We start from the raw sequence: 144179 nt of genomic DNA on the forward strand, positions 1-144179 counted from the left end.
CATCGTTATTTTTGAGATTATTTTTTTGGATGACGTTCATTTCGCCGGCCCACAAACTGAAAATTATATTTTCTGTCATGATTTTTATAACATAAACATGCGATAACAAGTACAACTCGACGGGTAGAGATCAGCTATATATTGAACCTGTGCCAAGTGTGCCATTACGCACAGAGGTAGAGAGATATGAAACATAAACTTCAATCAATAATCAGTTCTAATGTTAATCCGTTTAGCACAGCATATTGGGAGTTACACCCATGTTGTCCAAACGGCTCCAATAAGTGCGCCAGGGACCAGAGGCTCTGAATATTTCTGATGTATTCCGTGACTTTTTTGTCTCCTCTTGCCGCGACGGAACAGCACTCTCAGTGCTCCTACAAATGAAGCGTTCTTAATCGATATGGATGCTCTTACAAAGAATATAGCAGTAGTAATATATATATATATATATATATATATAAATAACATACAGAATGAAAATAACATATACAGTAAAGCAATATGTACAATAAATAGTTTTAAGAATACAGCCATGTTGATGTATGTGAATAAGATAGACTGACATATGTGTTAACACATTTTGCCTGTAAATAGTTTTCCTCTAGGTGATTCAGATAGGCTGGAGCAGTGGATGCTCAACCTAAGAAGACAGAACTGGACTCCCAACAAGGCCTCTCGTCTGTGCAGTGAACACTTTGAAAGCTGTCACATCGGCACTGATTCCAGGGTATGGAGATATTTTAAATATTATTATTAACAAAGAAATGTATTGTTTTAAACTGATGAAGTACTATCCACAATAAACTGCTTAATTGCACAGTGTAAGTGCAACACAGATGAATACAGTAAATTAACACAAAATGGATTTAATGGATAACTGCTATTTTCTGTCTAACTAATTTTTTCCCTTTTCTTTTTACTTTTTAATAGGGGAGGAAATGTCTAAAGAACACCGCTGTGCCTACCATTTTCCACTTCCCAGAGGAAAAAGTGCCAGGAGGAAAATGCTTGGTGGTAAGTGCAAATGAGGTAAGTGACAATGGCATGGTTGTTTTGAGTAGTGGTGAGGAGGTTTCAGATGTAGGTGATGGTAGCAGTGCCGTAAATCTCATTGCTGATCACAGCAATGTCATGATGGAAGACACACCCCAAGAAGCCTTTGTTGCTCAAGATGTCATTCATGATGACATTACGCTGACAGCGAATGCAGGGGAAGATGTTGGTCTAGGTAGCAGCAATCAACCCATACATCAGAGTAAAAATTGGACAGCATTAGATCACTGTTACATTAGGCCAAAACAGGTAAGTTTTGATCTAATGGCCGTATCTCAGGGTGATCACTCTTACGGTGTTTCTCATTCTCCAAGAACACTGAAGAGGATGGCTTCTGCTACAGAGATAAAGCTCTGTGCAGCTCGAAAAAAGCTGAGGTTGAAAGTCCAGCACACAAGAAGATTGAAGGCAAAAGTTTCTTCAATGAAAGGTTTAGTCAAAGTGCTTCAGAAGAAACTTCTAATTTCATCGGAATGTGCCTCTCTTCTTTCTGATCTCGAAGATGTTCCAAGAGAGATCTTTCAAAGACTAAAAAAGAAGAAGTCTGTGTTTTCAGAGAATCTGAAACAATTCGCCACAACACTGCACTTCTACTCTCCGAAAGCCTATGACTATGTCAGAGAGAAATTTCTTTTGGCTTTGCCTCATCCACAAACCATAAGAAAGTGGTATAGTAGCATCTCTGCAGATCCTGGATTTACTGTTGCTTCTTTCACAGCTTTAAAAAGTCATGTTGCTGATCAGAAAGGATTAGGTAAGGACACAGTTTGCTCATTGATGATGGATGAAATGTATATTCATAAGCAGACTGAGTTTGGGGGGGACCAAATTCACGGCTATGTTGACATCGGAGCTGGTGAAATTGAAAACGTAATTGCAACACAAGCATTGGTCCTCATGGTTGTTGCAGTTAATGCGTCTTGGAAGATCCCCATTGCTTACTTCCTCATCAACAGCATGACCGGACAAGAGAGAGCAAACATTGTCCGAGAGAGCCTAGTTAGGCTTTATGAAATCGGTGTTAGGGTTGTCTCATTGACATGTGATGGACCATCTCAAAACTTTGCAATGGTCAAAGAGCTTGGTGCCAAGTTGGACCTTGTGGACATGAAACCCTTCTTTTTCCATCCTGAAGATCACACACAAAAAGTCCATGTTCTCTTGGATCCATGTCACATACTCAAGCTTCTTCGGATTGTCTTTTCAACAGTCGAGGTTCTGGTGAGAGAAGATGGCCAGCAGATAAGATGGCAGTACATCAAGGAGCTCAACAAGCTTCAGGAGAAGGAGGGTTTGCGCCTTGGCAACAAACTGAAGATGGCACATATTCAGTGGCGCAATCAAAAAATGAAGGTACATCTTGCAGCCCAACTTTTCAGCAGCAGTGTGGCTGATGCCATTGAGTATTGTGAGAGGGGGCTTAAATATCCCCAGTTCTTTGGATGTTCAGCCACTGTTCAATTCTTGCGCACCATTGATGCTGCTTTTGATGTCCTTAACAGCAGGAACCCACTTGGAAAGGGATTTAAAGCCCCCCTGAAGCCAGCAAACAAACACCATGCCAAGGCCATTTTAGATGAAGCAGAGTCACTCCTTTGTGGGCTCAGAATGACAGGAAGAGACAACACACTTGTACATGTGCACTCTACACAGAAGAGAACTGCCATTTATGGTTTCATTGCTTGTGCAAGAAGTGTGATGGGCATCTATGAAGATCTGGTAGAGCAGCCAGCAGCCCCATGCCGATACCTTCTGACATACAAACTCAGCCAGGACCACTTGGAGCTGTTCTTCTCTGCAATCAGAGCACGTGGCGGATTTAACAACAACCCCAATGTGAGGCAGTTTAGAGGAGCTTACAAGCGCCTCCTTGTAAGGCATCAGGTAAAAAGAGGCACAGGTAACTGTCTCCTTCGTGACAACACAACCATCCTTGATTCAACACCCGCGACTGTGAATGTTGCGCGCAGGTTGGATGTGAAGCCAGTTGAAGTGCTTGTGCCTCAGGATGACAGTCTGTCTGACCTTCCAGATGTTGACAGTCTATCTGAGTACAAAGACGCAGCAATTTCTTACATCACAGGCTTCATCGTCAAGAAGATGAAACAGAAGATAACATGCATGGCTTGCTCACAAGCACTGACCTCAGATGACTCGGTTCACCATTTCATTACTTTGAAGAACAGAGGTGGCCTCCAGAAACCATCACCGGACATCACTGCAGTTTGCCAAGCTACTGAAAGACGCTTTCAGAGGCTTCTAAAAATCAATGAGGGCAAGCCTCCACTGGGAAGAGGAACAACTGCAGCAATTGTCACCCAGGTTCTTGCAGATTGTTCAGAGAAGAATCTCTTTCCCCAGCTGCACAGCCACATGTTTGACATGTGTGTTGAAGCCAACCATGTCCATGTTTTGGTAAGGATGGCTACTGCATGGTACTGCAAAGTTCGACTGAACCACATAGCAAGAAGAGAGGCAGAAAAAATAAAGGAAGGTAAAGTGGTTCGCAGAAAGCTTACTAAATTAATCCATTTTTATGGAGATTAAATAAAAGGTGTTTGGTCACTTCTGTGTGTGGTTGAAGTACACAAGTTATGTATATATTTTGATATTGTACATATGTGTATATATTTATATGTATGTTTCTATTACTGTACAGTATGTTCTTCTACCTGCTTCTCTTTGTTTATATGTGCATATTTGTATGTGTATATATTTGTATGTATGTTTCTATATCTGTACAGTATGTTCTTCTACCTGCATCTCTTTATGTATATATATATATATGTATATTTGTGTATATGGTTCTCTAATTGTACAACAAATTCTATTTCCTGCATATCAGAATGTGGCCAACTCCTTTTTGATGTTTTTCTTGCAACATGGGAAATGGTAAGTATAATAATGCTATAGAACAACATTGAAACTGTTACTTGGAGCCTGCATGAACGGGGCACAAGTAACTTTCAATGTCTGCCGTTTAGAAAGTGCACATGTTGTCACAAGTGAGCAGAAATCTTGAATGTTCAGAGCTGGAATTAAAACAATAATTGAACTTAGAGCCTGCATGTACGGGGCCTTAGTTCTTAGTGAAAAGACTTTCTTTCTTTTTTCTCAGAAAAACCCACCGATTACATAGATGATTATCAGTTGGAGTCTGCATGAACGGGGCCCAACTTTTCTATTAAAAATCTACTGGGATGCTACTTCAAGACATAATGAAAATAGAATTCTCAAAACTGTACATAGAGCCTTTAAAGAGAAACCTCACCTCACCACTACTTAAAGCCAATGTCAAATAAAAACTGAACACATGAATGACTGGTCAATGTCTTTTAGAGTCTGCATGAACGGGGCCTAAGATGATGTTGATCTGTTAATCATTTTCAGTGTCAGATTCGTTGTAGTTATTATGTACATAGTTTATGGAATTGTTTGTCCAATTAAAAGTTTACTTAAAATTAAAATGTCTACAAAAAATAAATATTATAGAGTTTACCTATAAACAAAAAAAACTTCAAGATGTTCAAATGTACTGTATGTTAAATGTTCTGATTTGTATTATAGAGTTCACCAACACATTTTTGGATCTCCAGGTTTGATAAAAATGTTATATATTAATATTTAAGTTATGTATGTTGAATTGATTGTTAATTTTGCTGAGGGTTTTTGGAAATTGTTATTGTTACATAGTTGTTATAAGGTAGATAAACATACTTCCTGATTTATTTTGTGGTTAATTTTGTCCCCATTGCTCACCCTCAGGTTCAGTAATAGTACGTAACTTTTGCATTGTTGTTGTATTCTTGCTTTTCATTTTCACTTGTCCTGTGCTGTAGTGTCTTGTGTGTTTGTCCCGTGTTATATGTTCCTACTCTTGGCCTGCACCTTGTCGTGGTGAGTGGGCTTTCAACCAAGACAGGCCATACTGCATGTTTAAAACCAGAGTTTTAACCTCTCATTTTCTCTCTCATGTAGGATGTAGGACACCAGGGAGTTGTGTTTCAACAACCTCGCAAGTGTGACAAGCAAGGCATTGTTCAAAGGTTGAAGGTATTACTAGTTTCAACAAAAAAACTATGATTTTAAAAATTATTGTGTTTTTAATGTTAGCTTTGTTGTTGTCAATTCCATGTTATATATATATCTTCTTCCTTTAGGAATATTTATTTCTTATTCCATCGTTGTCTTGATCACTGTCACATGTGAGCTGTTCAAACAGTAATCCAGACATGTCCATTTACAATCACTCCTGTTACCTCATAGCGTGGCGTACAGCGGTCAAAAAAGTGTAATTGCTCCCCGTCTAGCAACACCTGACACCCCAGTGATAGTTCCTACCTATATGTTTGTCATTCCCTGTCTGTGTGAGTGTGGTGGGTTCATGTTCCCAGGCGGCACCAGTGTGCAGCTTGTTGGTCATCAGGATCTCTACTACAAAGACTTCCCTCTGCTTCACCTCGCCGCCAGATTGTTTCACCAGCTCGCGTGGTATTGTACTCTCTTGGCTTCTCTGGATTCTAGTGCTCATTGTGATAGCTTGTGTAGCTAACCCCTTTTTTCTTCTCTGCCTTGCGTCAGATAGCTGTTTGTGTTTTTTGCTTCACCTCACCTGTGCTTTTGGGACACCACTCTGGGATCACGGACACTGCCACTTGGAACCTCGCACTACCCCTCCCCTTGCACTTTTTGAGTCACATTTGGAATAAACTTTTTGTAACTTTATCCTGCCTATCTGAGTCGTGCTTTTGGGTCCAGAATTTGTACTAATCGTATCAGGAGTCTCCTACTAGTTTCCATTTCTTAACCTCTTATAACTGTAATACATTGGTTCTTTTTGATATATTTTATAAATATAAATGATGTGCTTTTTAATACTTCCCTTAATTGTTAACATTAAAACTCTTCTATATTCGATGATAAAGCACATCATTTGTATAACTTAGATGGGTAAACTAGATGATATTATGTGATATTGATCTAGGAAGACCACATTTCTGAATGATTTTTAAACATTTTTCTAACCACACGTAATTAATGTAATTTACTCTGGTTGAATCTTGATTTTGATTGTTTTGAATTTGTATATGGGGACTTCTTGTGGCACATATTGGAACAGAAAGAGCAGAAATCTCTCCACTTTACATTATTAGAGATAAAGGAAGGGTTTTTGTATCTAAAGCAAGTAACAAAAGGCATGCTCTAAAAATTATTATAGCTCTGGTGTCAGGGACATTTAGTTGTCTTTAATTATAAAGCTAAATACTCTAACTACCCAAACAGATATTAACTACATTACTATTTGGTAAAAAGAATGAAAATGTATACTCATAAGTAGAGACAAAGGAGTGAATATACATAGAATACTTTTTTTAATAAAAAATAAATAACCACCAAAATAAATAACAAGCCTGGTGCAAAAACAAATAGGGGTGATAGTTATTGTCCATTGATGGGACTGCGGGAACAGACGGGGGACTGCAGGAACAGACGGGGGACTGCAGGAACAGACGGGGGACTGCAGAACAGACGGGGGACTGCAGGAACAGCGAGGGACTGCAGGAACAGACGGGGGACTGCAGGAACAGACGGGGGACTGCAGGAACAGGAACTCACTCAGGCTTCAAACGTTCATATTTACATAACATATGTATGGTGACAGCTATGTCCATCATGAGCCCAGGGAGCTGCAAAGAGTGGGTGGTTGGTTGGGGGGGGGGGGGGGAGGGACACAGTGTCATGGCTACAGAAGCGGATGTTTAACAAAAGTATAAAGAAACTCAACATTAGCCATGGCAGTGGGCTATGAATTTGGCATCTAAAAAAAGGTCCTAAAGGCCACTTTCAAATTCCAGTGGAGTTTCACTGTATTTGGAAGTGGTCTTTAAGGCAATGAGCAAAATTACTTAAAAATATATAATTTCCCCTAGATGTGAAATGAACTCCATCTTTCAAAAATAGCCCAGGACTGTCATGTCTAATTTGAGGGTGCTCAATCATTGCACTGCTTATGGATCCAACAAATGTAGCCATAACACTGTTGACAAACCTACGAGATTTGTCGATCTTCCCCGGATGGATGCCATGCCTCCACTGGCACCTCTGGGTGAGGGCAGACAGCATGATCTTCATGCCAGGGTGTCGTGCGTGGAGTTGCTGAAGGTCCTCCTTCATCATATTGACCAGCACGACACCACTGACATGTCCCATGCTGTTGCCCCCACAATGAATGATGAGGCCATCCGGGGGAGACCTCCCTCGGAGTGAGTTTTCAAAGAAGGGAAGGAGGCCTTTCCAGCGAAGTCCACCCCAGCCGAACCAACTCATGTGGACGTTCTTCAGGCCCAGGTTCCTTCCCTCTGTCTCTGCAGCTCTCTGGGCACCTCGACGGACACAGCTGTCACCAATAATCCACACGGTGTCTAAGGGAGAAATACAAAAATGTTCAATTAATGCCTCAGACAAAATGTACAGTGAACTACATGTGACAGCTCAGGCTGTTTTTTTGTTATGAGCCACATCTGCAGGAATAATATTGAACAAGGTAGCTGCAGTTCATAATAATAGATGCCAGTCTTAAAATACAATTTATTCTAATACTTACAGGTTTTGGCGGGTGAAGCTGACACTCCATCACTGTCCACAGACTCCATGACTTCAGAGGATTCTATAGAAAATAAATATCTTATGATTAATATAAAATATTTATTTTTTAGTTGTCATGTTCACCGTCATCACTGTTGACATCAGTAAATATAAGACACAGACATTCCTCTCTTTATCAGAACAGTAACATGAACTGTATGCTTTGTAATATTGATTTCTTCTGGATGTCTCACATGTTTATTTACAGTTTATGTCTAACAGTAGTTTCATCAACAACAACGAAAAGAAAAGAAAAAAAGCGCCAAATATCTTTCTTTTATGGTTTTCAAACAGACTTCTAAACTTTAAACATGTTATTACACCCAAGTAATGATTTGTAACACAATGTGAGAATTTTAATGTAAAGATTAGCCTCAAACTGTTTCTTACATTTTATGTTACAACTTTGCTAATGTTTTGTTCTACTAACCCGGACAAAGTCACTGCTGTGACAAATAACCACCGGTAATAATTTTTTTTAAAGTGTAGTTTTAAGACTTTAATTATATTTTTGGGTTGAAGATAATTCGTTTTAACTGTGTCATAGAAAAGTTTAAGGTTAACTTACTGTTTATAGTTATGGACGAGTGGGAGCAGGACAGCAGTAGCAGATAGAGCAGTTGTTAGCTATGCCGTGAACGGCTGTGAAGTAGCCTGCTAGGCTGCTAGCGTCAAGCTCGTCGGTCGCGTCGGTCGGTCGGCGAACTTTGGTCCCGCCCACAGTCCCGCCTTACTGCTGTTACTAGGTTGATCCAAAGTTAGGTTGAGACAGCAAATCCAATATGGATGCGGCCGTCGCTTGGACTCATTTTCTGCCTATGTCACAGACGCGTCAGGGTTTGTCCAGTAATATTTACAGTCTATGGGGGAAGCATGAAAACAGGAATCTCAATAAAAACAGAAAGAAAGAAATTACACTCCTGATAATGCTATTCATGCAAGATTTTATTCCAATTAGAACGCAAGAGATTCAAAAGGTCCTTTATTCATGAAAGTGTATGAAGCTGGAAGTGTGCATATTCATGCAGAAAATGTTTACAAAACTTAGTCAGTGTTGACTCTTATAGGACAGACTGCACTGTGAGCAGGGTCCACCAAAGATATGCTCTTACCTGATGTGTAGATCAAGCTGACGATGCAGGGAAATGTCTGTGCTTTCGTCCAGCTCCAGACTGATGGATGGTGATGCTCTCATTAGCTCTAGAATTCTACAATTCACTTAGCAGATGCTTTTATCCAAAGCGACGTACATCAGAGAGTAAGTACAACACAAGCAAGGATCTAGGATCTTTAGTTTTTTTTTAAAGGTGCAAAGGGACTCTGCAGATCAAATAGAGTTTGGAAGTTCATTCCACCACCGGGGGACGACAGAGGAGAAGAGTGTAGTCAGCGGCTCCTCAATGAAGGTTCAAACTATTTCCAGCATATCATCGATTATTCGATGAGAACGATAGTTGTCCCTGCGATCAACCTTAGAAACAGACAATGTAAATGATGTATTTTTCACTGGGAAAGAATATTGAGTTTTATATATATATATATATATATATATATATATATATATATATATAAGGCCTGAATGAATGCAAAGTTGTAATATTTGCTGTAAATATTTACTTTCAGTTTGAGGAAATAGTCACAGCCTAGGAGCTGGGCCAAACTAAGCAGCTTGCTGTAGTTGGTGTGGTGGGCTATCTCATTTTTTTACCAACCAATACAGGCACTTGAAACCTCCAATTATGGTTTCGTGCTCCATAATGATGACTGGCTCGAAGACATTCATGACAGAGTATCCTGCATGAAATATAAAAAAAATGAATACAGGTACAGTATATATGAGGCTAATATGCATGAATAACTTACAAATGGTGGGGTTCCTTGTCAATGGGAAGAGAGATAAGGAGAGGAAAAGAAATGCACTAAAAAAAAAAGAAACGTGTTTTACATTTTGTAACCGTGATTCATTTTGATGCTTCTTACTTGACAGAAATAAATCGGTGAGATCCTTGGACCATCAAAGGTACTAGCTGCCTCAATCTTTAATTATTTCTGAAAAATATAGCACCACAAAATTATAGAATTTGTGTCATCTTTCATTTCAATGTTATTATGACACTGTAAAGCACATAACATTGAATACATTTATTCATGTTCTTTTTCCATTTTATTTCCTGAAAATGTTTCTTAGCCACACGAGGGAGTACTTGGCTGAAATTATTTTTTAAAGGGGGTACACAAGCCAAAAAAGTTGTAGAACCCCTGGCATGGCATATAGTGTAGCAGTGAAGAGCCCAAATGTTTTTTTATTTTTTTTTAGATTTAGTTGCATTTGGTTATCATGCCAATAGTTCTTTATAGCTCAAGTTCATATTTTCTTTCCAGAAAAAACTATAGAGAGGCTCTCCACTCTTCTGGCATCCTGTTCAGGTGCCCCTCTTCTGTCGGCAGCAGAAAGTCTCAGACCGCTGGAGAGAAGCAAGACCGTACCACCTCAAATGCCTGATTGAAAAAGAGGAGATCGGTCTTCACTTGTGTTGTCTCTGCATACTATATAAAAGCAACCTTATATAAAGCTCAGCACAACACCCGCCTGGACTGGGTGGACACTGAACTCTTAGTGATGGTCGCCGGAGGCAAAGCAGGTCCTCTCCTGCAACTCGTGCAGGGTTCCAGGGCACTCCGCCCAGCTGTGCTCCTCCATACCGTTCCAGCAGCATCTGTTTAAGCCCTTTTCCATGTCCACTAGCCAGTCACCCATCGACAGAGGGGGGCAACAGGTGCATCATTTAAACTCAACTCCTATCTGCAACAACTTCAATGAAAACGTATGCACTTATCCTAACTGCTATTTTCTCCACATGTGCAGCAGCTGCAGCGATGCTCAACCTCAGTCAATCGGCCCAAAACGGATGAATTCACGGCAAATGACACAACTTGAACATCAAGGAAGAATATGAAAACTTAAAGAACATATGAACAGACAAATCAAACACCTCTGCATCAGCAAAGGCCAAATGAGCAGTTTGGGAAGTGATTGCAAGTTTCCAGTGTCACTGTCAGACCAACAGTGTAGAAATGGAGCAGTGATTAATATTTGATACTCACATAGTGAGAAGATTTTTTGGGGGGCTTTTTGTGCCTTTAATGGAGAGATAGCACAGTGGGTAGAGTTGGAAATCAGGGAGAGAGGGGAAAGACATGTGGGAAGGAAGCCACAGGTGGGATGTGAACCCGGGCCGCCCGCATGAGACGACAGCCTCCATACATGGTGCGTGCGCACTAACCACTGCGCCCCAGTGAGAAGATATTTGAGTTAGTATCTGACCTACACACAACTCAATGACTGATGTATTTCAGACAGAGACCAAGAGAAAGTGTCTGTTGTGTGTACAAGTGATACCTGCAGACCGACATTGCGGACAGGCTGCTGAAGAGCTCAAATTGCTTGACCGACAGCTGGATGAAAGTATGTTGTTGAAAAATAAAACAACTCAAACTTTCTCCAGTGTCTGTTGCTTCCCCCATTATTATAAATTGTAGGTGGCCAAATACATTTATATTTTGAACATGTTTTTTTGTTCTATTTCTATCATCATATGGTAAACTGAGGGCAAGGCACCATAGATCTAGATATATGAAAACATTTTAAAGATTTATTTTTGGGCTTTTTGTGCCTTTAATGGACAGAGTTGGAAATCAGGGGGGGAGAGAGTGGGGAGTGATATATGGGAGGGAGGCCACAGGTGGGAGGTGAACCTGGGCTGCCTGCTTCAGACGACAGCCTCCATACATGGGGCGCGTGCACTAACCACTGTGCCACCAGTGCCCTGATATATGTAAACATAACGGTGCTACGCTTTGATATAGGTCATTAGACATGGCACACAAAGACTACACCACACATGATTTGGATTTCATTTTGACAAAAGAGAAAATCATAATGGTTTTGAGATGACAAAATTGGGTCCACCTCCTTTGTTTTTTCAACACTGTTCGTGACCAAAACTACAGTGGTTTAGTTGTAATAACTGTAAAGAAGGGTTCAAATTTGAGGTGCTATCACCATGGGGCATCGGGTCAGGATGCAGGAATCCAACAAGACTTGTAACAGGTTTATTTTCTTTCAAGTTAGGTGAATCATAAGACACACATGGAATTGAAACATCCATGCATTACTGAACTGCCGCCCCATGTGATGATGAGTGCAGTCTTAAATAAGGAGTAGGCAGGTGAATTCAATCTACCGTATTTTCCGCACTATAAGGCGCACCGGATTATAAGGAGCACCTTCAATGAATGGCCTATTTTAGAACTGTTTTCATATATAGGGCGCACCGGATTATAAGGCGCATAGAATAGAACGTGTTTACAACTGAACAAGGCTGGGAGATATTGTGAATATATAAATATAAATACGTATAAAACGTAACGTATAAAACTACAAAAACAAAAGTACATAAGACGATTTCCCCAAATAATCAATTATTTCTTTGACGTTTCTCTTAACTCTCAAAACGTAGTTTTATACGTAGTGCATTCACAATAACTCAACGTTGTTCAAACGTTAATGTGCATATTCACAATATCTCCCAGCCTTGTTCAGTTGTAAACACGTAAAAGAAACACAGTCTGATACCGCTAATTCAAACGTTAGTGCAGGGGTGCCCAAACAGTCGATCGCGATCGACAGGTAGATCGCTGACTCATTCTCAGTCGATCGCGAGATGTTTTGTCAATATAAAATACAATTGTAAAATAGAAAAGTGATTTCAATTTCATCTCATTGCACTGTTTCCCACACACGATACCTGTGTTGGGAGCCCAAGTATACTTCCGACCTGTGTGTATTTAATTTTTCATTTATTCATGAAATTGCTGCGTGCATGAGAGAGTGAGCGGGGGAGAGAGAGAGAGAGAGAGAGAGAGAGAGCGCGCGCAAGGACGTGCAGGTAAAACCGGGGGGGTAAATGTTTTACCAAAAAGTCATATATAGAAACTATGCTACGAGTATTAAGCGCATTTGATGAAGCTGCAGCTACTTTTCTCTGCTCCTCTCTGCTGTCATGACTGTGAGCATCGCGGGGGACGAGACACACCAACAAACAGCGCACACGCACACGCGCGCACACACACACACACACACACTTGCACTGGAGCACCAGCCACCACGCGAACCTTTTTACTTTTAGTGCTACAGCACAGTTGATCCGTGATCCGTACGGACCGAGGTGGGAACACACGTGACCCGGTCAAACAGTCGGTTGGACTTTACTCCGTTCACTCTCACCGTGTCTGCAGCTAATTTAACAAAAGCAAAATCATCTCACAGCAGCCTGCTGTAGTCTGTAGTCTGCATTATTTTTTACAGAACTCTCATTTATTATTTTCTGTTTGTTGTGTGAGTATTAAATGCGTTTGTAGGCTGTTGGTAAAGGCTATGGCTCACTATGTGGACTGGTAGATCTCGGCAGACTGGTAACTTTAAAAGTAGATCTTGGTTCAAAAAAGGTTGGGCACCCCTGCGTTAGTGCATAACTCAACATTGTTCAGTTACGTATAACACGTAAAGCTCACTTTTTCAGTTCATTCCCCGTCCACGAATCCCTCGAATTCTTCTTCTTCAGTGTCCGAATTGAACAGTTGGGCGAGTACGGCATCCAACATGCCCGGCTCCCTCTCGTCATTATCCGAGTCACTGTCGCTGAGCGCCGTGTACAACCAGTATGGATCAACCAATTGATCCATATATAAGGCGCACTGTCGTTTTTTGAGAAAATTAAAGGCTTTTAAGTGCGCCTTATAGTACGGAAATTAATTAGTGACAGTGTGCAAACAACAACCAATCAAGGGGAAGAGGAGAGAGTGAGAAACCAGGAAGTGTGAAAGGAAACAAAATGGTGAACAAATAGTGATCTTTACTACAATAACGAAGAACCTTAATTGACTGCAGCAGACAAAACAAGCTAACATAAGTAGACTGTACTTAAAATCATTAGTTCACTTGAACAAATAAACTTTATTTAATGGTACTTAAAATCATTTGTTACTTAACATGATTATTTTGGTGCATTTTTATAAACACTACTCTTTGAAAATTTCAATACAACGCATATTTTTGCTGAATAGTTACAGCTACTAATTTGCTCTAGTAAAGGCACTGCATTTTTACAAACATAAAACAATAAGTACAGTCCACTCAAAAGTTTAATTCAAATCAAATCTGGGTTTACCAGTAGCTCCAGAGCTACCTGTTGCAGACCCCTGTCACAGTGTACATGCTGCAAAATGGAAGTCCTTATCCAATGGAACCAGAGACTGCATGCTGTACGATCTGAAGAGAAGCATGGCAGTAGATTAGTAATGAATTACTTGATTTGTAAGCATACAGAAGTGTCAAGTTTATTCTTACCCAGTCATCATGGTCATCTTTATTTCTCCCTGGACTTTGGCATGCATTCCCACATGCTCTGCATATGTCTGACAAGTTTTCGAACACATAACACACATGTAATTAATTTATAAATACACTTCTCATGCTTATGATGACACAATGACAGAAATGAAAAAGAAAAAACCCTGAATAGGTGACCAGACAAGCTATTTCCCTCTTCAGGACAGAAATCCAGCAACCCACCAGTTAGGAGAAGCTCTGCAAACTATACAAGACAGTACAATCAGTAACATTCAATAGATGTACTCAACAAAAGGTTAAGTTGCACTCATACCTTGCAGACAAAAGCCCCACAGTACGTCGAGTCTCGCTGACTGTAACACAAGCCCACCGGGAGATGTGGCTGTGTTCACGTCTCAAGAAAGCTCTGTAGAATATAAAGTATTGTTGCCATTTGTAACTAAAAACCTTTTATGACATTGTTAAAACAGGTGTATAACTTGCCTTAGTCATGTCCTTGCACTTCTTTGTATCGCCAGAGGGGTCCATGTAAAGTGCCCGCTTCTCCTTTGGATAAATGACCTTCACCATACACGTGAAGTCATGTAAAATCGGATGAATGATTACATTTAATTATCATGCTAGAGTACCACACACATTTCTGGACCCTCCTACACATGGTTCTATAAATACTCACCACAAACAAGTGTCCAGTGCTCTTTGTCACAGACTGATCCTACGAGGACATCGTAGGCCATTGGGTCAAGCTGAAAAACAAACGTGCATAATGAATGAATCATTTTATGTATAGTTAAAATGAATTAAGATATTTTGAACATGTCACCTTGTTTGATCCCCTGAATGATGCTTGCCACACTGCAGTCAATCATAAAACTTTCTCCCAGTTTCCTCTTCACAATGGTGGCATGAGTGAATGCATTTAAAACGTAAAGAGACATATGTGGAGTTACATTTTTGCCATCAAAAATATATAAGCACCTAACTATAAATACTTCATGAACTCACTCTCTAGCTGTGTTCCCAGGGCTAGATGTTGCAGGTCTGACAGCACACCTTACCTTTTACTGGACCAGATTTCAGCTATTACTGAGAATTAGGAAACAGTTGTTTACAGAGGCCTCATTTGTAATTTAATGCAGCATCAATTTCTAAGAAAGCCTACTGAGTGCATATGTAGGTCTTTCAGAATGTTGCTGCTCAAATAAAATGGTATTGGTACTTACACTCCTCTGGGGTGACTGAAGTTGACTGTTCAAAGCCAGTTGTGTCACATGACTGGAGGGCAGGGGGTCTGATTGTGGACTCTGTGCAAGTTGGGGATTGGGGAACCCTAGGACATCTCAAAAGGGCTGGATTCCAGTGCTGAAGGAGCTGATGAAATAGTGAAGCACTGGACGATTCCTACTGATTCAGTACACTAAGAACTCTTGTCTATGCCACAGTGAGCCCCAATAGCACTGGCCTGAAACTCCACGAAGATGTCGTTGGCTTCCTGTGGAGTACGACCCACCTTTGCATGATGCTGCTGCTCATCTCGTGTTCTCTGGCACTGGTAATAATGTTCATCATCTAGAAACATTGCCATGAACATTTGAAACGATTAGTTTGATTAGGGGTGGGAAGGAAGTGTGAAGAGATAATGTCTGTATTGTGATATGCTCTGTTGAATTTCAAATAAAGAATTGTTTGCACCAAAAACACAGTGCTGCTGTACAGTTTGACTTATTAATTGGTAATACTCTGTTAAGGTTGTGGAAAATCAGGAACTGGACCCAAGTGCAGAATGAATAAAAATATTTATTTAAACAAAAACTTGTTGAAATAAATATTGTTATCCTGTATCCAACAGGATAAAACAAGGCGCCACTGACAGAGGGGAAGAAACACAGACTAAATAGACATGGGGTAATCAGACACAGGTGAGGACAATCAGGGCAATCAACATGGAGGGAAACACAGAGGCAGGAATACAAGAAACACTGAGGACAACTACAAAACTAAATCATGAAACACTAAAACAAAAACACAATGATGGACAGGAGAAATTAAAACATGGAAACACAAAACTGAATGAGACCAAATCATGACATCCTCTTCCCTTTTCAGAACATGACACTCACTTTCAGTAAAGTTTGAAGGGAAGATGTTTTTCTTCTTGAAGTTTAAGAGTTCCTTAACCATCTGAGGGTCCATAGCTGCTTCCTTTCTGCTAAATTACTAATCTGCTATTCAGTTTTATTTTTTGCTACTGAGCAAAAGGCCCATCACCTGCCCCATTTGACTTTTATATAAAATTAAACCTCCCCTTGGAAACAAGTGCTACTTTAACCAAATCAAAAAACAAACAACCCTAAAAACAAAGCAAAACCCCAAATTAACTTAAAAGTGCTTTCTAGTCCCCACGAAACAAAACCCTTCAAATTAAACAACCCCGTTTCCAGTTTCAAACTCACAATCCCACGTACCAAAATAAAAAAAGTAATTCAAACATCCCCCATTAACTCTGCACACATTCACACTCTCACTCGCCACGTGCAACATTTTAAGGTGTGCTCTCAATCTGTTCACAAACATACTCCACACATTCATTCTCTTACTTTCATAATGTGTAAAGTTACGTCTGTTAAATATCGCTCGTCTGGCAAAGGCAAAAATCATGTTTATCACATTTTAGTTTTGTGTTTCGTTCCCACCCCCTTTCATACTACTTTACCCCACATGTAACGAACAAATGTACCAAATCCATCCTTGCGCATCTATACCAAATGTTTGTGTTAACTGTATTGATCCGTTCTTCTCTTTGTTGTTTACTCCATGCCTGTGTTCGTCTGTCCTTTTTGTCTGTCATCTTTGCCTTTACCCTTGTCACCGTTCCATGGTCCCGTCATCTTTGTTGTCCATCCTCATGAGTTTGTTAACAACATGCTAACATACGAACAGCGACATAAAATAAAGCAAAATGTTCCCCCTAATAGTCCGTGACTGTTGGGGGTCACACACTCTGAAACAGAGGACTTAACTGAAACGAAAAAACCAACTAAAGCTCCTGCTCTCTCACACTCACTCTGGACTGCTGGAAAAAAGGGGCGTGTTCAGGGTGGTATGGCCGTAAGCAATTATTGTGTGCAGAAACGGGCCATTGTCAGGCTAGGCACAAACGATGAACAAAAATGCACAACTTCTTAAAAGGTTTGAAAGTTCAACATAGTTTACTGAACGAATGCTCAAAGAGAGTAGACAGAGGTGCAACATTGTCAGGCAAAAAACCAGGTCCAGGGGGCGCAGTTGTTAATGCGCACGCCCCATGTATGGAGGTCGTCGTCTCAAACGGGCGGCCCGGGTTCCCTTCCCACCTGTGGCTTCTTTCCCGCATGTCATTCCCCACTCTCTCTCCCTGATTTCCAACTCTATTCACTGTCCTATCTCTCAATTAAAGGCACAAAAAGCCCAATAAAATAAAATAAAAAAAAATAAAAAACAGGGTCCAAAAAACAGTCGAGGTCATACACAAATGAAGTCTGTCACTAAGAAAAGGCTGGAATGCTACTCACACTAGGTACTGAGACAAACTGGCACCAAAGGTAGGAAGCACACAGACTAAATACACATGAGGTAATCAAGACAAGGGAAGACAGCTGGAGTGATTGCTGATCAGCTTCAGCTGGGACCAGCACACTGACACGAGAGCAGCAATTCCTGATTTTAAGAACTGTCTTAGACTTTTGTCACTAGGAGCAACTTAGTATTTAGGAGGCTTTGTGAAAACAGCCCCAGATCTTTAAATGGCCCGTTTCCGCACACAACTATAGCTTACTTACATACCACCCTGAACACCATTTGAGGAAGTGACTGAGCTGGTTGGAGAATGTGGAGCTGAACGGAGAGTTCTTTAGCTGACGTCTACATGGATTTTCTTTTGTCTTTCAAATTGTTTTATTTTAATTGTGTAGCATGCTATACAATATATCATTTGATAACAAACTCTGTATTTCGTAAACAAATATATTTTATGATGTCCTAGGAATACTGGAAATTATTTATTAAGTTTAAATAGAGAAAAAAAAGGTGACATTTTTCAAACACGAAGATCATTAATGATCAGTCTGATATAAAACTTCTTTAACATAATGGTAAATGTAAAACGTGTTTCTGACTGACAGACGACTCCAACGCTGTCAGCCATTCATTCTCAATATAATAAAATATAATAAATTAAAATGGACAGTCTGACTGATCATGAAAAGAAATATAACCTACCTGTAATAGTTATGAAGGAATCGTTAATGATCTTTTTATTAGAACACTTCATACTAACAGTCTTTTTGTTTGCCAGTGAATCAAAAACAAATGAAATATGAAGTCAGGAGAGATCGGTCTACACTCCATTATGTTGATTTTATAGAACTTGTGCTTCATATTTCGTTGTTACTCCTCATGTCAGAGACTTTTTTTAATCCCAGCTCATCACAGACTGACTCTTTACAAACTGACAGACGTTTACGGTCCGTTTAAATGTCCGACGGTCCGTTTAGTGTCTTTTTAATGTCCGTCTTTTCTCCGTTATTAAACTCTGCTGATGTTGATAAGTTTCATAGGACAAATACACTTAATATGTAAGATCTTACCATCAAAACTTGCTTTGAGAGGCCGTGGAATGTGAATATGATATTTGAATAAAGAGAAACTCCGGGTAATGTCTGCGCGAAAAATTTGGCTGTTTGCGTTCACACATAGCCTACAGCCCCTTCAGGTAGCCTAACCTCTGGAGTTATTCAGGAGATTCCATTATGTGCATGACAAAATGAGAAGTCATTGTATTAGTGAAGACGGCTCTGCCTTTCCCTTCTCTTTCTTAGGAGGGGCGTACCATCATTTCCAAAGAGGACATGGTGAGTTTGTTGCTGCTATAGGAACATCACTTTCCGAAGTTGCTTCAGTCCTGCGGATCTCCAGACCAACATTGTACAAGCTTATAAGGGAATACAACATAAGGCCAACAAAATTTTCGAACATTTCTTTTGAGGAATTGGATGCAACCACAAGTGAGGTCAGAACAGCTTCCCTGATCACTGAGCAGAGACTCTGCCTCCTCGACCACTTTACGCTTGAGTGCATCCAGTCTTTCAATCGCGATGTATTTGGCCCTGAACCTTGGATCCACAAGAGAGGCGATGTCCAACAGGTCACTGGTGCATGGATCTGCGTATTTTGCGTTGAGGTAATCCACAATGCTGGTCTTTATCGATTTGCACAGCTCGGGATCGCCTTCTTCAGTTGCGAGGAGACTGGAGTTAAACAGGTGTAGTACAGGTCTGACGTATGAGAGGGTCACGTACTCCTCACCTGAAAGTGCGTCAGTGAAGTCCTGAAGGGGTTTCAGAGCTTTCTGAACTGCCTCTAGGACCTCTTTGTCCTTCCAAGTGGGGACAAGAGGTCTAGTTTTCTTGTCAGCAGACAGGACTTTAGCAAGCGCTCTTTCCTGTTCCAGAACCCTTTCAATGAGTTAGAATCAATGGGAGGCCTTGGATGTAGACAATGAATCAGATTTTATTCTGTCTTCAGGATCAACCAAACATTGAATGAGTTCAAAGCTGCATTTAACAACCATTCAATTTCCTCTGAACGGAACAGGACCCCAGTTCAGCTTCTAACGCTAGACTGACATCTTATGTTACTGAACCATCCAGAAGCTGCAAATGAGGAAAGAACAGTCGACTCAATTGCTCATGCAGAACACTTATTTTGCCCACTCAACCAGCAGGACATGCAGGAACTTGTTGGTACAGTAAACCCTCCTGAACATGGTGGTAACAAAGGAAAAATATATATATAACAGAGGGCAGGAATTTGTATTCAACAAGATTGTGTAACTAACTCGTTAGCATAATCATGAACACGGCTGCAAATGATGAAATACATTTGGCAACTAAACAATGGGTGTTTTCAACTTCTTTAATGCCACTTTTTGCCATATTCTAGTATGTATGTGATCGTATACTCTTTAGAATTTATATTTTTTTGTTGGCTCTGGTTGTAAAAAACATCTTGCCCTTTTTATGGCTTATAAAAACTGACAGATTAGTCAAGGAACATTTTTTGACTAACTACTACAAACTGACTTTTGGAAAGACTAAACCGTATTCACAACATCAAAAGTCTTAACAGAAAATAAACAAATACAAACAGAAACTGTTGTTTACTTTACAATGGATTGCTCATATCTATTTGAAATGACTTTTGTCTGTCTTTGCCAAGCTATTGCAACCAATCATTGTTTTGTGCTTTTCTTGACTAGACTGCACTAAAAATGGCTCCATTCACGAGAGCCATGAGAAAATGGTAATCTAACTCGTCATCATCTGCCAGATTCTTTGTGTTGACAAATATTTGAAGCTCATTAGAGCATGTGTGTGCAACAGGGAAGTGATTTGTTTCATCATAATAGTAATATAATGGTAGGGAAAACACTGAAAAGGTACAAAACAATAGAAGATAAATACATTGCTTGCTTATCTTGAACTCTTGAACTCAGATAGTAGACGCTTAAATTACAGTATTGGGATTCTTACAGGTTGGACAATGTACATAACAGACTCCCGTTGCCGCGCGCATTATGGAAAATAATTGTTTGGTTAGCAGCACAGTGCTGTTGAATTCAAAATAAACCAAAAGTCCCAAACAAACGAAATATGCATTATGATCTACGAGAGTTAATTTCAAATTGTCTTTTTAGTCCACAGAAAAAGAAGGAAGCCATCCGCCGACGTGTCCGTTCACTCATCCAAAACAAACTCAGTCCATCCAAAAAAGTAACAATAGTAATCCAACAAAGGTAGTCGATCGATCATTGGTATACCAGAAGAAAAAATAAGCGATCTCAGCAGGATCTAGGAGGAAGAATAATCCGGTCAGTCGGACCGTCTTTGTCTCAGCCCCGCTATGCGTATGGTGACGAGACGCAGAGGGAGTCTTCGGTCTATCTTTCAGACACTTTCAGAGGCGTTTCAGCGCTCCTTTCTTTCATTATCCAACACTTTTAAACCACACAGACTATGAACATAACAGCAGCTGCAGCAACGTGTTCCTGGCGCTTCACTTTTCTTTATTTTCCCCCGTGGCACTCTGATTGTCCCTTCTTTCCCCTGCGCCACATCCTGCCTTTATAACCGCCGCCATATTCATCATAACACCGGTTGATTGCCACACACATACATTTTTTTAAACAATGGAATGTTTTTGTACCTATAGCCTACTAAACGGATGCAAATGTTTCAATAACAATTGGCCTACTTTTTGTTATTCTTTGAAAAATTCTAGCGATAATTATTCATGTTTACAGACACTCCATTATTATGTGGCTCTGTAACAACATCAAACGCTCTTGCTTCTCAAAATGTACATTACCAGGACAACAAGTGCAGCACGCAAGAGCTCCATGATCGTTTACTTTAATAAGAATATGTCTTGCAGAATCAATAAATAATAATAATAATACATTTTACTTGAAATGCACTTTACATGTCAATCAATAATAAACCATGGGAATAAAAACAGGAAGTCATAATGAAACTAAAAACACGAGCAAAAGGCTCTGATAAAGAGGTGGGTTTTGGGGGACTGTGGTGCCCTCAGGTGGTCAGGGAGAGCATTACAAAGACTGGGAGCAGAGGAGCAGAAAGCCCGGTCTCCCATGGTGTGGAGTTTAGTCTTTGGGGGGGGCAATAGCTGACAAACTTTAAACCATATAGCATTGCCTCAGAATGGGCAAATCTTGCAACGACAATTGGAAACCTGCCTAAGGGGGCCCCATGTGACAGCACTCTCTCTCTCAATGCCCTGCTAAGCATTGCGGCATTATTCCCGTTATTTTTTCAATAAAGGAAAATGAAGTTATCCGTGTGGGGGTGAAAAGAGAAAGAGGAAAATAATAATGAACGCTGGTTGGAGGGGCCCCCCAATTAATTTTTGCCTAAGGGGCCCAGCAGAGCCTAGAATCGCCCCTGCTGCCAGTATTTTACTGAGAGGCTGAGGGGAAGCAGATTTTAGATGAAAGGTAGGTTATGTTCTATTATGGTGCATTATTCATTATAATGTCATGAAGGAGAAGACACAACTTTGTTAAGTTAAAAATGAGATGACCTATAAAAGTTCATATTTATTTAGAAGCAGCCAGTCAACTGATCATTAACCATATTACATTTGAAGAGAGTGATGCCACATTCTACAAACTCCGAGCAGATCAGGGTGCCAAATGATGAAGAACTGGCGCCCTCTATCATCCAGATATGCGCAGTTACATACAGACAGAAAACTCCAAAGACAGCTATTGTCTAAATATAGACTCAAAATGTCACTTCATTTAGTTAAATCAAAAATAGTGTCACAAGAAATATTTAACGACAGACTTGACTAATTGGGGTTTTCTGTTTTCACTGAACACCTGTAGTTTTGTAGACTGAATGTATTAAAGTTAACATTTCATTTTACAGGCTCAAGACTTGCTTTGATAATTCAGGAAACATAATCTTGTCCCTGAATTTTAATCTCGTGATAAGTAACAGAAACATCCGAGTTTACAGCGAGTCATCTCCATCAGCTGATGTCCTGCAGGAGCTCACTCCCTCCAGTCAAGTCATACCGAGTAACATCGAAGCACGATGGAGCTTATCCGGTGTTGCCTTCAAAGTAAAGTTGTTGGAAACGTCTCACTAAGTAAAACAAAGTGAAATTAATTTCCTGCACACATTCAACTTTATAGCCTAAGATCAAAACATTTCAATTTGCAAATTAAACATTAATCTATCACAGACTGTAAGCCTGTTTTTTGTGCATTATCATTTCCCCCCTTTTATTTCTGGGATATACTGAAGCTCACACCAATTTTTTTTTTTAAATTAAATTGCATAGAGTTTATTTTTGTTAATCTGTTCTATAAATATTTCACTTTCATAATGGTAGCTTATATGTGCCAATAGATCACATAGCCTATGTGGTGTTCTTTATTTGTGGAAAAACAAGATTAAAATGAACTGGACATGCACAGGTGAGACATAATACACTCCAGGACTAACATTTAATTAAAGGATAAGGGAAACTCAGGTTCTCATTGACTGTCCTTACTGAGCTGACTCAATATCTAACTGTTCAATATTCAGTAATGAGGAATTTCTGCAAACTTACAAATTATTTAGAATTTCCTTCTTGTATAAAGTACAAGATAAAGACAAGACATACTTTATTCATCCCAACAGGGAAATGTAGGTGTTCCAGCAGCCAGCATACATACACACAACACAACACAACACATATACACATACATATCCCACCCATACAAAAAAACATGAGCCCACAATACATAGCCAGGATAAAAAAGTGGTATGGATGGTCCATGTGCATAAGTAGCTGTTACTCATAGATAACAGTACAAAACACTAGCTCTGCCAGTGCATAGTATGATAGATAAATAAAGAATTATGATTAAAAATAAAGGAGTCAAGTGTGCAAAATACAGTTTGATATACGTGTAAGGGATGCATGTTACTGTCCATAATGTTCAACAGTTTCTATATCATCCTTCTCCCACGCGCACGCAAAATTGTTTTATTTTGAAAATCCCAACAGGAAATGTACTGCTCCATTTAGGAGGATTTTACGCTGACGGTGCTCTTTACTTATCTGAGTGCGTCAACTCGTCAAATTTGATTTCTTTCAGCTGTGAACACCTTAAACTCCGGGAAAAAAGGCCAGTTAAGCAGTAAACCGTGCTGGATGGATGTTTTCTTTGTGGCGCGCTGAGAGATCAAACTTACCTGCGTTTAAGGCTACACGTGATTTATTGAGTTTTAAATATCTCTGCATGTCTGTGTTAGTTCGCATGGGAGCACCTCACACCGGTGTATAATCTCAGAATAACGTATAGTAGGCTACCTGGTTCACTTGGGGACCCTGACTACCACCATGGCCTCTGCCACCTCCACCCCTGCCGCCTCCGGGAGCCGCACCAGCCGCTCCGTCAGCCGCCGCAGCGCCGCCGCCGGCCTGCCCTCATCCAGCACCAGTCCGACCCGGCTGTCCCGCATCCAGGAGAAAGATGAGCTCCGATCCCTCAACGACCGCCTCGCCAATTATATCCAGCGGGTCCAAGACCTGGAGAGTGAGAGGTCCTCCATGCTCATCCAGCTGGAGGATAAAGACGAGTCGAAGAGCCGGGAGATGGGCAACGTGCGGCGGCTGTACGAGGAGGAGTTGGCCGATGTTAGGAAGTCCCTGGACGGCCTGGCCGGAGAGAGGGCCCGGCTGCAGATCGACTACGGAAATCTGTACGAGGAGTACAGGAAACTTAAAGCAAGGTAAAAGTCTTAGAATAAATCAATGCATGGCCGTGCAGGTGTCCGAGAGGCTGCTGATCCAGCCTCCACTTAAATAAGGGCTCATTAAAGCTGCACACACTTGAACAACATGAAGACTTTGAATTGTTGCTGCAGTGTTATCCGGAGTATATTCAAGATATCAAGGCCTGCCTGTACTGCACACTGGTTCACATGAGTCACCTTTGACCTTATGATCTTTAAATGGGCCCAGAAGTTGTTTATAGAGCATACACTCAGTGGCGGTTCTAGACCACTTTTACTGAGGGGGGCCAAACTAGGGCCCCTCAGTCAGAGGGGAACATTAAACCCAGGTCAAAAATAGACAAAGATGATCGCTTTAAAAAATGCCAAATACTAGCGCCCATCATTAAATACCATGATTTATATTTGTTTCAGTAACAGAATTAAACACTAGATCGTGAGTCAAATACTGTGTGTGTTATGAGGGGGGGCTCTTCCTTTTGAAAGTTGTGGCCTCTGGGGGGACCAAGCTCAGTGTTACAGTTACCTAGAACCGCCCATGCATACACTTCATTGTAGCCTTGAAACATTTCCTCCAACACACTGATCCCTGATTTAAAAGTGAATAATCTCATGGTGTGTAGAGCCGAGTAGCAACAAGGCTTTTAAATGATTTTTCTGTATTATCTCTTAAAACTGATACATCTACTTATTTATCTAGAACTGATGGTTATAGTCAGTGTTGGCAATTTCTTCTGCCAATTGTAAAAAAAAATCATGTGTTTTCATGTTTTATAGGGAAAGCAGAATATAGTTGAGCATTTTCATGTATTTAAAGCTACTTTTATGTAACCAGGAAGTCCCTTGTTATATGAAAAATCTTTTTTTTTTTACATAAGAGAAATCTATTTTTTTAGGCTCTATTTTTTTGTACATATTTATTTTTATTTATTTAAATTGTACTGTGTTCACTTTTTGTTTGCAATCTTTGCTCTTTGCTGCTGTAACAATGTAAATGTCCCCGTTGTGGGATAAATAAAGGATTATCTTATCTTATCTTATCTTATCTTTAGACCTGGTGAAAGTAGCAGCCAAACACAAAATTGACGCGTTGTGATTTCTCCTGCAGGAACCAGAAGAAGGAGGGCGATCTGGCCAACACGTTGTCCCAGTTGAGGACAGTTGAGGCTGCGCTGAGCTCCAAGGACGCCGAGTACACCAAGCTGCTGTCTGACAACAGGAGACTCAATGAAGACTTCACGGACCTGCAGGGACAGCTGCAGAACGTAAATTTAGACTTCCATTAAGTTTAACGCTAACTTTAGGTACAAATGGCCCCATGACTAAATGTTTGGAGTTTTCAGTTCTTAGTTTCATGAAGATGAACAGTAATCTGATGAACATGTTTGAGGTTACAAGAGGAGATGGATTTTCTGAGGTGGTGTTGTGATTAGGCTCATTTCAGACCGGCTGTCCTTCAGTAGTTTTTTGACGAGTACACAAGAATCGTTTGCTGACTATGACAATTTCACACAAATGTCTAGTTGGACCAAAGGAGGATGATGTGATAATTCCATGAAACTGAAACGTTGACATTTCCTTTGACATCACAATGCCGTGGGAAATCTCAGGCTTAGATTAAGGTTTTTGATTCATTTAGAAAAACAACCTTCCCTTGAACTACGATTTAACTGATGAGATTTTAGTGAGACATGATAGATCAGCAATGCATGGAGTTAGTTTTATAACATTAGTTTTTTTTTAATCGTTGAGAGGTAATGGCAGCTGCTCTCATCCATTCATGGACAATTTCCTCTCTGTCCATTGTCCCTGTTTTTTGTCTGTTATTGTGAGAATAGTTAACTGACAATCACATGCTCTGCTCTAACTCAGTGAGAGAGACTGAGACCTACTCAGGGATCGTTCTAAGGGGTTAATGTTCTCCTTTAAATATTTACAGAGAAAAGTCAGCGAACACACACACGCGTCACTTATTCAGAAAAAAAACACTTGTTGTGATGCAACGAAGAATCTCAACTCTACGGTTCCCAAAGATAAACATATTTATTTGCGATGTGCTTTAAGGAACACGACGTGTGGAGCCCGACCGGGGTCTTCATCAGATGCTGTTCACAGCCGCGACTCTTTGTTGCATCATAACTCTTTGTTCATAGTTATATTTCTTAAATGTAGTGGGGAAACCCTAATTGAGGGAATTTCCAACCTGACTGGTTTTGGGAGGCAGACAGCTGATAGTTTATTGTTTGAGTTAGGCAGTAGAGTCTCCCACAGCGGATTAGGAAAACAACACATTTCAAAATCGATCAAACACAAGTTCAGACTAACAGTCTGCACTGCATCTGTTAGAATGAAGTCAGATTAGGTTGCAGAGTGTGGCTAACATTAGCAGTGCTAGCACCGCCAGCTTTTGGTCTTCCTTGCAGGTTAACTTCCACATGCCTTTTCTGAATGTGCTTATGCATTTCTCTGGTCGATATGGCATGCATGCAACTTTATCCCATTTCCTTGCTCATAAAACTTCCAAACCACCGTGAGCTAGAAGATGTTATCGGTTCACCACTCTTTTACATCCGGGTAGTTGAGCTGAGAGTGAAAGCACATTAAATGAAACTAAAGCCGGTCTAAGGTTAAAGCCCCGGCGTGTGGAAGGTGGCTGTGTTACAGTTTGGATATAATATTTGAGGTCCAGCATATTGATTGATTGATTGATTTTAAAATGCCACTGACTTCAGTACTGAAGGATTTTTAGGGGCACTTGTAGAAGAGGCTTGAAGCTCATTTTCTTGTATTTTGGTGAAGTAGTATCTTGAGTATTGTATCTGATTGTGCAGATCACTTGATTGTATAAATCTAGTTGTGGAGTACAGACACAACATGACATATGATCTCATGTTGTGTCCATCATGTTTGCACTCTGAAACTTTCTTCAGTCATTATTTTTCAGTACAGTTTTGATTTGCTGTGACCCTACACAGGTGTGTGTGTGTGTTTATTATATTTGTCACTAGGTGGAGGTTGTTCTTACCGACACAAAGAACCAGCTGAGCTCTGAGATCTTGAGGAGGGTTGCGATGGAGAACCAGGTTCAAACACTTAAAGAACAGCTTGAACTCCAGAAGAACATCAGTGAGCAGGTAACGCCCACAAACACACGGACGATCTATCACAAGCCTTTACCTCAATCTAATGATACGTTCAACCAACTATGAAAACAATATGAAGTTTGATTGTCTGCTCTGTTATCCCCTGATAGATCACCGTTATTAAAAAGGACAGTGAATTACTAAGAGAAGCTAATTGTTGGGACACAGCTCTTATCACAGACTCTGGAGGACTACATTTTATCATATCAATCTTTGTGAAGAAGTTCAGTTGATTTGACTTAGAGTCTATTTACTGTGGGGAAAGTAGGAGGGAGAGAATATCAGCGGTGAAAACTGAACGCCTTGGCAGAGGAATGTACCAAAGTAAAGATGGCACATAACAGAAAGTTCGATATGGATTTGTTTAAAAACCTGTGAACGGAAAAGAAAATGTCAACAGACTCTGAAATAAGATTAAAATAAATCTCTCTTAGGCGATGTGCTGATTCATGCGGATCAGAGCGTCTTGACTTTACCATCAGTGAAAATGTTCTTTTCATTGTGAGTTATAACGTCTAGGTTAGCTTGTTTAAAGACATGTTAAATATAATGTGAGTTATGAAAGCCAATTAAGTTCCTTTTAGAGATGGGACCGATCGTTACTTATATCGGTACCGCGTCCAATATTGAAGTAATTAACACATTGAACTGACGGCGCCGATCCACATCACCGATCGAGAGAGATGGTTGGTCACTTTAAACGTTCTCAGCTCGTCCAGACTGAACTGTAAGAAGTGTCCACAAATCGTCTCCATGACGACGTTCAGACGAGATGGAACAGCTCCTTCTATATGATCAAAAGTAACACTTCTTACACTTGAGTTTAAAACTTTTAATTTGAAAAACCTGACAGCTGTTACTGCTTCCTGTTTGTATGTGAAGCCCGCACAATGCAGTGTCAGGTTTACTACAGCTTTGTGCAGCCTCACACATGATACATAATACCAACAACAACAAAAACACTATTAGTTATGTAAAAAAATATGTATCTGTATCTGATCAGAACTTAAAAAAAAAAAAAAAAGAAAGATGGATCGATGCATCTCTAGTTAATTTTATGAAGGCCACTGAGTTAACAGCTGTAAATGTCGATTTAACACCCGCTTTGTGTCATGAAAAAAACAAACTATTTTTAAATACCTGAAGTCCAAATAAATATTTTGTTCAATTTTTTTTATTCCTTTAGTTAGTAGCTCTGTAAAACAATGTATAGATAATGTAGTGATGTGTATAGTGAGCGGGTTGTTATTGCTTCAGGATGAGCGAGACCCCTCAGCAACTCTCCCCTTTAAAATGGTCCCGTACATATTAAAGTTCTAAAGACACATGTCCTACGTCTGTCTGAATGTACAACGTTCATGTTTTGTAGGAAATCTTTGAGATCCGAAGCCGACATGAGAGCCAACTGGTCGAGCTGGACTCGGGAAGACAGAGAGAGTTTGAGAGTAAACTGTCCGAGTCGATAAGGGGGCTCCGCCAGGACCACGAGTCTCAGCTGCAGCAGTATAAGGAAGAGATCGACAAGACGTTCAGTTTGAAGGTACTAACACTGGATGACTCATTCAGAGTGATCCTGATTTATTGACCATTCATTAACCTGGTTTCTTTGCACTACAGTTACAGAATGCCCAGCAGGCTGCGCTGGAGAAAAACGAAGTCGCATCAGCCACCAATGATGAACTCGAAACGACCAAGTTGAGATTGGAGACCCTCAGCTCTCAGCTTCAGCAGTATCAGAAAGATGTAAGTGCAGCTCTGACTCAAACCTCGGCTGTTCAAATACCTGTTGTTGTAGTTTATATCAGGTGGAGAGAAAAAGGAGACAACAATCAAAATAAACCTGGCAAGGCTTAACTAAAACATCTCAGAGTGAATGTTTAAAGTGAACCAGAATGATTTTTCATTCTAAGGCCGTGCATACACTCTACAGGCTTTTCTAGCCTTCTCAATCATTCAATCAATCGGGGGGTCCATAGCTGCAGGCCATCCTCACCAACAATCCCGAGGAATCTACAAGACCCAAGAGCTCAGGAGCTCCAAGGAACATACGTGCTGACTGCTCATAGCCCTTTTACACCGCAGGTCACACTAACCCAATGATCTATCGTTTACCTTTTACCAAGAAAAACCACAAGAGTCATAAAGTAACATTACAACTATGTGTCCTTTATACTGAAATGTTCATATTACACTTTTCCTCTAATTACAGGAGTGAGAAACAGAAAGATGGTGCGAGTTTAAAAATTTGTGTAAAGAACATCCCCAATTCAAGGACTGGCTTCCTCTGGCTAGGAGTATCAGGAGATTCCCAAAGATCAAATTGTAATGACAGGAAGTCTTTTGCTGTAGACAAATGGGCTTCAAAGCACTCATTGGAGCCCACTGGTGTATGGGCAAGATGCATTCCTGTCATACCAGCTAGACTGTCACTGAAAATGTCCTAAAAATAATCTCCGCTAAAGAGTGGGAAGCCTGTGTACGGCCTTATTCTCAGGCACAACTTGAGAGCTCACACTGTTTGAGTTAAATCAAGATGAACAGTTGACAAAAAGGTTTGCCTTCAAATCTTAGAGGGATGGAAGTTTAGATCTGCGTGTAATTTACTGACCCTAACCCGACCAGAAGGGCTTTTCCTGAAGATCTAAGATTGTGACATGGCTCATTAGGGACAGCATTTAAAAAATTTTTTAATTCAGAGACTTTAAAGTGATCAGTAAAATCTAAATATAGTTCCTAGTTTAACTCTCAGGCTGTGTATGGTACAGTTTGTAGTTATGAAGTCTTGACACACAGATGTTTTCGAACTCTTCTTCTTTGTGTTACATGTATTCACATGATTCTTGCTCTCCCTGGCAGAAAATGACGCTGGAAAGCCGCTTTCAGGACTTGGAGAGGACTTTAGACCGGGAGCGGGAGGTTTGGCAGCAGAGAATTGGTCACAAGGAGCAGGAGCTGCTAAACCTGAGGAGCCAGATGTACACCCAGTTGGAAGACTACGAGAACCTGCTGGACGTCAAGTTGGCTCTAGACATGGAGATCAATGCTTACAGGAAGATGCTGGAGGTGGAGGAAGAGAGGTGCGGCACCGATCTGTGAACATGTGCAAATTTAAAACATTGCTTCGTACTCTGTTCTCTCGTCTCTTACTCCACGTTGTTCCTATGTTGTTGTTTCTTTTTTTTGTTCTCAGATTGCATCTGTCACCCAGCCCCTCCCAGCGCACAGCTGTACCTCGGACACACGATCACAGCAGCCGCAGAATAAGAGGAAAGAAACGGAAACATGAAGGAGCCTCCGGCAGCTCACCGGCCTACAAAATGTCGAGTCATGCTACAGAGCAGAGTGCTGTTAGCGTGGCAGAGATAGACATGGAAGGCAAATATATACGATTGAAGAACAACTCTGAGAAGGTGAAAGATCTTTCTAGAATTGAGAATTAGTTTCACTTTCTCTTACTTTCTCTGTTTGCTTTGTGGGAAATGTAGGATCCAGTGTTTTTTTTTTTTTTTTAGAGCTGACGTCATAACCATTCTTTGTGGGTTCAGGGAGAAAGACACTGGTATTTAAATTTAAAATATTTGACCTCTACAACGATCAACACCGATGGACTCTAAACATCTGCTCCTCTAAATCAGAACGCTGTTGACAGAAGTCCCTAACATGGTGCAGCAACCAGACAAAGCATAAGCACACAACATTCATCTAGAGTATGTGTGTTTGTAATAAAGAACTTCATGTCTCACTTAAAACAATTCCAATCAAATGGAGGGAATAAGCAGCGAGTGCATTGAATTAAAATACGAAATCTACGTCTTTCATATCTGCTGAATCCATTCTGAATTGCAAAGTGTCAGAAGAGGGAAAAAAAGAACTTTTGGGCGCTAGTGGTTAGTTTGCATGCTCCATGTACTGAGGCTGTTGTTCTTGGTGCAGGCTAAGATTCAAATCTAGCCTGTGACTCCTTTCCTGCACTTAATTTCTCCACCCTCCCTGATTTCCGATTCTATCCACTAAAAATAAACCCATAATTTATAATTTCAAAGTTATTGGTGAACCTTGAAATGAATGATGCTTATTTCTTCTCTTCACTGCAATTCCAGGAGCAGCAGCTAGGTGGTTGGGTGGTTCGTAAGATTTACCAAGACTCTGGGGACATCTCCTTCCACATCCCCCCCTCCTGTGTTCTGGCCTGTGGAGATACGCTCACAGTGAGGAACTACTTTGAACTACTTCCTGTTTGTTCCTCTGTGAATTGCAAACTTTAGGAAACCATTCAGGGGGAAGTATGATTGGTCGAGCTGTTTTTAAATGGTGCCAGATTTTTTAAATTCAACTGTTTTTGAAAATGATTTTGCCTGTTTAGAATTTGATTCCATCAATATATTTCTAAGAAGTGGGGATACTTGTGGGATGTGTACCATTGTTGCTTAATGAAAGATTTTAACTGCTCAACAGATCAGTGTGTGTCCTTTTTTAAAAAAAAAAAAAAATGTTTTTACGATTCATATCGGGCCAAATATGGGTGACGGCTCAGGACTCCAGGCAGGCCAGTTTATCACCCAGACTCTTTAACTATGCAGCCATGTTGTAATATGTGTGGAATGTGGTTTGACATTGTTCTGCTGAAATAATCAAGGCTTCCTCGAAGATATCTTGTGTACTTGGCATAATATTTTGCTTGGAATGCCATTCAACTCCATACCATCAAAAAAATGCTGTTTTTTTTTTTATTTTTTATTTTTATAACTGAGCCACTGATGAAAAGCCCGATTTTTATCTCTCCTCTTTAGTGCAGAGGGTGTGTTAGTCATGATTCTAAAAGTAATTTCAAGTTTGTCTTACCAAACAACAGGACAGTTTTCCACCTGCTTCTGTCGATTTTAAATGAATCTGGATTTAGGGAAGGTGTCAGAAATTTGGGATTTGGTTTATGTAGGATTTTCTTGTTTTATGACAGAAATGTAGTTAACATTTCAGATGAACTGTTTTCACAGACGATGCTTTTTTTTGGAGCCCATGCACTTCAGAATCGTCTGTTTTCATGCAGCCTCTGTGGGCCTGAACTCTCTGATTTTGGTTTTCTGTCTTGTTCCTTGTGCAAAGAGCGTCCCAACTTTTTTTTGGGAACAGGGTTGTATATGAATTTGAACTTGTGTGTGTGTGTGTGTGTGTGTGTGTACACGTCAGATCTGGGCAGAAGGTGCAGGTGCTGAGGCTGATTCTAGAGACCTGATTCTTCAGGGCCACAGGAGCTGGGGCCCCATCATTGATGTAAGGGTGCTCCTTCTAAACCCCAACCATGAGGTAAGTGAAGCAAACTACGCATCCCACAATGCACCTGTACACTGTGTTAGATGTGGTGATTGGGGCAATGTTGTGACATCAGTTTCCAAATTGTCTTCTTGATTGTTTATGACCTCCTTTAAAGGATCTCTTGTACTTCTTTAAAATGTTGACAGCACAGCATGTAAGCACCCAAACAGTACACAACACTTCCACACTGAAGAACCTGTAGTCCAGTGGTTCTCAACCACCTCCGAAAAGATTTGGCTCTCCAAGTACCACCATGATGGTAGACGTTAAAATACACTGTCAACACACATTTCATGCAAGAGGCAAATTAATTCATAAAAATAATATTATTTATTATTGACTGCTGGCAGCCACACTGTACTAAGGGCTAGTGCTAGAACTGGCACACACAAAAGTGCAGAACAATAAAAATGACAACTTTATACCAACAACCTGTTTGAGAATATTTAGTCTCCAGTGTTTCCCACTAATAGACACCTGGGCCCAAGTATATTTCTGACCTGTTCTCATTTAATTTTCTGAGCTGAACTCCAATAAATAACAGAATATCTGTTAATGTAGACCTACAGCTGCTTTCTGTTGTTTCAGTTCTGAAATATAACAGAATATCGAGTGGAACTTTTCAAAACACGAGGCGTACTCCTGTTGTTGTTTATGTCTGTGTGTGAGCATAAATTCAGCAGATTAAAGTTGTTTGTTGCAAAAACTAGATTAATTTAGAGGGGAAAACACACTTGATATAAATACAACTCAATAGATATAAGAGTATGACAAAAAGAAAAGTGTCGTTTTATGCTGAACGGGTTTGTTTTTTATATTGTGGAGATTTCTTTGCGTACCACCACAGGGAGCCCGCGTACCACCGGTGGTATGCGTACCATAGTTTGAGAACCACTGCTGTAGTGTATAGGTAATTTATGTTTTGCATTAGCCAGAGCTCTGCACTTCAACAATAGCTGCCCTAACTCTGATTAGGGGGAGAAAATGACTGGATCAAACATGGTTTTAGCTTTGTGAAGCTGCAGATTTTATTCTCTACATATACAGTAGTTTAGTTCATATCAAATAGTAAGGGATGTAACTCACAGTAGGACTCGTGTGACACCTTTTCAGAAAATAGCTGAGCGCCGGGTGTGTCTGCAGGGCAGAGGCGAAGAGGAAACTGAACTGGAGTTTGATGAAGAATTTGTTGCGGGCAGTGACATCCAGCATTATCGCAGACAGGTAACCACACTGATTCATGCAAGAAGCAAATGCAGCACAGGTCCAAGTGATGCGAGCAGTCAGACATTACGCCGTAGTTACCAAAGCAACCACGCCCCCTTTTGGGTGAAAACATGCTCTGCGTTTGTGTTGGCAGGTGATTTAAAAAATCAGAAGCCTTACCCAAAAAGGATAGACTGCTTTCACCCAAAAAGGGGCCGAAATGGGACCTGAATGGGTTGCTCTCACTCAGCCTCTACATGACATGAAGATACAAACACAGATACTGTTGTCTTTGAATTTTTATCACTTTCTTTTCTTGCCTACATTGAAGCCCAAGAGAAAGAAGAAGTGTTGTTCTGTCTCTTGAATACCGAGCACAGTTTGAAGTACGGTAGGTGAGGAGGCTTTTACCCGCCGCTCATCTGCTTGTTCCTGATGTGCACAGGTGTGCATGGCTTGTTCATTGCATGATTTAATTGCCGCTGCCTTGTGCGTTTTACTCGCCAACATGCAAAACAATTCAGTTTAACCACAAAGCTAAGAAGCTAATCAGACATGTTTGAGTTTCACAAGGCTCGTTTCCTTTCACCTTTTGTAACTTAATAACCAACCTGATCAGGAGGAGGTGACATTATGAGTTCTCAATCTGTCCTTTCTTTAACTTTTTTCCCTACAAAAGTTTTCAGCTGAGGGAAAACATTTTATACACCCCTGTTTTCAAAAGAGGGGTGTTGCAAAACTTTGAAACCCTGTATTTGATTGAAAATTGCAAAAAGACAACATATCAGATTTTGAAACAGAGCCATGTATTTTTGCAAAAATGATATTCCTTATTTTGATAAGGTTAACCAGCAGCAGGTTGGCTAGTTATGATACGTCTGAGAGTTCTGATTCTGGTTAATGATGCAGCAGTTACTGAATAATGTCTATAGACGTACAGTCGCAAAAATACTTTGTATTTCATTGTCTACAGAACATTACATCATTAAAGATCCTGAGAATCTGAAGAAATCTCTGAACTCGTCATGTTTACACTTTACCTTGTTTTTCTAACACTAATATGTGTTCCTAGTCAGTTTACAAACCTCCTAACTATGAGAACAGTCCATCCTCAGTGTTTTGCCTGCTCCACTTTTCAGAAAATGTGTGCTCAAACAGGTAGTTTACAGATTTTCCCTTCATGACATCACAAAGGGCAGTAACCCCTCCCACAGCCAGGTGTTTGTTCTGCCCTCTGAGTCTCTCCTTCTCACCGTAAACAATAGGACATGGAGCGAGGAAAGCTCGAGTCACATCGCCTATTAGAGAGGGGGCGTGGTCAGACACAGCTCATTAGCATTTAAAGCTACAGACACAGAAACAGCCTGTTCTGAGCAGGGCTGAAATAGAGGGGTTTATAGACATGTTCTAAATCCAGTCTGATCCTCCATTTGATCAAGACACTTCCCAGACATTTTTTGTGGAGCTCTGAGACTTATTGAAACTTGTTGGAAAGGAGGAGAATATGTGACCTTTAAATCTGACTTTGCAGATCATACAATGAAAAATTGCTTTGGGCATGATTTACAATGTCTGTATATTGTAGACTGATAAATGTCTATAATACGGTGGCGGGTAGGGGTCACACGCTCAGTAACTGATGAATCTTGACCGGTCTTGATTTAAAATCCTAAATCCGACCAGTCCGAGACCGGGACAAGACCGAGGAAAAATGCTTTCAATTCCTATACGAGGCCTGTGGTCTTGAGACTAAAAGAGTGCTCTGTCGGACAAACGACTTGATGGCATAATTATTTTTACATTTTTAAGCTAAGATTCTAAAGTGAGGCAAATCAGAATACCTTTTTTTTTTTTTTTTTTTTTTTTCAATACATAGATTTTTTTAAAGTCTTATTGGTGTGCATTAGTCTCTCAATGATTTTATCATTGATTTTATAAACTACTTTTTTTGTCAATAACTTCTCTGCAGTTTTGTTAAGCACTTTGAACTGCAATTTAATTTGTCTGAAAGGTGCTATATAAATAAAGTTTCGATTGAATAATGTTTATGTCTTAAATCAGAGCAACACTGCATACATAGCTATTATTTTCTTACAGATAATGAAACGATGCCAGAATAAAATATCTCACTCAAAGGTGATAAGCTTAGAATATTATTCCATATGAAAACTAGCCAAGGAGATGATAAAGATGCACTTTTTGAGTTTAGGGAAGGTTTTTGGTTAAAAAAGTTTCATGTCTCAAACAGCAGTCCGTCAGTGAAAATGAAACGTACTGATCAGATGGTGTGGACTTGCTGATGTTTCACAAATGTCAGTGTGTTCAAAATGGCCCCCAGTATTTCTCTGTCCCTTCCCTAACTGCATGTTACATCTTAAGTTTAATATGACCCCAGCATGTGTCTGAATGCTTGAAACTGATAACATGTGCTAACTTAAGCTTTGTTCTCTTCAGGATCTGTCTAAGGAAGTGAGCTGTGCCGTTATGTGAGCGCATCTCCGTCTCCTGCTGTCCGCGATTCTTCAATTGCACAAGACAAGCTGTGAACTGTGCCTTGATAACATTTTATTTTATTTGTGTGTGTGTGTATGTGTGAGAGAAATAAAACTGTTGGAATAATAAAGTCTCAAGTACTGTTAAGTCACAACACTGGTTTTGTTTTATTGAATGTTTGATTTCAGTATCAGGTGGCCGTTTGGAGCTGGACGGGATTTTCAGTCGAGTTTTGATTCACACAAAAATATCCGAAAAGTTTGAACTGCTCTCTTTTTCCTTGAGTGGTTACTAATCATCCAGATAGTTAATACTAAAAACACATTGATGTGTTGCTGTACTCTCCTCTCTAACTTTTCTGATCATTCACACAAAAAGTTGTTTGTAAAAAGATCACAATTCATGTTTTATTTTCCAAAAAGGAGTTTGGGCAACTAGATTAATTTCTAATGTGAACTACTTAAAAATAAGAAAACTGTAAAGGTTACAGTAACCGAGGCTGTGGCTCTGTGGGTGGGACCGTCGTTTCTCTCAACCTGAAGGTCCAGGGTTCGATCCCCAGCTCCTGCAGTGACATGAGGTGCCCCTGGGTAAGACACTTAACCCCCAAATGCTCCCGCTGCTTCATCGGCGACGTATGAATGGGGTGAATTACTTCTGATGGTCTCACTACACAGCAGCCTCTACCATCAGTGTGTGAATGTGGAGGTGTGACCTGCAGAGTAAAAGCGCTTTGAGTAGTCAGAAGACTAGAAAGCGCTACACAAGCTCAAGTCCATTTATCATTTATCATTCCTTGCTTCAAAGAAATCTGTAAATCCCTCCAAACCGCCTGATTGAACATTTACCACTGGACTCTCTCTGATCAGTGTGTTCACAGAGCGTGTGTGAAACAGTGAGTGGCATCAGGGCAGCTTTTCTTTACTACTTAAAAAAAAAAAAAAATTAAGATACCACATGTGTTAAGTTTGCGCAGATTGTCATCAGTTGTGAATGAATAACCAGATGAGATTTATCCAAGACTTCTTTGTCTCAAGAAATCTTGATGGCGACCGTCACTGTGGATCAGAAGATCATTGAAAACCACAAACAACCAGAACGACTCTCCTGAATTACTTTTCATCGCTGTAAGACACAAAGGTTGTGAAAAGTCTGAGCTTTTGCTCCTTGGAAGCAATCCTTCCTCCCAGGCTGTGTCAGCAGTTCCCCTGTTATTGAACACTTTAACAGAAGGCAGATTGGTCCAATTGTCCTCCAGCTCTTAATGGGAATCTTCCAACCCTTTCATTAAATCTGCTGCTCATTTAGGATGTGTCTTGCTCTTTGTTCCCCTCCGTCCTTACATCGAAGCGTGGCTTAGGATCGTAGACTCGGGTCTACACCATAGTCTCCTTGTTGGAGGCTTTGCCGGGGATGTTTACGGACAGCGTCTGTTGGTTTAGTGTGTTGTGGGCTTGCAGGGGAACTTGTAGTCGCACTCTCTGGTCGGTCTTCTTCCACGTCTTGAACAGATGCATGTGGTAGCGCACAGACACCTGTGAAACAGATAAGCATATTCCAGTAAATCTTTTACTATCTTTTTTTTTTTATAGTTTATTGTATCTACTTGTTAACAGTTAGTGTCAGTTATCTGCATGCACAAGAATGAGAGTTGTATGGTTAAAATGTGTGATGACCAGTGGTTGTTGGGGCCCTAGGCAAAAATTCATTGGGGGCCCCTCCAACCAGTGTTTATTATTATTTTCCTTTTTTTCACCCCAGACGGATAACTAAAAATGTTGATTTTCACAGGAATAATGCTGCAAAGCTTAGCAGGGCATTGAGATTGAGTCCTGTCAGGTGGGGCCCCCTTAGGCAGGTTTCTTACTGTCGTTGCAAAATGTTTACATTTTGAGGCGATGCTGTGGTTTAAAGTCTGTCAGCTGTTTGGGGGGGGGGGGGCTACTACTGGCCTTGGGCCCTAAGTAGTTGCCTGCCTTGCCTGTTGACAAGCAGCGCCTCTGGTGATGAAAACTGAGCAGACAAAAGTATCAAAACATCGTTTAAATTTGATTATTTTAAAGGTTTTTTAGATGGCAAAAACATGCTGTGCTGTGACCCCTTCCACAGCAGTACTAGCGTGTTTATTAGCTTCTGCAAACAGGGGCTCTACTGTATGTGTAAACACAGCTGGATTAGACTTTAAATTGAATGATCATTTTTTTAGACCCTGAACGCACCACAGTCCAAAAGACATATATGGTAAAGAGGGCCAGCGTGAGGACCAGCAGCCCCAGAGCCTCCATGCCGTTGGTGTTGTAGAGGTCTCTGGCTCCCTGAACACACAGCCATCCTGAGAGGCTGGCCAGCGGCGTGATGAACAGGAAACACACTGCGTCTCCACACAACGTCCTTCTCTGCTGCTGCACAGAGGGAGAACCCAGCCACTGTGCAGAGACAGAAAGAAGACAAGTTAACAGAAGAATCATTGAAGATGACTTCACTCCAGTATCATGACATTATCACAAGGGTCGGGGCTTTAAAACTCAAGAACTGACATTTACAGACAATACAGCATCTGGCCAGCAGGGGGCGATCAAAGCCAGACCTGATCTGTGCAGTAGTGAGAATCACAGAGAGCAGGAATACTTTTATAAGACAGTAGAAGTATTATAAACATCACATTACCTTAAACTATAATACATATAAATATACATACCATTATAAACATGTTATATGATTAGACATCTTCATATCAACATCAAATTACAATCAAGTAAATAAACATCAAATAAACACCATCCCATTTTATAAATCCGGGTTGTGAGACCAACAGGGGCCACAGTATATTAGAACAACTGTTTGGTAGTATATGGTGGTCATTACAGGGACTATTATAGTCGGTTATGTACTAAGTTTATTGATGCATTTAAAAGGTTTTAAATATGTTTATAGACCTGTGATTTTCTTATTTAGATCCAATGCAATATGACTTTTCTTTTCCCAGTACACATCACAGACAGGAATCAGTGACCCGTCCATATTTCCTGACCTGGTCTGAACTAGGACTTGAACAGTGACCCATCAGTTCCCAAACCAGGTCCCTTCAGTCAGAGCTACTGTCACCCACAGTCATATCTTAGAGTGGGTTGGACTTGTTGCCCAGGGAACAAAAGAAAAAAGATGCTCGTCAGATGATTATAAAGTGTACTGAACCTGACAGCTGCTTTGCACTTTTTGCACTTTCTTTCCCAGAGCTTTCTTCTTGTTTTTATGATGTGATCTAATGTTTGTCTTTACGTTAACATTTTTACCGTCCATCTGTGTGTGTGTGTGTGTGTGTGTGTGTGTGTGTGTGTGTGTGTGTGTGTGGCTGCCACTGACAAGAGCTGCTAAACTGTTTTTTTGTTGTTTTTATAGCAATGCCAATAAAGATATATTCTATTCTATATTCTATAATGATCACAGAGATCTGGGGAAACAGTATGTTGCTGCTGACTGACATGTGATGTGCATTGTTTTTGGAAATATTATTTTCTACTCAAACTCCTATGGTATGATTTAAGTTTCGTTTGGGTTTAGAAAAGAAAAGAAAATGGCAATAAGCAATACTAACCAACCACAATATTGTTTTTTTATCACAATATTTCAGAATTGTATTACAAACTGAGTCTGTACCTGGAAATAAATGATAAATGCATATCGTCATTGCTAGTATTTAATGTGTGCAGAGCCTGCTGTACATTAACAAGGAGATTTCAACAGTATGATCCTGTTATGTTTAAATACAGGACATTACTGTATTATAACGGTTTATAACAATATTTTACGGCATTATTGCTTGAAGGAAACAAAACGGTAATTTACCGTCATTTTTGCAAAGCATTCTGGGAAAAAGAAGTTGAGACCACATGGTTGAAAGGACAGTAGACAGGTTGTTTATTCAGTTTATGAAACTATAACAGAATTTTTTTTTCACTTCTCTGTTTAAATTTAACTACCAAAACTATTTTATGCACTTTATATACATTGGAAATGGCCTTTGCTAAATGCCTTAATGTAAATATTTGTGCGAGATTCTTTGCCTATTTAACCTTCATGTTCTTAAAGTGTATTTTCTTTGTTTAAAATAACAGCTTTTTGCTGTATTTAAAAAACGGTAGAAAACTGTAATTTCAGCAACAGCAATATATCGTTAATTTTACAGTAACTTCCTGGCAACCATACTGCCAGTTGTTTACCGTTTTTTAACAGGGGAATTTCTGTGTGAGTGTGTTGTTGAGTCAGAGATGACTGACACACCTCCTCGTCTCCTGGACAGCTGCACTTCATCACCAATGCAAAGTATGCATGTGTATCAGTGCATGTGTCCGTCACTGGCTGACAGAAGGCTTCTGCTGTTCACTGTAGCTTAACCACATAGAGCACGTGGTGCTTAATTAGCAGATTAGTGGCCGTGACCACACATGCAGCACAATGAGGAGGAAGTGGAAGAGGCCACTAATACACTCAACTGTTCTGTCCTCTACAGAGCAGCAAGGGGAGAAAACGCCATCTAATCTGGCTCTCAGACTAAGTGGCTTTATGGGTTCCAGCAGTCCAGTAGGCAGCAGCGGGTTGTCCAACATGAAGGCTGCATGAGTTTACACGTCTTCTGACTGTGACATGTGCTGTCTCATTATTGACTAAAAAAAAACAGGTCATTGGATATCAAAAGAAAAACACTTTAATTTTAATTTTACTTTAAAAGTAAATTAGTATTTTATTGGGGCGTGTAATCATTCAATGAATCGTGCAATAATTTGGAATGCACTCTTTTTGAAAGCTCAAAAGCCAAGCCAGCTCTTTTGCTCTTCTTCCAGAAGTTTTGCCAAGCTGAGCTACACCTAGACCTTTACTCGAATCTAAAGGCAAACATACACAACTGATACTGGTCCACAAATAATAATCCTAACCAAACCATTTCCCTTTTGCTTATTGGTCTAACAAATGTTTATTTTAAGAGGGGTAACTATTGAAGCAAAAGTGTTGCAAACTTAACCTGCATTATTTTCTATTGGAATGTTTGAGCTTTTTTCTTCTCTTGCTCTAGCTCAATGCAGTCAGTCATTCAACAGGGCTGCAGGAGAAGCTTGAATGGAGCGTGCAGGTTTTTTAGAAATACATTTTGTGTGTTGCCTTTCAGAATGCTGATAACTTTCTGTTTACTGTTAAAAAAAACTCTGATCTTTGACGACCAGGAAGTATACATGTCATGCAACATAGGATCATATTTAACATATTCTGTCTCTACACTGACTGTCGGATGAAATGCCATGCATGTTTTTGGGACAATACTTACAATCTTACAACAGGAAGAGGTTTAGATATCCTATTAGCACAGATTTATTATGATTCAAAACTTTAGAATTTCACATGTAATATGTTGCAAATGGTATTTAACCCACAAGACATCAATCTCCTTTTGTCTGTTGTTGTGTTACCAAGACACTGACATACAGAGAGATGGACAGATATTTATGCTCATACCTGTAGGCAATTAAGAGTGACCAATTAACCTAAGGATGCATGTCTGTGGACCGAGGGAGGAAGCCAGAGAGCCTGCAGAGAACCTACACAAGCTCACAGAGAACATCCAGACTCCTCACAGAAATGCTGCTGCTGTCTTTCAGATTCAAACTAGGAAACTTCTTGCAGTGCTAACCACTGCACAGCCACGGTGCATATTTCTTTTTAATTGCCATCTGATATATTTTAACTAAAAATAAAACATTTTAAGAAATGTGTGCAGAGAAGCATTGTGTGGAGGAACAATGACAAGCCTACCTCAGTCAGAGGTTTTGACAGGCGCTCCAATGCAAACTGGTGGTGGCAGAGTTCACAATGGCTGCTGTTGGAGGCGGTCAGCCAATGCTCCAGGCAGGCCTGATGCACCATGGCCAGGCTTCCAGAGCACTCGCACGGGGACAACAGCTCCCCCGAGGCTCCGCCTTCATGGCAGATCCTGCAGATCACCTCCTCACTGCACAGACCAGCACAGACAACTGTCATGTCAGAGGGCGAGCAGAGTGTGTGTATGTGAGCTGGATGCTAACATTGACCTGACTGTTTCTGTCTGACTGTAGATTTATGACTTACTCTTTATCTGTCATTCAACTAAAGCAGAACGACTTAGCCACAAGTCTACAAGGCTCACTTATTCAACCCTTAGTGCAATTCTAATATTCGGATTCGGATTCTCATTCAGAAAAATAGTCTTAGTGCACGTGCCCCACGTGTGGAGGCTAGAGTCCTTCAAGCGGGCGACCCCGTGTTAGAATCCGTTCTGTGGCTCCCTTTCAGGATGTCATTCCCTACTCTCCCTCTCTCCCTGATTTCTGACTCCATCCACTGTCCTATCTCTCCAATAAAGGCACAAAAAGCCCCAAAAAGAAATCTTAAAAAAAGAAAAAGAAAACATACATAACATTCAAACCATGAATGATGGGACATGTATTTAATCTTATTTTAGAGCCGACCATCTCATTTGATTATCTTCTGCATCGATACACTTTGGGATGTTGGCTGAAGTGAATACTGTCAAACGATGTGAGAAAGGTAAACGCACACACACATAGACACACACACTGCTGAGACTCCCACAACCAGCACGACAAAAAGGGAAACATTGCTGTCAAAAATCAATATCAATTTGAATTGTCTTCATTAGAAAAGATATCCAGACAGAATAGGCCTACAATAGATGCAATTCCAATTTGACAACCTCATATGAGGAAAAGCCTCGCACCCTCCTTGACACATTTGGCACCCCCTTAAGGGGGCCCGGACCCTGGGTTGGGAATCAATGGTTAAGACAAAGTATCCATACAGTTTCCCTCAAGTCACCACTTCCTAGTTCTTTATGCCACATATCAGTTGAATCTTGACCTCAGTATAAAAGCTTCAGTCATTTCTCTGTGCAATAGTTTAGTATAGTGTTACATTATACAGACTTGGAGGAATTATTTTTTTTACCCCTATAACTTTCTGATTTAGAATCCTGGAAATAAAAACCTAAGATTTACTGAAGAGGGTTTAAATTCACATTTTAAGTATCTAGAGCTCAAGAAATAGTTTCAGATATAGGGCAGGATTATAGTCATTAATATGTTCTGGTTATGTTTACATGCAAAGCAGAGAGTAAGCCATACCTGCCCCTGCAGTCACTCAGCAGTATCTGTAATTGCTTTTGATGATTCTCTAAATCTGTTGCATTTTCCTTTATGATGTATATTTTATTGTTCTATATTTAAAGAAGAGAAAAGAATAACAGATCTTCCTCGTCATCCCTAGCATTTAAAAACATACATATAAATGAGACAATCCAAGTTTGACTTAAGACAGCATCGGTGAAAAAATGATCTTAATTATTGTGATGCTTTTTGCCCTCTAACCCCTTAGAACAAGTTTTTTTTCTCTCCCTGATAAAACCTGTGTGTTACCTCTCACTGATTGCTGTGCGCTCCTCACTGGGCGTGTCCGTGTGATAGTCGGTCACTTGGTTGAATCTGTGGAGTTCCTCCTCGAGCTCTTGGTCAGGGGTTAATTTTAGCTCCCCCACAGGGCTGGACACCCATTGGTCCAGTGTTTCCTCTGCTGTCATCTCTGCTATATCAGGGGCCATTTACTCATGTCAGGAGAATCTGTCATCAGACACAAAGAGACAGACAGCAACAAATATGAACAAATTCATTATCAGTCCATTAATGTAGCAGCGAAACCATCACTTAAGAGAGAGCTCCTTTTAGTTTAATGTTTTCTCTAACATTATTATAAAAACGCTTGCATTTTCAATCATGTTTTGTGGTTTCATGAAGATTATAGCAGTTAACAGTTCTCCGTGTCTAAACATTTTATCTTTGACATTATCTCAAACCAAACCACAAACCAAAAAGATTACTTTTAGATTTGAAGTGCTCTTCAGAATACATTTGATCTATCTTAAAGGTGCACTATGTAGATTTGGTGGTGAAATGTGAAAGTTGGAGAAGTGAAACAATTCTATGCTTTAAATTTCTGAACTAAATACACAAACTTTATTCAAAGGAAAACACTAGAGTTAAAAAGCTGCCAGGAGAGTTACGGTTTCACTGATCATGCCCTCCACCTTAACGTCTCACGTAGCATTTTATCTTCAGTAGCACTGATTGACTTTGAGGTTGAGCTTCCACCTACGAGGTAAACAGACTGATGTCAGTGAGCTACCACATCACCAAAGTCAGCCGAGATGTGGAGGAAACTAAACAGAATAACAACAGCTCTTGCTAAATTGATGTTTTTTTGTGGAAGACTCAGATCTAAGAGACGTCCTCAGGTTGGCATGTTGTGACCAGTTATATGTCTTACTGTTGTGGGCAACAATAGTTCCACATATACAGGACCTGTATTAAACATGGAAAGAGAGTAAACTGGAGCTCCTGAAAAGTATAAATACTGATGCATTAACACCGTCAGTGAGTCACTTTGGACATGCAAAAATAAACCTCAGCACTGTACATTACAGAATAAGTACTGTGAAGCTTTCTCCTAAGTCCAACTCAGACCTCACTGCTGTAGCAGTAATTCCAGTTATTTAAAGAGGACGTGTAAAGACGACGAAACAGTTACAGGTGCTACCCAGAACTCCTGCTGGCCTCTTCTCAGGATAAATCTTTAATCAAGTCAAACTCCTGCTGACTTCAGATTTAGAGAGTGCTGGGGAGAGCTTGCTCAGGTTGTCTGTGTCACTCGTGTCCTTGTTTGTAATTTACATTTGAAACGATGCCTACCAAACAGTAACCTTCGATAGAATGTCTTTGGTTGAGACGCGAGCCTCAGCTAATGGAACCGTTCTCACAAGATGTGATCAAACTTTCCAGGTTAGAGGTAAGCAACAACCATGGCGAGGTTCAGGGCCAGCTGGCTCTGGTCTCTCATCTCCTGCGGTGCAGAGGAATTACAAGCTCCTTTATCTGACAGGTTTTAGTAGCAGAAAACTACAGTATGTGCTGACATACACACAACTGGCAAAAAAACAGCATAAATAAACATGTTTACAGCCTGGTACAATAAAACAAATAGGTCTGATTAGTTAAATCATTATGTCATTATGGGCACACACTGTACAGAGGTGAAGATTTTTAAAACGGCTCCGTTTTTTAAGATTCTGAAAATGATATGTGTCATCCATAGTTAGGCGTGTAGCTGACATGATTGACAGGTGGGCGCGATCATTAGGTTGACTGAACGTTAGGCTGAGACAGCATTTCCAGCATGGCGGCTGCTGCCGATGAGCCTCCAGCGCCCCCTGCAGGAACAGGTGGCTGACGTCACTCAGGCTTCGTCCATTAATATTTTCAGTCTATGGGCTAGACCTGCTCAAGTGTCTTCAGAAAACAGCTGTTATAAATTGGCAATTTACAAATTAAAATTGATTGATCGATTGATTGAACAGATGTGCAGATATAAAAATTTGTGGTTTTGAGGAGGGTAAGAACTTTTACACAAACAACATTTTGTCAGTGTCCTAAACGAGCGCTCTGGCTACACGTTTTGGTCCAGGCCTCTGTGAAGACTCTGTGGTACCTCACTGCAACACTTTTTAAAACTCAAAGTTTATCTGAGTATTTTTTTTAAATATCTGCTTCATTGAAACCAGCCAGCAGATTGTCTGTGTTAATAGACGTGTTGTTGAACGAGCTCAGTTACCAACGGACTAACTTTAACTCTGAATGCTGTTTGTTGTGTTGGTGAAGCCACAGAGCATTAAAAACCTTGTAAAGTGTTACAGAGCTATAGTGTTTTGACGTGCAGCTTTAAACAGTTTAAATCCTGTTTATGTGTTCTAATTCATTAAAAAGCTCTTCTCTGTTCCCGTACGTGGAGACAGACAAAGTGGTGGAGACCAACCCAGAGCTAAAAGAAGAGTGAACAGCAGCCTAATTTAAATGAATGTTAACCTTGTGAATTTCTGTGTAAAAAAAGGACGTGTAAATAGGCAGCTGCTTGCTAACACAGTAACCATGTAACCACCGAATTTACCATCGGGGGATTAATAAAGGATATTAAAATGTAAAAAAAAAAACAGGACTGGAGTGTACGTCTGCATTATCGACCCCTAACGACAAAAAAATAATGAAAACAATAATCACACTTACGAGTCTAAAAAACACAGCGAAACTATGTCAGTCCAGTAAGAAATTGTGAACCTATTTCCAATGAAAATATAGTCATAGCATAATGTGATACAATTCTAGTCAGGGTCGTATTATCCTGTCCACTTAATAGAGAGTTTAATATTTTTGACTTTATTGGTTTAAACACATTTTGGGAAAGAATAATGTTTTTCAAAATTAGATTGAAAAATAATCCATCAATGAACTGAATTATTTCCCAAAGCTTTGAAATGTAAAATGTGCTTATCGTTATCTAAAGAGGTGACAGACACTTGTACTGTTTACACCAGAAAGTGTTCTTAACTGGCTTAAATGTTTCTCGTCCAAATTAACAACTTTAACCCTGCATAATAAAATACTGAGTTGCTCTGATTACCTCAATTGTAAAAAAAAATTATCAAACTCATGGAAACTCACGTTAGTCACAGAGAAGCACTGACAGGTTACATACCACATTGATCTGCAGAGCCAATCACACATACAATAGAGCTAATGACAGCTAATCCTGCAGCCTCACACAGCTCCTACAGTGACTGCACATTTCTAACAGCAATCTTACCACAAGTTTCATGTCCACAAACACTCAGAGAAGGTGTGTGCTCCCATAGAGTGTAAACCAGCCAAACTAACCAGCGAGTCCTGTGAGTTTTATCGGAGAGAGTCTATGCATGGACGCCTCTGCTCCTTCTGCCAGCAGATTAGCCCGGCTCACCGTCGATGGTGAGAATAGTGAAGGATTAGAAGGAGGGGAAAGTAGGAGCCAGGCCAGACAAATGGAAATCACATCAGGGTGAATTACACCAAGCGGGAGCATCATCTAACCATACCCTCCCTTAATCCTGTTTGGGGGCTACCAGGCTGACAGTAGAGCAAGCCTTTCACCGGCCTCCTGCTCCTATGAGAATGTCCACAGCAGTGGAGGAGGGACAAGAGACTTGTGTGCTGTTGTTGTGTTTGTTATAAGACAGGAAAACTAAATGTAAAGGAACTTCCTCATTTAAATGAACATGATAATTGATTAAAGGCTTTATATGAGATTTTTTGATCCAGCAGATGTCGCCCTTGAGCACCAGCATGAAACCAAAACAACTCGGGGTGCATTGTTGTGTTAGCATGCTAATGCTAGCGATCTTTATTATGCTGGTATCTTCACACTGCATGTAAATTTACCTGAAATGAGCGTGATCTAGAAACACAGTTAAGCAGTGAGTACAGTATGTTATTCTTCTTTTCTCTAGTCCCTCAATTAAACAACTTTTATACACGAGGGGAGGAGTCAGCCGGCCGTCCTGGCGATGTAAACAAAGTGAAGATAGGACTCTGAAAACTCTGAAAACATCACAGACAGTGGGACTCGGGTGTTACACCCATTAGACTCAGACTTAGACTTTCTTTATTGTCATTCAAACTTGTACTTTACAGTGCAGATAAGAACGAAATTTCGTTGCAATTGGCCCGTTGTAGTGCAGGATAAAAACAGCAGCATGTATTTACATATAAAAAATAAAAATAAGGTGCAGATATAAATAGATATAAAAAGAAAAACTATGAGTAAAAATACTATACAGATAAATATATTGCACGTTATATTGTGTTTTACAGTCCAGTGAGGTAGTCCTGTGTGGGGGTTTGAGGGGGAATGGAGGGATTATTTTTTCCTGTTCAAAAGTCTTATGGCCTGTGGGAAGAAGCTGTTACAGAACCTGGAAGTTCTGCTTCGGAGGCTGCGGAACCTCTTTCCAGAGTCCAGCAGCGAAAACAGTCCTTGGTGGGGGTGGGAGGTGTCTCTGCTGATTTTCTGAGCCCTGGTCAGACAGCGGATCTTTGCGATCTCCTGGATGGGAGGAAGTGGAGTCTTAATGATCTTTTCCGCTGTCCTCACCACTCTCTGCAGGGACTTCCAGTCGGAGGCACTGCAGGCTCCGGACCAGACAGAGAAGCAGTTTGTTATGATGCTCTCTATAGTGCCTCTGTAGAAGGTGGTGAGAATAGGAGGAGGGAGGTGTGCTCTCTTCATCCGACGCAGAAAGTGCATGCGCTGCTGCGCTTTTTTCACAAAAAAGACATTTGTAGACAGTCATGACTCACAGAGTTATTTTCAGAGGATATACTTGATTTCTATTACATTTAAGTGTGAAAAATCACTTTAAAAGTTCAATTTTAGCTTGTTACCTATTTCACCTACAGTAACCATCTTTCACAAGAATCAGTACCACACACCTGTAAGGGAAACTTCAAGGATGTCTACGGCAAAGCTGCATCTTCATCTGGAAAGTCAGCCTTCAACAAGTCTATTATCTTGTGTTGATTTAAAATACCACTTTGCATTTATTTTCTGATATCTTTAAGAAATGTTCTTTATGCTTCTATTTATTAATTTGCATGTATAAATGATGTTTCGCATGTTTTATATTTGCACCACTGCACCACTGTGCAGTCAGGAGCCTCTCTGTATTGAGTTTGCATCTTCTCCCTGTGCATGCATTGGTTCACTCCGGGTACTCCGGCTTCCTCCCACGGTCCAAAGACATGCTCACAGGTAAATTGGTGACACTAAATTGCACGTATGTGAGTGTGGCCGGATGTCTTTCATGTGATTATGAAGTAAAACACTGCATCATGTGAGGGTACATCTATGCATATTTTGAAGTTCTTGAGTTTGGAAACTGACAAACAGACTGATCACAATACGTTTTGGAGTGCCCTTTCTCTGAAGGAAGCCCCGCTGTTCAAATGAATAGTCCAGTCTTTGTCTCTACACATAAACTCAGATGAAAGTGTTGCTGCAAATAACTCTTAAACATAGGGGAGAAGGACTTTATCTGACTCTCTCTCTCTCTCTCTCTCGCTTTCCTCTAATCCTGTCTGTTATTCATTCCGGGGCTGCTCCTGACACAGCCCAGAGGGAACGCACACTATTGAGATTTCCTCTGCGATCAGACTGAGAGGCTGGACAATTTCTTTGACACAGACAGCAGCACAAGAGCCCCAGACATGCGCCGCTCCTTCTTCCTGACTTGTTTTTGGGGGCTAGCCTGTTGCACGCTGTCTCTAACTTTAGGTCTAGCAGCACTGATGTGTCTGAGCCTTGATTCAAGCTCAGACATCAGTGATCTGTGAAACCTTCAACCCCCCTCCTCCCCCCCTTCCATTTGCTTTTGTTAGATGCGGCTGGGGCCCTCTCTTAATCCTGCTCGAGGCGGCTCTCTCCAGACTATCGATCGCTCGCTTCATCAGGTACCATAACAGCCAAGAAAATGATGTTAATCCGGTCTCGATTTATAGTAGACAAAAGCTCTGTAGGTGGCTGTCTGGATATTAACTCACTGATGTATGTCATTATCATCATTATGAAGGAGGTTAAACATAACACTTTTTTTAGGCTTGAGACGTTATAAAGTTTAAAAATTGACAGACTATTATTCATTTTTTATGTCATTAACTAGAGGTGAAAACTACACTCTTGGGCGTTTCCAGAGCTGTGACCAGGGGTGACTTTGGCCTCCCTTTAAATCTGATTGGCCAACCCAAAAACCTAAAAGTTGACTGGTTATTTACCTTGTCAGCGGAGGGACTTGTGCTGTGTTACAAATACGCTTTCTTTGCTTTTCAATGAAGTGCATTTTCTTTTGTTTGTACTTTGAATGTAGAAAAAAATGTCATGATTTGGTCTGGTTTAGTTTTGTATTTTCAGAGTGAAGATGTTCTTGTTTTAGTTTTTCTCTTTCTTCCCTGTGTGTTTCTTACAGTTTCCTAGTTTAGTCTTTGGTATTTCTCTGTTCTAGTGTGTATTGACACATCAGACATGTGGTGGAAGGAGCTTGGGATGGAAACCTCGACTTTCTGGTTAAGAGAAGGCCGACTCTACCACTGATGCACAGCGACCTGCAATGCAATGGTGCACTACGCATATTTGTACCTTATAAAAGCTTATGTTTGTGTTGTCTGATAAAAGATTACCGGAAAAAAAAAAGTATTAAAAAGTTACTCCCTTTACACTCCAGGGAAGATAAGCAACACACTAAATAGAACCGTGCTGTCGAACCATGCCTAAAATCAAAAGTGTTCATTGCCGGCCTGACTGCACACTCAAAGCTGGAAGGTCTCAAGATAAGAGATTTGGCCTTGAGATAAATTGTCTGCACTGTCAGCTGCACTCTGATTTGCACTTAATATAATACAAAACAAATAAAAGAATATCAACCAAATGCCATGAAAATGGAGTACTGACTGTACATCCCATTCAAAATGAACGCTGTGCAGCAGAGAATTCATGGCCCACACATTCCTCTCTAAGAATACAACTCTGCAAGCACAGATCCATCTTAGATTCATCCTACAGTCCTCTCACAATGACAAGAACAACGCCCATATATCAGAATGATTGTGCAAAATAAGTTGAGGGGGGGGAGGTGGCATCAAAAAATCACAGTACATCAGTTTCTTCCTTTTTTTACTCACATATCTTGTTTTAAAGTGTAATATATTTTGTATCCTGTCTTGTCTTTTTTGTGTATCTGACTTGTATGTATTTAAAGGCACCTCTAGGGACAGACATCACAGATATCTTAGCAACATTAACACTGTATTGTGTTGCATTGGGTACTTGCTTAATACTTGTCCGTATACAAACAAACATGAGATAAATAAATAGAAATACAGATTCTGTTACTCGCTGTGCCAAATGCTACTATGCAACACCAGTTGTTTGTGTTCATTTGGTGAATTCAAAGTCTCAGCGAGCTCTGAGCAGACACTCAGACAGGGCTTGCCAGAACTGTTTGATGTAAGGAAAGGGGTTGCTGAGGGTTTTATCTTGTGGACAAATGATTTGATGCAAGCAGACCTTTCAAGGGTCTTTTTTTAAAACACAGATAAGAGGATTAGCAAGTGGCTGGCTGGAGAAGAGCAGTCAAAACAAGTCCAGACACCAGACTGAACTTAAGGAAACCTTACTTCAGCAACATTATTTCTTATTTATTTTGCGCCATTACTCCGTACATAGACTTTCTGATGCTCTGTTTGTAGCATCAATTATGCGTTGAGAATTTGGCAGTAAGCATGTTCATAATGTTAAATATGCCTCTCCATTAATGGAAGAAGCCATTAGCTTCCAGAGGACTAATCTGTGAAGAATGCTCTATCAGCTGGCACTATCAGCAGCTGCTCCAGAAGAGGAAGGATGATGTCTCTCAGTTTTAAAATGGATCCTGAAGACAAGAGAGAACGGAGCTCGCCAAGTGACTCATGTCAAGTGGACGTCCTTATCTATGAAAGATGGGTTGGCTCTCTATTGCGGTGGCTCCAATGCTCTCAAGGCAGCCAGGCAGAGCTGGAAAACATTCAAGCAGAGCCGAGGTCGAACCGTCAGGGAGGGATGGCGCTCAGATTTTTGGGAGAAACGTTTGGCCATGGAAAGTGAAATCAGGTACAGAAGCTAACGTAGATTACATGGGATAGTGTAGCCCAGATCAGGTCGTCTGCAGGGCGGTTTAGATGTTAGCAAGTCCAAACGAATAGTTGTTTTGAGAACAGAAGAGGTGGATCAAACCAGCGCAGACTGCTCTTCTCCAGGCAGCTCGTCCCTCCTCGAGGCAGCCGGCTGCCACAGGCCACCATGACGGAGTGGACTCTGCTCAAGCGACTCCTGGACGCCGTCCACCAGCACTCCACCATGATCGGTCGCCTGTGGCTCACCGTCATGGTCATCTTCCGGCTGCTCGTCGTCGCCGTCGCAACTGAGGACGTGTACACCGACGAGCAGGAAATGTTTGTGTGCAACACCCTGCAGCCGGGATGCTCCACCGTCTGCTATGACGCGTTCGCACCCATCTCCCAACCTCGCTTCTGGGTCTTCCACATTATCAGCGTCTCCACACCGTCCCTTTGTTTCATCATCTACACCTGGCACAACCTGTCCAAGCTGCCCCAGAACACCACCCAGAGGCAGGTGCAGGGACCAGGGGATAATCCGGTGATGGGAGGTAGGGATGGCGGGCGAGAGGTTTACGACCGCAGCTGCGACTCGGACAGCTGCTCCATTCGCTCCCATAAGCACCTCGGTCACAGCCTGGCAGATGTGCTGGAAGGTATCCCTACCCAGAGCCTCCAGAGGGGAGAGACAAACAACACGATGTCCTTGAATAAAGCCAGAATTTGTACCTTAAGAGAGAGCAGTGCTGAGACTCAAACGGCCTCTGGAGGGGTTCTGTCTAAATGTTACATCTTCCATGTGTGTTTACGGGCTGTTCTGGAGCTGGGCTTTGTCCTGGCCCAGTGGAAGCTGTTTGGCTTCCAGGTGCCCGTCCATTTCTTGTGCACCTCGGCTCCTTGCAGCCAGCCGGTGGACTGCTACGTCTCCAGGCCCACGGAGAAGACCATCTTCCTGCTCTTCATGTTTTGCGTGGGTGTTTTCTGCATCCTGCTCAATTTGCTGGAGCTCAATCACCTGGGCTGGAAGAAGATCAAACAAGTCGTGAGGCTGAGGGAGAGGGCGTCCTTAAGAGGATGTCCACGTATAAGAGGGGGTTATGAAAACTTCCCTCCAGACAGTCCCTCTCTTACTTCCTCGTTAGGCTTTAGAGAAGTGACCAGCACCACGTCTCTGCCAACTTTGGATTTGGTGGTTGGTCACCAGACCGACTGGACCTGTGCTGGGAACTGTGGCATAATCGGTGAGCCGGGAGAGGTGAGAGAGACTAGACTAGAGCCACCAAAGAGACAGGACCCCCGTAAAGGAGAGAAGCAGCCTCTGAAGAGTAAGAGGGAGGTCAGAGGACCCAAACCGAGGAGTGCTGAGGTTTGGATATAGCCTCCGACAATGAGGAAGCATATAGTCTCTTCTGTTTTGGATGATGAGTATAGAAGAAGTTTTTTATTTCTCCTGACAATGCTTACTGGCAAGCAGACTGCCGATGCCGTCCTGAAACTCGTTGCTACGTTATGATGATCACCTGCTGTGAGTGCAGAATCACAAGTGACACTTTTCAAAACAGAAGCTGTGTAGTTTTTGGTGATGTAGCAATTTTATTAAACGAATTGTTTATGACGAATATCAAAAAGTAAGACACATGTCGGTAGAATGAAATTGGGGGATTGGGGGAGGTAATCAAGGTCCAGACCTCGGTTATTATTATTTAAAAAAATCATCTCTATATATAGGTAATCAGTATGGAGGCAATTATTAACGTGTATTCTACTCTTTGTGAAATTCAGCAGGAAAGCTGCTCGCTTTCTTTCGTGTTATGAGGCCACTATGTGTCTGTCAGAACGTTGTACGGACTCCTTCATTAATCAAAAGCAAGATTCCAGTTAAACCAAATGAATGAATTCTGCACTGCATCACCATGTGTCACAGATTTTTATCAAATTATTGATTTGGTTTTAATATTTTTCCAAGTGCAAAACAAAACTAAAGTAAACCCCATAAAGCCATACATTGACTTTGCATACATACTTTTATAAAGCTACATGAAGAATAAAGGGCTAAAATAGTGCAGAAACACAATAGTTGTTGAAGTCCACATATGTTAAAATGTATTCACATTCCAAAACAAGCACAAGAGGACAGCGTATGGATCATGATCAGCATGGTCAGAAAATGTACAAATTGATCACAATGCAGGAAAATACATTTTGGTGCTTTAAGTTCAACATGGTGAAACTCAAACATGCATCATAATGTTCTTAATTTAAAAGGTAAAAGTTTTATCATTGCCCCTTAATTTGAAATGAGAATATTTTGTGCAACTTTACAGTAAGCACAAATCTGTTATTTGAAAAAAGAAGATTGTTTTGCTATTTAAATGTCAGAAATGTTTCAGCAATTAAATTGTCAACATTGATTTTTTTTTTGTCTAAATGTAACAGATTGTGTTAAACGACATGCTCCTCAATCGAATCAAAATCATAGATTTAATAACATCTGCAAATATCATTCATTGTTGTCCAAATAATTATATAATATCGTATCATGATGAAATTGGTGATTGTGAAATTGCCCTCGTTGTAATCTCCAGACAATATATATGAAGCTGTTATTATGTTAAGATGCCCGCGCTCAACAACAAGACACTAATGTGCTGCTGTAAAAGCCACATAATTCATTTATTAATGGTGTTTTTCAACAGGCTTGAGTTCAGCAGTGGCGATTCTAGGGTCTATTGGGGCCCAAAGAAAAAATTCATTGGGAGCCCCAACAACCAGCGTTTATTATTATTTTCCTTTTTTCACCCCCAGACAGATAACTACTTTTCATTTTCCTTCATTGACAAATTTGGTTTTCACTGGAATAATGCTGCAACACTGAGCAGGGCATTGAGACTGAGGGCTGTCAGGTGGGGCCCCTGAGGCAGGTTTCCTACAAATGTACACATTTTGAGGCAATGCTTTGGTTGAAAGTTTGTCAGCCGTTGGGGGCCCCCTACTGGTCTGGGGCCCTAAGCAGTTGCCTGCTTTGCCAAGCAGAGTTCAGCACTGGGTTGCACCACCTACAGTATGTGCAAGTTCAAAACGTAGCCTTACCTTCAAGCCTAACATTGAATGTAATTTCAAACTGAAGACAGAGTTTACATACAACTAACATTATAGGTTCCACACAAGTAGAGACAGTTTCAAAATAGGCATAAGTTACAATCAAGTCTATCCTCTTTAAATGTCTCTCTGAGTCATGACTGTCTACAATGAGTGAGAAGCATGAGTCCCTCCAGCTGTGTTGTTGTCGGAGCTGTATTGTTTCAATCACAGTCATTCTGTGTCAATTTATGTGCAACATGAAGCTACGAGCTAACCAAAGTGTGCTAACATTAGTCTGGATTCCACTGCTGGTGCTTAAAAATGGTGCGTACTAATTGAAAACTCCTTCTTGCGAATGCTATAGGAGAGGGGGGTGGGAGGTGTGTCACTGGAGGAGAGCGGAGGATTCAGAATAGTGGAGGCGTGGCCAAACAGAAGTCTGTTTTGGTGCTCAAGGGCGACATCTACTGGATCAAAAAGTCGCAAATTCTTCCTTTAATGGACACAAAACAAATGTAGAAAAAACTGAAGCGAAGATAGAAACAGACAAAGGCTCAACATTGTCTTCTGTTTTATTTATGCAATATATTTATTCATATAATCAACATCTTAAATACACTGTTTGCATAAATAATGCTACTGAAATGAAAACAGAGAACTGTGAACCCAGTTTCTTCACAGCCTAAAATTGTTTGAAACTGAATACAACAGAGAGACAAACAGAGGACCAGTGTCGACAGAGATCTTCGTTTAGTGTTTCAAAGAGGAAGTCGTTTATAGTGTGGAGCTAACCGCTACCAAAATAAAAAAGCTGAAAGGCTAATTTTGCCATCAATTTAATTTGTTTGTGCTCAAATGCTATGGAAATAGAATTGGTACATCTTGTTCCTATTGGTTCATGATAATTGTATTTATAGAACCATTTCTCAAACAGAGTCCCAGCTGTTCCCTGGAGGTTGGATGCAGGCTGATAAACATTCATTTTTTTTGGTGTATTGTGATCGTGTTGAAGATAGCACCCTGCACTAACAGCTCCCCAGTATCAAAAAAACATTATAACAATCTTTACAGAAAATAAAATCACCATGCAGCATCTTGAACGTCAAGGCAATTGCAAGCTAACAGTAAGTAACAATATCTGTTTGTTCTGTCTATTGTACAGTATAGATAGTAAAATTGGTCCACACATCCATATAAGATTAAACTACTGTGATCTATGAAGTACATATCTGAACGGACACCCAGGTCCTGGATTACATCAAGTGGACACAGTAGTTTTTTTTTTTTTTTGGAGTTGTCGTTTCTGTAATTTCTCAAATATGAAGTCAGCTCACAAATAATGGTTGAGTAAACAACACAAACGATAATCACTTATTTATCAGATTTTGGATAGAAAGACTTCTACACTGATAGCTAACATTGCAAAGTCATCATAATGTACATTTCCACAGCAGAACCTCCATCAATGTTTAACCAGTTAACTCCTGTTTTCTGCTTTTCCCTTTTTTTGAGTATCAAGGTCAACGCAAAGAATTTTCTGTTTGAATCTGAATTCTCATAAAACAATTCTTAGAATTATCCAAATTAATACAGAATCAGTGAATTCTCTGAAATTAATTTAAGAATGGTATGAGCCAGTTTGAATTGTTTCCAGATAAATCAAGTTTTTTCTTTCTTTCAGTTCTAAAAAAATGAAACATTATTGTTCTACCTCTTCCCGTTTTGAAACATTTTGCCCTTTTTTTGAGCAGCAGGAAAACGTCACTGTACGGTCTCTGGTGAATACAGACAGATCTAGTGCTGTGGAAAAGTAGATTACGCTGGATTAACCCACAAAACAGGAAAAATGTAAAACGTGTAATTTCTTTAACAGAAAATTAAAAGAGGAGGAATCAGAAATCCGGACAGGCTTTTGTTAAAATAGGATTCAATAAAAGTATAAAACAGGAGATGCATTTTGAGGTAAACAAAGGCTTCTTGTCTGGTGTCATTTCAGTAAATATCATCCATCAACCATCAGGAGAACTGACCAGTGAGGGCTACTGGGATGTTTTATAAACTCTGTGTGTGATGGAGCTTCTTAATTAGAAAACAAGACACTGATACTTATAAATCAATACAATCGTCTTTTTCACCAAGCTCATGTCTGACTTTATGTGACAAACCTACTCTTATAAAAACAAAATACATTTCAAATGAATTCAGTTTCCAAATTGTGGATTCACTGTAGATGATTAAAAAAACACCAGAGGTTATATATATATCTTATCTACTACCATTTTGACTTCATGTATACATCTGACACGGTAGTGATTCCAACCCCACTGTGAATAAAAAAAGTGCAACTCTGAAGAAAAGTCAGGAAAACAAAAACATCCAACAGAAAAGGTGCGTGTCGATAAATGTGTGTGGTAGGTAGTTTTCTAAAAGATTCAGTGCAATACAGACAAACATTTCAAAAAGCGATTTTATACAGTGTGTCACATTCAGAGCTTGTAAACAACAGAGAGAGAAGAGGACATTCACAGAGATGGAGATCACAGTTACGACAACATGTGTTCTGGGCACAGCAGGCAAACAGGCAAACATCAGTATAGGAAGGAGAAAGAAAATGACGACACAAGAGGCAGACTTCTTTCACTGCTGTCTTCCACACATCAGTGACTGTGACTATGAGTTGGGTGTAATCACTGCCCACGAGCTGTCGCTTTGAACATTCACATAAAAAAGGATTTGCCATATAAATGAGCGTGGAATGAAGGTAGGAGCGCTGATTCAAAGTTTGATTTCACATTTAAGAAAGATGATTCTGGTTCATAACAAAGCGGGTGTCATTTTCATACCTTTGGCCGTCATTCTTATCTTTTAAGACAACATTGTGCTCTCCAGAGCAATGAGTGAGTTACAGGAACATGGCGACATGATTCCAACAAAGAAAGCAAGAAACTAAGCAGTCAGAAAAAAAGGCGGACTACAATATCGCCATATTCCCTAATTAAGTAATTTTGAAAAGGAACGCTGACAGTGACTGAGCCGTAATGGTTGCTAAACATCTTTGACTTCACAAGAAAACTGTGGCAAGATCTGTACATGACTGTTAAATCTTGACTATGAACAGTTTTTAAGACAGGAAATATAACCACACCGTCCTCATCCATGCACGGCCTGCTCCGACCTCCACCTCAGCGGCGAGGAAGTGTGGACAACAGGAACGTTAGGAATACAAAGGAGAAATCCTGCCTGCATCTTATCCCATGTGCTCTTTTGTAAAGCGTCTTGATTTTGATTTGGCGCTCTACAAACAATGATTGATTGATATCAGGATACCTCGCCTGGAGTGACGCCAAAAGATTTAGAGCTCGTCCTGTTTTCTGCAAGATTTCAACATGAAATCACAGACTAAGACACCAACATTACTCTGTTGCAGAATCAATAAGAAAGTACAAAGACGTAAAGACGGCGGATGGCAGTGTCGCGAAATCACAATCTGAAAAAGTTCTTATGTTTGCCGCCGATTTCTATTCCAAATCGTTTGGCTGCTTTAGTATCAGAGCAGCATTCATCAGTTTTTATGTATCCACTCAGAATTCATGAGGGGAAAACACAAGGCATATGAAATGGAAGCTAACATTTGCCTCATAGAAAGGGAGCAGTGTACTGTCTGCCCTCCTTATCTTTAAAAAGGTTAAATGATTTTACAATGCTAGTGTCTCTCGGGGGAGTCCGTCTCCTCTATTGTGCTGAGCAGGTAGTGCACATGGAGTCTGAGGTTTTTTTCACGGCAAATCAAGAAAGAAAAGAATCAAAACAATAAATTATCAGGCTGACCAGCAGTCATTTGTCATAAATTGTTGATATAAAAATTGCAGGTTTGCAGCTTTGTGACCCGTTCTGTTGTTGTTTGGATGTTTCTCGACGCTGTGTCAGTGTATTATAATTCTAAAAAGATCTGAAGGCCTAAAACTAGGAAACCAAGTACACAGCTATAGTCAACTTGAATGACCCTTTGACTTTGGCTAGACTCCACCTGCAGGAATCAGACAGCATCATAAACAAACAACGAGGCTTGTTTGTGAATAAACAAGAGAACATAAAAAAGGCTTTTAAATTACAACACAAATTCAGTGGACTAAAGCAGATCTAAGACCTTCTGGGCCGCAGATTTTCTTTCTGGGACAGTAATAGAAGCTGACTATCAACTCAAGGCATCGTCTCTTTTTTCCAACGTCTCAAACTCGGCCATATAAAACTTAAAGGCTTCATATGCGATTTTTTGATCCAGCAGATGTCGCCCTTGAGCACCAGCATGAAACCGAAACAACTCGCGCTGCATTGTTGTGTTAGCGTGCTAATGCTAGCGATCTTTATTATGCTGGTATCTTCACACTTCATGTAAATTTACCTGAAATGAGCGTGATCTAGAAACACAGTTAAGCAGTGAGTACAGTATGTTATTCTTCTTTTCTCTAGTCCCTCAATTAAACAACTTTTATACGTGAGGGGAGGAGTCAGCTGGCTGTCCTGGCGATGTAAACAAAGTGAAGATAGGACTCTGAAAACTCTGAAAACATCACAGACAGTGGGACTCGGGTGTTACACCCATTGTAGACAGTCATGACTCACAGAGTTATTTTCAGAGGATATATTTGATTTATATTATATTTAAATGTGAAAAATCACATATAAAGCCTTTAAAGGATCTGCATGGCTTGATACCTGGGGTTAATTGAGCTTACCAACTCTTAGCACTTCAGGCTAACCACTTTGCATTTGTGATGACACGAGAATCACTCTTTGGGGGTATCTATGGTAGAATGCAATGGGATTTCAAACTGCATGGATTGAAATGTCCCTTATGTGACATTATCATTTTGTTGTCATTAAAGCAGTCCTGATATCCACCACTTTACTGAGAGCTGAGTGGAGGAGCCTTCACTTGTGGTAACGGGGGCAGAAACTGACAGAACGCTCATAAAGGACAAACTTGGATCAGCATCAACATCGAGCAGGGTCACCTGAGGGACTGGAAGGATGGATTACAAGGTTTGATAAGGCTAGACTTTTTCAGTCAGACCAATCGGGAGTTCTGTCCCACTTAATGGCTTGGGTTTCAATTGGCTTTAGGTTCGTAAATATCAACAAAAACAAAACGAAAACAATCTAATCAACGATAATTGATCTTAAGTCAGCTTGAGACAAAACCACTACTGTACTTCTCTAGCTCAGTTTGAAGATCATCCGCTCGGGCTGTGCTGGCCCCCCTGTGCTGACCGAGTAGAGCTGAGGATGGAGGCTGGGTGTGACAGGGCAGAGGGAGTCTGTGGAGGACTCCGTGTCCATCTTCACTGTGGCAGTGGAACTATAACCTCCACGTAGTTGACGGGGAAAAAGCCGGACTCGCCGTTGATCATTCCTTCATACCAGTTCTCGTCTATTCGGTTGGTGAGGATTATGATGTCGCCCTCCTTGAAGCCCAGCTCGCCCTCGTTCTCGGGTTCAAAGTCGTAGAGGGAGCGACAGCACGGCTGGTCCAGCACATCGGACTCTGCACCACAAGAAGAGATACATGAATAATTCACTCCTGCACATTTATCCTGAGAAAGTGATTCTTCACTGTCTTGCTTTATCTTCGGTCCTTTAATTATTTGGGGATAAAAATGGGAGAGACACATTACAGATGAAGACTTTGAGATGGGGTGAGTTTTAAAAGCTTTATATGTGATTTTTTTGATCCAGCAGATGTCGCCCTTGAGCACCAGCATGAAACTGAAACAACGCGCGCTGCATTGTTGTGTTAGCATGCTAATGCTAGCGATCTTTATTACGCTGGTATCTTCACACTGCATGTAAATTTACCTGAAATGAGCGTGATCTAGAAACACAGTTAAGCAGTGAGTACAGTATGTTATTCTTCTTTTCTCTAGTCCCTCAATTAAACAACTTTTATACACGAGGGGAGGAGTCAGCCGGCCGTCCGGGCGATGTAAACAAACTGAAGATAGGACTCTGAAAACATCACAGACAGTGGGACTCGGGTGTTACACCCATTGTAGACAGTCATGACTCACAGAGTTATTTTCAGAGGATATACTTGATTTATATTATATTTATGTGTGAAAAATCACATAGAAAGCCTTTCAGTATCCTAAACCATCTCATTGAACTTTCAAACTCCACGTGCTCCTGAGGCTTCCTCTCCACTGCTACATTTAGAGCTGTGTTGACTTATTCCTGTCTGTGATTGGTCATATGTTGCTAACATTCATGTGAATGCGCTCACAAATAAATGGCCTTGAGCTTGTTTAGCGCTTTTCTAGTCTTCTGTCTACTCAAAGCGCTTTTACACTGCATGTCACACCTCTAATTGACGCCACCGACGAAGCAGCAGAAGCAAGTGTTTTGCCCAAGGACACATCGGACATGTTGCTGCAGGAGCTGGGGATCGAACCCCTAACCTTCTGATCGAGAGACGACCAACTCTACCAACTGAGCCGAAAGCTTGCATCCTGACTTTAAAGTTAAAATGTTTTTCTGTGTGTGAAGTATATTAATCAGCTATGTAGCCGTTTTAACTTTGAACACTTTTCAGATCTTGTATCAATTGATGGAGTGCAGAGTCGGTATGCGTTACTCACGGTGAATATTGCCATTGGTGGAGGGGCTCTCAGGCCATGACAGTGGAGCAGAGGTTATATGATCAGCTGGGTGAAATGTAAGGACAAATGAGGATGTTTCTGAGTACAAGACAAAACAGAACAATGCAAACACACAATATGATGAAGCTGTCCTGAATGTGTAACTTGATTCCTCAGTGTACTTTTCATATGCTAGTTGTGTCTGAGTCTTGCCTGTAGAGGGCAGCATTGCTTTGTAAGGCTGTATCAACATGCGTGCTGGGGAATTTCTCTCTTTAAAATAGTCTCTCGCTTGCAATAATGTCTTAAGTGTTATCCTACATGATGCCTTCATGATGATCCAGGATTGTCTGGGAAGGGCTTAAACGAGCCCCGGCTTCTTTGGTTTGCCTCAGCGGTCACTTTAGCAGAATATTGACAGGTCTTGATTCACTCGGTTGGGAGAAGTGAACCTCGGCAGAGCTGACTAATTATTTTTTCACCGCAGGAGTTCTCCTCGTTTGTGCTGCTCTGTGTTTTACATCCCACCTCAGGCTTGTGTTACAGAGGCGTTGCAGCACCCTGGCCGACCAGATTAAAGACGTGGAGGAGAAACATCCAGACTCCCTGCTCATCATTCTGGGGAGTTTAACGGATCAAATCTTATCCACCAAACTGCCAAAATACAGACAATATATACAATATCCCTCCATGGATGCTAACACATTGGATCACTGCTACACAGTTTTGAAGGACTCATTTGGCTCTGTTAGCCTGACAGCTTTGGGACTCTCTGATCGCTGTCAGATTCACCTCATCCCGACCTACAAGCAGAAGTTAAACCATTTAACTAGTTTTGGATCATAATTACTAATCGATGTGAAATCTGGCAAATTCAGCTTAAGATATCAGAAATCACCTAAATTGATCCTATTAAACAACTCTGTAAGTTATGGCTGTCTGACCTCTGAGCTTACATTACAGCTAATGTTTGCTGTTAGTTTGAACTTCACTGAGTGAGTGGCAGGGCACATACAAAGAAAAAGCATAATGCTGATAGGTCGACCAAGCATGAGGGTTGAAACCTAAACGCTGTATACAAGAATACCTACTTTTTCCATTGACCGTGTTGTTGATCTGGATATCTGTCGAGGTAACAAGAAAAAGAATGGACTCTAGAATTCAAAGCAAACAATGAAGCTTCAGCCAACAAACAGACAGACTTATGGCAGCTGTACCGGTGGATTTAAGAGAGGAGCTGTAGGACAGGCCGTTATGCTGACTGTTGTCCAAGGTCTCGATCCTGCTCCTGATGGATTTGGATTTGAACTCTCTCTTGGGCCGGCAGCTGGCTGTGGACATCCTGGGACGAGAAGAAAAAAAAAAACTGACTTCTTCTTTTATGACAAAAAAAGAAGAAAAGAGGTCAAGTCACTGATTTAGCTCAATGACAAAGAACAAATGAGGCCTTTAGTTTCCAACATTTTATTTAATCTATGCTGAGTGAATTAACTAATGCATTCACTAAATGTATTAAATAATCATGAAATGTTCACCTTATTATCCTTTAATCTAAAATCTTAAAGCTAATCGTCGACCACTCCAACTAATATTGTTATGAAATATTGCATTTGTAACCAAAACAAAACTTGGAGCCTATTTAAGAGCACGCAGGGAACATTCATGATTATGATTTACGTCTAAGAAAGTCCTCTTTATAATATGTCCTCTTTAAATCAAGAACTCAGTCTACCTAGTTTTTAAATAAACTCTTCGAAGATCTGCTGTGTCCACCTGGATCCATGCTCCCAATGAACCAACCACTCTGTGCTGCAGGACGTGATGTCATCATCCCACAGGAGAGAGTGGCTGCAGAGTAATTACAGACAGCAGAGCCGAGGTGAAGTACAACAGAGCACAGTCCTCACCTCTTGTGCAGCTTTCCACTGAGCTCCTCCAGGATTTCACACGACTGCCGGTGATAATCTACTGCTGCCTCAATCAATGCTGACAGCTGGCTCACCTGCTCCACCTGTTGGCCACAGGGCAAACACACACATTAACTTATCCCCAGCTCAATACTCAATTCTCAACAAAGCTGGACTATTTTATTTTGTGATGTACTGTTTTGGGATAATGGCCAGATATGGACTTATTAGTGGAAAAAACAGATTGATTAAATGTGTCAAAAATGTTCTACATACTTAAGATGACACATTTAATAAGTTAATGACTGTATAAATGTCTCCTGTCTACTAATCAGTGCAATAAAAAACACAAAAAGAAGCCTTAAAAAACACCTGACATGAGAAAATGTTGGATACGAGGTCAGATTTTAAATTCTTAATTCTTCTAAACCTGAGCTGCACATTTAAAAATGTAAATGCAGTGTTACAGTTTTAACTCTATCGGTGCAGCTTGTATTTTTTCTGAAGTTCTTCCATGACTTACATCATTCTCCAGGAAGTTGAACATGCTCCGCTCTGCCAGCTCTTTGCTCTCCTCAAACTTCTCCACGGCCTGTTGGATCTCCTCGTCTGGGATCTTCCCCTGACGCTTTTTCTTATAGTCAAAGTCTAACCTGCGGCCCTCCAACTTCTTAAGATGATGCTGTGAAAACAAACCAGAAGATATGCTGTTTATTTTATTTCAAAACAGATGGCTAACCTTTAATGCCATATACTTAAAGACTGATGTAATGATTGTAGTTACAATGCAAACTCACACATCCTGGATATGCAGAGAAATTTCTTTTTTTCTTCATATTCTCATTGTTATCCTAACTATGAGAGTATTGTCATGTTTTTAAGGGATTAATAAAGTATTTCTGATTCTGATTATAAGAACTGGAGGGAGAGGTTTTGAATGCTGACACTAAATCATAGTCACAGATGCTGCAGTTGTTTTATTTTCCTGTTCACTCGTTCTTCACCCTGAAGAAGTTACAGGTGCTGCTGACGAGTACCGTGATCTCCTTGAGGTCCTTGTCCTGTAAATGCTGCAAGGGGTCGATGAAGTTTTGTTTGACGTTTATGTCCAGGGAGTCCTTCACATCTGCCATCTGCCTCATGGCCTCACCCATGTCCACCAGAGAGCCGCCTACAGGACAGACACAGACACATTGTTTAATTCAGGGAACAGTCGACCTGTTGCACTGAACTCATAATTATCATAACCTGGTTCTGATATATGATTGGACAGACACATTTCTGTGAGTTGGGTACAGCACAACTTGCTCCGTTGCTTTTAGACTGTGGACTGTTTTTTTTAGGGAAGTCAGGATGATTGAAATGTACAAATTCACCTTTAAAAAGGATCAAGTACAAAATAAAAGGTGCTATTTTCTGGATTAAGACTTTTTTTTGTACCAAAGACGGACTCCTGTCCCAGTTCATGACCGTAGCGCAGCATGCAGTCTCCCAGCAGGCCTTCTGTTTGAGGGTAGCCCGTGGTCTTCACCTGCCCGCGGATCTTAGATACGGTGTTCAGCATGTTCAGTTTGGCCCGGGAGGCTGTAGAGGATAACAATAAAGGTACCACATACTGCTGATTGACTACTGATTTTCAGTCTGTGTTGAAGTGGTAGTCATGGTTTTTTTGTACCTGGGTTAGGCTGGAGGTATTCTGTTGTTTTGGACAAGAGATCAAACACGGACTTGTTGGTGACCTCAATTTTCTGATGGGAAGAAGAAAGAAATTCAGAGATCTAACGTGAGAATACAATGTTGTAATGAACTCGAACTAGTCAACACCCTGAGTGTCAATTAAGATACATTTGTTGACCTATTTCTGTGGTGATGGGACAGTTCTGTGTATTTTTCCTTGTTTGGTGCTTGTGTTTTTGTTCTTTCAGAGGCTGGGCGTGGCTTATTGGCTGCTGGAGCTCTCTGCAATCACTCACCTGATCGTCATCTGTAATCACCGGCTGCAGCATTTATACCCTGGTTCAATTATCCCAAGCTGCCAGATTATTTCCGCCTACACCGTGGTAGATCGGCGTCTCAGTATCAGTAAACTTTTTGTGCTTTGGATACCTGTCACTAATTATTCCCTTGTCTTCTTTTTTACCCCAGTACCTCCAACCACCGAGCTCCAGCGCCTCACCACCCAGCCTCTCATTCAAGCCTCACCAGCCTTCACCAGCCTCACTTCAATAAATACCCCTTTACCCACCACCCTGTTTTCCGGTCTTGCTTTTGGTTCCACTTAAAAACCTTAAAGATCATAACAATTTCATCCCAAAAAGATGAATAACTGAGAGTGCTGCAAGATTAGCTCTGCACCATCTCAGTCATTACAGAGTGATGACGAACATCGGCTTTGAGAGAAAAATAAATCAAGAAGAATGCATCAAGTTTCTGATGTCATGAGCTAAGAAAGATTAGATAAGATAAGAAAGTTGTAGTACAAATCTTCAGAAAGCTAACTACAAATAATGAGACCACACAGGCATCATGGAAGCACATTGAATTCAGAGCAGACAACTGGACTGAACTCACCCTCTCCATCTCCATGAAGTCTTCATCCAGCTTCGTGCCCTCGGCCCCGCTGATCTTTTCACTGAGGAGCTAAACACAGAAAGAAGGATTTTATTTCAGGGCTGAGGAAGACGAACACAACATTACATGAAAGGTACTCTTCATGGCAAGTTGTTTTTTCTCTACAATTCTGAAATACTACAATTCATTTAGCAGACGCTTTAAACCAAAGCGACGTACATCAGAGAGTAAGTACAACACTCCAATTTGAACAAATTTGGGGACTTTTCAGGAGCTTTGTGCATGTGTGAAAACCTCAACAATGTGTGAACAGGAAGAAAAGGACCTGGCTCAATTTATCCAACCGAACCTTTTTTTCAGAATGCCACTACCTGTCATCTTTTGAATGCGATGATTTGTACTCCAAATGTGTGTTTTTATATCATCTTCTTCGTCTCTTTTCACTTGAATGCACAATGTCTTGGGAGGAAACTTCTGATGTGTGTGCATTGATACTGAGTCAGTGAGAGTGTCTCTGTGGGCTCGTAGAGATCCTACTTGACAAAGCCCATTCCTCTGTGAAACTATGACAACAGCCAAGCACATGTCTCATTGTTCACCGCCTCCTTTCTTCAGGATTTCTTCTCCTCCTCACAGTCTGAATACACAGGTTCAGTAAGGTTAAGCTGCGCTGTGCACTATCAGAATAGATTGAGTGTGAACTGAAACGGCACGGATCTGCAGTATTCTGTTGTGTTTCTATCTGAAACATATTCTATTAACTCTAGTTCAAAGGTTCAGAGTAGTACTGTAGTATCTAATTGCACTTCTTTGTTTAATGCAGGTTCAAATGATGTCAGATCGACTCAGGTGGGACCTGCATCAACATTTTCAGAAGGAAGAAAATCACGACTGACCCCTTTTTTAAAAACTGTTATTGGTTGTCCTGAGCTGTTAGCCTTTACTACAGAATATGAAGACATCCACAACTAGCCTGTATAGTTTTCTTAAGTGTGTCACAAGGAGGAATGGGCCTCTAACACCGTTCTCTGGCAGGTCCTAAAGAGGATTACAATTCTGTGTACACCGACAGTGGACTGGAACTGAAAGATTGAGGGCAGTCGGCCAGTTGGGAAGAAAACCTCCGATTACCTTTCAGTCAATGAGTTTATGTTCTACAACTGGAATTCACTTCCTCACCTATTTACACTTTCTTTCTGCCCTGATTATAGTTTAAATCCACCCTACTTTTTCTTGTTTTTAAATGTATTACTACATTGAAGGTTGATCCATATCCTCAGTAAATACTGTACACCAACCTGATCAATGACATTAATCATCTCAGCACTCCCCTTTGCATATAGTCTCTAAGTGTTGTTATGTTATATATGAGTATTTTTGATATATCTGCATCCACAGGCCTGTATATAGTAGTTTTAGGTTGTTTTTCGAGTAGTTTTAGTGCTTTGTATGTGCCCACAGTCTTGGCAAACGGATTCTGAGTTAGTAAGTCAATTTTAGGAAGCACTGAACCTCTCTAATCTTTTCCCCATTTTTGCTGGATCATGTTGGACTGCGTTCTGCTGTTTTGTCTAAACTGTCCTCACTAGAGCCGTTACACTAAGAAGTGAAGCCAAGATCCGAGAGCTGCAGAACACTACAGCCCCCTCTGCACAGCTAAATGCTGCTCAGGGCTCCTGGTGGATACATGTTGGGTCTTTAGTATAACTATGAGGAAGGTGTTGTGTCTTGAGATAACATTTGTTATGAATTGGCTCTGTACAAATAAAATGAAGACTGAGTGATGATTGAGATGCTGATGAGGAATAATCAACACATTCTACTTTTACACAAACAGCAGACTGAGTTAAATCATTGAGAGGAGAATCTTCACAGCTGATGTGACTTCCTGCAGAGAACCATTTTGCTGTTTTCCAAGTCTATTTATAGCCAAACATAAAATACATATTTCAGCCAGTTACACCATCAATGTTCTGGAAATCTACCTTTTATTGATGAGTTAACCTGAATTGAGAAATCTTACAAATATTTCTGATGCTTATGAGGGGAGGAAAATACATGCAACAATACATTCAGGCTCACTCAGTCAACAAACAGAACTTCAGCGTCTTCCCTATGGAGCACGTTTTGTAAACTAGAGAGCCGACAGCTATGAGGGACCTCTGGTGCAGGTTCAGCTAAGATATAAACACTGAATAACTCAGTTGGGATAAATAAAGTATGTTTTCTTCTTCTATAGTAAGTCTAATAATTCTGATTAGCTGAAAACACAGAGCAATGGAATGATAACTGTTTATGGTAACGGGACTTGAATAGCACAAGGAGCACACAGACTTTCTTTGGGGGAGGCTCAGTCTGTAGGGACTTGGATTGGGAACTGGAGGGTCGCCAATTCAATTCCCGGGTGCGGACCAAAATCTGGAAGTTGGTCCGGTAGCTGGAGAGGTGCCAGAGCACTTCCCAAACAACCCCCAACTGCTGTGGTGCGCTCCCTGTGTAGCAGCTCCACTCTGACATCTCTCCACTGATCCTGTTTGTGCATGTGTGTGGGATTCAATCTACTTCAACTTCTACCACTGAGCCACAGCCGCCGTACTGGATACTGTAGAAACAAAGCAGTGCAACAAAGCTGACTCTGCAGACTCTGCAGACATATGAGACGCATTCTTCTTTTTAGATGATTATACATTATTGTACATATTCTAAAAATTAGATCTCAGATCTTTAAATACTAATTCATCTTCTACATTTAGACAATGCACATTAATTATTGTGTCTTTAAAAGGGATTTACATATTGCAATCTGACCAGGCCGTTTATGTAACCAACAGTCCAAATATAATTGATTTCAGTGTTTCCCCTAGGTTTACAGCGTTGGGGGGGTGGGGACAAGCCGACATGGCGACACGACGACTTGAAGGAATCTTGGTGTTCATGTGTTACTTTTAATGACAGCTGTCCTTTTCTATCGGAAAGGTATCCTTAAATGACTTCTTTCCCTGATTTCCGACTATATCCTCTACCCTGTGCCTACAAAACCCCCAAAAAAAAATCTATAAAAAAAAATAAAAAAAAAGCAGTCCATTTGTTTATGCACCAAATGAAAACTTGAAAAATATTTAGCAACATTTAAAATTCTTCACCTTTCTTCATTCATGTGAAAACAAAGTGTGCAGGCCTGAGACAAATATAAATGCTACAACATTCCCTGTTCACTAAATCACTCTCACTGGTGGTACTGCTAATTCTGGCGAGTGACTGAGAGTTGGGCAGGATGGGAAGTTACAGTTATTTCCTTCCGCATGCAGCATTGTCTAATATCAGTAAAAGATGACAGCAGCTCTGAAGTGTTGCTGCTGCCAGGCCTTATGTAAGCAGCCCCGACCGGATCAGCAAACAATGTACTGTACTACTGAGGCTGCGGGAGGGAGAGGGCCGCGCTGATACTGTTATGTGTTTTAGTAGGTCACAGTCTGATGAGCTGTTGCACAAGCACAGGTTTACTGAAAAAAAACAAAGGAAACAACAGCAACTGTTGAAAGTGATAAAGAACAACGGAGCAGAGTGACAAAGCAGTTCTCAAGAAAACAGCACAAGTGGCGTGACTTTCACTGTGAAGTCTTTGTGGGCTTCATCACTTTGTGTCGCTGGAAATCGTTCGACAGGGACTCATTTTTCTCACAGATAAACAAAGACTTACTGGTTTGTTAGCTGGGATGCTAACACATTTGAAATTGCCATTAACAGGAAATTCCTCTTCACAAACTATCTGTTCTGTATTATTGTATTTAACGCACCTGTGTGTACGCCCTGCTGTGATGGTGCTGGGCCAACCTGAGGACGCCACAGGTGAAACACGTTGTTCTCTCACTATGAAACACAGTAAAGCTATTTTCAGTGTGCCACAGATTATTGATTTATTTTCATGGTAACCTGTTCCTGCAACCATGCCCACCTGAGAACGTGTAGGTGGCAGTTGACCATTTAGATTAAACTGTCTGCTCTAAACAATGTTAAGTACATTTCTTTATTTATTGAATTAGGACAATGCACATTACCCAACATATCAGCAATATGCCATAATGTTGTTAAACCAGTGTAAAAGCAGAGAGGGTGTAGTTGTATATATTTCAACGGCTGCATCATGTGTGCAGCGTTAGTGAAACCCTGGCTTCAAGTATTAAACGGTACTGTGCTCAAGCATTATCACAGTGTCCCGGTGTACAGGAGCCCAGATAGTGGTTGCACCTTCTGTTGCACTTAATGCAACTGGAGGACCATCCAGGACCTCCTGTGCACTTAAAGGGAGATTGCACCTTTCATCTTTCATCAGAGGAAGAATCAGAGGTTGCACACTTCATCAAATGGGAGTGACGTTTCTGTACCTTTAAGATGTGCATAATAACCTCAATGTAACTTTAGTTTAGTTTGACAGTAAATGTTCCACTTTGACACAACATCAACAAAGCTATCGTTAATCAAACACAACTTTAATTTCTTAATTCAGCATTTCAAATACAGTTTGATTATCAGCCCCATCACTGCTCTCCCTGGATGGAAGCTGTGAATGTGTGGGTGTGTGTGTATTTGTGTCCAAGGTTTAAAGTACTTGCAACAGAAGAAAAGGTTGTAGGCACCAAGTGGGTCAGAGCCTGGGTAAAATTAGCAGACTCAGAGTGGAGAAATGAGCCCAATTTGGCTGCCAGAGCCTTTCTTTCTGGGACAGTGAAGGGGGGGTGGGGATCAGTTTTTTTGAGTGAAAAGAACAGGCTTACTGGTAAAGCAAGTTATTATCTGTTTTTTACATTTGCACCAATGGACATTTTGAGACAATTTTAGGACAGTCTGCATCTACAATTTTCCAAAGTTGTATTTCACACTTGTTCCTCAGGATGTGAAAAGATGCTGCTGTTTGTAAATATTACTGATGGTGGGCGAAGAAAAGTGTGACACTATGGAAGTTTTTTATAGCAGTGCTGTGTGGATGTATTCACAGCATCAACGATCCAGTGTAAAAGAACATACTGGTGAACAGAGAGGAGTATGAAGCTGGTCCATTGCAGGTATGATCGATGGTCGCCTTGGATGTAACAAACAAATGTTGTCACTCCCTCCTGCTCGCCCTCGCTCTGTGTTCACACATCAGCTCAACCTCACTTCACAATGAAACGTTGAACTTCCTGGTAAAGATGAGGTGAAAACTGTGTCTGCTTGTGTCATGTATGACGCTAGGCCTGTGCAATCAAACCATAACCATAGTTATCACAATATAATTAATTGACGAATGATATCATTTTTCTCAATATAAATATAACAAAATGTTTGAAAGATTTAAGCCTATAATTACACCAAACGACATTTGAGGCTTAAACAGGCAACACCACAAACCTCTCCCACTATATGAAACAAAAGCACCTGTTAGAACACACTGAAAGGAACGTCCCAAACCCGTGTTGGTGTTGACCGTATTGTAAATAATATAAACAGTGGATGGTGTTGACCCTCAGTAAGCATCCGGCCCAGTAAGTGTTACTCCACAGCAGCAAACTGTCATAGCAGCGTTTTCCAGCACTGAGCTTATGATGCTGAAATGTTCCTCTGTTTAATTATAGTTTGTCATGTTGTGACAATAAAGAATTATTAGACCACAATTAACAATCTGGTTTCTTCAACTTTCACTCAGGAGCAAAAATTAGCTTTTAAATTAAAAAATACACGAGGCAGTGCGGTGACTTCGGTGGCTTTTTTTTGTAGGCGACTCTCCAGCAACAGCTTCACCATCAAGGTGTGTTTTTTTTCATAAAGTGGCAGATGAAAAAAAGCCACATTCACTCTCTGTCGTTTTCTTTGATTGTGAGACTGTTGAGAGGTCGGTGTTCCTGCACCTCCCTGTGCTCTGAAAACAGACGAGCCGGAGTGAGCTGAGGGGATGCACACACACTCTGCCTGTTCCTTCCTTTGTGGAAGGCACACACATACAAGCACACACACACACATAAACATTATCTTTGTCTATATTCTCCCACTTCTCTGTCCAAACAAACACAATGATGACCCAGTAGCCAAATAAAAGCCTTTGTAGCAAGAACACATAATTCAGTTTCCATACTTCACTGAGGCTTTTGTGGTTTAAGTTGACTGATGGAAAATACAGGAAAATGCTACTGCCGCTTTAAAATGATCATATTTCACTTAAAACTATTGCACAAGATGGCTCCTAAGTACCACACTGAATGGCAAAACTATGCCCTGCACACCACATTAATGTAAATACATGAACCCTAAAACGAACAACTTATTAAAGTGTACATTGTTTGAGAACCGCTCCGTCCCCAGCAGCTGAGTAGCTGAGCTAGAAGCATTTTCATTTGCTGTGACGTGTGCTTTCCTACAGTCTGTCCGGCATAGACAGGACATCAGTATGAAGGTAGATATGATGCAAAATAGGAGAGCTTGTAGAATGTGATGTGAGAACTTGAAGGGAAAAAAAGTGAACATGTATGTAAAAATGTTTTACTTGTATAAAAAATCCACACACATGGCGGGAAAAATGTGAACCCACGAGAAAAGTAGTTTGTGCAGTTTGCAGCGGCAGATTCGAGAAGTTGTAACCGCAGAGTTGTGGTTGTAAAGGATAAAAAAAAACATGTGAGTAAATGTTGGATTACAAGTTTGCAGCTGTCATTTTATTTGTGTAAATACCAGTCTACACATTTGTGAATATTTTTTCTGTGACTTCACGTTCAGATCACGCATGTGTGAATATTTTCTTTGGGTTCAAATTTTAACTCTACAGGTTCACATTTTTCCCCCCATTTGTGACATGAAATTCATTTCACATGTGTGTGGATTTTTTATACGAGCTCCCATCACATTCTACAAGTTCTCCTATTTTGCAACATATCTACCTTCATACATCAGGTGATGATTTAAAGTGAAGCCTGGAAGCAGAGCGAGGGCGTGCTGGTCAGGTGCTGATGTGACTATTTTAAAAGCTTGATTTAACTAATAATTGGACATTTTTTGTGTGTTTCTTCCTGGTCTGCTTTTCGTTGGTGCTTGTGTTTTTTCTTTCAGAGGCTGGGCGTGGCTTATTGGCTGCTGGAGCTCTCTGCAATCACTCACCTGATCGTCATCAGTAATCACCGGCTGCAGCATTTAAAACCTTGTTTACGTCTCCCAAGCTGCCAGTTTTACCGCCTACACTGCGGTACATCGGCTTTTCAGAGTCAGTAAAACATTTTGTGCTTTGGAATTACCTGTGACTAATTACCCTTGTCTTCTTTTTCCCCCCAGTACCTCCAACCAACGAGCTCCAGCGCCTCACCACCCAGCCTCCCATCCAAGCCTCACCAGCCTCACTTCAATAAATACCCCTTTTACCCACCACCCTGTTTTCCGGTCTTGCTTTTGGGCCCACTTAAAAACCTTTTAAGATCATAACAAAGGATTCTCTTGGTACCCACTAAGGTTAACTTGCACTTTCTGAAACACCGCTTGGTTGGAGGAGTTTGATCCCAACACAGAAAGGAGAGCAGATGATGCAGGAAAAAGTACAAAGAGATATTCAATTGAAGTTTTGATCATTTTAATCTTCTTTAATGATGTAAGCTATCATTTTTTTTTAGTAAGTAATTTAACAGCGGTCAGAAAAGGTGAACTCATCTTAATCACTTTAAAGAGATTTGACTTTAGATTACAGGGTAAATTAATAAAAGGTCATTTTAAAAGACGGAAAGGCTAATGCAGTGACTCAAATTTTAGAGCGTTGATAATGGTCCACAGTAATTAACTCAATACAGAGATAATGTTCAGTACAGTCTATTCCCTCCCCACAGCATGGCGGATCAGGAGGGAAATTATAAATCATTCCAGGTCGGCTGCAGGAAAAGAACTCAGACGGTGTTCAGAAAGTGAAACAGGAGCGTCATGCTGCTCTGACACAGATCAGACCTTTCCCTGCACACCTCACATATGCTACTGGGAGGAGGTGAAATCAAAACAAGGGGCCTTGAGGAGTAATCAGCGCGTCCGTTCTAAACTATGTGGAATCTCTCGAGGAGTTGAGTCACTGGCCTGCTCACACGTACACAGGAATTCTGTTGTGGTGTGTTTGTGTGTGTTAGGAGAAACCATATTGTTAGACTTGGCTCCCAAAGGAGCTCGACTGAAGAGGCAGAGGAGGGGAGAGAGGAATATTGAGAAGGCATGACAGACCTGCACCGACCTTTTTGAAATGATTTAGTATTCCCAGAAATGATAAAAAGACTCACACATTTGTGTAATTAAGTTTTCTAAATATTATATACAGTAATATATGGTTATATTTTAAAGTCAAGTTATACTGCACGTTAAAAAACAATAGTTGAACCAAAGGGCTTTAGAGCAGACATTGTATAAGAACAGTGTCTATAGATGAGAGTTAAAGGTAGGGATAAAGTTTGAGATTAAGAGAACCTAAATAAAACAAAAGATGTTTAAAAATGAACGACCGAAACAATAAAATACAAACACATTAATATTGGAGCATCCATCAAAACCTGAAGACAACCTCAGCCTCAAGTGACAGCATGGTGAAAAAGGAAAGTCTTTTAAAGGGCTTTTCACACTTGCAGAAAACTCCTGAAAAACTCTGTAGATATCCGGGAGGAGCTGTATAAATGGACTTGAGCTTTTATAGCACCTTTCTAGTCTCTTGACTACTCAAAGCACTTTTACACCGCAGGTCACACCTACACATTCACACTGATGACAGAGGCTGCTGTGTGAAGTCAGAAGTAACTAATCCCATTCATACAAATGCGACTACAGAACAGCGGGGCAACTTGGGGTAAAGTGTTAATGTTGCTGCAGGAGCTGGGGCTCAAAGAGAGTCGACCGGCTCTACCAACTGAGCCGCAGCCGTCCATGTGCAATAATAGATTTGTAGAAATAAATAACTTTTGCTTCACTGCTACAACATGGTTTTATGTTTGTTTTTTTCAATTTTTTCCAGCGACCCGGGTTATAACACCAGAGTATACAGATGAAAAGTCTTAAACCACAAGTTACATAGTTCAGTGTTTGACTGTCAGCCAGGGCATCACCACAGAGGACCGACGTATTCTTAGCCAATGTTTCTGAATGTGACAACAATAAACTCGATCCACAGTGAAGACTGATGACTGCTCAAAAGATAATTAAGATTTCAGTTGGATGCAAACCTAGTAATCCCCAACCAAAATGCTGAATAATTCCAAAACATTGTGTTAAGATTTTCAGGACATGACGAGATCTAAAATATAGTAAAAAAAAAACAAAAAAAACAACAACTAACAAAATAAACTCTTTAAAACCATTTTGTTCTTTGATGGTCCAGACATGAACATACACTGTAGGTAATAAATAAATTAAATATTTGAAACACATCCATTATGATTTGAATGGATCACTCATAGTGGAGATAACACACTGGAGACCTTCTATAGGGGCCATGCATACAAAGTGTCCCTTACACTAGTTCCATTAACTTTAAGTTAATTTAAGTTTTCCCAGTTTGTGTGTGTGTGTGTGTGTGTGTGTGTGTGTGTGTGTGTGTGTGTGTGTGTGTGTGTCTGTCTGTCTGTTATCTAATCAGAGCAACAATCCTTCATTATAGACAGCGGCTCTTCATTGATTTGATCCAGGTCATGACAGGCGGCCTATTGTCTGTACACCCGGCTCAATAAAACAAAGGACAGCGTTGTCAAAGATAGGCTCAGGGATCAGGGACCGCTCAGGCTCTGTTCAAAGGACTTAATAAAACCCTCCTCCAAAAGGTATTTTTCAAAACCTTTAAATCAATAACGTTGGAGCTCATAGATGCTCGAGTCTCATCGGTCCTACAATGCAACGTTAGAACTCAAGTGGAGTCAAGTGAATCAAATCACTGGAGCACAATATTGTCTTTTAAAGTATTTTGAAGGAAATATAATTGCCAGCCAATAGTGCTACCACATGAGCATCATGAATCAAGCAACAATGCAACACTTCAACTGTCAGGCTGAAAAACACTGAACTCAGACTGCTGCAGGACAGTCCTCCTCCTCTGCCACCAAACAGCAGAGGTGCTTACTCAAGTATCTCAACCTTTACTGTAACAATACAAATTCCTTTATTGGGCCCCTACTTCTCACAGTCACTGCACATGTGTGTACGTGTGTTGAAGGGATGCCCATACTGCGGACCCTTCTCACTGAATAAAATTAAAAATAGCACAAGCAGTTAACAAATTTTACTTCAACAAGAGAAATAACATTTTTACTATTATTTTCTGTGAACTACATTTGTGAATTAGGTTAAATGATTGATGAGTCTGGGCCCCCCCAGTCCAAAGAGTCTGGATTCACCCCTGCTTGTTGAACGTCCAGGCATGACATGTTACCAGAAGCAGGAGGACAGAGGACTTTATCAATGTGACAGATGTAGGACAGGAACACAACATTAGACAACCTTTCAAGAATTTCAGTCTTTCCTTCATCGAACTCGACCACAGAGACTGTTGCTGCTTCTGCTGAGTCTGATTTCACAGCTTGAAAAAAAAGTGACTAATGGGACTCAAAAATCCTCAAAAACACTGAAAAGGGGAAGATAATGCTTACCAGCCTACTCTGATCACCTATGTATTGTACTGAAAGCACAAACAAACTTTCTGTTCAGACATGCTCATTAACAGAGGGTGCAGTGCGCCTCTCTCTCTCTCTCTCTCTCTCTCTCGTTAGCTCGCCCACCGACGATCTAGCTCCCTGGTTATAATTTAAACAAAAAAATAATCCATATCAAACAGAGGGGACTTTCTTAAACAGAATAATTATCTCTTTGCGCCTACGTCAAATAAAATATAGAAAGTCAGCAGGGGAATGAAAGCTGTCTCGGTATTGTAAACATTCAGATAAATATCTTTAATAGTATCCAATACAGTATGGTATAAGAAAAGGAAAGAGTCAAAATTCATATCCTGGCGCTGTGTCAAACCATAAAGAAGATTTGTGTCAGTCACTGTGATTGTATCAAAGAAAACTCACTCTCCGTAGTTACACAAGAGCAAAGCACAGAAATAAAACGAGCACCCATAGATAAGCCGACATAAATTCAATTTATGAAGTATCTGGTGCCTTTTGACAGACTTATAGTCTGGATTCAAACGAAGCCTAGAGGCATTAGAAATTGAGGTACTTGATTGATTTAAGGTTTTGTTTCCGCCCTTTACTCTCCTTCTTCTTCCCGCTGTCAACTTCTTTGGCCAATTAACTTCCATTCACTTTAATTTATAGCAGAGACACGAGGCAGTGAGTCAAATTGGCAGTCAAATCTGTTTCGAGGTCCGTATCTCACAGGACCTGGACGTATATCTTAGTTTGTTAGCTTGATGCAAACACATACTGGAAAATGCCATTAATTGGCAAACAGAATAGTCATCACAATCATTTTAACTTCGGGAAACCATCTATTTTATTTAACATACTCAACAAACGCCACATGCACTCGTACTTACAGGCATGGATTTCCTGAACTCTGTGGAGACAAACTTTAATAACTGCTGACTGACGCTCGTCTGGTCTGCTGCTCTTATAAACAGCCGATGCTTCAAAGTGATACTTGCTCTTTATTTCTCAGAACATGGGATGTTTCCCTCTGCTGCATATTTGGTGGTGGTAAAAGTAATGAGTTCATGAGCGCATTCTCCAGTGCCCACAAAGCTCCTATCTGTTGCGCATGAGAAACTTATAACGCAAGTCAATGGAGGCCCAGAGCGCTAAACATGTCACTTATCAGGAACTTCAGATATGTACATTTTTATTGCAGATTAGTCTAAATGATAAATGATAAAAAGACTTGAGCTTGTACGGCGCTTTTCTAGTCTTCTGACTACTCAAAGCGCTTTTTTACACCCCATGTCCCGCCTCCCCAATCACACACATTCACACACTGATGGCAGAGTTTGCTATTGAGACCATCAGAAGTGCCAAAGGACACATCGGACGTGTTGCTGCAGGAGCTGGGGATCGAACCCTCGCCCCCAGTCTATACATTGTATTCAATAACTGCATACTATTTACTTTACACACAATTCCTCATATTCTTTAAGACATACTTAGCAGCCTTTTTTTCTTGTTCCCAAAACCAATAAAGAAATCGGCAGACGAGCATTCAACTACGACACTCCCTCTGACTGGAACCATCTATAAACATCAGAACAATAAATTCACATCACATTTTTAAGAAATCACTGCTACCTTTTCTCACAAAACCATGTTGCTGCTTCTAATGGTAATGTCTTCTTTCCCCTCTAATATCTTGATTGCATATGTCACTATGTGCATCTACCTCTGACTTTGTGTGGGTGCTGTGGCTTTGCGGGAGGGATACGTGGGCGGATGCGCGTTTGAGAGCCTTTATGTTTATGTGTGTATTTTGTGCTTGACTGTCTGTGTCGCACTGTAATGTTGTGTTTTTGTTTTCGTGTTGGACCCCCTCGAAAACGAGATGGTTCATCTCAAGGGGCAATCCATCAAATAAACAGAATTTCTCACACTTTGCCCTTTTAAAATGATACATGTGTGTACATTCTTTATTTAAAACTAAGGTTTAAAAATCTCATTCTGTGGAGGTCTGTCATAGTGGGGAGTGGGTGGGCGGCGCCCCAATGCTCTTTATTGTCCAGCCGCCACTGATATGAGTACAATCCTACTTTTCAATATAACCCAACAAAAGAAAAACTTTATCTTGTGTCTCTCATTGGTACAAAGAATGTGGTGTCTGTCCTTCTGAGTAATATGTGAGCTGAAGAGCTTGAGCTGTCCTTGGCTAGATAACACTGAAAAGGCCTTTCATTGAGCTTAGCCTCCACACACACACACACACACACACACACACACACACACACACACACACACACACACACACACACACACACACACACACACAGTTATCTACCCGACAACACTGTCACTGTGTGTTTCTGCAGTATGTAGGTGTGTGTGTGTGTGTGTGTGTGTGTGTGTGTGTGTGTGTGTGTGTGTGTGTGTGTGTGTGTGTTGCACTGAGTTTGTATGGAACCACAGCTTCAACAGGCTGCTGTGTGTGTGGTTGTTGAACCTTCTTTGAAACCTTCGTTTCAATGTGTGGTGGCAGGAAGATGCAGATGTGTCAAACCTCAGCCTACAAGACAAAACACCACTGCTCTGATTAAGAGACTCAACGTCACCATCAGTCGTTGCAGTGGTTAGTTGGGTCCTTTATTCTTTGGTTAGTTGTTAGAAACGTAATCCTATGAGAAACTGTTGGTGTGTTAACAAGGTAACTGACTGGAAGAAAAAACATTCAGAAGATTTACAAAAAAATGAAGCTCCTGTCACAGAGAAGAACACACAACAGGAGGGCATCCATTACCTCCATTACAGGTAATGACCTCATTAGAGGTCCACAGCAGTGACATGCTCGTCTGTTATCATTAGTAGAGGTGTTAGCCACCACAGACCACAGGAATGTAGTTATTAAGCTTTCAGTCAGACTACGTAGTAGCAAAACAAATCATACTGACAGCTGGTTGAACACAAGTTAAATACTGAAGCCTGACTATAAGACCAGGGTGAATGCTAAATGGACTTGAGCTTGTGTAGCACTTTTCTAGTCTTTTGACTACTCGAAGTGCTTTTACACCGCAGGTCACACCTACACATTCACACGCTGATGGCTATGTAAATAGTCCATCAGAAGAAACTAATCCCATTCATACGACATTTCAGGGTTAAGTGTCTTGCCCAAGGACACATCGGACATGTGGGTGCAGGAGCTGGGGATCGAACCCCTAACATTAAGGTTGAGAGACGACCGACTCTACAAACTGAGTCACAGCCGCCCCAGAGGTAATATCAATATTTAAAAAATGTTGTGCCCCAACTTCATCCTGTGAAGTCATTGTGTCTAAGATAAGTACTCATCCACATATTAAGACTGTCCACAGTGACACTGTTTTTCTTTATGAGTCAAAATATACAAAAAAATCCAAACGACTGTTTAGAGCAAATTGGCTTTTTGTAATTGACCTAATTGATTTACTTTCAGGTATTTTTTAAGAGTAAATATAATTGAGGGTCTAGACTCTGCAATAAGGGCTTCTGTTTGACACAACCATCATTGGAATACTTTGAAAACATTTTTAAAAAACCTATTAATAAGTAATATTCATATTTAAAAGAGATCAGTCATCTGTCTTTACTATTAGGGCAGATTAAATGGTAAGAGCAATAGTTAACACTGAAAAAAACCCTTTTACATTTGATTTATGACACCCAAGAATGTCTTGAAAAAGAATGCAATACTTCTTTAACTGATGCGTTATGAACTCCACACACACCACACACACATTTGATCAATGGAGTTGGATATTTATTGATTTAATGTTTACGTGTAAAAAATACTGTATGTGCTATGCTGATGCTATACTACGACGGAGGATTAGGGCCAAAGTCTTGTCCTCTGCAGACAACTTCCTCCAAGTCAGTGTGGTTCTTTCTTCAGTTTCTTTCAGTTTCTTTTCAGGGTGCTGATATTTTAAATACAATGCTAAGATGATGATGTGCCAAAAGCGTGTGTAGTTTCATATCTGCATAATTAAAGCCCCAACACAACTATTTGTGTCTGTTATCGGTCTGCCTCGTTAAAGTGTCTCATGTGCAGAGACAGCTTGTGTCCTGTTCATCATTTTACAGATAAACAAGGTCTCGCAAGTTGAAGTGAAAACTTCTCTGACCGACTACACAGGGAAGTAGCCTTTCCATATTAGTGAAACCTTTACTAAAGTATAACAACATGCTCCACTTTTGTCATTTGAGAACAGGCTGCTGCTGCTCTTCTGAAATAACAACTTTATTACTTTATTCTTTCAAAGCTTTAAGGGACTCCTTTCATCGTTTTCGCGCAGGCTTTCCGTTCAGCATTAGTTACAGCTGAAGATGAGTTGTACATGTTATAGTAACAGAGAAGAGGAGAAGACGGCTAAAAGACCCCAAACAGCTCACTGCTCATCTTTATTGCAGCCGAAATGTGTTGTGCTCCATAAGATCCTTCAAGGGAAACATAACTGATCTAACTTTCTCTATTATTCACCTTAAGGATGATCATCTCAGCATTTGACAGTAACATTTATTACTTCAAATGTAGACAACCAAAAGCTGTATGATTTTCATAGTCCTGTTGATGATATGGTAATGAGCACTGATGATGACTAAATGTGCAGCTCCCCGGTTCAGCTGCTGTGCTGACATTAGCTGAACAGAGACGATGTGTTTCTTTATCAATGTCTAGTTGGTGCTTTATTCTCAAATGTAATTTTAGAAACTGTTAAAAAATACCATAGACCATAAAACATACAGGCTCAAGGTGTTTCCTCAGTGGTAAACTACTGGTGTCATATTTCACACTTTGGACCCCTCCAACAGTATATCATCTGAAAGCTGCTGGTCAGACGGAAGGCTCTCACTTTACCTCAACATCTGTCGAATGATCTTCTCATAATGAAGCTGCCAAAATGATGATGAGCTTCTGAAATGTTAATGAGCTGAAAGGCTGTTAACCCGTCCGACAGGCGTCTGTGGCGCAGGCCCTGCATCGCTCCGTCATTAAAGATGGATGATTATTTTCAGAGGTGTCACCTCGCTATCTTGTTTCTGTCGAAGGCTGCAGACGTGTTAAGGTTGTGTATTAACGCGTTGCTACTGCAGAAACAAGTTTATTGATGCTGCAGTTAAGCCTCAGCATGCTTTCTCCTTTATTGAGTTTTTATAATTTCGTTGAAGTGAAAGCCAGATATCCCTACTGGATGTGAAAAGCAACGGTTTGTTTGTCCATTTCAAGTTGCCCTTCGGTGTAATATATAGAAAATGATGGAAGCTCTTAGCGGGGTCTTTGCAGCAACCTTTGAACAATCTCCTCTGTCTGCTGACAGTCCACAGTAATGAATGTGTACATGACTGTTTGAGTCTGGCTGCCAGACATTTAGTCTTAAAAAATGAAGTTAATTTATGGTTATTATTATTAATTACCAATTTGTGCCTTTTCTGCACCACTGTGTAATCATGATCTAGTCCAATATAGGGATGTTCCAGCTAATTGCCTATAGGCAGTTAAACAGACATTAAAATTCAGACTGACCAACTAGTCAAAAGGTAGGCTAAGACAATACTCAAAGAAAACTGTCAAAATTGAGCACAATGTGTTAAACATTTTTGTAAAGGTATGTATGTAATTTGTTCGTTAGCGATGCTAGCAGCACCAGCTCTCAGTCCTCCTTGATGGTTGAAGTCCAAATGCCTGTGCTTAAAGTGGTTACACATTGCTTCAGCCACATTTTCATCCCAGTTGTTTAGATCTAAACACTGCCAGATGAACTATCCCCGCGAAATGGGATCCGTTCACTCGGCTGGTTTACATCAGGGCAGTAGAGCCAGAGGAGAAGGCCCATTAAGGGGGCTACAGCCAGTCTACGGTCCCAGCTAGTGGGGTCACTGCGTTAGTTTGAGCACATCATTTGACTGGCTTTGTGGGCCGACATCAAAATATATACATGACTAATTAGTTTAAACCTTCTTTTTATTTTTGTGCCAACTAGCGAGTGTGACGTTGTTTCATTTTTTAGTCGCCTCACATGCTCTAGTGTCCTCTTTGTGCCTATTACCGTTAGCTAGCCACTCCCAGTTAACAGTGAAGGATTATCACTCCCTAAACATATCTCCTTTATTCTAAATGTGGGTCGTGGCAAAGAATGGGCAGTACCATCAAGATCAAAATAAAAAAAACTAAAAAAAAATCCAACAACATTCAACTTTCCCAGACCTCTGGTTTGGATTATATTATTACCTTGATGAATTTATCAGAAGTTGCAGACCTTAAACAAAGTGAAACTACTGCTGAAGTGGATTATCAAACGGTAAAGAACACACCTATCATTAATGCAGAGTGAAGTGTAAAGTTCACTAAGACATTTCCTCCCAATAGTGCATATGAGAGCATATCAGGAGTCATACAGCTCCACGGCGCCTGGACTCTGGACTTTGAACAGTAAACTGAGCGGTCAATAAGAAATAACAGCAGTGCTGTTATCAAGTCATAGATAGAGGAAAGACACATTCCGCCCTTAGCTGATAAACCGGTCGTCTGCATGAGTAACCATGAGACTATATCAAGTCGCAGAGCAGCAGCCGTCATTACAGAGACTATTCTATTACCATAGAAGATGTCCCCTGCCATCGTTTGGGAGGCAGCTATTGGAGAAACAGATCACAGCTGATCCGTGATCAGTTCGGATCATCCCCCACGACTCGGTCCTCATGTGGTCCGGGTATAGAAAAGTATCATCACGGTGTAAAACAGATGTACTGCTTCTAAATCCCTGCGCAGTGTCAGTGAAAAGAATAAAGTGTTTAACAAGTGTGTGTATGCGCTATGGAGATCCGCCGTACAAATATGAAGACAATTCAGTCTTTAGAAAATATATTGTAACTTAAGTGTTTGGCAAGTTAAAATGATGATGAGTGACGGCCCTCACTGAAACTTCGACCATCAGAAAACAGTGCAGCAGGTTTATGCTTCATAAACTCCAATATTGATTTAATCTACTATGCACTATCCAAACAGCAAAAAGATAATATTCCACTACTTTCCCCTATTCCAATAATAGTGGAAAACACTCAGATACGGTTGAAATAAACAGGAAGTGAGAATATTTCCCCTGCTGCTGGTCGAGATTTATCGATTTATCTGGTTAGCGTCCCATTTCCACTCCAGGAAGCAGATGTAAAACCAAACAGTATTTTTTGACATTTTGACACATACCGATAGCTCTGAGAAACAATCTCTTGTTTGCCTATCTGCAGGGGTGATAGGTCTGATTGATGCAGCCTGGTTGTTATTTTCAGATGTTTCCTCACTGTGTTTGCAGAAGCAGGAAACCACTGAGGCTAATGTAAATGTTAGAAAAGTTCTGACTTGTTTTTAAAGCCTCTGCTTTGACTGCTCACCAGAGCATGACTCACAGAAACAACGACGACGGTGGGAACAAAAAGGTACCATGAATAAAAACAATACTCTGCATGGAGGTGTGAAATGACCCCTCGATGATTCTTCATTCACGTTTGCATCAACTTAAAAAAGAAGTGAGTGGATCACATCACTAATTCAGCTGTCGTTATCTCATGAGAATAGGATGTGAAAGAGAAACTGAACTTTCAATTCAAAAGTACAATAGGAAGGAATCACACAGATATACAAACAGGAAGTGGTTGACAGTTGACATTTAGTTTGATCAGACTGGAATATCGTCATGAGAAATAAATACGATAATATTGCTCGGCACATTCCCAGACTGAGGTAACAAAAGTGCTTCTACACTGCAGGTCACACACTGATGGTAGAGGTTGCTATGTGAAGTGTCTATCATAAGTGAGTAATCCCATTCAGAGACACGCCGCAGATGAAGCAGCTGGAGCAATTCAGGGTTAAATATCTTGCTCATGGACACATCGGACATGTTGCTGCAGGAGCTGAGGATCGAACCCCCAACCTTCCCGGATGAGAGACGACCGACTGTACCAACTGAGCAACAGACGCCCATATGTGAAGCCCCCACTGTGAAATCACAGACTAGTACACTAATGTTACACCGCTGCAGCATCAACTTGAAAGTACAAAGATGTAATGGCAGCAGAGATTTGTTGTGGATTCACAATCTGCAAAGGGCTTACGATTCACTCACATTTTGATAGAATCCTCTCTGCTTTCACAACACAACGGTAATACTCTCCTGTCGCTGGATATAATTGGCCTAATCTGTCCATTTTCCAAAATGATGATACTTTTATTGCAGATTTCCATCAATAAAACTCCTAATTTTTTTCAAAGATGTTCCACATTAAAAGAAATCCAGCAGCTCTAATGGTTACTCTGTGCACTAACCAAGCGGGTGAGGCCAATGTGCAAGTGCAAACTCTTCCTCAAATGTCCACCTGAGGCTGGCTGCAAAAGCCTCAGAAATCCCATTAACAGCCATATTGATGTGCCTATTTTGAAAGCAGACCTTTTTTTCACAGCTTGGTTCAAAACACATTTGGTCGGAATAGTTCATAACTTTAATAGTACACATTGTACAGGGAGCTACATTTTATAACTCATCTGTTTTGATTATATGAAGAGATACACATAATCAGGGGAGTGGCTCAGCTCACTGACAGGCCGGTGCATTGTAGCTGTTTGCCAAGAAGCTTAAGAGGCCTGTTGCTTGGATGACCCATAGATGCTTCGGAGAGGTGTGCTTCGGCACGGTACAGTTCAGGCACGAACACAAGCACACAGGTAAACAACGTTATGAAGAAACCCGGAGTGTTCTGTCTGTATCTAACATGACTCAAAGTAAAGACACAAAGCAGCAGTCATGTTCTCTGACGTGAGGACACGGACTCGACCGCGCGTCTCTTTTATTTTTTACATGTATTTACGGCTCTATCTGATTAAAATGACTCAAAATATGACACAGAGTCATAAAGTAGCTGTCATGTTCTCTGTGTTATTCTCTGATGTGCAGACGCAGACTCGACTGCACATCCCTTTTGCACGCTTCATAATTACATAAAGCCATGCATGTGCTGTGTTATGAAGTCATGTAAGTAAGAGGTAACCGTGCTCAGGCCCGGTTTGTCCTGGAGCAGTGTGACCGCAGGACGTGCAGGCCAACGGGGGAATGGGGGGGCAATCGTGCTTAAGGTCCGACAACATTGCCAGTGTGACCGCGCCCTTAGTCTCAGTGATGTCACCCATTGGTTAGTGAAGGGGAGTTTTAATTTTGCATTGCTCTTATATTTCAAAATTAATCTTTTTTTTTTTAATCACCTGCCATACAGTGTGTGAATTTATTATCATCTATTCAGACCCAAATAGTTTTTTGGCCCAGGTTGTAAACATGTTTATTTCTGCTCTCAAAATGATCATTTTGGTATAATGGGTGGAATGTGACCTCAGGGGATTTTGCAGCCAGCCTCAAGTGGACTCTCAGGGAACTGCAACAGAACACCTTACAGTTAGATTAATAGTCTTTTAGAAAAAACGTCAAGCTGCCAACCTTCATCCAAACACATTTCCCCCTGGAGTTCTGGTGCTTGTTTTATCAGCAAAGGTTTAAACAAAGCTCCGGCATGTCTGACTAAACATCCACATCTCATTTAGACAAACAGATGAGCATTGTTCCAACATGATCCCATGCAATCCAAATCTTAGAATAGGTTCACAGTTACTCACGGCCGCCCACCATGCTGTATTTTGGTGGCCAGTACACTTAAACTTAAATGGAATTTTATCAGTTCAGTTAGAAAGATTCTCGCCATAGATTTGACAATTTTTTTGCGAAAATGGAAACACAGTTCAACTTGGCACTAATGGCTCTGCTATAAAGAGGCTCCGTGGGTTAGCTGAGCAACATGCCACAGCTTTCCAGCGCAATCATAACATCAGCAAAGTTTTAGGCTGAAAGGAGGAGGCTGGGATGGTGGAGGTAAAGCTTTGCCAGCAGCAGCGCACTGTGAGCAGCAGTTAAGTGTTGCAGGGATCAATAAGAAGGAAGTTATATTTGAACGGCCCGCTTAGTCATGAGAAAGGGCTGTGATTGGTTTGTGCGTGATTAGAAACAATGATTCAATCAGCAGACAGTCAGCTGATTACAGTTTGACTATACCGTGTCCAAACGGAGCTTAATTTACAGTATGACATGTCCAAATTGAAAAAGATGTACCTTTGTAGTCTACTGTATGTCTGTTATTAAACCAAGGCCCGGGGGATGAATGTTTCTGAAGGCTCTGTGTGAACATTGATGCTGTTGTTGTTGTTGTTGTTGTTGTTGTTGTTGTTTGTTCTATCCTTCTCCCTCTATCTCACATTCCAAGTCTAACACAGTTGCAGCAGATATCTGATCAACATGAGTCTGGTTCTGCTCGAGGTTTCTGCCTCTTAAAAAGAAGTTTATCCTTCCCACTATCCTTTATCTAAATATTGCCATGTGCTTTACTCATGGTGGATTAATGTTGGGTCTGTGTAAGTAGGCCTAATATAATGCCTAGTCTAGTCCAGAGCTGCTCTTTCTGTTTAGCGTCTGATATAAACAAACATATATTTGTTATGAATTGGTGCTATACAAATAAAGATTGATTGATTGACTCTAACTGGAGTTATCCCTGCTGTTGAATTCATGCCAATGTGTGAATAAGAAACCCCTAAGAAGATAGACCTATACATTTGTTTGTTTTTTAAATAAAATAAATCAACGTTTCCATTCATTGTGTAATTTTAACCAGTTTCACCTAACCTAATTATAGCTTATATTGGGTCAATATTAGGTATATCTTAACGTTTTAAATGATATTAAAGTGATCTTTTGTGAGGTTAGTGACTGTAATATAATAATAACAATACCAGAACATTCATGTTTTTTTCAGAGTTTCATAAACAGTCTTTAATAAGATAAAACAACAATAGGATTACAATTGGTTTCTGATTTCTCAACAGTGTCTGGTGTAACGTTGTTTACGTACCAAACTAAGTTATATGGATGAAGAAACGTAAAGCTGAGAGCCTCGAAATGATGTCAACAAGCCACCACAGTCCCCCCCCCCCCCCCCCCCCCCCCCCCGGTTAGATGTAAGACTTCACATTTGTTTACTTCTCATTCCTCTTTTCTGGTTCTGTGAAGCGTAAGCTGCAAACCTGGTCCACATCCAAACAATTGTTGTTATGAAGGAGCAATAACAGGCGTCTCCATACCTGACTGGCTTTGTGGAACTGTTTCTTCAGCCCGGCCACAGACATCTTCACCCCGCGCGTCACGCTTCCTCTCCTGTAAATATGTTCCACAAAATAACCCCCGAAGAAGAAAAGTTACAAATAGATGTATGTTAGAGAAAAGCCTGACGGACTCCACCACACTGCACTCATCAGTCAACACCGTTCAACACTGTGGCTCAGTCTGAGAGGAGTCAAGTTCACACAGCGCAGCCCGACAGAACCGGAAATAAGGTTATCTCTTAGAAATAAAAGTTTCAATTTAGACACTAGAAACTTGTTTTGTTAACAGAAAAGTAACATGAAACGTTTTTTGTGAAGGAGGAATGTTCTGTCGAATAGTCTACTGCGAGTCTGAAGTAATTTTTTATTCATTCATTTATCCACTCGTTCTACTTAAAGCTAATGTTTGCAGCAATGGAGTCAAAGAAAAATTTTCCCAACAATACAATGTATTGTAATGTAGGCCTATCGTATGGTATCCACTGGTGGATGTTGCATCATTAAATGTCTTATAGATGCACAGCGATGTAGCATAGGTTATAGCTTAGTTCATAAGCTTGATGTTTACACATAATAAAATCTGACAGGGAACAATGTGAGTAAGAGCAAACGATCAGCTTTGAGTCTGATTGGACACACAGGTGCTGACAGGAAGTGACCAGAGGCAAAGCACAACATTGAGGGCAGTTCTTGAGAGCTCTAATCAGTATAGAAACCATCTTATAAGTCGTCGTTATCAAACAAAAACCATCGTCACAACCATCATCATCATCAATAATATGGAGACCATCATCATTAAGTTAGTAGGTATTCATGAAAGAGCTGGGTCTTTAGCTTTTTCTTAAAGGTGCAGAGGGACTCTGCAGATTGGATGGAGTTCTGTAACAGGCTTACAGAATCATCATCCCATTTCAAAGGAACAATCAATGTCATATAAAGTGATTGTTTCTTAAGGTAAGAGATGCTAACTTAGTCTCTTATCATCTCTCCAGTCAGTGACGCTACAGTTGTGTCATTCGTTAAAGTCGGAAGCGTGTGTGCTGAATGACTTTCGCTCAAATCGTATCGTAGGACTATTTCTGAACATAATGTTTGTTCATAGTTTACACGTATATTTTGTGACACGGCTTTTTTTTTAAAAATCTTTGAATGCTAGGCCTGTCGGAAAGTTTAATTTACAAAACTTGGTCAGCATCCTATAATTGAAAGCTTAGGCAAAGTCTTACCAGCAAACAGGGCTTTCACTGTATTTATTGTCCCTGACACATCTAAAGGAAATCCTGAAATACACTGTAGAGACACTAATGATGAATCCTAAATAACTCCCAACTCGAACAGTTTCTTAACACTTGCTGTCTAACACTTTAAATCTTCCCCTATCTTATTTGTGATCTTATTAAAGCCTATATTGTTTCATGTATAAAGTGTAAGGGGAACACCTTACCTTAACACCTATTTCAGTGCTGTATACATACTATTATAATTTTTTTTACTTGGCTGTCCAATGTACTTCAGGTGAATTGATTCGTGATACATATCTTATTTTGGAAATCAAAACCGGAACATGAAGTTGCACATTCCGGCTTTACCTGGTGAATGGCAGAGGAGGAGAGGGTTTCCTGAATAGCAGAGATGTCGCCACTTCTGAAAGCTCATTGGCTGACAGCTGCTCGTGCGAAGGAAACCACGTAGAGCGAAGATGACTTCAGAGAGATCGGAAGTGTCTCTGCAATCGACTGACGGTAACAGGAATGGAAAATAAATAAAAGATTAAGCCTACCTCTGTTTGTTTTACTGCACATGTCGTTAACAGACTAAACAGAAGTTTCAGTGAAAAATAAGGTTCAAGAAAGTTTTACAATGAATTTATCCAAATGTTAAGTAAACTCTTCATTTGTCGAAAAGGACATCAGGAAATCAGACAAAAATAGAAAGAAAAGTCTGATACATTGTTGACCAAAGCTTAGGCTACTTTCTATGTCTTCAAATTTGAATCAAATGCAATTCAAAACATCACAGTGGAAACACTTCAAAGGATAATATCAATGCTTAATTATTTATTCAGTTTATTAATTATTTATAATAAATAATAAAACATCATTGAACTTCTTCTAGATTATAAATCTCTGACTGTCCTGGTTAAGACCGACAGATAAACAATTAGCAGCACATACAAACATGAGATCAATAATTATAATGCATTACACAAGACGAAACAACAAACATAAACAGTAAATATGAGTCAGTGCTGGATGGGACAGATCTTATTTCTTATCTAAATCACAGCATTACTCTTCCGCCCCCTTGTGGTGCAGTATTCATGTGCAATTCAACAGATTCAGATGTACCAATAAAACTTACTAATGATCATCAGTATTTATTACTCAGTGTATTTATTAAGATGTTACTACAGGAAATATGTGAATAGCTTTATAAAATACAAACTTCAGAACAAAATGACTTCTACAGTAAAAAGTCAGTTTTCAGTAGACTCATCTTGAACTCTTCCAGGGAGACTGTCTTTAAGTCTTCTACAGTAATCTTGTGGTATTTTATACCAAGCTTCTTTAAGCACTTCCCAGTGTTCTTCTTTGGAGCGGCTGTGGCTCAGTGGTAGAGTTGATCGTCTCTCCACTGGAAGGTTCAGGGGTTCGATCCCCAGCAATCGAGCAACATGTCGATGTGTCTTCGGGCAAGACACTTAACCCCAAGTTGCTCCTGCTGCTACGTCAGTGTGTCAATGTGTATGAATGGATTAGTTAATAGTGATGGACACTTCTCACAGCAGCGTCTGCCATCAGTGTGTGACGGGGTTTGAATTTGTGGTGTAGAAAGCTCTTTGAGTTGTCAGAAGACTAGAAAAGCTTAAGTCCATATCACATTTGAATGAATGAATGAATGTTTTTATTTTTTCATTTTGGTCATTCATTAAAAGAATAACAAGAGTCAAAAATATTTGTGCAAATAGTCCACTTACAGAAATAGAAACAAAAAAACTTTACATGTTTACACTTTCACACAATAACATTCAAACATTCAATGACCAAAAAAAGGAACAGGCTGAAGCACAAGGCTTATTTCTGCCTATCCTGTAAAATCCTTCATATAAGTCAGAACATAAGAATCCAACAAAAATAAAACACAAACAAAAAGTAGATAAACTCTAAAGCATTTTTTAAGTATTGATCATTTCATGTTGTAATCACTAATTAATTATTTAGCATTTTAAGTTTTTTTTTTAAAACAGAGAACTACACAATTTAAACTCATCACTCAGGCAGTTCCATAATTTTACTCCTCAAACTGAGGTGCATCTGTATTTTATGTTGATTCTCGCTTTGTTACAAACATACATGACCTCTAAAACATTAAGGCTGTATTGTATTTCCTTCACTGTCCAGGTGATCCCAGACTGCCTCTCTAATAGTCGTGTAGTGACCAATTTTAACAAACCCAAGACTGTTTAGAAAAGTCATTTGAGGGATGAATGTGGAAGCTTTCGGACGCGTGCTTAGCTCAAAGAAATTAACACAGTTCATTGATGATTCGATTTGGATATTTCAATCCATTTATTTTTAAACACTTCTTATCAAATAAAGGAAAATATGACGAACCGCTGCTTATAAATAAACAAACAAATCCGCGTTGGATGCGTTTAACTCCGACAGGCTGACACGGTAAAAAAAACTGTTTGCCTTCATTCAATCACCTGTCCCACCTCACCTGGAGCCTTGCTTTAACCACAACATCCGCCCAGGCTACACACAGTGCCCAGTAGAGGGCCAACACACACAACCGCAAGGAAAATAGCATCACACAAAACAAACACCTCATTTGGCTCCAACAAGTCGGTTCTGGACTTTGTGGAAACTAGTCCATGACTGTCAGTGTCTTATCAGCTGTTTCTCTCCAAACATGTTTTCACTGCATTAACAGTCCACCTGGGATTGTTGCCATGCTGAAAGAAATAATAATGTTCCCAATCAGACGCTTTCCAAAAGGGATGGCATGATAAATTAGAATAACAATGCATCGTCAAATCTCTTTTTCCTACAGTAGAAACATGATTGATCAAAATTAGTTTTCATTTACACAATAGCAAAGAGTTTCTACAGTTACTTTGATTAACAATTACTTAATGAGTATGAGGTAAATTAGTTGTCTATAAATCTACTCAAGTAAAAGTAAAGAGTATGATCTAAATGGCTAACAGGTTACCCCGAGCACAGCCTGCGTACACGTTCTCAGGAGCGCACGGTTGCAGGAACATAACATGAAAAATAAATCAAAACTCCTTGGCACACGGGAAATAACTTTACTGTATTTGATTGAGAGCATATTTTATTTTCAGTGTGCCACATTTTGATTTATTTCAAAATCTACTGAAGGCACAGAGTACTTGGACATTACCACATGCTTTAGGGGCTAGAGTTGAAAAATAAATACAAGGGTGGCTTTGGTCACCCTTGATTGGCCACCTCAGGTCCAACCCAAAGAACATAAACTATGATTTGGCTATTTACCTTGTCAGAGGTGAGGCTTAAGCTGTGTTTTCTTTGCATGTCCTGGTTGAATATTTTCTTTTTTCTCCTATTAGTGCCTTACATTGTCATTAAATACTTGTCTAATTTATTAAATATGACAACTGAGGAAAGGAAAGAGGCCATGAAAATTGGCAAGCAAACTCCTGCTTGCCATGAACTGACTGGCAATGTGTTGGTAGTCACACATTTTCAATAAACATATTTTTGCATGTTAGTGCAGGAGTTTGATTGCAATTTTTGAAGTACTTTAAATTGTGACTTTGGACATTCATCTTTTTGTTTTCTCAAAGAATTAAGCTAAACGATTTTTATTATGCCACTCTGTTGTATTACATCAAAGTAGGTTTGATCAGTGGATTTAGAAAGTGTAAATAAATTCAATTAATTCATGTGTGTGTACGCAAACTAAAGTAGCGTCAAATAGTCAAATAGTCAAGTTTAATGCCTAATAAAATCATGACTTTTCATTAACACTTTGGTTTTATATGGATTAAACACAAATAAAGGATTTTACAAAATTATTTTATTGAAAAACATTCCTTATTAAGACAACAATGAAAGCATGTAACTAAAGGTTTAAAGACATCTGCACTGTTTTTTAAAGATGTTTCAATATGCTGCTTATACCAAGAGCTTCTTTTGAGTTGTGATGGAGAGATCAATGAATTGGAAATCTCAGAAAAGTCTGTAACTGCTTTTGTATAGCACTAGGGGGCAGTACAGGCACGTAGAGCAGCTTCTAGCGAACGGGAGTAGGGATGTGATGTACACCAGCAGGGGGCAGCATAGCATCAGTTCTCCCTCATGTCTTTGCATGCCTGCTGTGGTGAGAGTTGACCACCATACGATTTTAATTTGTTTTCACTGTGGGATAAAGGTTGAAGGATGTTACACTGGTTTTGGGATTCTTACTTTAAACTCGTGTTTCTAAACTGCTCGATGGTGAGGGTCAAACTATGTAGAGGATAAAGTATCTATGTTGTTGATGGCACTTAAATGACTTTGGGGATGTTGCCATCCCAAGAAGGAAAAAAAAAAACTGCCTCATAAAAACTAAAACTTTCACTTAAGCCTTCCTCCTCTCTCCTTCCTCTCCGCCTCCTCATCCTCCTTCAGCCTGCAGAGTTTTTGGAACACAAAAGTCATCTGCTGTCCATCTGGCCACTGTTCTGGGCGGTAATTCCCCCTCATATTCCTCAGCTTCCCAAGAACCCGTGGACAATCCATTCTCCCCACCCTGCACTGCCTTACCCTCCAGTTCCACTCCCCCCCCCCCCCCCCCCCCCCCCCCCCAACAACCCCCCTGCCGACCCTGATCCCCTGTCCCAGGACAGAGGGGTGGGATCCGGTGTCAGTGCCCCAGAAAGACCCCTCTCTCTGGAACATGTGGGGGATCAGCAGCAGTGTTGTTCGGAGGGCTCAGTTTCACTGTTTGGGGTTTCTCACAGCAGAGTGTGGGTATCCCTGACTTTCCCAGGTGCTGCTCGCAGCAACACTCACTTTCAGGATCACTGTCAGATCTTACGTAAAGCAGAACAGTTCGTATGCAGTTGTTGGTTTAAACGTAACGTTCAGCATGTCCGAAGCCGTCCAATTGTTGCAACTGGGGCTCGGCTGGAATGCCGGCCCTCTGTGCCTGAGGGATGGTGCTGTGATGTGTTTTGCTTTATCTAAACTTGGCTGTATCCTGGAAAGTCAAAAGCCCTTTCACAATGTGATTTTTTTTTTGCTGTGTGAACCTGACTAAACAAAGGAAATGAAAGAGGCTTCTGTAAGACTCGTTCTCATGATGGACCACCAACCTGTTCCTGCACTTATTGTTTTGGAGAATAAATGAGATAGACATCTTGCTGGACTGCTGCCAGGGCGACAAAATATCATAAATGAAGCTTTAAGGCATTTATTCACAATTGATTTTTGAACTATAATTTGCCAAAAAAAAAAAGAAAAAAAAACAGGTCCAAAAAGAAAACCATCGGCCTGCATTTTGATTCTTGATTGTATTTTTTGATTGAACCTCTGCAGTGGCAGAAGTCAGACTCTCAGGTGTGAGGTACTGAATTAGGAAAAAGGGCGTTCAAGTATGCTGCTCCCTCTTCTTGGGATCGGTTGCAAGATACTTTAAATCTTCGGGAGCTGGTTTCCTTGAATGTTTTTAAAGGTTGTCTAAATATCTGACTGTAGATGTTTTAGCTAACTCGTATTGCGTCTTTTTGATCGATTTGTTGCTGATGACTTATGACAGATTCTGATGAATGGTTCTTTTTGTGATTCCTGTTTTATGTTCATTGTTGTTAAGTGTCTTTATGTCTGAAACCCTGTAATTGTGCTGCTGCCTGTCTTGGTCAGGACGCTCTTGCAAAAGAGATTTTTAATCTCAATGAGACTTTTTCCTGGTTAAATTAAAAAAAATATATATATATTTCTAATATAAAGTTGGTAGTATTTTACAGTTCATTTTGGTTTCTCTTAATAAATATTTTTTAGAAATTGTCGTTATTCACATTAAAGTCAAAAGTCTGCTGAGCCTAATTCATGTCCACTTGTTTCTTTCACTTATTTTACATCTGATCTCCTAACAGTAATGTAGGTCCAATCACATTCTTCAAATGGCCATGCATATTTTTATTCCTGATTAGACTTCTTTATAGATTTTTTTTCTTCCTACTTAATCTCTTTCTTTACATCCACTTTGTTGCGCTTTGTTTGTTTTATTAAATCATCTTTGGTCATTTAATGTGTACTGAAGTACACAAGGATTCACAAAAAAGAAAAACTTGGTGCGCAGTGAATTTAGATTTGATGGGCGATGCATGTTGGCTGGTGGAACTAAGGATGCATTCGTGGGCTGCAATAGAAGGAGCATTCCAAATGGGACAGCCTTTACCGTTACTGGCCTCCAAAGGATGCGGCCCCTTAAATGGTACACAGCCATGGACTCGTTCACGCTTTGAGGCATGTACCCTTTAAGTATGTCAGTGTGAGGGCTGTCCCACTCTCACATCATCAAGTGTGTGAGCGCTCTGATGAGGACTTTAGGATGCCAAATTACTCACTTTTCTGTGAGTGCACATATCTGCAGATTGTCTTTGAACACACCTCCGGGATGACGGTAGCATGTGACATCCTGCCCTCTCTGCCTGCGTTTGGTTTGGGTGGTTTTTTTTTTTTGGCTGAATCTCAAACTCTACACTCATGGACTCACGGACTTTGAGGCAACATCATCCACTGCTTCAGGGCTCTGATGCAGAATCTTCACTGAGAAATTACGCACTTTCCATGAATAGTCATATCCGCAGACTTTCCTGTGGGACTTGCACAGATTTCTTTGCATACTTGGTGATAGTATGTAGGACTGGATCATCCAGCCCCCCCACTAAATATTAACAAATGTTCGAATATTGAAGCAGTAGCCATTAAATATGCTTAAAAAACATAAATGTAATCATAGCAAGTATGGATGTGACACAAAACTAAAATATGTTTTTTTTTAAACTTTTGATAGTTTTCTTAAATAGATAAACACTGTAATGAAATAAATGCAAACACATAATTAAGGTGGACTTTTCCCCTTATTTAATGTTGCATGTGATGCCATGACAGTGTCACACATCTTTTAGACATATCAAGCCCTCGTAAACTCAAACATCACACGCCTGGTGCCATTAAAGTCTGCGAGGGTTCAATGCTGAGGCTTTAGGGCCAATCTTCCTGGATCAGGACAAGCAGGCAGATTTTTGAGGGACATCAGGAAACTGTCTACACTTGAGTTAATCAGGCTTCAGCTTATTTAAGTGACATCCATTTTAACAGCTCTCTCTCCTTTCTCCCTCCGAGGCCTCCACCAGCTGCTTTGGTTGTGCTTCTAGATTTTATTTGTATTTGTCACTCACTACACTCCTCCATACTTGATGTCTCTAACTTACATATTAGTCTTCATGGTACGATAAATTCATCTCTTTTTCTCTGACTTAGAGACAGTTTGTGACTGTAGATTTCAAAGAAATCCAAATATTTTGTTCAAGGCACCGTTTCCTTTTTGCAGTGTTGAACGTGTCCTAAAAGCTATCAGTGTGTTTCAACAATCTCTTGCAGGAGAGGCTCCATCTTTTCCCGAATCTGTTCCATATTTACCACTTAACCATTTTTTGAAAAGTGGTTCACTGTTTCTTAAAAATAGCCCAATAGATACACGTTGTTCCAGAAACAGATACAGCTCTGTGGAGGAAGCTGAGCAAGTGCTCCACCTCTACAGATCAACCAGGTTCTCTGCTGAATGTGTCGCCTACATGCAGCACACAGGAGGGACTGAAATAACCCATTGTGCCCTCTCTGAGTGGTACTAGATTTCTGCAACGTGCCAGAGAAAAAGGATGGGGGCCACTTGTCAGAACTGGGTTTTTCAGCTCCTAAGTGATGAGGAACCGCTCTGCAGGCTCGCTAATGTACAGTAAATGTGATGGGTGGGTTGGATTGTTGAGTTATGCAAGGCTTTCAGCCCTCTGTAATAGTGCAATACTTTGGCATGTTGTGTAACAGATTTGTCCTCCTCGCTTTTTTCAATGTGGGCCCAACGATACTTCCACTGTCCCCGGTCCATTTCCATCCCTGCCCTTTAACTTTCCATAGCAGTATGACAGCGATTTATTCAGCTCTTCAATGGCTACGAGAGCTCTTTTTTGGGGGGGGGAGGGGGGGGTGCAGTTTGTAATCACTACCATATCTGACATACTTTCATTTTGTCATGTCAAAATAAAGGATCAAAAAATGAAGATGTAGTCAAAACACAATTTATCAAACTACAATGACATATGTCTGGCCTAATGTAAAACAACATATTACTGACATAGTGATACCTGAAGAGGAGGCGGTATGGAGGGGTGGTCTCTTTCTGCCGTGTAACTGGCCTTTGATTGATTCTCCAAAATAACTAATTAACGCTAACCAACTCTTTAGATAGATTTCGGCATTAACTTTTAAGAGTTTAACTAAACAACAAAAAAACAGCAGTTCTTACCTTCCAACGCCGACCCTTCAGCTGAGTGCTCAGATTCAATGTTTCTTTAGTCACAGAAAGTTCAAATGATGATTTACTCAGAAGGCCTGTCATGAGACTCAGGATGTTGTTTCCAGAAAAATAAAATATGTGTTGTGTTTTTTTTAAAACATGACTTAAGGGGGCGCTGGTAGCCTAGTGGTTGGTGGGCGTGCCCCATGTACGGAGGATGAGGCCCCTTCAAGCAGGCAGCCCGGGTTCAAATGTGACCTGTGGCTCCTTTCGTGCATGTCTGTCCCCACTCTCCCCCCGCCCCCCCCCCCCCCCCCCCCCCAGCTCTGATTACTGTCCTGTCTCTAAATAAAGACATAAAAAAGATAATAATAATAATTAATTACAAAAAAAAAAAAAACAGTCTAGAAATTTTGGAGGCAAATATCTGGGCAATAAATGTGTGAAGTAAATTAGGAGAAACAACATTTTCTCTGCGTTGAAGACATTGTTCTCCTTCCAACAGTCTTTTGCTTTGTGTCTGTTTAGAGGTTTATCAGTATTGCTCCTCCTCACGTTGAGTGTTACAAGGCCTAGAGGGAGTTTGCCTGGATCAGATGATACTGCTGCTGCTGTGGAGAGGCAACAAGCACACTCTTAAATCCTCCTCTTTATGAACGTTGTTTCATATACCGTGTATTTATATCTGAATGTGTACATTAAAGAAAAGACTGCATTTTAATAGTGCAGAATACAGGAAAAAAAATGTATGTAATCAGTATGCAGTATGCAGTGTGATTATTTATAGATACATATCTATACAGTATATAAATGGATGTGAGTTTGTATTGTTCTTTTCTAGTCTTCTGACTACACAAAGTGCTTTTACACCACAGGTCACACCTACACATTCACACACTGATGGTAGAAGATTCTATGTACAGTAACCATCAAAAGTATCTAACCTATTCATACACATTCATACACCACCAACAAAGCAGTGGGAGCAACATGGGGTTGGCGTTTCTAAAGTTTGGTTGGGGCCCTATAGGTAAAAATCTATTGAGGGCCCCCTGCCCGCTATCACATCTCCCAGTGTCCTGACGCTCTTCCTCTTTCCTTTTTCACTCCTCTTCATTTTCCTTCGGTGAGTTTCATTGACAAACTTTGGTTGAGAGATGAGATGCTAATCAGTTACAATGAGAGTGAGTGCTGTCAGATGGGGCCCCATTAGGGAGGTTTCCTACCCCTGGGGGCCCCTATGTAGCCTGGGGCCCAAAGCAGTTAGCTGCCTTGCCTGTTAAGAAGCAGCGCCTCTGGGGTTAAGTGTCTTGCCCAAGGACACATCGGATATGTGACTGCAGGAGCTGGGGATCAAACCCCCACCTTCCACTAAAGACACGATCATCTCTGATATTTATGCATACACACTGTACATGCACCTGTGTGTGTGTGTGTGTGTGTGTGTGTGTGTGTGTGTGTGTGTGTGTGTGTGTGTGTAATAATGAGAGGAATAATGGTTGTGTGTGTGTCTTGTATTATTGGGTATGAAATCGAATGGGCCGAGTCTTGTAAACATATGGCTTTTTATTTAATTTGAATGGATATTGTGACAACAAATCAAAGGAAACATGATCACCTATCAACATATGTTCGTTTTTGTTTCTTTTTTTTTGTAAACAAATCCAAACAACAAACAATGTGGGATCTGGCCCATTGTATTTAAATATAGACGGAAAACAATATGCAAAATACAGAGCAAAACGGAAAAAAAGCGAACAATGGTGAAATTATTAGACGTGTACAACACAATTTTCTTGTTCATTTATTTTGGAAAAAAAAAAAAAAAAACATGTAACATGTTAGTGGTTAAATTTGTTGTACAGTATATTTTTTGGTTTCTTTAAGATAACAAATAACACTATTCACAGAATATACAGTTCAGTAATCATTGTGTTTACCAGTTCTGTTTTAGGATGTGCTCATGTGTGGGGGCCATTATCGTAAATTGCATTTTCAAAGTTATTTTTCTCAGTGTTTGACTCATTCACAGTACATGCTTCCAGCCTCCAGACTCAGCGTATTTTAAGCTGTTGGTCTAGTCGTTCAGATCCTGCAAGCAACCACACAAACAATACAGGAGCAATGCGTTCATCAAGTCTCATCCCATGAGCAGATTTCTTTACAGAAGCACCACCAAAATCCAAAAATATTTCCTTTCACCCCCGATCAGCCGGAAGTATTTTTTTTATTTTGTTCAGTGACTTGATCATATTTTACAAGAGCCCCCGGCTGAATACTGCTCATACACACAAAGTAGATTAGACTGGGCGGGCCCTTTTTAATACTGCATACCCCACATACAGCACGAAGGGGTTTCTGTGGACTGGAAAAAAATCTTTGGTCAACTTTAGCAGTATGCAACAACCATAACAGTAGAGACAAGTCATAAAACACCATACAGTAACTTATTGTTCAAGTTCACAACACGATAGCTTTTTCAACAAAGACGCTTTTTGAACACCGTTGTCCAAATGAATGAAATGACACAAGTGTGGTTTTACTTCACTACTGCTTTTTGATCAAGACAATATGCACAGCTTCATAGGAAAGATGAAGACATCCGACGACAAAAAACACTTGAAAAATCTCTCACATGATACTGTTTCATGGCTCAACTCTCACTAGGACAAAACGTGGAAAAAAATCAGTTCACACATAATTATTTCTTTTGATTTAAACGGGGCTGGCAGGCAAACCAATAAGAAGAAATCAGAACGGGATAACAATGAAAGATTGAGATTTGTTAAGCTTGCATTTCTCAATGTTGGAAAAAAGAATGCATTGAAAACTTTGAGTGTTTTCTATATTATGATGCATAACACACACAGATACATGTTATGCTTTTTATAAATTTTGCCTCATGTTGCTAAAGAAAGTTGCTTTCTCAGAACACAGAAACTTGGGATTTTATCTTCTTTTCATATTCCTTAAAAAATGGATGGACTATGGTACAGTATGTATTCAAAAAGTGCTGATTGGTGAGCCTTAAGGTCCCCGAAAACAATAAAATGAACATTGTAACAAAGGAAATATTGGCATTGGAGTTCGAGTTTCTACTCCTGGTCCATTGCTGCACCTGAGCTAACAGTCAGGTTTCGATGAAGGTTCGGGTTCTGGCTGTGCCTGTTTCTGCTCCGCACAGAGGAGAAGGACGTATCACAGCCGGGGACTTTACACTTGTGGAGCAGTCGGAGGTGGACAGTCTTGTAATGGGCTCTGAACGTGCCCTTGTTGCTGTACACCTTTTTACACACATGGCAGGTTATCGGGGATCCTCCACCACCACCTCCGTGAAGCCCACCTTGTCCTCCTCCCATGGTGCCCAGGGTCCTTTCTCCCCCGAGTGCCAACTCCTCCCCCCCAGGCCTCCCCACACTAATCCCATCGTAGCTTTCATCGCTGTCCTCTTTCGCGAGGACCTCTTCGTCCTCTTCTATCCCGTCCCCTTCTTCACTGCCGGCCCCGTCAGAGTCCCAGGAAGAGCGGGCACTGCCGCTCCCACGAGGTGGAGCAGAGGAGGAGGTACTCAGATCCAGGACCGCCCCATCCTCCCCACTTCCACCACCTTCTCCTAATCCCTCCATCTCACGTAAAGGAGATGCCTCAGCGCTGTATGTTGCTGTAGACATTTTGCTCATAGGGAAGACCAGGCCCATGCGGTTGTGGCCCCGGAAGATGACAGAGGTCTGGCTGGTAGGGTCTCGATGGGTCAGATCTCTGTCCTGCTGGTCTTGGCAGTAGTCCAGGCCCACAGAGTCTCTATCTCTACACTGGGATGAGGGTGAGTAGAGCGTGTTAGTTGGATTGAAGGAATCTTTGGTGAGCAGTTTGTGGTGCAGATTCAAATTTGCACTGTGTCTGTTGAAAGAAAAAAGAAATCTGCATCAGTAATCAGTTAAACCTTAACAAAGTGAAAATCTCATGTCAGACAAACCTACTGTTAAATGATTTTAAGGAGATACAGTACATAGCCAAATGCATAATTGTCTCCTTTAAGTCATGCTTATAGTGTTTGGGCATTTCTCAATGAAGCACAGACAACAAATTACCCAACAAGACTAAAAGTAAGATGACAATACAATAATCAGAAAACAGTTGAACTGATGCAGTGAATATATTAAAAACAGACAAGGATGGGTACAAGACATAAAAAACAAAATAAATGAATCATAACACAATTCAAAGGATTGTCAGTTTTTTAGTATAATGTTCTAATAAGTAAACTATATAATAAGCAAAGTAAAACTATGGTTGTTTATGATCTCACTGTTCACCATAGCCTTTTTCTTTCTATTTTAATTTAAGGACATGACTTTGCAAACTATTATTTTAAAGTTGCATTTAGTTTTTGTTGGTGCTTTAAAAATAAATACTTCAGCAGCAGAATGATTGTATTTAGTGTTCAAGCAACGTTCTCGACCAAACAACTCAGAAAATGTTAAAAGGAAAAAGTTTAAGATAAATATTAAGCGGCTTTAGCCAATTTAGGATATTAGCCCTCAAACTTATATAACTTATATAATAAACTTATATAATATTTTTGGGTCATTTTTGCCTTTATTGGGAATAACAACTGAAGAGAGTCAGGAAATGTTGGGTGGAGACAGAGATGACATGCAACAAAGGGCTGAGGCTGGATTTGAACCCATGGAGGCTGCGACGAGGACTATTGCCTCTATACATGGGGTGCACATTATAACCAGTAGGCTATACGATGCCTCTATAATTTATAATTCTATACAGACAATTTTGTTTTTAGCTTGCAGTGATTTCATAGAAAATCTTCAGCTGAAAGATTGAAGAGTACAAAACAAGGTTGTTTGGTAAATGTTCTAAAAAAAAAATCAGGGGTATTGAATTCATCTTCACAAAAGGAACAGACTATGTGGATACACAGTCAGGCCTCCGCTCAGCAAATTTTATTTTAAATTCATCTCTTTTTTTGAAAGAAATTGATTTTTTTTTCCATCTCTAAAAACTGCATTACACCTTTTCCACATTATTTATCGTTAACACAAGAAGCTAAAAGAAAAGAATAGATCAGCAAGTCACAAGTGTGAATTTAAAACTCTAGTATGGGCCTAATGTTGGTTAGGATCATTTGTATCTGCTCTATAAGGTACCAGGTATGCTCTAAGAATCACAAATAAAGTTGTTTTCTTAGTTCTGTTAATATTGTGTGACGTGCAGGCTTCACAGCCTTTTACACTCTAACCAAACTTAATCTGATAACTGCTGTTCCTCGTCTCTGCAAACATATTTTCTTGTTTCAGAGGCACACGGTTGGGAACCAATAACAGTGCTGTATTATTGATAAACATGGTGAAAGGATCAATAAGGACATCGCAAGCTGAGGGATGAATCTGTTGGAAACATCAAATTTTCAGGTGGCCGTTTGCCACAGAGTTGAAAAGAATGAAGCCAATGCTTAAGTGCAAAAGGCTGGCTTCAAAGGCCCCTTAAGTCACATGCACACCCATGTTAAAATGCCCATTTTGAGAGAAGAAATAAACCTGCAAACTGCATGGTTAACATTTTTGTTGGGTGTTTTTTTAATTAACTCATCCATTTAGATGTTATAAAGGATAACAGTTATGTATAATTAGAGGTGTGACTGACGCAAATGCTAGCTGGTAAATTACAGCTGTTTGTCAAGAAGCTCAAGGACCACCTCAGCTACACTTTTTGATCTGTGACTAGCTTGACCAAAAGTTAGGTTTAGACGACATTTTCAATAAGGTGACTGCCATCATTTGGTCCCCTTCAGTAACCAATGCAGGACATCACTAAGACTACATCCATAGCCTATGGGTTTCCCTCAGATATTCCCAAAACAATGAAAAAACACCAACGCCTCTCACCTGTCTCGGCTCCTGCGCGAAGGGAAGGCAGCGTTGCAGCCATCCACTGTGCACAAGTGCATCTCCTTTAGGTGGACATTTTGGTAGTGCATCTTGACACTATAGGGGTTCTTAAAGGTTTTATTGCAGATCTCACAGTGGTGCGGCAGGTCGGCGTCAGGGTCAAGGTGAGACAGACCCGAGTCACCGTAGTCATCGACACAGCTGTCCAAACCTTCCCTTTCATGGTCTATGAGCCGGGATGTGCCGCCATTCGTCACCCTGTGCTCGCCCCCCTCCCATCTTAGCTCTGACATCATGTTTGTGTGTTCCCTGCCCTCCTTCTCTGCGTTGCCATTGGGTTCCTGACAGAGGAAGTTGTTGTCACAGTGATTCTCCACCAGTCTGTTTTCAAAAGGGGACAAAGCACAGGAGATAACCTCTGTTTCAGCATGACCTGGCCCATTGTCTTTGTCCTCCCCTCCTGTAATGTCTCTCTCTAGAGTTTGGTCCAACAGACGCTTGGCACCCTCCCTCTCCTTTCCTTCGCCCATGTAAGTCCCTCTTGTCTCTTTCTCCTCTGCAGGTTGTCTCAGGCCTATATGCCCTTCTGCTTGGCTACACGCTTCCTTGCCATGTGAATGCAATGGACCCTCCTCCTCTGAGCTGTTGCCTTTGTCCATCAGCTCGTCTTGCTCCATTGCCTCCTTCTCGATCTTTATTGGCATGCTTGACTTACGAGACTTTTTCTTTGGTATGTGGTCCGTCATGTAAGGTTCAGGAGCTGTGATGGGTTTGATGGGTACAGAGGAGGACAACAGAGGAAGGGAGGGTAGTGTCCCCGGTGTGTTTGCAAGCTCCGCGGGGGTTACCAGGCTTCGGTAGAAAGGCAGGACTGGCTGTACAGTTTTTAAGTTAGGAAACAGGATGCCACTCTGGCCCATGCTGGGAAAAGAGCTGCTGTGGAGTTTGGATCCAGAGTCCACATGGCTTATCATGTAACTGGGCACGGACTTATGGCTTTCTGCAGAGCATACGGGAATCTGGGTTCCATATTCAGACCTCTTCTCGTCTTGAGAGTTCTCATCGCCGGACAAGCTCCCCCGCAGGTCTTTGTCTCGGTTGTTTCGGTTCATAGGCATGTGCAGTCGAGGGTTCGGGTTGGCACTGTGGCGATTGCGGCTTCGCAGTGAGCTAAACACCATGTTGCAGCCCTCTATAGTACACTTGTGCTTGATCTTCAGGTGTACCGCATTGTAGTGGATTTTCAACGTGCCCTTGTCGTAGAATGTCTTCTCACAGGCGTTGCAAAACACACGACCCTTCTTCAGAGAGCCTCCCCCACCGCTTCCTCCTCCGCTCCCGTTCCTGTCCAGGGAGCGCAGCTTGCCATCCGGTGACATCTGCACATCAGAGCTCATAGAGGGGGTGCATGGAGTGGAGGGCCCATCGGAGTAGTTGTCGCTAGTCGAGAAGTCCTCGGCCTCAATCTTTGTGGTGGTGGAGAGGCTGTCCAGTGGTTTGTCACCACTGAGGTCGATATCAGCTGTGAACGAGGCAGAGCTGGAGCCCAGCAGGCTGCTCTCTGAAGGGTGTGAAAGAGAGAGGGGGTTTTCCCTCCCTAGGCCATCCCGCCCAAGATCATCTCGTCGCTGTTGCTCCATCGATCCACGGCAAGGTTGCTGGTGTTGCTGGTGGTGTTGCTGTAGTCCCCCTGTGGGTGAGCCAAGGAACGGTGTTGGGACAGAGCCTAACAGCTGGAACGGCAGCATGAATGCCATGCTGTTAATAAAGTTCTCAAAGTGGTGCATACTGTTGCCGCCGAGCTTATCAGCTTTCGATGCGGAGAGGTTGGCGGCAGTGCGCGGGGTGTTGCGCTCAATGAACGTGCGGATATCTGAGTTGGTGCGGGTGCTGGGAACCAATACTGCCTGGCCCTCCTTGTCCTGCAGAGCCATCAGCTCCACGATGGACTTGGTCTCTCCAAAGCGTAGGAACTGCTGCAGCGTGGCGATCTCCTCCTCAAAAGTCATGATGGCCCACCGGTCAAGCACCTTTCCAGCTACATCCTACAGACAGCAAAAGAGGGTACAGGAGAGGGGAGTGGGCAGGGGTGTGAAGTAGATTGGGGGGGAAAGGGAAAGTCAAAAAAGTAAAAAGGAGAGAAAGCAATTTCCTCATTAGCATTATAAGCGTGTGTTGGGTTGCTTATACATATTCAAAGCACGGGTTAGATGACACACCCTATAAACCAGACTGACAGTGCAGCTAAATAAAAGAATCAGATGGAGTGTTAATATAAGCGAGCAGCACAGAAGCCCGAGAACACTTATTACACAGACACACAGCGTTTCCTCTTGCAGGTCATTTCTCTTCATTTAAATCATGTGGATCAGCTGAAGCAGGCAGAGGAGAACACACAACACACACACACACACACACACACACACACACACACACACACACACACACACACACACACACACACACACACACACACACACACACACACACACACACACGTTGTGGTGGGAACTTGCATATGGGCATACTAGCAGACATGTACACTCATATACATGTCCTAAGCTATGCAAAAGTAAATATGTGCACATACATACCAAACAGACAAATGCATGCACGCACACACACTCGCACTAACACACACATATATAAATATATATATAAAGACACACAAGTAGGGGTGGGGGGTGATCAGAGGGCGGATCACATTGATCAAGAGGGTCCTCTCTCCCTTAGCCCCGCAGTAATCACATGTGAGTCAGGCGTCTTTGAAAGTGAGGAGCCGGTTCATGCCGTAACCATGATTAATATTTCATCACAGAGCATTCATTGGGCGCCTGTCGAGGATTTTGACTCTACGTTCGCCATTAGATGAGCTAACATGAATTAAACGCAGCCCAGCTTGAATACTTGATGATGTACTAATCGAAGTGAGAACTTGCTCTGACACAGTGCCTGCAGCCCAGGCCTTGGCAAGCTGGTCTCTAGCTTGAGAGGAGATCTGAAGCAACAGACATTTTTTTTTACAAATCTACCAGGCAGAGTTTGGAGACCTCCACACGGCCCGTGGTACCAAAGCAACCACATCAGCAAGAATCCAGGACACGTCAAGTTGTTTTGGTTGCCACATCACTGTCCTACTCTGGGGTATTTTCAGCCACACCTAATTCCTCCTTCTCCTTTTCTTGCCACATAATTTATTTCAGTCTTCCTCTTCATGTGCTATATTTAAATCTTTCTTTGTATTGTACAGTATGCACCCAAGGGCCAGGACTTTATTTTAATGATTCAACGGTGCTTTTTTGATTAGCGATTCTGAAGTATTGTGATGAAGATAGGTTTTAGAAATATTTCTCACACCTGACCAACACAGCATGTGTTAAATTATTGTCCAATCCACAACATGAGAAAGATGCTGGGTGCAGTGGTTGCCTTCCAAGTGTCCACACACTTTTTGATTTTGCTTGCCGTTAAGTGGGAAACGCAGCAAATGGATTAATGGACTTGTGTAGCATGCAAGCTAACCACGGCTAATGCTAGTGGGCTAATATTAATAATTGAGTACATTTACTAACCTGAAATAGTACCTGCTGTTCACTGGATTTAGAAAACACGATCTGCAGATGAAGTTTTCTCTTAAAAAACCTGAATGTTCCTTACGTAAGCTAATATGCTAATTACCGATAGATAGCTATCTAGCTAGTTCTTTCATTTATGATGGAACAACAAATGCTAATTTCTCCATTTTTAAATCATTTTTCATTATTTAGCCTTTTTTTCAGAGGATGTTGTGGGATGACATGAAATATAACATTACTAATAGCCTGAAAGACTCACTTTTTGAGAAAACAAGGCATGCATGGCGTGCTGTTTTTCTCTTTCGGGTGCTCTTGGCTCATGGAGACTGTTTTGGACAGTAGACTGTAAACGAATATGACATCGAATATAGATCGCAGGAAAGAAATCAATTTCTAAAATTGTCCAACAGAAAAATCCAGACAATTTAGTGAATTGATTTTTCTTCCCATTCTATTTAAAGTGATGGTTTAATTTTAAAGGGGGGAGGAGGATCTACATTTTGGTAGAGGGTTTGCTTTCCTTACAATATTAAGTCTGTCTAAGGTTTCCATGCAGTACAGAACGAGAGTCAACATGTGATAAGCTATCCAAGCATCGGAGGCAAGGGAAAAACAACTAGCATGGATGTGTCCAACATGCCATCCATAACTTTTCTAAGCTGTTACAAATCATTTATTTAACTACAAATCAAAGAGAAATGTAGGAGTAATCTTGGATTTTCAGGCTCATGTGCAGATACATAAGTCGTTTTTTTTAAACAGATTTGCTGTCTCCTCTGCATCCTTTACTGACTTTGCATCACAGCACAGCCATGGCATTAATATTGATCTTCTCCACCATTTTTACTAGTTTTCAGTCCTGTTGTTATCCTAAAAATTTAAATAAATACTCAACATGCACAGAGAAAATCCCCCCTAATAGTTCACCTGGAGCACGTATCCTCGTATGTAGTCCTGCAGAGTCCAGTCGAGTGCATTAAGAATCTGGATAACCTCCTCCTGCTTCAGGACAGAGAAGAGGCGGTCCAGGAGAATCTTGAGGCGGATTGGAATGGCTTGGGTTCCATACAGCATTAGGCTGCAGATATCAAACACCACGTTGGAGTGCACGATCTCCACCTGGCTGCTCTGGTACATGTGGTGCACCTTCAGCTTACTGAGAGCTAGAGGACACACAGCAGATTTGACTGGATTAGTTATCATGGCATCACTCTGGTGCCTGGAAAGACATATTCACACATACACAAAAATGAAAATGTCCTGAATTTTGACAGATATATCCCAGTGAGTGAGTGGGAGGGGATGATGGCATTTATATCGTGTGTCTGTTCCACAATCACAGACAGTTAAAAGCAAACATGTAATCAGATCTCCCTGCATGTAATGAAACTGCTTAATTTTGATTTCCATTCGCTGTGTGAATATGAATATGGATAAAAAGGTAGAAATTGTCATCATAGCATTGGATTCTGTTGCTTTATCCACCCCTTCCATGTTGTTGTGATTACATCAAGTCCTGCCTCCTGAGACCCCCCCCCCAACACACACACACACACACACACACACACACACACACACACACACACACACACACACACACACACACACACACACATAGACAGGGATAACCTCCTGCTGTGAGGTGCATGTGTGAACAAGCAAGTCAGTATATCAGGGACAGCCTGGCCTGAGATTTTCTCCGAATTGTCAGGAGTGCATCAGTAAAAATAGCAACAACAAAATAAAGGACAGAGCACGGGAACATGAAAAGTGGATGGAAGGGGATGGAAGGAAATATACAGTTAAATCACAAATAACAAGTGCAAGAAATTAAAAATGGCACATGTTAATTTATTGATTTATGTATGTATTCATTTAAGACGTCCAATGCTCACTCGGTCATTAACATTTAAGATAGTTAAGTTATCAATAATATGACATTTTTTGGAGGGGTTTACTAATTCAAAATGTGCTTTCAGCATCAGTGGATAATTTCAAACAATATTTAGGTGATAATGTGATAATGCTTTTAAAAGTCTAAATACCAGTAGTGCCTTTCTCCGACTCTCAGAGAGATAACAAAGCTGCCACAAGAAGGAAATCTACCATAACGGGAATGTTGTGATGGGAATGTTGTCTTAACCCTTCTTCACACCAGTGGTAACACTTCCTCCGTGTGATTCGGTGTTATTCAAAATTATAGTGATTTTTTTTTTTTCAGGAGCCGAGGAAGTGTACGAACTGATTTAGCAGGTAGAGTCAGTGTCACAAATGATTTGATATCATGAAATAAAAGTTGACATTCAGATATTTGAAGGCTAGGTGTGTGATACAAATTTCCCTCAGGGATTAATAAAGTATATCAAAATCAAAATCACACACTGTTTTTTTAATTATGCAAACATTGTAAAATAAAAAAAATATACACATTGAACAAATATATCAGCAGTCAGCAACAGGTGCAGTTCATGCAGTGCCATCTGACCGCTATCTCTGCTGCTTATCTTGAAGCTTTTGAAGTAGCAGGGTGTATTCTTTTCAAGGTTGAGGGCACGTAACAATATACATTAAAAATATTTCTCAAAAATCATGTGTTGAAAAAAAAACATGATTTTTTTTTGTTGAGGAAAACCAAAAAACAAGCTGTTGGTTTTTTATGTTTTCTGGGACATTGCTTAACGCGGTGATCACAGTATACAGGACACTTCCAAATCGACCAAAACATTAAGCAGTAACATCCAAGGTGTGAACTTTTAAATCTAAATCCATTTATATTTACTAAAAAAATAAAATAAAATCAGACTTCAAACTCAGATTGAAGCGATTTGATTTAATTAGTGATTACAGTTTATGTTATGGGAAAAGAAAACTATGGGTGAATTAAACCCTTTTATCCAATAAATGGTTCTACTGTGAATCAATCCGGCAGTAGCCATCGTGTTCTGCGAGCAGGAGGTAAAAGGATTAAGTGCACATCATCAGACAGACGTATTAGAATTAACTCTGGAAAGTCCAAGGAACACTCTGCGCTTACGACATTTACGCCTCTCGTTTGCGATGTGTAAACGATGTTTTCTTAGGAGGCAGAACATAGCGTAAAAAGGACAACACAAGAATGGCCGACACAGCATAAGCAGCTCAACGGTATGGTAACTGTTTCTTCCTCTGTATCAATGCTTCATGTAACTGAACCTGTTCACAGTATCAACGGACGTGTGGCAAAGCGCATGCTCGTATTGCGGCTTCATGTTCATCACACTGGTTGCTCGTGAGTCTTATGATATGAACGTTATCACCGACGCCCGCTCGCTTGCAGGATATTTTCCGAAAGATTTCCTGCTATGTTCTCACATCGGCTCACAAACTGAAATTTTACCAGGGTGCAGGCAGCAAAAATTCTGTGTGAAGTTAAGATGAAATGATCGTTCATTTGCATTCACATGCAGCTCTCTCCAAAAATGTCGGAATATTTCCAGTAAGTTCTGTGTGTATGTGTGAAAAACGCCCACACAGAACTCTCTGCATTGTAACATTATATAAATAATACATGAGTATGTTTATATATAAATTAAAAACTGAATTGCTGTTCACACGTGTTATCCAAAGTTGGATGTGAGTTCTTACCGTGTGCCACCCAGCCGTGTTTGCAGTTTTCACACTGCCTCCTCTTCAGCTTCCCGGGCTTGAAGCTGTCACAGTTACAGTTCACCAAAGTGCAGCAAATAGCCTGTTAACACAAGATGAGCACAAAAGAAAATAGACTTTATTTTCAAACAAAAAATGTCATAACTGATACCCATTAAATCCTTAGAGCTTGTATCCTTTTCCTTCATGTGGCTTGACATTGAAAAAAATCACATGTTTTGTTTTATTCTAAATATGAAAATAGTGAGTAAAAGTGGAGCAGGCATGTCCCAAGTGTGAGAATCATTTTTGGTGGAGCACATTTGTAAACTCCTTACATGAAGGATTTAAGATGGTCAATGTCCAAGTAATTCCCTTTCTTTTGGCAGGTTTGGTCACATTTCCATGAACAGAGCAACCTTAAAACAAAAATAGAAAACGAGCCCTATGATCTTCTTCTTTAACTGTGAAAGTTAAGACAAAACGTGTAGCTTTGTTTGTCTTACACAGATTCATGAAAAATGAACACGTTGCCCACGGAAACTGAAAGAAAGAGTGTGATGGCCTTAAGTAATTTTGCTCTCCCCCATGATCACTCATTGCCTGGTTTGCCCTGAGAGATAAGGACTGGCACAGCTGTGTGTGTGTGTGTGTGTGTGTGTGTGTGTGTGTGTGTGTGTGTGTGTGTGTGTGTGTGTGTGTGTGTGTGTGTGTGTGTGTGTGTGTCAGCAGGGCTGCAGGGCAGGTTCTTTACAGTAACAAAAGGTCTTAGACCCACCTGGACCACCAAAACCATCTCAATCAATCAATGCCTAAGGCACAAACACCGGACACACACACACACACACACACACACACACACACACAGGTCAAAGGAATCCATCCATTAGCTCATCTGCTAATGGACTTTATCTTTTCAGGACTAAACATGCAGAATAGTCGAGTGAGTGGCCGACACAGTGTCTCAAAGCGAGGAGTGAATGGCAGTAATGAGAGGAGTTCTCCGGGTAGCTGCTGACTTGGCAGCGACCCCGCTGAGAAGACTCCACCGCACTGATACACTGAAAATGACTCCGATTACCCTCTTTCTCTGCCTTAGACAAAAAAAAAAAATTCATTTACGCACCAGGAACCGAGGAAAGAGCATCATCGGATTTATGATCAAAGCCGGTGTTGTTAGTGCTACATGCACTACGCCACCTCTCTCCCTCTGCATCTATAATGCATGATCAGTGGGGTTTTTAGTATACATGAGCCGCATGCTTAGCGCCTCACTGGAGCTCGCTGCCTCTTCAAGCTGAGCAGGAGGAAGGAGTGTGGGTGGGTGGGTGGGTGGGTGGATGGGAAGGGCCCACCTCCTCCTCCTCCTCATTTAGTCAGTCAGTTGGTTCTTGTGCTAGAGGCGAGGCTTGTCCTTGAAAATCTGGGATCACGTTATTTCACCTTACAATAACCTCCCATCATTAGGACGGATAAAGCGACCCGAGATGAAGGTGGCAGCAGCTACCTGGCCTTGAACGCGGCGAGGGGGAGCTCTGGCTCCTGGTCCCGTGACATCCCTCCGCTTTGCTTTTCCTCTCTTGTCAGGTTTTATCCCCGGCCGGCCAAGTCCGCCATGTTCGGACTCCTCGGGACAGTGGTGAGGTGTAAAAAAAAAAAAAAAAACCCTTTGCTCATCTCTCAGCCACATAATCCCATCATTACAGAGAACCAAGAACCAACACGGCCCAATTAGGCTAATCCCATCCCACTGTGAGCGCACACACACACACACACACACACACACCTCCTGCTGCTGCTCCTCCTAATATACATCTCAATCAGGTGCCCCCTGCTCGCTCAGCAGCCTGTAACACACACACACACACACACACACACACACACACACACACACACACACACACACACACACACACACACACACACACACACACACACACACACACACACACACACACACACACACACACACACACACACACACACATTCCAACACACAGTGTGCTTCAGGTCATTTATCTTAATTAGTGATTCATTTCATGAGTTCCTGAAACGAAGAAGAGGAGGGGGGAAACACGGCAGAACAGGGCGAGTTAAACATGACAGTGGCTCTTGGTGACCCCCCCCTCCCCCCACTCCCCCCCTCCGTCTCTTTACTGTTGTCACAACAAAGCCACGGCTGTTTGCAGGCATCAATGAAGTAGATGACAAGGAGACTAATTGCACAAAATGATGCAGCTCGGTCAATGTGTCAGGAGCCAGAGCTAACACACTGTCACTTTCTCTGTATCACTGATGTCAAACACATCCAACCCCACCTCCACACACACCTTGGATTCACTACACAAGCCTCCTAATTAGCATTTTGATAGTACGAGCTTTTTGAATAATTGATTTACAACACAGGTTGATGTGTAATCTAAACTACTGCGTTATTAACTTTGTTTAAAATTCTGCATGATGTCTTTTTTTTTTTTTTTTTTCCAACCAGCGATACATCAAGCAAGCTGAGACACTCCCAGAGAGCCACATCAGATTATGAGCGCACATCCATTATTGAATGCAAGCACATTTAGGTATCAGCATTTTTTACCAACTCGGAGTCGTCTCAATTGTGAGCACGTTTGACTCAAACTTGATCTTAAAACCTGAATTTAAAATCCTCTCCAGAGCTTTAAACGTCCTCTCAGAGTTGTGAACAGCTCCTTCTTTAAGATGATGAGTTAATGACATCTTAACTCCGCTGGCTTATTATGTGAGATAGAAAGTATTGCAAATAGGAAGAAGATTTAAGTTAGCGCTAAAACGGTTAATAGTCAGGCGGAATTGAATACTATTTAAAACATTTCATGGAATAAAAATACACCTTGTTAGTGATTTTTTTTCTCCATCCTGATACGATGAACTCTAACAGCCTTGGTCCCTCTGAATCTCTTTATATATAGATACTTTTTCTGTGTGGGTTTTTATGGCACTGGCAGAACTCCATTTGCAGATCTTTCTTTCTCTTTTTTTTTTTCAGTCAGAAAACGTATTTAGTCTCCTTGTGTATTTCTTCATCTGCTACCAGTCGCTCTCTATCTGTTGGTTTCAGTTAAAGGCGTCTCAGTTGAGAGACTGTACACACGAAGAGGTCAGGCTGTGTGGGATGGATAGATCAAGGCCATGAATGAGGTTAAAGAGGGAGAAGGTGAGGGCAAGAAAAGAGATAAAGAGAAAGCAGGGGCAAAAAAAAATCAAAAAGCCTGAGTCATGGTTGTTTGACAAAGAGTGATCATGTGTATAAAACACCTTTACATGTTAAGTGGAAACACAGCCATAAAAACACAAGACACCGATGATCTGGTGTGACTGTTGACAGAAAAAAATACATCACACAACCACAGCGTAATAATGAATGACACTTTAACTAGATTCATCCAAACCTGACACCCAGCTGTTTCCTGAGCTCGACTAAACCGTCTTCCGCTCTGTGTCACACTCAAATTAAAAACATGCTTCAAGAAATATTAAGATGCAGATGTGAAGTGTGTAGATGCAACAAACATCGATATGCAAAAGATATCCAAAAAACTAAAATTATTTTTTTCTATGCAACAAAAATTGGGAACACACAGCACACATTCACACACACAGCAAACACACAAGACACACACACAAATACACACATATACACATACACAGGCACACTAAGACAAAGACACACACACACAGAAGAAAATAATTGGAATAGTCCTTTCTGTTTTTTTTCTTCATATGTCCGGCGATGACCACAGTGCTTTAGAGACGGAGCAGAAGTGAACAGCTGCTTGGACTGAGACGGTTCAGGGATGGACGGGGACTTGTTGGCCTAACGCAGTGGAAAACTTATCAATTAGCAGCAGCCAGCCACTAACTGACACCCAATGGGGGAAACAAGCAGTACTGGTGCCAAAGAGTGAATAACTACAGCGCTGTCAGAAGAAGGAAGGAGGGGGGGGGGGGGGACTGACGGCCAAGCCGGAGCGGATCAGGTTTTACTACAAGCCATTAATCAGTTAACAAGACGATTGAAGCACAGGGGGAAACAAAAGGGAGTGAGGGGTTTATAATGGGAAAATAGTGATGATTACTAGATTGCATGTTTTCATAATTACATTTTTAAATTGAATATTTTTACTGTAAACGGTTACTTTTGACAGAGCACAACATGGGCAGAGCAAATCAATAAAATAGATTAAATACAACTTCTATTATGACTGATATATAAAATGCTATTTAAGGTCTTTTGACGCTTCGAGATCAAAAGAATAAAAACATCTTGTGTAATGTTACTACGTCACATTTACCCTTACATGACATGAACTGACTTTGTCCTAAAACATATTGATGACCATTGTATGAGGGGTTAATAGTTTTTCAATATCAGATTTAAATATGTTGAGTTATTTAGATTGGCTCTGGGTTTATTTTAGGACACTGATAAATAAGTGTTTGGATTTCCAGATTGAGAAACAAAATTTTGCCGTTTTCGTCTTCCTTCAAATCTGTCAAAACGCTGTTTCTATTAAAAGTTTCTGTTGAATAAATGAAGCGATATAGATTTGTGATTAACCATAAGTAGAGAAATGATTAATAATTTAAAAAATCTTTATTATTGATGTTTTGTTAAATGTTTGTTCAGACCTCTGTAAGGTCAAACAGTTCATAATAAAAACAACAACAATGCTGCTTCTTTTTCCTCTTTCCTACAAACAAAGCCTTTTCAAGAATTCTCCAACAACTTTCACTGAACATTTTCTTTTTTTCTTCTTCTCATATCTGTATGTAATGTTTCGCTCTTTGTCCACAAAAATATAATTTAAAGAAAATGACCCCTTCACTTCATAATAAATATCCCAAAAACAAACTGACCATTATTTTGGTAATTAAAAATCAACTGAACAAATCACACTTTGTCTGACCCAGTTTAATGCTTTTATATTAAAGAACAGAAAACATTTCTAAAGGATGAATTCCACTAAAAAATAAACCAAGAACCACACAGCGAATACACACACACACACACACACACACACACACACACACACACACACACACACACACACACACACACACACACACGGAAGAAGGAGGTATCTTATCCCAGCCAGAAAACACACAAAAAGAATTTAGTGGGCGCTCTGTGTTCCTGGTACCACTCAGGCATCCTGTTAATAACAACGCTTTGCACCAATAAAACCGCAGCAGCACCAAAACTTGTAGCTGACTTCACCTGGCTCCACTGTCCATCCCTCGCTGTGTTTGTGTGTTTGTGTGTGTGTGTGTGTGTGTGTGTTCATGTGTGTTTATAGTAGGAGACAGAATACACTCATGAATAAATCATTGCCTGTGGACTGAGTTGTGGATATGTCAGCAAAGCAGTAAATGTTAATTGACGACAAGATTTAGTTAAAGTGAGGTTACATGAGCTGCTCAGCAGGAAACGTGATCCTGCCTCAGCTTTGATTTAACGTCGCTCCGCTAAGAAAGAGGAAGCACTTTAATACACAGCAAGTATAAAAAAGCCACTTGTGATATCGCCTGAATATATGACTTGCACACAAACTTTCAACTGCACTACCACACTGAATCTGTTCGTTGCACGGCTAATTTAAAGTCGACTCTTTTGTCAGATAGAGCAATTAACATTCACCTGATTTAAAAAAAAATGAAAAGAAAAGCCTCAAGTGTGAGCGCTGGTTTTTAACACCGCATTGGAGCTGAAAAGAAGAAGACAAACTTAAGGAAAGCCTGGCGGGTGCAAGTACTGACAGGCTGTGTTTGAGCCTGTTAAGAGTCCATACAGCCCAAAGACAGCGTGAAAAACTCATTATTTCAAACTCATCCAGCAGTCAATCACTAGCAAGCTCACACGCACACACAAAAAAACACACAACATGTTTTTTTAAAACTAGAGCAGACAAAAGATAGCAAATCTTTACCTGAATATCCATGAAAGTGGTTGTCTTCTTTAAAAGAACAAAAAAAACAAAAACTTTAAAGACAATGAGTCGGTATGGGAGGGAGGGAGGCGAACCAAAGTTTGGTTGGCTTCCTGGTGTTTGTGGCTCCCGGTTAGGAACTCGGAGGGAGTGTTTGGCTCCGAGAAGGAGTAAATGAGGGGAACATGTTAGTACACTGAGTCTGAGAGAGTTTGGCTCCCAGCTACGCTCTGATTAATATCAGATCTCCTTCTCTCCTCGCCTGCCTCTTGACAATCTTGTCACATCTGGCTGACAAATCCTCACAAGCCTTTTGGTGGCAGCGCAGAGCACACGCAAGGGACAGCTGTATGTGTGAGTGTGTGTGTGTGTGTGTGGGGGGGGGGGGTTTCTAGGGGTGTTAAGGGGGTAGGTTGGGGCCAGGAGGGGCGGATCGCAGCTCGAGGAGACGCTGAAGGGGGTTAAAGGCATGAGGGGCAGATACCCCCGCACCCCTCCATCCTCTCATAGAGGGACCATCATGAACCTAATGAAGCTGACTACGGTGGAAGGCTTTCGATGACACACACACACACACACACACACACACACACACACACACACACACACACACACACACACACACACACACACACACACACACACACACACACACACACACACACACACACACACACACACAAAAACGTACAGAAAGCTGAGTGTAAAGATGTGCAAGGCCCCTATTTTCAGTTCACATACATGAGTGTGTGTGTGTGTGTGTGTGTGTGTGTGTGTGTAATGGCCCTGCAGCATTAAGAGAGAACAGAGAGACACCCACAGAGAGAGAGAGATGGAGGTAAAAAAGAGGGAACAAATGATACAGCAGCAGGAATAAAGAGAAAGGACATACATGTTAAAGAAAAGCCACAGAGGGCCATTTAACACACACACACACACACACACACACACACACACACACACACACACACACACACACTTAAACAACCTAAATCCGTTTCATGGTTTGCTGTAGTAAAGGCCCACTCTCACTCAGTAAAACAAATGTATCCTGTGAGAGGAACATAAACGTGTGTGAGGAGGGTAAAATATGTCAAAAAGATCTTGTTAAAAATGGAATAAGTTTATTTTAAATATTTGTCATGATATAGTTTTCTATTCTCTTTTTAAATCAAAGACGGTGGATTTTACCCATTATACTAAATTGAAAATTAATTTTGCTCTGATGTAGTTTAAATGTAACTTTAAATTAATTTGAAATAAAAAGTGGTTGCTATTTGATAAAAGACTAAATATAAAATAATCAGAGCAATCCATGAAATTTAAAAAATGTATTTTTGTTGTCCTTAATTTATTATTGTTCTGGAGACTATATTCAAACGTTATAATTGACATGTCTCAGACTACCGTGACTGAATTAAAACAGTTTTTAAAACAAAGTAAATAAGTACGTTCAACTGAATATTTGCACATGAAATAAATAAACAAGTTACGCTTCAGACAATCTATGAAATCTATGTCCGCTCTCACAGTCTTATCGGAGTAACACTCAGTCTGTTTAGACGTCCCGCTTGGCTCTGACACGCTGTAATCTAACAGAGAATAAACCACAAATGTTTAGCATGTTTACACACAAACACACACACACACACACACACTGAACACACTGAACACACGCAGGCTTGGAGGAAGCTGCTACCGACACCACCAACACACAGACAGCTAATTGTTACATTATGGCTGCAAAGAAACATTAGGCTGCTCTTAAATTGCATTCCAATACGCCTGTGGCCAGCGGCCAGGAAGCTGCAGGAGGCCTCGGAAAACACAGAGAGACAGACCAGGGTCGGCGTGATGGAGGACTGGTCCAGGGCAGAACTGCAGGGATTCTCTCTCTTCTTACAGTTTGAATGACGGTTGTAAAGTGTGAGGAAGAGATCAGATTCAACCAGAACAGAGCAGGAGAAAACAGGAGAGAGTAATTTAAGAATTTAAGAGACGGAGAGAGGACAGTCGTCGAGCTGGATTTGTCCACGCTCACTGTTTGTGTTTATTGGGAGTTTTCATGAGATTGATTTGAAGGCATGAAAGAACAATCTCTGTCCACGCTGACGGAGCCGTTCTTCATCGCTCTCTTAATGATGAAGAGCGTTTGAGGAAAAAGTCAAGCTACTAATTCCTCTTTAAAGAACTCTTTCAATTACAAAAAAAGCTGGCATTAAATCCCTCACAGATCGGATAGTTTCTAACTTAAATTCAAACTAAAAACGGGTCTGGACTATTTAGGGGGAAAAGTTGCTAACTTAGGGGGATTTTTTTTTTCAAAACATAATCTATCAAGAAAAGTCAGAACTTTTAAGTAGTACTGAATTCTGGGTAAATAACAGAATTTGGGGGGCCAGTGTCAAACATACCCACACTCACTCTGTGACAACTTTAAACAAGACAACTTAAAGAAATAAAAGAAATCTCAAATCTCAGCAAAAGTAAGTCCACGTCAGCATGCTTTTTTTTTTTTTTTTTTTTAACTTTAAAGCCCGTGCACATGAAAGTATTTAAAAAGATATAAAACATCCACATTCATCCTAATCTGAAGTGTGCACTCCTCCTGTCAGTCACGCCGCTCTGCATAAACTCCGTCCAGTTTGTCTTTGTTAAACATGTCCTGATTGTGCGCGCAGGCGGTGTGTGTGTGTGTGTGAGAAGAGCCGGGGTGAGCGGAGGATCACAGTGAAAAGCCGTCTCTCTTACCTCAGCCATTGTCATTTAGTCGGATGTTTCCAAGGATACCGTGGAGTTTGCCATTCCCGGCGAGTCCCACAAAACAACTGGCTCCAACTCTCCTGTTCGCTCAAGTACTAAAGCAACAGAGCCATCACACAGAGCAGCATCTCCTCTGCTCCAACAACACAGACACACATGTACTCTGCCTCTCTCTGTCTTCTCTCTCTCTCTCTCTCTCTCTCTCACACACACACACACACACACACACACGCTGAGCCACCAACACTCACTCCACAAAAAGAGAAGAAGTAGTCACTGTGCTTTCACTCTCACTGCACAGATGCACACACACACCTCCTCTGCTTTCTCTCCTCTAATGTTGCCGTGGACTCGCTCTAAACTACTCAAGATGTTCTGTGAGTGTGTGTGTGTGTGTCATTGAGTGTGTGTGTGTGTATGTGTGTGCGTTGAAACTGGGCACAGGGGATTGGAATGAGATCCTCCCACTCGGCATTCTCACCTCAGGAGCTGCCTGCTCCCTCCCTAGGCTGCGAACACAACACACACACACACACGTGCACACAGACAGAGGTGTGTATGTGCGTTCACGTGCGCAGACACACACACATACATGTCTACCCCCTCAGAGTCACAGGGCAGTCCCCTCACAGCTGGCTGGAAGAGGGCATGACACTCATCTTTCACAGAGATTTGATCAAAAGGAATCACAAAGGCTGGAGGCTCTCCTAATGCAGTCAGGGGAGTCTCTCCCTATCTGCCCCTCTCTCTCTCTCTCTCTCTCTCTGTCTGAGTAATGCCCTAAATCAACGCTGCCCCTCTCGCTGCACACAGCCCGGTGTGTGTGTGTGTGTGTGTGTGTGTGTGTCTAGATTCACCTTAACACAGCCCTGTGAACAGCCTCCATAACAAGTTACGCCTTGTGCCGTCAGGAATGTGTCAGTGTCTGTGTTGAGTGTTTCTCAGGAGGAGGGGGACTTCACACATGACAAAAAACAAATTTGTGTTATCTTCAGGAATACGTGTACCCAGGGTCAAAAAATCAAACCTCACCACTTTTTCTTTTCTTTACCTGGTAGAAATGTAGTCCATACAACACAAAGTATTGAACACCTAAAAGTATCAAAAGCTTGCAGTGAATGTCCGGGTTCAGATTTGTGACCATACTTTTTTTCATTTTTCACTTCCAGACCAAAAAGAAAAAAAGAGAAGGTTTTTATGCCGCTAACTGAATGTAAAAATAAGGATAGTATTTGATTATGTTTGGGGAGAAAATATGTAATGTCAAAAAAAAATGTTCAATTATCAGTGTTGAAGCTCATTCACTCGCAAAGAAACATTTATAACAGCCAGCTCTTGTGTAAACGTCTATGTGGCAGCTCAGCGAGTTTGGGTGCATAAGTTTGGGTGAAGAGTGAAGAGCTCAAAATGAATCTAAAGCACACATTTTTACAAATTACCATCCCCTTCACTCAACACTTTCTGGCCTTTTTTATAAATCTTTATTTTACACAAAGGGGAGATCTCTGCAGGACACCTTTTGGGTTAGAGTAGAAGTTTCCAACCTTTTTCATTGGAGCCCCATAACTGGAATTCAAGAAAATAAAACCTGAGCATTCCCATGACCCACGCAACAATGATGTTAAAAACTGACATGAGGAGGAAGTGAGGAACAATGTATTTTTGTTTTGTGCCTTTATTAGATGGGACAAGTTAAGAGAGACAGGACATGTTGGGAGGAGAGAGGGATGACATACAGCAGAGGGCGACTTAACCGACGGCTATCAGGCGCCCCGAATGTTGTATTTTGTAGATTTGAAGACCTTTGAAAAGACTGTCCAGTGAAGGCTTCTTCATGCCTTACAGATGAAGCCTATCCTCTGCGTTTATTTCATCAAGGAGCAGAAGTGTGTTATCATTGTTTTTGTTGCATATCTCATTTTGACAACCTCAGAGTAGACAGAGCCTTTTATCCCCCCTGAGATTTTTGCGCCTCATCGAGGAGGGCTTGGACCTCAGGTTGGGAACCAATAAGTCACAGGTTGGAGAAAAAACTAGGATTAAAGGAGTTTGTCATTTAAAAAGTTCAAGTACAAATTAGCACTATTGGAAAACCGTCACATAAATAATCAGAGACGTCAGCAGACGTGTGAAGAAAATCATTTTCACTTTTTTTTTAGAAGAATTTAGATTTTATTAAAGCTTTTCAGAGGAATCAAAGGCTGCAACTATTTTTTTTCCCAGCAGATCGATATTTCTTTTTGAATCATATTAAATAATTTCAAAAGCAGAGTGTTGGTTTCTTAAGCCTCAGGTTACATTTCCCAAAATTTCTAGTAGTCAGAAACTACTGATTAACGTCTTGTGCCCACAGTTAAGAAACTGGACGATGTCCTGTTTGGCATCTTTGCTTTCCATTTATGTCATACCTGCTTATCTATCAATTAATAAACCACTGCTTTCTGCTGTAAAACTTGAAATGTACCATTCATAACCACAAGTTGAGGATAACATGGAAGCTAAACACTAGCTTTAAAAGTTGTAAAAAAAAAAACAACACAGACATGTAATGTAATAGCTTTAAAAATGCTTAAACAACTGAAATGTTTATTTGATGAAAAGGATCTTTGGAAAGAGTCAGCTGATTCATTAAATCAAGACTATGATTACAGTTTTCAACCCTTTTCTTTAACTTTTGTTTGCCTTTATCCTCTTCCTCTCCTTCCTCCTTCTCTCCGCCCTGTGCAAGAGGGAAAGCTCTGATGATTTAGCCATTAGAGGCAGCTGCTGATCCACAAATTACACAGCAAGTTTAAACAGGTACACCTGGTCTGCTCCACCTCCACATGAAGGGGGGTGGGGAGCAGGGGGACGCCGTCAGGTTTACAGATACTTGGATTTACCCTGAAAGTATCAATGGAGCCCTCAGATTTACCAACAATTCTCACATTTATATTATTAAACAGCTTCTTGTAGAAATCTGTTTTTCTACTTTTTACCCGCCGAGGCATGTGGGGAGTTCAGTGCCTTGCTCAGAGGTAGCTCATCCAAAGTGCTGTGGGGAGGGATGCGTATTACTCATCCACTTTCCCCCACCCACATTCTCCCAGCGAGGAACTAAACCTGACAACTCTCCAATCATAAACCCGCTGCTTCAACCTCTAGGCTATAGCAACACCCCCTGACTTGACATTCAGAAATTTGCCAAGCAGCCCTGCTAACTGATAAAGATGCAGCTAATGGCCCTTGAAGTTGGACATTAAAACTGCATTACTTTCCACAGGAGATCAAAGCTGTTCTTATTTGTGAAAAGCCCAAAATGTTATGAGGTTACATATATGGATAAGAGACATCCCGTCAAGGCATGTAACGCAAGGTTGGAAAGCCCTCCACTTCCCTCCGGCCGTCAAGGCAAGCAGATCTGCTTACCGGCCTTGTATTTATTCCATACCTAGGGGATGCATACCAAACACAGCCCCAGACCTGGCCTGGATTAGGTCTGCGCTGCTTGTCAGATTGCTGCTCCCTGGGCTGGAGCACCACAGACGTATTCGTGCCCTGCGGGGCTGAGTGTAGAAGCTGCAGCTAAAACCACAGCAAATAAACTCCATGTGCAGCGAGAACAGGTCATGCTGCCTACTTACATGTCTGTCATTAGCTTTCCTGCAGGGAAGAGTGAAAGCGGCTTGAGTACTTGAGCAGATGAGCAGCTGTAGGAGAGCATTACACACTCCTTTACATTTTCTTTACAGGATGAATCTGAGGAATACTCTGCTAAAGTTATCATGGGTGAAATGAAACATTTGGTTGATCAGGCCTTAAATTTACATATGCAACCAAAACTTGATGATCCAAATACTACAAGCTGATAAAAACACAATCACAGGGGAGTTGTTTAAAACTAATTTCACTCTCATTATTGTTCATTGCGTTCTTGATCCATAGGCACATTTCTGTTTTATGAAATCAAAGAAAGGAAACTATGGACAACACACCTTTTCCCTGATACATTTAAATACACTTTAAAGTAATAAGTATTTAAAGTTATTTATTAAAGTCTCAAATAAATGCATTCATTTTTTGAATCATGTTATTTTGTCCCTTTAGATGCAAAGAAGCGTTGCAGTATCTCCCCGTTGGCACAGTGATAGAAGAAGAACGACACTGCTACGTCTCTGAATGTCTCGTTTCACTTTAAAAACTAAACAGCTCAGCTGAGTCCAAAGTAATGTCCACATTATGACATCAAACATTTACCTTTGTTACTGTTCCTCTGAGCAGTTTGACTTTTTGATCCGTAACAGGTTACTTTTTGTGGTGAAGTTAAAGTTGTAACCTTCGATCTACCAGGGGGAGCGTACTTTATTTCAAAATAAAAGCATGGTTGAATTCATACAGCAAGTAAAGTACCCTCAGCTTAAGACAGAACAAAAACTTTATTTTGAAATATGAAACAATAGAATTTCAAAGATGCGATTAAAAATGTGATTAATCACGATTAACTATGGATATTTTGCGATTAATCATGATTTCAATAATGACAATGACACGGACATAGTCTATAGCTGTAAGCCGGTAGCAGGATAGAAGCGACACCACCCCCCTCCCACCAGACACATTGAATTTCACTGACTATTTCCTGCTTTGTTCTCACATCAGCTCAAATTCAAGCGGATAATAATGTAGGAGTTTTGTGCAAGTGTGAAAGCACAGTTAAAGAAGTGATGAATATAGAAAATCACTAAATGAGAAATGATGAAACTGCAAAATATTACTCTAATTTACCTAGTTTAATAAAAGTCAATTGGATGAATTTAATAATTGAACATATACCTTAACTGACTCATTGTTCATCTAATTTCTAGACCCAGACACTGACCTGTAACGCCTGACAGTTACTGTCAACTAAAGTTCATATGGCTGAGGAGGTTAATGTATTATCTAAATGTCTTAATTGAAAAGCATAAATGTAAAAAGAACATGATTCGATGTCTATGAAGGTCATGCCGTTGTTTTTATTTACATTTAAAGACATTTCAAAACATTTCAAAGCAGTGTGTCATGATCCATAAGAAGCCTGGATGAATTTAGTTTTGTTCTGGCTTTTATCCCTCCTCACTGACTGCCGTGTCATGCACAACCTGCCCCAACACAGCCACACTACAAGGGCAGATGAATTTTGTGTGTGTGTTATTGAGTGTGTGTGTGTGCATGTGTGTACATGCCCCAGTGTCGTCAAAGTGTTGGCCTGCCTTTCCTCACTTTAGTTGACGGTAAAAAAGGCCAAAAGGGGAGCTATTACCTCCGGTTCCCCTGCAGACCGTCTGTACCAGGCTCCAGCGACCACGGCAAAACGGCTCAAGATCTGCCTGCAATTCCATGCCATTATTCAATACACACAATCTCTCCAGGTCAGTGTAAATCACACAGGGAGCAGAGAGACTCAGATAGCAGCTATAAAATGAGAAGAGGGGGCGTCCGAGCTGCTGAAAGATTTTGTTGTGTGACAGGGTTTGTACAGTTGTGAGTTACATTACAGGACTTATTCTTCAGCTCGTACACTGAATATGATACAGTCATGCAACAGTGTGTGCGTGTGTGTGATAATGTGTGCAGGAGATGGAAACCAGTGTGACAAGAAAAAAGTGAGGAGAGCACTTTCCGCATGCAGCATGAGGGGAGGTCAGAGCTGCTCATGTGTGTGTGGGAGGCTCAGGGCTTTCATACAGATTGGTTTTATATAAAACAGCATTAGTGAAAGTAGAGCTGGCCACTGAGTGCACTTCAAATGTTAAAAGAAGACCATGGGTTATTAGTGCTTACTATGACTATTCTTCTCTTTTTAGTCACTGAGTAAAGTGTGGAGGACATAGAAGGAAAAGAGAAATGGAAGCGAAAGTTAAGGTGCCGAGCTCAGTGCACACAAATGATACACAAAGTCGTGGATATGAATGTTTGTGGATGTTAAAATAAGTATGAAAGATCCTTCTTTGTCACTAACTTGCGTTGTTTCACCTCTGTGCGTTTGTTTACAGAAAACACTTGACCGTCATTGATTCCCACACAAGCCTCCAGGAATGGAATTCGCTGTGACGCCTTTCTTTTCACCACAGTGATCACAAGAGGTCAAACACTTTTGCATTCACCACTTGATGTATTTCAGCCCAAAAAGAATTGCACCCATACACAGAGAGGGACTCGTGTATTTCTCTCTTCCACATGAACAAAGATCTTTTCTCATGTCTTATTTCTGAATTAACCATCTTTCTTTGCCCTGTTTGTCCAGCTCTAGACATTTCGGCATGAGGTTGATTAAAAAACGGTTTTGAATAAATAGATAAATGAATAAATAAATTAAGGTTAGTAACTTTCCCGCTAAGTGAACCAAATTGATTATTTGTTTTTCACTTAGTTGGGGAAGTTACACAAAATAAAACCTGCTGCATGAGAGAACGTGACAATTGCTATACATTCTGTTGGGTCAGAGGAGAAAACACTTCAGAAGTTTGATATTAAGCCAGCGTCATGCCACAAAAGCGATAAGTATTTGCAACTGGAGGATAGCAGAATACCACACAACTTGTACCCTTGGTCTCTCTGGGAAAATAATCAAGCAGTGACGCTCTCCCAACAGAACAAGCTGGACCAAAGCGATCAGCTCGCTCTGTTAACTCGCTGTCTGTGGAGATCACGGTTTGCCAAGTCATCTACTTATGCACAATGAGCCATGATACAACATCTGAAATGCCTGTCACAGCGGCCGTTTTAAGGTTGTGAAACATTTAAGGCAACTTGTCTGTTTCACATTTTTTAATGAAAGAAAACTCGGACCATGCATCCATGATGAGATCGATGAATGCGTGTTGTGACACTCGTAGTGCTTTTGATTTGTAAAATAGAAAATGGACTTGAGCTTGTATAGAGCTTTTTTAGTCTTCAGACTACTCAAAGTGCTTTCACACTGCAGGTCACACCTACACATTCACACACTGATGGTAGAGGCTGAGATGTAAAGTGTCCATCAGAAATAACTAATCTATTCATACACTGTCGACAAAGCAGAAGGAGCAATTCGGGGTAAAGTGTCTTACACAGGACTCATCGCACATGTGGCTGCAGGACCTGGGGATTCAACCCCAACCTGAGGGACGACCAACTCTAGGCTGGAAGTTTCAATTTTCTACCGTTTTTGTACGCATGGTCGGAGCTATGCTTACACAGATTTCTAAGTAAAAGTACAAGTTATTAATCTCCACTCATTACACACAGATCCATGCAAAAGCACTTTTGATAAATGAGGTTTCTTATGTACATAGATCAGACATAGACTGCATAAAAAATTGACAAATTCTCAGTGAGGTCACCCAGGAATCAGAGTTTTTAAATTCATTGATAGCAGTCATCCTATGGGGAATGCTGTCTCCAATTAACTTTCATTCAACCAGTAACAAGAGCTAACAAAGAGCTGAGTCAGCCTTAAGCCATTTTACAAACAAGCTACAGCCATCAGTCGGGTCAGCTACACCCCTAAATATGAATAACTGTTAGTCTTAGTATACTCAACTAAATGAGTTGTGAAAACACTCACCCTCTGTAGAGTGTGTGCCAATTAAGATATGAACTATTCAGACAATAACAGTTTCTTGTACCATGTTGTTAATATGTTTATTTCTGCTGTCAAAATGGGCATTTTAGAATTGGTATTAGTGGGACTTCTGGGGCTTTTAGAACCAGCCAAGCGGTCTCTTGAGGATTTGCAGTTTTTTTTTAATTTCCGCGTTGGCTTACTTTTCAACACCGCTCGAGACAGAGCAGTGAACCATGTGAAGTTTGCCATTTTCAGCAGCTCAGTGCAGTCCTAAGTCTTAAGACATTCACCAGTTAACTCAATTACAGCAGTGGCAGGAAGAACCAGAACCTCAGTGCAGATTGGGCTTCCTCTAACTCAGTCTGGGATTGATCAGGAAATTTAAGAGCTACTTCTGAATAGTTGTTGTACGACTACCAACAGTCCTGGAAACCGCAGACCGAACTGCATTCCCTCTTCAAGTAGTGCCATCGATCTGTCGAACTTACTTTCAACATATGAGTCATTTTCAGGCAGCGCTGAGAATCACATGTAGGGTCCTCTGTGACGAGGATGTTCTCCAAATGGCTCACTTCAGAGTTTAAGAGGGGGGGCCTTTGTAAAACTTCTGAACCAATGGGAACCGGCTGCTTGTCTGCACCAACCTCAAACTGCCACCAAAAGGTGTGAAGACATCCCTGAAAAGAACTAGTTGGACACACATGTGATAAAGGCATTAGCAGGAACATTCCTGACTCTCTCACACAGATACACAGACACATCAAGTCTACATCAATGTTGCTGTTAACCAATGAGAAAAGCAACAATTACAGTATCTGAATGAACGTGTTTCCTGTGTTTGGTACGCTTGCACTCTGCAGAGCATGGTATTGTAACGGCTGCATGTTTCCCTGTGCTGTTTCTGTACCCTTTCTGTTGTCTCCAGCCCAGGTGAAGCCACTAATTGAATAACGAGGTACACCTGGCCTCAGAGCTTAAAAGCCCAGTGCTGGCTGCAGGAAAAGGGAGGCATTTGGAGTTGGGACTGCTGGGCCTCTCAGTCAGGGATTGGCTTTTGTTATATTGCTTTGTAAGTTGAACTTTGTTATCATTAAGTATGAGTAATTGTAATAAATCCCTTCTTTGGGACTTGAGTAAGGTGTTTTACTGGGTCATTGTGTGGATTGTTGTTAGCCCCATGGTGAGGCATAACAGTATTTACATCAACATTAAAGAAGCTCAATATCTATTATCATCTACTTTTTCAACCGAAGAAGCCTTCCAAAAGGGGCTTTTTTTTTTATTTATAATTGATTTACCTTGTTTTTTTTCATCAGCAAACACTATTGTCATGCTTGGACCTTTGAAGAGGTGTGTTGGTGGAACTTAACATTTCAGCAGCTGAGAACAGAAAATTAGAGCAGTCACAGTTGTTATCCTAGGTTGTGTGCTAACTTGTGCCGTTTTCACATACTGGAAGCACTAAAAATATCTATATTATTTCACGAGGACTGCTCTGGATATTCTTGTGACCTTGCTGTTCACATGTTCTTCACAGCAGGAGAGTATCTCTATCTGATGGGAGATGGGGCGGGGGGGGGGGGGGGGGGTCTCCTGAGGTAAGACTTTACGTAAAAACACAACGGAAGTAGCGGATGAATCATCAGAGTCTGGTATACGACGCTATAAATAGATTATTTGCCTTAATATTAATTCTGCATGTAGTTAAACAGAATCACACTTTAATGTATAAAACACAGATTTTATTCATTTTCATTGATAATTTAAAGCTGACAGATAATGTGTTGGACCAAAGTGATAGAAACAATGCATGTGAGCAGTACACTTTCCCATAATAGCCACCATGCTTCTGTGGAATTATCCATCTCGGCCCTGATTGCTGACACATGATCCTCTACTGCCCTGAGATACCGCTTCTAAAGAAGCCGAGCTGCATTTATTAGCAGCATTTTGCATTAAGTGATGTTATGTGTCAGCCGTTATGTGTCTCCCAGTTGTTAAAGCTTATGTTACTCACTGATAGAAAGAAAAACTGAAACGATTTCTGCATAAACATTTATCTATAGTCCCTCAGAGATTTGTCCAAGCAGTTCCAGAAGCGTACCAGTTGCAGACGCAAAACAAGCCATAAGCAATTTTTGGAGCTATTGGTGGATGCGATCTATTCTTAGTGAATTAGTCCCTATGTCTCCAAAGAATCTAGCATTTGCATCTGTTTTTTTTTTTTTTTAATCAGTAACTTACTATGATATGATGACGTTAAGGAAGAATATGCAACTTTTTGATCCAGCAGATGTCGCCCTTGAGCTCCAGCATGAAAACAAACAAACAAATCACGCTGCATTGTTGTGTTAGCATGCTAATGGTAGCGCTCTTTAGTTAGCTCGTATCTTCACACTGCATGTCAGTTTACCTGAAATGAGCGTGATCTAGAAACACAGTTAAGCAGTGAGTACAGTATGTTATTCTTCTTTTCTCTAGTCCCTCAATTAAACAACTTTTATACGCGAGGGGAGGAGTCAGCCGGCCGGGAGTTCATGTAAACATGCTGTAGATACGGCTCGGAAAGCATCACAGACAGTGGGACTCGGGTGTTACACTCATTGTAGACAGTCATGACTCAGAGTTATTTTCAGAGGATATACTTGATTTCTTTATATTTAAGTGTAAAATGTTGCATATTCAGCCTTTAAACTTTGTCTTAGGACACTTCACACTACTCAGATTCAGATGTTGAAGCTAAAGTAATCCAACTTCCTGTTTTGGGTTCAGATAACAGGCCAACAGAAAGATTAAGCTCAAAGGCATGGCCAACCCTGTAAGTTTCATCAAAAGATATTTGTTAGTGTTATTCAATGGGGACTTCTGCGGACTCTTCCTAGACGCGTGTCAAAATCCATTTTATAATCTTGATTTATCTCCTTCCTTTACATTCAGGATTGAGTTCTGACAGAGGTTATTGTGTGTTTTTGAAATATATCTTCTGTCTACTTTTTGAACTGGTCTTAAGTACCTTCACTTATTGCTGAATTATGTTGTGGGAAATGTAATCAGGTTCTCTGAACAGGGTGCATCATTGGTCATGTGGACAATGTTGATGGGCAATAAGAAGAACAGTTAAGTTGTCATCTTCTTCCTGACTGGGTCTTTTAGGGGGAATCAGTTTCAGCTCTATGGTAGGTATATTATAAATAAGTGTGTTAATAATAAACTGTTTAAAAAGGCTTAATACATAGTCACTATTTTAACCTTTTGCTCCTCCAACAAAAGATATTTAAAAAATGTGCCTAGTGATTATTTGGTTAAAGTAACACATGAATGTCCAATGCCAGACATTGCATGAGATCATAAAGAAATTGTCATTCTCACTCTTCCTCCTCTTTTGTACGGTCTCTCTGCCAGTCGCTGCCATCCCACGGATTGGCGACATAATGTTCAGCCAGTAGATAGATTAATAAAGCTGCTCTCTTCCCTCTCATCCTACATCCGTCCATCCCTCCATCCTCTCCCAGGAGTCTGGTATTGATCAGACATGTCCACATTAGAGGGAGGGGAGATGCTTTTATGATAATCCACCCACCCTCCCCGCCACTCGTAATGGCTGCATTAGACGCTCATCCCCTCTGCACCCGACACCTGGCCCTCGCTCTCTTCGGACTCACTGTTTGCATTACAACACTGTTTAATGGGCTCTTTAGAGGGGCTGAGGGGGCTGGGGGCAGGGGAGGGCAGGAAACTTTCCAAGAGTTTCCAGTAGATGAGGACCCAGCAAGGAGCCACTGGGAAGGTCCGGTGCGAGAGTGATAGATGGCACCATGTTGAAGTGGAGGGCGGAGGGAGCTGGAAGTGGGGGTCCATTACCTATTACTGAATGCCCTCTCTGTCTAGCCACGCCACTGGGCTGTCTGTCTGTCGGCTAACAAACTCTTGGAGCTTTGGATGAGTGTGTTCTCTGACCAGACCCAGACAGAGGGCCAATCAATAGCTCTCTCTCTCTCTCTCATTACTCTCCTGTCAAAGCAATCCAGACGCTTTGACACAAACGTGAAAAGAATCAGTCTGTCCACAAAAACCTAAAACCAAAGATTCAGCTAGGATGTTTGTGCTTGTAGGCACGGGTGCGATGAAGAATAGTATTAGCACACCAACAGCACAATGGGTTGTACTCTCACTCTGCCTCTGCATTATTCACCAGGCTGGCTGGCTGCTGCAGAGGAGAGGTGCAGCTCTCAAGATGCCTGGCTCAGGGAAAAAAACACAGGACTGAAAAAAAGTAAGGGGAAAAAAAAAAAAAGGAGAGAAACAGCCACCTGGACACCATCAGTCTCAGCGAAGGTAAACATCTCCGACATTCCTCCCGGCACACTGGCCTACAGAGGTCAAAGGTCATGATGACAAACGAGTGACCCAGGAGCCCTGAGAGGCCGAGAGAGGAGCCTCTGGAATCTCTCAGCAGGGGGACGGGGGACATAGAGACAAATTCACTGGCCCAGGAAACGTGGAAAAAAAAAAAAGTGGTTCCTCACCCAGTGGACTACAAGACCTCAATGCAAGACCTAACTTGTACCTCTTTAAGTGGGGAAGCCAATATGAGAAGTTGTGCACAAACAGAAGCGCACAAATGTGTCCGAATGCTCCAGAGATCTCACTCTCCAACATTCCCTTCATCATATTTATCAAAAAACCCTGCTCATCAGGTTTAACAGTCGGCCTTTACAATTGTCTTGGTGGCTGCAAAAAATGTGGGTTTAGAATTTTGATAATTTTAGATGACAAGAAAATAAGGAATGTCACCTCCAACATTTAGACCAAGCTGGAAAGGGAAATTTGTTTGACATAAAAAGGTTTTATACTTGATATTTAATGTGAATTTTTCTGCATATTATGCTGCAATTTTGTTATTTAAGAACTAATAAAGCACCTGAAATCCAATGTCATAACGCATTGGGGTGTTACAAAGTTAGTCACATCTTGACAACAACAAAAAAACACTGTCAGTGCTTTCAGTGCACAATAACTAAGAAGTAAGAAACAAAGCCATTGTGGTACAAACGTACCTTTTTGCATAGCAGTAGAAGAAGACTTCTGCCACACTTGATAAATCCAGAGGGAAAATTCATATTTTTCACTCAGTTGTTGCTACACACATAGGGCCAAAATACACGCACATTCACAAATGATAGACATGCAGTAAGAGAGCGCTTTGAGAACGTTGTGAATTAGGCTCCTTGTCCAATGATCCCTCAGCAGTGCTCAGGTATTGAACTCTAGCTCTCAAGCAACCACACCAACTTCTAGACTTCGTCCACAACAGGATTTGAATCAGCTACCATCTGGTACGCATCCCATGTTCCTACAGACTGAGCTACTGCCATCCCTGATTTATATGACAAGTTTTCAACTCACTTTTAAGATCAATAGACAAGGAGGAATATGGAAGCATTTCAAGCTCTTTTTTTTGCTTTTTCAATCATAAATGTCGTTTAGCTGTTGCAGCTGAGTTAGGTTTGGGCAAAAGGCTCCAGTCATGTAGTAGGAAGTTCAACATTGTTTATTTCTTGAAAACATTTGGTTTCTACAAGGCTAACTAGCATGTGTGAAAAGGATTACCCTGCAGCCTCATGACACATTGGAGAAGATACAGATGGGTCATCCAGGGCAGTCCAGAGGTGTGACTGTTTGCAACTCAGGTTTAGTGAAAAAGTCAAACCAAGGGAACGTTATTTTGACTCCTTTCCATATAAATGCTGACACATAATGCAACCAAGGCGTGCTGCAGATAGCAACCTCCGCCCGACAGAAAAATGCACGTCTTTTCACATGTACAGGGAACATAATCTCCATACTTGGAAACCTTTGTTCTCTTTTGTCAATTGCACATTTTGCACAGCTGCACAGCGTTTTCATTTGCTAATTGATTCTTTTGTATGTAAGCATCGTGGTTGATTATATTTTTGTATTCTGTGTGGTTGCATACACCAACAGACAAATAAATAGATAAATAGATAAATCTCATTGTGATCAAACATTGCTTTAGGCCGTTTGACAGACTGATGTGCACTGCTGAACATCTGGCTTCGTTTTACAAGGTTGTAAAACGTAAATGTATTTTCTGATAGCAACTTAAAAGAATCCTATACAACACTAGACATTTAGTGCATACTCTTTTTATTAACGAGTAGTTAAGAAAGTGAAAACAACCACAGTGTCTGTGGCGGGCACGAAAAAAGTCTATGATATAAACCTTATGACATATTTTCTTTAAGAAAATGCAATCTGTCGAGATGATGCAGGTTCATGTGAGGATCGAGCAGCCTGCTTTTATGTCCCTGATCAACAACACAACCAGCTGCAGGCCTGCTATAATGCATACTGTACTGAGCTTGACCCTGAACTCTCACCGCTCTCTGAACAGTTCCACCGGTCCTGTCGGTTCTACTCAGTCCTTTTGTAATGTTCTTTGCTTTTCCCATCAGCTGGTTGTGTAGGTAGTTAACAGCGGTTGAGCAGGTACAATGAGTGGTCATGTGAGTCAGACTCAAAAAAAAGGGGAGTGTTTAAGTGCGGTGACTAGAGGCGTCATCAATGCTTGACCTGTAAACTTCATCCCAGCGTTCTTACACGCCCTGACAAACACACTCATATTCTCATCCACATAAGGAAATACTTCCTCTTGGCAACTCACTGACACAATGACAAATACACATCTGTGGCTTTTTCAACTCCCTCATTTAGTCGTACAGAAATCATTTGCAGCAGAGAAAAAGAGAATCAGAAACACATCATTAATCCCCAGGTATTTCTGAATCTGACTCTCATTATGATTCTCCCCGGCAAATGCTTTCTGTACGACGACAAATATGGGAGTTGAAAAGTCACATTTACAGACTATGTATGAGAAAAAGAAATAAGAAATGAGAAAAACATCAATTTATATATCTATTTTATCAAATTCTTTAGGGTGCCAGAGAGCCTGAGAAAATATTGCATGCCCGTCGACAATAGCTTTCTTCCTCCGTGAGCGGCCCAGGTTCGACTCCGACCTGTGGCCAAAAAAGTATTCCTGCTCTGTGCAGTTAGCTCTTGTTTTACGCCTTTGGAGAGAAGCTACCTGTGCCTTTACTGGGACTGTGTCAATTGTGTGCCGGACTTGAAAGATGTAAGATGTGTTTTACATTTAAAACTTCCATTCTTAATGGAGAAAGCAAGAACAACAAAAACAAAAAAAACATGTCATGCATAACGCAAAATAGTCTCCATAGAATTTTTCCCTGATCTCCTGAAAGTATTTAAATGTGCATCTCTTATAAATACAGCGCCGCATTTACCACTTGATCTGAGCAGAATTTCTTTGCTCAACTTAAACTGTGCATAGCTGTTTCTTTTTTACAATGAGTCTTATGTGAATAGACAGGGGGACAATATTCCCCCAAATGCAACCAGCAGCGACGCATAGAGACGCAGTTAGAAACACATTTAACCCCATGCATATGTTTTCTGTATTGAAAGGTGTCTTTTTGATTCATTTGCACACATTTAGCAGGTGCATAAGCCTCACAATCCTTTTGTGAATCAGGCCCTTTGTTGTTTAATTTGGCACCAATGTTGGATGTCATTTTGGTCCATAGTATTTCAGATCAAGTTAAATGATCCTCAGGTTAAACAGCCAGAATCTGACAGATGCATCTATCTATTATTAAAAGAGATATCAGCTTGGATTCACTTGAAATCCGTGAGGCATTGTTGCTGTCCCTGTTCTTCTGAGGGATGGTGGTTCTATCAAAGTACAGAACGTGGAGCTCTAACAATAGGGGGTAAAAAGGAGATCAGAGCTTCTTTTGGGGAAATTGATACATTTACATCTGTCCTCTATTTTGACAGCCATGTGGTTTCAGTGAAAACTAATTTAGCGGACATACACTTTCATATACACAAAAGCAGACAGCTGGCTAGAGAGACTGTCAAAGCCACTCACAAAGGGAATAATTTAATCAATGAACAGCACTTTTCATAAGCTTTCCTGCTGTAGTTACTTCAAACCTGGTGACTAAAGGGGCAGAGGTTGATGGACTTAAGCCACACTCACACAAAGCTGTTGCAGGCAACACAAAGACCAAGACAGGTAACATGTCTGCCTCACTCGACAACCTTCACTACAGACAGTAGTGCTGAGATTGAAAAGAAACACATAGAAGTGTGACGGGAGAGGTGGCGTGCAGTCTCACTATGAAGTTCAGTTCACATCCTTCACAAATGGAACCAGGCTTTATGTGTGTCTTCATGCTCGGCTTTGTGTAGACATATAAAAGTCAGGAATCCTGATTTCAGCCCAAATGTTAAATCACATCCGTCCACTGTTTAGTAAATCCCCGTTTCCACCAAGTGGTCCAGTTCAGTCTGGTACTGTACCCATTTACTGTCGTTTCCACCATCGAAAAGTTGGGAATGGGACCAAAATCTGGGATCCGTACCATCCTACTTTTTTGGTTCCCTTCTGTTGGGGTACCAAGGGTACCGAACCGACCCTAAAGGGTCCTTTGTTTACTGTGTCCCGTTCTTCTTCTTGAACGTTTAACTTAATGAATAGCGGGCTACATCGTGTTGAGCTGCAATGATGTCACACTATTACAGAGCTGACATGGCTATCTCTATCTTGGCTGAGGAAACGCAAGCAAGTTCAGGGTTTACCGTACCAAACTGAACCAAACCAGACCGCTTGGTGGAAACAGGGCTTAAATAGTTAGGAACCCCCACAAATCCAAATGTCCTACATTTTAGCAGGTATTTGTTCGTTCTACTCCACATTTCGACTAGGGAGCGTAGTCAGGAGGTAAAGTGAGGTCAATGCATACCCTCCATTCCACAAACAACTGGGGGCAGATACACACCAAAAAATGTTGCCATGGGCAATCAAAGGAGAGAGAGAACTGGTCAAAGATAATGAGACATATTATAATACTTTGAAGAGAAACACTGTGTGTAAGTCTACTCTAGTTCCATGACAGAAAGAAGCTTTAAGTGAAACAGGTATGGAGGATGGAAGAAAATATAGTAATTTAAAAATTGCCAACAGGTTCATGTGAAGGCCTCAGCGGCTATGACACATTGTGGCCTCCCCTGGGCTTTGGGCACTGAGAGCGCTCTGAGAGGGGGTAGGCGGGTCAGGGAAGAGGGGAGAGCCAGAGAGGAAAAGAAGATGAGGGGTCTGCGCGTGTCTTCATAGTGTTTAGTTGTGATTAGATTGAGCAGCATCTCTGTGGTGGCTGTATATCCATCTGCCGCTCAGGGCTGAGCCGTGTGTTCCTGTTGTCACCCTCATGACCTCAGACCTAAACACACCAATTAACCACCACTGGACTTTCCACTTTTCCTCAAACTCTGGTCCAAACAAACACACCAGCACATCTAACCCCCCCTGCCTTAATTCATCTCTGATCTGCTGTCTGTGACTCTGACCTAGGACAGATAACATAGCTCTCTTTTAGCCCAAAGTAGACGTTAGCCTGGAAACACATTCACTTGTGTTCTTGTCCAAGAAATATTTTGTTTACAGAACAAGCTCCAAAAAACATGCAGGAAATATTTCACAGTTTTTAAATCAGTGATCTCACCAGCTAATGCATGATATCATTATTCTTTTCTCTCTCTTTTTTTCATCAGTTTAATGTTACTTCAATTAACAGAATGTCTAATCCTAACTCCTATTTATTCATGTTCACCTCAGCAGGAATCACAGCGGGATTTTCTGGCACAACTTCACCAACTACCAAGGTGCATGAAGAGTGAAAGGGTTGAAGAGGTCAAAATGCTCCAGCAACACTTATAGTATGAAGATCAAAATCACGTTTTGGCTTGTGGCCTCCACCTGGGCCACCTCAGCAAGAATACCTTAGGATTCACTGAGGTTTCTTTAAGTGTCACTATCAAGTTGTTTTGTGTTAAAATATCTTAAAAATCGTTGACATTCCCATCAGCGTCATCTGTGCTTTGTGTTTATTGTAGGGACGCTGTAAACAAGTGAACACATGCAATCAATCTAGAGGCCTTAACGCTTTCATTGTTTGTTTTAATGCAGATCATTCATATGACTTTCCTTCTTCATAAGCAGATTTACACATGTTGTTATTCCCCATAATTACCCTTTAAAAAACATTAAATGACAATAAACCATGATGCAGACTCACAGCAGGGAAAGGAAGCCCTGCGTTCATATTACTAAGCAGCAGACATCACCAGTCATTACGAACTAAAGTTACCAAACGTTTCAGCCTCGCTGCATTATCCTTTAAGGTGACCTCTCCCGATTACGTCATTCACATCATGTTGAGACTTGAGACCGTTAGTTTATGCATCAGTGTGACCGGATTTGACTTTGAAACTCTAAATTGAGATGAAAGTTGCCAGCTGAAAAGAAGATTTTCTGTTTCACGAGTTAGGACATTCATCGTCTTATGTCTCAGGCAGTAATGGCTGAAGATAAGTGCTCAAGTTTAGGTGTAGTCAGACAGCTACCTATTTGTGAATGTAGTTGTCTGACTGCTCCTGTGTTTGCATCCATTATTATTATGAAGAGGTGCATCTGAGTGCATCTGAACTGGATGGGCTCAGGTAATTTTAGCTGGGCTAAAGGGGTATCCAGAGGGTGGACTGGGTCGTCTGGGCCCTACTTCAAATATAATTGGCAACAACCAAAATCCTAAATCAACAATTGGAGATGTGTTGCAACAGGCTGCTTGTAACCTTCTCTACATTTCCATGTGGCATATTTCTAGTACCAAGCAAAACTGATGCCACACACTCCTTATTTATAAAGTCACATACATACAGTCCGTGGTTATACCTTGTATCTCAGATCAATTTGAATCCATTGAAGGTGTAAAGCCATGTTTTATTGAGTTTTGACTTAGGGTCCAGACATGTTAATAAAACTTAGAGCTAAAGAGCGATAGGAAGAGAAACAGATGAAATTACAGTACGAGGAGGTAGAAATATTTGAAGGTGCAACAACAGCATTGCCAGTTCTTCCTTTTATGACAAATGTTCCAAGGAAGCACAAAAAAACACATATGAACTATGCCCACTTCCGTTTGTATATTGGAATACAGATACAGCACATTTTTTTAGGTTGAATAGATATAAAAAATGATGTCTCTACACACCCCTAGGTTTTACACCACGTGTCACATTTACATTTAAAGTATCCATCCGTATCAACCAATCCATTCATACGATGAAGCAGCAGGAGCAACTTGGGTTTAAGGACACAACAGACGTGGCTGCAGGAGGTGAGGACAGAACCTTTGACCTTCCAGTCAAGGGAAGACCAGCTCTACCACTGAGCCACAGCCGCCCCATGATTTCTTAGCGTGCATGCGCAGGAGTTTGTCGCTATATGCTTGATCATACGCAGTGAATGTGTGTGGACTCAAGGCGTGTTTTGATTGTTTTTGGCTAAATGAGTGACATACTCAATTAGGATATTATCTTAGAAGATAGAATTATCGCACACTCCATACATAGTAGATTTTCTGGACATATTTATAGGCAAATAATGAGCATAAGCATTGAAAATTATTTCTTGGACATACTGTATTCATTGAGTTTTTCTCTTTCGGTTTACAATTGGAAAGCCCCTGCACTGTTGAGACGAAGCTTTCCACTGAAAAGGCTTGTTGACAGAATTAGATTTTATACTCACTATTTTTTCAATGAAACATCTTGTGATTCCTCTGAAGGTGATTCAGATTCAGGGCTGCTGAATTAGCTCTTCAATAATAATGCATCTCTTGTCTACCTCTGTGCCGGGGGGGGGGGGGGGGGGGACTGATGATTCAGGTTAAAGCTTAAGAAGTCTGTGTGCATGTGGCAGCACAGAGAGAGAGAGAGAAAAAGATCACCTTAGGGCCCGTGTTGTGGCATGGCTGTGTCAGGGCTGTGTTGGGACTTGTAGCAGCTGAGTCCTGACACTGAGCCCAGCAGCACCCGAGGGCCCCTAAAAAGTATGCTATGGTGGCATGTGTCAGGGCCAGCACAACAAGAAGACTTAGCCATTGGTCACTTCGGTTGCCATCTTTGAGCTGGTACAAACTGAACTACAGTGACAAAGAAAGCATTGATTCAAGAATTGAGCAAAAATAATTTGATCTCAGTTTAGCCGCTGACAATTTCTGAGAATTTTTCCCTCCGCCACGATACTTTGGAGTTGAATGATTTTATTTCTCTTGCTCTAAGCATCATTTCCAAAATCGATTTGGTACTGATTTAAAGGAAAACTGTTGACAGTGGGGTTTATTGGTTATCAAAATATTAATAATAATGTTATATTATCTTCTGAGACCATTATCTATAATATCTGTTATATTATACAGTTGAGTTAATCTATTATGCTTCTATCAAACTATTTTATGTTGTAATTATGAGAAGCTTTAATCATTTTTTTCAGTTTCCACCAATTGACTAACGCTGTGGCAACGGTTTGGATGATATGAATAGGTTCTGATTTTTAGGATTAATCAATATTTTTACGATGATTAATATAAGGATTCATTAATAGTGAGACAGACGTTTTATGGAAATGTTCTGCAAAGTTGAAATGTGGTTTGAGCCTTTCAAGTTTAAAGGTTAAAATCTAAAACACACTGCTCATGAATATTGCCAAAAGAGAAAAAAACGCAGGATAAAAACAACGGAATGAGGCGGGACAAGGTGCTGTGTGTTTAAGAGAGGAGAGGTGCAAGTGTGTGTTGAGAGTAGATAAGGAAATGAAAGGGAAGTAAAACGAAGAGATTAAAGTAATTTGTTATAAGTTTCCCCATACCGTGCTTAAGCATTATTGCCCCTCCCCCTCTCCATTTCCCTCTGGCCTGCACTCACACTGCTCCAGGACTAACCGGGCCTGTGCACGGTGACCGATCTTGCACAACATCCTAATACATCACATGCATGTCTTTACCCGATCAGTGAGGCATGCTTAGTCTACAAGACAGGCGGAAAAAAAAAAGAAAAAACCTCACTGTCGGGTCCTCGTCTGAACATCGGAGAACAACACAGAGAACAAGACAGCTGCTTTACTGACTTTGAGGCTTATTTTGAGTATTTTTCAGATACAGCCAGGACACTCCATGAAGGCTGACAATGCTGTGTTCCCGTGCTCGTGCATGAACTGTAACATGCCGAAGCACACCTCTTCCAAGCCTGCCAGGGCCAAGGAAGTGTAGAGTGTTTGAGCGCGGAGGATTGGAGCGCTCGCACTATTCAAACCAACTCGACTTGAGGAGTGAAGAGTGTTTGGACTCAGTACACATTGCCTAGTGTGAGTGCGCCCTGAAGCACGGTTAATATACACAAACCTTATATTAATACGTGTATAACCTTAAATGTAACACCCTAAATGAGTAAGTAGCATCTGTCTGGTGTAATTCTAGTACATCCTTATATCATTCTTATATACACATAATATACACACGTTTGTTATAGTCTTCATTAGCAGTAAGAGACCGGGTGGAGAGACAATCTAAAAAGAATCAGCAGAAACTTCAAGGTACCAGATGTTTGATTGAACGAGTGTGAAGCTTTTATTCTTGGGTGTTTGTTTTTTCTTTCCACCAAACGTGACCCAAGATGGCATCAGTGAGGCAATCTGGAATGAATACAGCAAGGTAGAAAATTGGATTGTGGAAGCTGTTTTACAAGTCTGGACTGATCAATGCTCAAAAGGCGTGTGCACAGAAAATCTTCTCTGAGGCTATCATTTCGACATAAGAGAAGAGAGGTGCCTCATTAGGAAGGCTGCTGTTGCAGAACTGAACACTTCAGATAAACTTATCAGTATACAAGACCCATTTCAGAGGGCACTCGAAGGACTCAATGCAGCCAATTTTGTCTTTGTTTTTCTCCCTGAAAGTCAGAGCAAATGTGTGTCAGGGCGTCTACATGATCAGACAAAGACACAGTGGTAATCCCAGGAGTGCGTGTTGGATTGTTTACTACATGGCCGGTCTCTTATTTGACACTGACACTCTCTTACAGGGCCCAGAAGCGGGGTCGCCTCAGAGACGACCAAGACAGTGAAGAAGAAAGGGGTGTCTCTCCGGAACGCACAAACACACACACACACACACACACACACACACACACACACACACACACACACACACACACACACACACACAGGCAAACTTAAACACAATATACACAACGTTGCATACTCCTCTGCCAATCAAATCTCACCCCTGTGTGTGACACTCCACAATGAGGCACCACTTGCTTTTCCCAAATTTCGTTGTCGCTCACTCTCCCCCTCTCTTCTGCTTCTTCAGTGAAATGTGAGACTCTGGGAGCATTCCTTTCTAAATAGCCTCTGAGAGCCTAGGTAGGGCTATGAGTGTTTATATGAGGGTGTTTGAGAAGGAGGGAGAGGTTGTTTTAGGAGAATATTGTACCAATGACTTTTTTTCAAATAAGCCAAATACATTTTTTATTATTCATACTAGATATCCATTTTGACAGCTGAAAACCTAAAATTGGACCTTCTACTAGTGCCTACAAGCTGACACAGACTCAGAGATTACAGCTGCAGAATGGCTCACCAGTCTGAAAACAGGAACATATTTATGTAAAAGCAATCTGTACACACACATGTGCAGCCACGGCGTGGTGTGTCAGCGGAAAGGCTGACAAGCCCTCTGGGACGGCTGCTGTTAATCAGAGCAAGATGTTTATTTTCATCTCTTTAATGATCAGAATGGACCAATTCCACACAGACACCGATATGTTTTCCACCAACAAACATCTGTTTGTGTCATGATCAATCCACTCTGACACATGCAACTCCCATCAGTCTAAACCCCCCCCTGCCTCACACACACACACACACACACACACACACACACACACACACAAGTCACACACAGCTGGGCCTCCCCAACAGCCATCAGGCTAAGGGACATAATTACCCGGGCCGCTTGTGACATTCCTGGTTAAGGGTCAGGGAGGGGGGGCTCCCCCTACATCTATTCTTCCCTTATCCTTGCATATGCAAGCACGCATGGATGCACACACACACACACACACACACACACACACACACACACACACACACACACACACACACACACACACACACACACACACACACAAATCAAAGTAAGAACATAACATACAAGTGATGCAAGATTGTTAATGTTGTTGTTTGTCATAATCTACTTTACATTTAACATTGTGCTCAAAAAAGTTATTTCTGAAGACCTGCAATGCAGCAACACTTCAGCACGATCAGATTGAAAGAAAGAAACATGAGAAATCAGATTGTCACATAAACAAACCCACAGTTTGAAGCAACTATACACTATGTAAATATCCACCTTAAAAATTGTTTCAAAGTTGATTTTGTAGTACAATAACTTTCATTTCTACAGAGCACCCCGGTCGGCGTCTTTATCAATATGTAACTTTGGCAGCTGGCTGCAGTTCTCTACGTAGTACGTAAAGCTTCATGGCACTAGTTCACACACCAGCTTTGAGTTTAAAAGAAGCCGGCCTCTGTACTGTTTGACACAAGGCTAAAGAAGGAAGAGGATGGTGGTGGATGAAGTAAAGAGGAGAAAAAACAGCGAGTAAACGAGTAAGAGGAAGGCCTGGATTAAATATTGGACCTTCTCAGTCGACATTGGTCTTTAGCTTCTTACAGTGTCTTTGCCGGTGCTCGTGCAAAACGATAACTGTGGCTGTCCACATCCCAAATCAATAATGCGAAGAGAATAAAATAAGGTTATATGGTTTGCTGCTCTATTGTTTAAGATTCTCATACATCAATGCGTAAAACCAATTTGATTATTATTTGTATTTTATAGGTTAAAAAATGCGATATTAAAAGTCCAAATGAGTGCTGACGCTGCTTTGTGTCTTCTAGTTAATATCTATTATATTATATTATGTCATTAATAAGTGTTAGTTTTAACATATATGTTTCCTCTCTGACAAAATATCTACCAAATATTAAAGTCAGATTTTCTTTCCTGAAAGTAAGATCACTAAGTCAGTCCATAAGCATCATGGATATTTGATCTACTTCTACATACTGTTAAGGCAGCATGTTTCATTTTTATGTCTCATTTCAAATTATTGTGTCTATTGTCTGGTTTGTGTTTCATGAACTCAGTTTTGAGATCAGTAATTAGCATAGTGAGTTCATTACTAAAAGTAACAGTGATCAAAAGAATGGAAAAAGGACTTAAGTGGTAATAAAGCAGAATTATCCCTTTTCATGTGGACATCTGTCTTGTCAAATGATGGAGTGAGGATGTCGGATAATCTGGGCACAGCAGGGGTCATTGACTGGCTGTGGGGGGTTGAGGTGGGAGAGCCCTTGGTGGGGGGTGATGAAATTGGAAAAGCATGTGGAGATAGATGTGACTGGGAGAGGGATCCAGACACTTCCAGATGCCCAAGTGCTGAGGGGCCGAGGGCCGCAGCAGAGCCACCCTCCCGTGGGACGTGACTCACCTGGAAGGAGGGCCAAGCGCTGCCAGATGTGGAGGAAGCTGCATGGGTCCCTCACGCCAAGCCCGTCTAACACTGTCTCGATTGTGCTACAGCATATGCTTCCAGTCAAGGGTGAAAAATGCAGGCACCAGCACATGCCAGAAGTCTTTCAAGCATAGCCCAGCAGTCAGCCTCCAGCCTTACACCCACTCTGATCCACACACACACACACACACACACACACACTCGCACCCGGTGCAGATCCTCCCAGTCAGTGGAGTGCAGACATGTCACCACACAGCAAGTCAAGGCTGGTTAAACTGTAAAGCAGCTACAAGGGACCCAGTCCAGACACCCAACCCTGGGGATAGCACTACACACCACTTAAACAAACACACACATGCACAGGCACACCCACACACACCCACACGTACCAGAACAGGGTCCACATAACTTCACTAAACCGAAAAATGACAATTGTTATC

At 41.0% G+C, this 144179-nt stretch overlaps 5 protein-coding genes and 2 long non-coding RNA genes across 12 annotated transcripts; 2 read left to right on the forward strand and 5 right to left on the reverse strand.

Moving 5' to 3' along the window:
- Window positions 1-13697: 13697 nt before the first annotated feature.
- Window positions 13698-14869, reverse strand: LOC109998895 (uncharacterized). Its single transcript, XR_002278613.3, has 6 exons — window positions 14790-14869; window positions 14597-14674; window positions 14427-14519; window positions 14336-14357; window positions 14111-14178; window positions 13698-14032 (listed from the first exon to the last, which is right to left on the reverse strand). It is a non-coding gene; the product is annotated as an uncharacterized lncRNA (long non-coding RNA).
- Window positions 14870-21545: 6676 nt separating this feature from the next.
- Window positions 21546-24197, reverse strand: LOC136178563 (uncharacterized). The gene is made up of 2 exons (XR_010665943.1): window positions 24041-24197; window positions 21546-22821 (listed from the first exon to the last, which is right to left on the reverse strand). It is a non-coding gene; the product is annotated as an uncharacterized lncRNA (long non-coding RNA).
- lmnl3 (lamin L3) lies at window positions 23767-36774 on the forward strand. 3 transcript variants are annotated; one of them, XM_065952518.1, is made up of 12 exons: window positions 23767-24462; window positions 25574-25730; window positions 27474-27599; window positions 28978-29148; window positions 29226-29351; window positions 30465-30685; window positions 30799-31018; window positions 31709-31816; window positions 32796-32912; window positions 34035-34145; window positions 34459-34522; window positions 36582-36774. In XM_065952518.1, exons 1-11 carry the CDS (start codon window positions 24071-24073, stop codon window positions 34492-34494), a joined length of 1785 nt encoding a protein of 594 aa, XP_065808590.1. In that variant the 5' UTR covers window positions 23767-24070; the 3' UTR covers window positions 34495-34522; window positions 36582-36774. The 3 variants fall into 3 exon arrangements, with proteins under 3 accessions (XP_065808590.1, XP_020509472.1, XP_020509471.1); XM_020653816.3 differs by having other exon boundaries at window positions 34459-34518; XM_020653815.3 differs by lacking the exon at window positions 34459-34522.
- Window positions 36775-37629: 855 nt separating this feature from the next.
- zgc:158785 (uncharacterized protein LOC791214 homolog) lies at window positions 37630-47484 on the reverse strand. Its single transcript, XM_065952519.1, has 5 exons — window positions 47352-47484; window positions 44081-44281; window positions 42426-42621; window positions 38840-39046; window positions 37630-38155 (listed from the first exon to the last, which is right to left on the reverse strand). Exons 2-5 carry the CDS (start codon window positions 44260-44262, stop codon window positions 37997-37999), a joined length of 744 nt encoding a protein of 247 aa, XP_065808591.1. The 5' UTR covers window positions 44263-44281; window positions 47352-47484; the 3' UTR covers window positions 37630-37996.
- Window positions 47485-51518: 4034 nt separating this feature from the next.
- On the forward strand, window positions 51519-53973 carry LOC109998898 (gap junction delta-2 protein-like). The gene has a single exon (XM_065952520.1). The coding sequence runs from the start codon at window positions 52410-52412 to the stop codon at window positions 53601-53603; it is 1194 nt and encodes a 397-aa protein (XP_065808592.1). The 5' UTR covers window positions 51519-52409; the 3' UTR covers window positions 53604-53973.
- A 1887-nt stretch (window positions 53974-55860) lies between these two features.
- sh3gl3a (SH3-domain GRB2-like 3a) lies at window positions 55861-88436 on the reverse strand. Of its 2 annotated transcripts, XM_020657154.3 has the most exons (11): window positions 88242-88436; window positions 66420-66488; window positions 65524-65596; window positions 65289-65432; window positions 64886-65019; window positions 64372-64530; window positions 63849-63952; window positions 63159-63283; window positions 63033-63065; window positions 61942-62007; window positions 55861-60851 (listed from the first exon to the last, which is right to left on the reverse strand). In XM_020657154.3, exons 1-11 carry the CDS (start codon window positions 88284-88286, stop codon window positions 60649-60651), a joined length of 1155 nt encoding a protein of 384 aa, XP_020512810.1. In that variant the 5' UTR covers window positions 88287-88436; the 3' UTR covers window positions 55861-60648. The 2 variants fall into 2 exon arrangements, with proteins under 2 accessions (XP_020512810.1, XP_020512811.1); XM_020657155.3 differs by lacking the exon at window positions 61942-62007.
- Window positions 88437-99362: 10926 nt separating this feature from the next.
- bnc1 (basonuclin zinc finger protein 1) lies at window positions 99363-120002 on the reverse strand. Of its 3 annotated transcripts, none has more exons than XM_020657156.3 (5): window positions 119634-120002; window positions 110920-111022; window positions 108223-108458; window positions 103718-105765; window positions 99363-101714 (listed from the first exon to the last, which is right to left on the reverse strand). In XM_020657156.3, the coding sequence occupies exons 1-5, from the start codon at window positions 119646-119648 to the stop codon at window positions 100910-100912; spliced, it is 3207 nt and encodes a 1068-aa protein (XP_020512812.2). In that variant the 5' UTR covers window positions 119649-120002; the 3' UTR covers window positions 99363-100909. The 3 variants fall into 3 exon arrangements, with proteins under 3 accessions (XP_020512812.2, XP_065808594.1, XP_065808593.1); XM_065952522.1 differs by lacking the exon at window positions 119634-120002 and adding an exon at window positions 116883-117593; XM_065952521.1 differs by lacking the exon at window positions 119634-120002 and adding an exon at window positions 112427-113027.
- Window positions 120003-144179: the final 24177 nt, after the last annotated feature.

The sequence above is a fragment of the Labrus bergylta genome, chromosome 3 (assembly GCF_963930695.1).
Source record: "Labrus bergylta chromosome 3, fLabBer1.1, whole genome shotgun sequence".
Taxonomy (NCBI): domain Eukaryota; kingdom Metazoa; phylum Chordata; class Actinopteri; order Labriformes; family Labridae; genus Labrus; species Labrus bergylta.

Bases quoted from the DNA above. Each gene is read 5' to 3' on its own strand.
- zgc:158785 (XM_065952519.1), bottom strand. From the start codon at position 44,262: ATGGCCCCTGATATAGCAGAGATGACAGCAGAGGAAACACTGGACCAA. The intron at 42,622-44,080 runs GTAACACACAGG...TGGTCTGTGCAG, and splicing joins CGCACAGCAATCAGTGAGAG to TGAGGAGGTGATCTGCAGGA. The intron at 38,156-38,839 runs GTGCGTTCAGGG...TCTGTTTCACAG, and splicing joins TATATGTCTTTTGGACTGTG to GTGTCTGTGCGCTACCACAT.
- LOC109998898 (XM_065952520.1), top strand. From the start codon at position 52,410: ATGACGGAGTGGACTCTGCTCAAGCGACTCCTGGACGCCGTCCACCAG.
- bnc1 (XM_065952521.1), bottom strand. From the start codon at position 112,609: ATGTGGCTGAGAGATGAGCAAAGGGTTTTTTTTTTTTTTTTTACACCT. The intron at 108,459-110,919 runs GTAAGAACTCAC...TGTGTCCTCTAG, and splicing joins ACACGGCTGGGTGGCACACG to CTCTCAGTAAGCTGAAGGTG. The intron at 105,766-108,222 runs GTGAACTATTAG...TGCTGTCTGTAG, and splicing joins TACGAGGATACGTGCTCCAG to GATGTAGCTGGAAAGGTGCT.
- sh3gl3a (XM_020657154.3), bottom strand. From the start codon at position 88,286: ATGTCTGTGGCCGGGCTGAAGAAACAGTTCCACAAAGCCAGTCAG. The intron at 63,066-63,158 runs GTACAGCTGCCA...TTACCTCGACAG, and splicing joins CTCCTCTCTTAAATCCACCG to ATATCCAGATCAACAACACG. The intron at 62,008-63,032 runs GTAGGTATTCTT...CATTTCACCCAG, and splicing joins CAACACGGTCAATGGAAAAA to CTGATCATATAACCTCTGCT.
- lmnl3 (XM_065952518.1), top strand. From the start codon at position 24,071: ATGGCCTCTGCCACCTCCACCCCTGCCGCCTCCGGGAGCCGCACCAGC. The intron at 27,600-28,977 runs GTAACGCCCACA...CATGTTTTGTAG, and splicing joins AGAAGAACATCAGTGAGCAG to GAAATCTTTGAGATCCGAAG. The intron at 31,019-31,708 runs GTGAAAGATCTT...CTGCAATTCCAG, and splicing joins TGAAGAACAACTCTGAGAAG to GAGCAGCAGCTAGGTGGTTG.